This window comes from Astatotilapia calliptera, chromosome 23 (assembly GCF_964374335.1).
Source record: "Astatotilapia calliptera chromosome 23, fAstCal68.1, whole genome shotgun sequence".
NCBI lineage: Eukaryota > Metazoa > Chordata > Actinopteri > Cichliformes > Cichlidae > Astatotilapia > Astatotilapia calliptera.
The window spans coordinates 6,053,613-6,159,687 of record NC_137443.1 but is presented as its reverse complement, the minus strand read 5'-3'; the positions used below and the strand labels follow the sequence as shown (position 1 = coordinate 6,159,687).

The following is a 106,075-nucleotide window of genomic DNA, read 5'->3' as shown; positions in this document are numbered from 1 at the left end:
AAGCGGAGAAATTATTAAACTACATCTGATAATAATGTTAAATGAATTGTATGGAAGCAAAATAGATCCCAAGTAACATCAATTCATAGCATTTGATCACAGCAAGTACCGAATCTGTATCAGTTCATGTTTTATTTCAATAGAGTTGAGTCGACGCGGTTTGAGATCCACTATATGAAGTTAAAGTCATACAAAAACAAGATTAATTCAGACTCCCGCATTTTAAGAAGAGGATCCCGCTAAACTAATCTAAATTTACTTTCTGGGAATTTCAAAAAGGGGAAAAATGAAACCGTGTCAACAATAACTATCTAGAAAATTCAAATTATTTTTGTATTTGTTCTGTTTGACATTCCTTTTGCTTCCACAGTTACTTTTTGCAGATGTGTGAATCTGCATGTCCACCTCTTGTACAAGCATATTAATACTAATCACCGATGAGTGACACAAATATCACAGCACATTCATGTGTTTGTACATTAAAGGCAATTAAAACCGTTTCAATAACAATATGGACCCCTAACCACAGAACCTTTATTTATTTAAGAAGTCAAACCAGCGGGTAGCTCTGCATGTTTTGTGCTGGATGCACTTCCTGGTACAATCCTTCGTTTACAGTAAACACCACTATATTAAAGGTTACTAAAAAAGGAATGCCAAAGATTGAAGTTTGGGAGAAAATATCTCAGTTTTAATTTTTAGATGCTAATATTACCAAATAGATTTTTTTTTAATTTATTATATATTTAAAAAAAAAAAAAAAAGCAACAACAACAAAGTGAATCCGGGTCCTTTGACGCCTCTGACAGTCAGTGGTAACTTAAATAGTGTGCCAATCTTTTACTTTTACTATCCAGTGAATGTCCATAGTAACACATGTAATATTCACAGTTTCACTTATGTTAATATGAGTGATTTTAGTGACAGCTTGGTAAAATGAAGCTGATCAAGTATGTTTTTTCGTTGTCCTGCATCATCAAACAAACCCATTTTAAAATCAGAAGAACAAACAGTTTAATGTAGAAAAATCTAAAGTATAAATGTCCTTGCTATTCCTAAAATGATGCATATTTCATATGATTTCTTACAAAACATATTTGAAATTGATTCGTTTCACAGAGTTTTGTTTTTTATAAATACAAAAAACACTGAAAAAAAAAAAACGACAACAAATCAGGCACTTTGATCTCAACATTCTTCTGAGAGGATTTTTGGTGACTTTAAAACTTGCAGTTGTCATTAAAGGCTACAGTGACACCTGAACGAGGCTCCCTTTACATGAATTTAAAAACACTATGACAATACCATCCAAGATAACAGAGTTCAGTGCGGGAATGAAATCATTTCCACGTCCTTTGTAGATCACAAGGAAAAGCCGCATCAGTCCTCTCGGCATCTAAAGCTCAGTTGCGGGACCCCATTCCATATCGTCCGCATCGTCAAATTCATCCTCAGAGCTGTCGCTGCCCTGGATCTGTGTGCGTCTGAACTGGACTGCTTGGTGGTGATGTGCGAGCCTGTACGGGAGAAGAACGGATGGGTCAAAAATCAGCGCACAGCCTCAGTCTGGCGTTACTCCATGAACCCCATAAACCCGCAGACGGCTCAAGAAGACTTACACGATGAATTGTGGGGCTTTCTTTTGCTCATCTCTGGGCTCTTCCTCTCCCGAGCGAGCCTGTAACAGAGGATATAAAACAGTGACTTCTCACAATTATTTAGTCTTAAGAGACTATTTTAAGAGATGGATTTTAAAATCCACATAAGCCTTTCCGAACCAGTTAATACACTGAGGATTTGTCCTAGTCTCTGTATTCATGATGATAAACAGGCTGTAAACCTCTTGAAAAACAGAAACCACACTTACTATAATCTTTATACTGAATTTAAAATGAGGTTGTTATATGTGTGCTAATTCGGCACCGCCTCCATAGCCAGGAAGAATTTATGATAAGGTTCCAAAAATGAGGGGGGGGGGGGAAAGAAAAATTTATTAAAAAGGTTAATGTGAATTTAATTTAGGAGCTTTGCATTTAAAAAGTTGGAAATAAAACAGACTACAAATTTTCATAACTTTCTCCTTGAAAACACCTCCAGAACTTTGAGTCGTTTGTGTCAACTAAATATAGTCACGTTCTTTTAAACGAGAAGTAGACAAACAAGAAAACCAATGAACCTTGCGTTTTTTGGGGTTTTTTAAAGGATGCAACACCTTCAATTAAGAAAACCTGAGGGAATTTTGTAATCGATTACAGATTGTTTAAAGGAAACAAATGCTCAGCTCTGGAAATTCACCATTCACCACAGCATCTGACCAGGCCTGTATTATTATTATTTCCTTTTATCCTCTGAACTTGTCTGAATACTGTATTACTCAGATGTATTAATATACATTGCACAGTTTAATAAATCCCAAGACACATTCTTAGGAACAAAAAATCCAAAACAAAATAAAACATTGGCACTCTGGATGATGTTTGTTTGTTGTTGTTTTTTTAAACTAAATCTGTTTAGTCTTAGTCGACGTCCTTAAATGCCCCTCATTTTAAATTCAAGTTAAACTCGAGTAAAAGCTAGAAGTAATACTTCATTTTGTTTTACTGTTTCAAAAATTGAATTCATCTTTTGTTATCAAAACTGTTTGTTGTTAAGTGAAGGACTGAAACACATCTGGTTTTAAGTAAAAGGATAAAAAAAAAGAAAAAAAGAACTGGTATCCAGTAACTGTTTTAATGAGGGCACAAACCTGCTCTAATCTGTCTTCGATAGCAGACAGGCTGGCGTGTTGGAAGCTCTCCGGCTCCTCCTCTGTGTATGAAGGCTCGTCCACTGAGTACTGGCTTGTGGGGTCGGGGGCTCTAAAATCTGGCGGTCCTTCAGACGGAGCGGCGTGTGAAGCTACATCAAGAGCGCTGAAATCTGAGTCTGTAAAACTGCGATGAGAGGGATCTTCCTCCTCGGCATCGCTCTGCGGCGGGCTGTAATTCGCATGACGAGGTGACCTGGGTTCAGGTACGTGCATTATTGGCGGGATTTCTCTGACTCCGTACGCGTCATCGCTTTCCTCGGGTTCTATAGAGGGGCTGTGGTGTTCAAACGCTGGCTCGGATGATCGAGCTAAAGCAGCTCCAGCTACCCTGGAGCCCCCTGGGACCTTGGCTGTATTCTGACCAGGGTAAGCCTCCTCGAGTTCCTCGTTGTCAGTGTAGGCGTCGTCTGTGAAGCCCTCTCCATCGGTGTCCTCCAGGTCACTAGCAGCACTGAGGTAGTCAGTCTGGTTCTGGTCCAAAGCATCCAAATCTTGTTCTCCACCACTCTCCAACTGTGCAGACAGAGAAATCAAACAGCTTTAGTTATTAGTGTTTAACTAACTGTACAATACATAATCAATGGAAAAAATATTAAAACAGTTTGCTTTGTAAAATATATCACCACTATGTGCAACTCTGTATTAAAGAGAGGGGAGAAACTGTGGGTGCTGCACGCTCATATGATACCATAATCTGCTTTATTCTCATTTTTGACTAACGAAACCATAAAGTAAGAAGTGAACTTCAGAAAAAGACGTAAAACTCTAGACCATAAACTCATCAGGAAAGCGTTTACACAGGTTGGCAATCAGAGAAGCCAGAGGGTCATTTTCTCACAGACTTCCATAGAACTGCATGTCTTTTTGCAGCTAGTGTACCCCAGCAAAGATGGCCTGTCCATCTTTTATTTACAATTTTTGGGACCACGCAGAGTGCTATGCTTCATTTGTGTTGCACTATATTTGTTTATGTAGCTGAGAATTTTTAAAGCTGGTTCAATCACACCAGCATCACAAACTCATCATCATAAGCTTTGTTTTTAACTACAGGTGCAATTTTTGTTTTTCTTTTTGCAGATTTCTAGAATTTCACGTTGGCTCAGTTTTTGGTCAATAACGAACTGTAGTTCAAACTACTCTTTTTCTTGTGGCTTAATATTCGTGTCAATTAACTAATAATCAGGTTTATGGATCATTTGAGCCACACAGCACTTGGATTAATAAACAGAAAGATGTAAAACTACATCATGAGAGTCGGTGCGCTCATTAGATTGTTATAAGAACTAAAGCAATAAATTAAGAACAAAAAACAAAACACCACATCGATCTGTATATAAAATAATATCTCATAATCGCTTTAGTGTACAGATGTGTGTGTGAAGAGAAGCTGTGTGTTGTACCGTGACTTCAGACACCCAGACGGGTTTGGTCTGCTCGTGGCGAATCTTATTCTTTAGACTTTCATACCAAGAGTGGGAACTGGGATCCAGGTCCACTCGAGCTGAAGGGGGAAAAACAAAAAAATAAATCAAAAGAAGTAAACATTTTAAACTTGTACCAGCAGACAGAGAAGAATTTATTTCCTCATAGATGTACTGGAAAAAGCTTTAAGTGTTAAAATTACCCGAGAAAAGGTGGCTGCAGTGTTTTCTCATTTTGATGGCCTGTGAGTAAAGGCGTCTGGAGCTCTTGCTGGATTTGGGGCTGTACCTCTGCCTCATGGTCTTGACATCCTTGCGGTTGTGAGGGTCTAAGAACAAAACCATCGGGTGGTACTGGATGTAGTTGAGCCTTTCCACTGCAGTGGGAGTGATATCCAGCAGAGGGTGCTTATCCTGGGAAGAGAGAGGAAAAAAAAAAAAAAATAATCAAAGAGGAAATACCAAACAGACACAGAAAACAGGACTGTAAACATAACTTTAATGTTACTGCTCACCTTCTCTGCTATTCTCCTCACAGTGTCCAATTTAATAACTGTGGAGCCGCCATCTGCACTTCCACTGCGAGGAACCATCTCTGTAGAAATATAACAACACACCCAAAATATTTTAAATAAAATAGAAGATGAGGAGAATAAGTGAAAAAGGAGGGAAATAATACTCAAGAATAAAAAAGGGGTATCAAAACAGCCCAAAACAAACCAACCTGCCACTTCATAATCATCAGGCATCTCTCGTGCCAGCTTCTCCATGGCAATGTCATTAAGAGGTCCCAGAATAACAATGGGCCGCTTGAAATTAGCTGGAGAAAAACCAGTAAACGTTGTTAAACCTGGACCTTTATGCATGAAACAAAGTATCTCTGTGAGGGTATGATTAAAAAATAAATAAATGCCAACCTTCTCTGAGCAGGACTCTCTCATAAGCTGGGAATTTGCCCTGAATGGTGAGCTGCAGCAGGTCTTCGCGACTCCGTCGCATGTTCTTCTCGTTCTTCTTATTCCCTCTGAGCCCCCGTAGTTTCCAGAATTCGGCTCTCGGTCCGGTTGCCTGCCTCTCTCCGGTCGCCCGCTGTGCCTTCTCGATGTTAGCCATCTTCTCTGCCCTGCAGGAAAAGATGGCAGATGCAAAAACTGAAACAGTCCTCGTGGAAGCAAAGAGATCTTCATCTGCTTATCGTCTCCTTTCTCCTTACTTGATCTGATTTGGGATAGTGCCCTTGTCCATCTCGTGCAGGTCATTCCCCATGCGGATAGCCAACCAGCTGCCTATCTTTCCACGATGCATTGTGTCCACCACTCTGAACACCTCTCCTCTGGTGAAGCCCAGACCAATGGGGTTATCGGGGTCATGGTCAAAATGTGTGCGGATGTAGAAGTTGTCTCCCAGGTTGGACTTGAGGATCTTTTTGTAAACTGAAGATAGACGAAATAAGATTTTGTGACTTGTGACACAACTCAACAGAAGTAATCTCGGTGTCATATTAAGGTTTTGCTCTTCACTTACTGTCCATCTTATGCTGCGTGGAGATTTCCACCCGTTCTCCTGTCCTGAGCTCAAGGAGGAAGTTGGCAGCTTCTTCTCGTGTGAAATGGCCAAAATCAACTTTATTAACCTGAAAAAAAGAAGAAGAACAGGGATGAACTTGGACTCTGGTCTTTTTCTGTCATATTTAAAATATTTTTTTTTTTTAAAAATGGACAGGTGTCAAATAACAATGTAAATGTACAGCTAGGAGCATAAGGTTTTTGGACAGTGGTCATTTTTACTCGGTACATATGACATGGATACTACTAATACAACAACAACGGTCAAAAAAAAAACTAATAAAGAAATGCAAATGAGCATAAACATCTCATTTAAGCTAAAGAGTTTTTCTAAACTGGACAAGACGCTGTTAATCTATGCCGCCATAACCACGTCCATATAAGGTGTGCAAACAAAGGTCACCTGCATGATCTGGTCTCCCTCCTTCATCCCGTGTTCATACGCAGGGCTGTGTGGCTGGACTCCACCTACAAAGATCCCAACGTCGTTGCCTCCCACGAGTCTAAGACCCAAACTGCTCTCCTTTATAAATGACACTGTCTTCACATCTGAGCTGTACCTAAAGGGGAAACCGAAGGAATCAGATTACTGTTGCTATGACGCTAAGACACGGGGCAACGCTTTAAGCAAATGCGGCACTCACCCTGGAATAGATGATGGGTATGAATCTGGAGGCAGGGAATAGAGGGGCTCTTCTTCAGGTTTGGCTGGAAGAAATGCAGATATTGTTAGACGCCTAAAAGATGTCAACTCATAAGATGTCAAAAAAATAAAATAGAAGAAAAGCACAAAAATATCTTGATGCCCAAAAAAGGTTTGTTTATTTCAACCCACAGATTGAAAACTTATTTATGATAATCATGCTACACATCCTGAGCCTTACAGTAGATGGGCGGGTTGTTCTTGACTGAAATCCCAGACCTGATGGTGCCGTTTCCATTTGCAGCACGAGGAGCACTTTGAGGTGGAGAAAACAGAAATCAGTAATATTGGTTATTTAAGAGAAAACACATTTCGGGCTGCCATATTTTAATCTGATTTTAATGAATTAATTCCTGATGTACCTGCGCTGACTGTTCCCCCGCTCAGAGCTGCCAGACCTCCTAAGATGTGAAAGCTCATCTGACTCAGAGGAATCTGGTTTTAAAAAAAATGAAAACTTTAAGCAGGGAGACTTCAGTTTGTGAGGATTTTCTTTGGTTGTGGTGCTCTAATGCTTTTATCTAAAACAGAGAGAAAGAGAGGTTGAAGATGAAGCAAAAAAGTAATCAGCTGACCATCTGGAGGCGGTCTAGCGGGCGATGGGGCTCGATGAGGAGGCTCCTGCTTTACAGGCACTGAAGTAGGCACTCTGAGAGAAGAATGGGGGAAAACTGAATTAAATTTCAGCCGTCATCTTGTTAAATGTTCCCTAAACATACAATGAGAAATGCAAAAGCCATAAATTGACGGTCAAGTTAGTGCATGTTAGTTAGAAAACCACACGAGATTTCGATATGGTTTTCTAAGTCGGCAGTTTGAATATTATGTGATGCAATCACTGCAGGAAGTCATGTAATGAGCCCCCGTGTGCACAAAGCACGTTACTATCAGGCAACAGTTGTGTTTGTGGTAAGCATAAAAACCTGTCGGACATCCTCTCAGTGTGATTTCCCACAGTTCACAGTGAAGCTGTAACTTGCATTTCTCATATTTTCACTTTCTCTTTCTACAGTTGCAGCTTTAAATTATTTCTAGCCTGTGCTAAAAGTGCAATAAATAAAACAAGTACTGTGCAAAAGTCTCGTATCAACTCTTATTTCATGACATTTTTCTTGGAAAATGGAAAATGCTTGAGGTAATTTACTGAAATGTGCAAACATACATGGAAATACAGTAAATAAGGCAAAAAAAAAAAAAAGTTAAAATATGATTGAAAATTGGTTCTTTGCATTGCACTAGTTCTGGATGCTTCATAGGTCAGTGTTAAGTGGCTTAACAAATCAAAACCTTCCTCTGAAAATGGACAGGTACAAGGACTGGACTGAAAAGTCTTCAGAAAGACTAGAGAAGTGCTCAAGACTGCTTAAAAAAACAAAAAATACAAATAGAAAGCTCAAAACTTTTGCGCAATATAGCGGCGTTAATCATCATATTCAACTTTTGTGAATATAAATATTATATTAAAATGTTGTGGTTTCACAAAGGTGTCAGAGGTGCATCAATGCTAACAATGTTTCTGTTGATATGTGGTTGCTTAGCAACATCAAGAAATATCTGGTACAGATAAGCTTCAGGGGCCTAAGACATACCTGTGTGTCGAGTTTGGTTGCTTAAATTCCTGATCACGTAGGAGTTCATACTCAGACATGTGTGAGGTTTTATATTAGGATAGTAAATAAACAAAACTGACAAACAAAATAAAATAATATTAATTTGGAAAGAGTCGGCTGCAGTGTTTATTTTTAGAAGCAGTTTATTAAACTGAGTGGTTTCATGTAGGAACCATTTTCCTTCTGAACAACAAGGGAAGCTGTAGGTACCAAAGGAAGTGACATTAATGTGACATTAAAGCACGATCCCCTCATCATGTGTGCTTCCTTCTGACACAGTGATGTGGTCAGTGGGTGTAGCTCCCTTAGAGAAAAATCAGTTCCTATATGAAACTGATCTGATCTTCTTTTTCCTTTTTTGTGAGTAACCAGATGATGATTTCTGGGAAGTTTTTCAAGTGTATCTTTTGCCATGTTGAGCAAAACGGGGCAAAATGCATTAAGTTCCATTATAATCAAAAGAAGGTGGATATAAAAAAAAAAAAAAAAAAAAAAAAAATAGGTGTTGAAGCATGAAGCACGACTCAATGCGTTTGATGAGACAGTCAAAGTGGAAGGCGTCTCTCACCTGTATCTATTTCTGGCTGCTGAGTTTTTACTGCCGGTGGATTCCCTCTTGGGGACTGGCGCATAACTGGCCTCTGATTCAGAGTCCGAATTCGCTGTGGAGATCAATAAGTCAAGACTGTCTTTATGGAAAGTTTTATTATTTGTTAGATGACTCATGCGTCCTTTTAGATTCCAGGCACCAAATATGAACTCCCACTGCTCACTACAAAACACACACACACACACACACACACACCTTTCTGTGGTGGATTGCTGGCAGTGCTCCATTTTGGTGGTTCCACCTCTGGCTGCAGGGAAACTTCTGGCAGGACCCTGGAAGAGAAGAGAGGGAGGTGGGAGTGAGGGAGGAGGAAGACAACAAATCTCAGTTACGTTTGGCGAGGGGGACCAGCGGCTAATAGACGATTATTGATGAGAGGATGAGACTAAAATATTGAATATTCACCTTATTCTGTTTGAGGGAAGCTCTCTCTTTGGCGGTAAACTGCTTTGTGACTGATTGAAATTAACCACCCTATTAAGTTTAGCTATTAGCTACTTGATTGTGATGCTCACTGTGAGATTCAAACATGCTGTATAACACATGCACACTACGCAAAACTTTGAAAGACTTTGATTTGAGTCTTAGGGAATTATTCTACGATATGATTGTTGCTGCAACGAGTGTCCTATATTTAATCAACACTTCAGCCACATATAGGAGAGGACATGTTCAGTTTTATTTTATTGGTCAACAAAATTAAAGCACAGATTCTGTACACAGTCAAAAACAGAAAATCAGACAAAATAAAAAGAAATTTCAAAATGAGACAAAGCACAAAATGAAAATCAAATTTAAACAACTCAAAGAGCAAAGGTTAGGTAGTTTAACATTAAAAATAAAAATATGTATGATTAACTAAGTTTAACAACCAGAGAGCCACAGAGTCTGCTCAGTTTCCGGTCCGTGAGATCTTGTTGGGTTTCAGGTAGGTGTGGGGGATTCATGTGTACCTGTATCTGCTGAGAGAGTCCTGACTGTATGTGGTGCTACGCCTCTGAGGAGGCTCAGAGAAGCCATCCGACTCGGAGTCAGAATCTGAGGAGAAAGAAAAGCGTTTATAGATTAATTTTATTAATATTTTTTTAATATAAACAGTAAACAACATATTTACTTCTGATTATCTGCAGCATTTCCATTGTGTGTTTACGTTCCCGAGATGCCTCAAATCTCCACAATTCAAAATCCAGTATCTTTAATGCTCATGTGTGGAATAACAACTGTTTTCAGATACTACAGTTTCTTTATTACCCAACATTATTCATGATTATTGCATCTGTCGTCTCTCCTTTCTTGGAAAATGTTTTGATCTCAATGAGACGATTGAATGAAGAGTTATACATAATGTTTTCCACCTTTATGCTTTGATCTACTCACTTATAAATAATGCTTTCAAAAATATTTACATGAATATTATTTTTTAGCCATCATTTCCTTCTATATTTTAAGTGTATTGCAATAATCATCCCTCAGCCTCTGCAGTGTTACATGCATTCATACGTGCACTGCTGGATTAATTCTCTTTTACTCTTACTTACTTTATCTCTTCTACATTCATTCACTTACAAGCCATCTTATGTTTTCATGTGCATCTTTCATATTCTGCTCTGGCCTTAGTAAATATTTCCAAGGAGGTGTGAGACAAAGTCCGGGACGTGTACATCACAAGGAGACTGGATTGTTTGCGTGTTTTTGTGCAGACCTGGAGGCGGGCCTCTCACAGGTGAGTTGACCCTCCTTGGTGGATCTTGGCGAACAACGATGGGGGAAGATACCCGGCCTGCGTAACGATCAGGCAGAACTCTGCAGAGACAAGAAAGGGTTGGGGGCATGAATGAATAATTGTTTACCAAAATAACTGATGATGCTGGTGCAAATTATGGCTTCTGTTTTTGAATATTTCTGTGCAAGTGATCTTGGTGCTTTTGTTGTTTATTCCTGGAACTGGATAAAGAAATGTCCGTACTTGTATCTACTGTCCAGACGAGGGCCATCTCTGCGTGGGGGTGGGGAACCTTCAGGGTCAGAGTCGGACTCCGACACCGGCCTGCGAGGGCGTGAGGAAGTGGAGGAGGCGGAGACGGGTGCAGTCCAGTTGTGAGCAACAGGAGAGGATTTGGGGTTGGGGAGGGTGGAGACTCCTGACAGAGATCTGCTCAAAGAGTAAAAGCAAAAATAATGTCTCATACAGTTTTAACTGCATTTAATATGTAGTAACATATGTATATATACTTTAATAAAATAAACCTAGGTCATTTTAATGATATCATCCGTGTGAACTGACTTGTATTTGTTGTTTTGGTCCAGGCTGTCCCTGTCCCTCTCTCTCCTGACTGGAGGAGGAGGAGGAGATGCACTGTGGTCGGACTCAGATTCAGACGGAGCTGAATAAACAATAATCAACAGTTAGAAAACTAATTATAGGACATGTAAATATTTTTTTTCCCAAGAAAACCAGCAAATCAGTGCTGGTTTGAGTACAAGCATCTTTGTGCAATAAGTAAAATAAAATAAAGTAATTCTCTGCAGGACTGACCTCGGCGAGGAGCGTAGGCTTTTACAGGTGGCCGGGATAAGGTGGAGCGCACAGGCGATTGATCCCGAGACTTTGGCAGTGGAGGTTCAGCTTTTGTTCTGTGTGAGAAATAAAATATTTCTTCAGTGCTTTTAGATCAAATCCAATAAAGGATTTACGTTTTTTGTGCATTACATCGGTGGACTTAATTTTTACTAGGCGGGGTGACAGGGTAAAGTCTGTACCTGCGTGTCCGCCTCTCCTTGGCGCTTGGACGTGTCCTGTGGGCTGGAACGTCCTCATCAATGTCTGAAATTTCTGATGGGAGACAGAAACAGAAAATGTATTAACTTTTCAAGTTATACAGGGGGTGTTTGCAAGATTGAATGAATTAATCTGAGCCTGTAGCCCAAAAAAGTTCTACATTTAAAGGGATTTGACTGTAGCAAACATGAGGGACATTACAGGATTAGACCGACTTTACAGCACTTTGATTTCACCCATGAAATAAGTAGAAGCTGCTTCACCGTTTTGATTTCTCCACCTTTTCCCCTGTGTTTGATTCCCTTACCATCCAGCTCTGAGCTGCTGTCTTTGCGACGTTCATAATCGCTGTTCTGGGGGCTGTCCTCCACCTCTGGGATGCTGACCAGGAATCTACGGTCATCCCTGAGGACCGTCATGGTCAGTTTGCCTCTACTCTTCTCCACCAGGTGCTTGGTCTCCAGCAGGGATAGGTTCTCTGTTGTCATGCCATTGATCTGCTCACAGATACAAATTTGATTAAGACAAATTGAAGATTAATAATGAAATCTTCCAGTCCTGTAGAATAGTTGTAGCTTAAAAATACTCCAAGACAAGTGAAATATTACCTTGAGAATGAGGTCGCCCTCCTGCAGGGTGCCTTCCCTTGCAGCTAGGCCAGTTTCTGTCATGTGCTTGATAAAGATCTGACTGCCCAGTTTCAGTCCATACTCTGCAGAAAAATAAAGCCAGAAATACTGAAATAAGCACTTTAAAAAAGATGAGCTGAGCAGATTATTTTTGTCTAAAAAGCTTCGCTTCTTCACAAACAAAAAAGGTTTCCCTTCGCTCTCATTCCTGAAATCTTACCATCTGTGGTTTTCTTTTTAATCAAAGTAGTTCTGATGGGTTTTTCTGAAACATTTTTGAGCGGCAGCCTCTTGTACCCTGATGAAATCAACGGCGCCGCGTTTGCAAGCCCGTTGCGTTCGGGCGTGGGGCTTCGGCGTGTGTAACGGTCGTTGGTGCGATAACGGTCATCAGCACGATAGCGGTCATCGTCACGGTAGCGGCTGGAGTCCATGTTGTCACTCCCATCAGAGTGGCGTCGTTGCCGTCTCGGAGGGTCCGCATCCAGCAAGTTTGAGTGCGAGGCTGCCCGAGTGGGTCTGGTGGATGAGGTTGCTGGGATCTGGATCTTACGAGGACGTTTCACTGTCTGGGAAAGATGCAGAAGACGCCCATCAGAAAGAAACCCAAGATTGGAAGCCACTTGGCACAGATTAATTAAAGGCTCGGTGCACACTTACTATGTTTGCAGTCTTGCCGCAAGACTTCAGGGTCTGAATGGTGTAGTTAGAATGGACGTTGTCCATAGGTTCGCCATTGACCATGACAATTTGGTCTTTGGTGCTGCAGAAGTACAAGTATACACAGGCAGCCAGGTGTTCATTCAACAGTCAAATCTTAAAGAGGTCTCTACACACATTAAAAGCAAAAGGCCTCCAACTTACAACAGTCGTCCCATGGCTGGTCCATTTGGCAGCACATCTGACACCAGAATTGACGTGTCCCCATCGGGCTGCGGCTTGTCCCTGCCTCCTGATATTGCAAAACCAAATCCTAGTTTGGAATCCTGCCATTTAGAAAGAACAAAAAAAAAAAAAAAAGAGACTGAGAGAAAATGATGGACAGTAAAGAGTGCAGGGAAGTAGGTGGGTGGATGAGCATGAGTGGGAGATACAGTAGAGAGATAGGAGGAGGAAAGAACACATTCCAGTGTCGCCAACAATGAGGCAGGACAGCGAAGAGCTGGCTGGTGCCGTGGGGTGCAGCAGGGTGTGTCACTGAATTCCTGACGGAGCCTGTGCTGTGAAACTAAGAGGACTTGAACACAGTCCCTCAGAAACCACAACGAAACACACTTTCCACATGTGTATTTGTTTAGCCACACACTAGAATCTCCATGTTAAACTTAATTTAGCCTACTCATTATTTCATGTTGATTAAACAACTGGAAAAGTAAAACACGCTAGCAGTTTCACCATAACACCTCACATATACATCTCAATTATTCAATTAAAAAACAACAACAACAACAACAACAACAACAACAAACAAACAAAAAAAAAAAAAAATCACTTACTTTGTTTAGTGTTATTGTATGTTGCTCCCATATTGTTATCTCCTCCATGCCTGGTTTCTGGGGGGGAAAAATACAATAAGAAAAATAATCTTTTTTTATAGCAATTGACAATAATAAATCATGATTAATTAACTCATAATCAACATATAGTCCAGGTCCTTACAGAGAGGACAGCTGAGCCTGAGTGGAAGACAGAATGTGCCAATACGTGAACCTGATCTCAACATGCTCTCACCTGTCGCAATCCTGCCTGACCAGTATGGAGGAGGGGCTACCTGGTATGTGTGTGCATGTTTTTAACCACCTTTACGCCACAGACTACAACCAACAACTGGAAAAATTTTAATATATATATAAGAATCGAGCAAAATGCAATGGGATCCTTTAACACAGTCCATGCTGACATTATCAAGTTACAATATTTAGCTTATTGTTTCAAATAAGAGCTTTCCATCCTGGCATCTGAGATAAGGAACAAGTAGACATGGCTGTTTGGCCGAGTACCTGGGGATGAACGAAACTGTAGAGCAACTGGTGACAAGGAACTATTAGATTCTTCTGGGGGGGATTTATCAGTGAAAAAAAGACGACCTTTGACTTACAGGAACATGGCAACATGCCCAATGTGATTTGCATTTTTTTTTTTAAAAACAAGCCAACACTGCAGCCTGGCCATGGACTATATTTCATACACCGAGGAAGACGCTTGCTAAGCTACAGCCAGAACGAGTAAAGCCTGATACTCAAGTCAGACACACAGTGGTGTAGTGTTGCTTAGACTTGGAGTTTGTTTAAACACTGAACAGGGCACACAACAAGTACAAGGCCCATTAGTGCTTAAAGTACAGCAACATCAGCCGAGCACCCAACGTCCAGTCACACCCAAACACATAACCTAATTATACAACCTCAATTTGCTGACTCTGACTGTTTAGTTTTTTCAAATTAGGTTACACAAAAAAAACAACTACAAGAATAAAATCTCACAAATGATCACCAGGAAAACCTTAAACTCGCAGGTGTACAATGTCTAACCTGGGAACAGCAGGCCTCTTGTTTGACTTGGTTAATCATAAACTGGAGAAGGTTAAAAAAAAAAAAAAAATACAAGTACTGACATTAGTATTCAAACAAAAGCTGGTCATGACTTTTTCTGATTTGATGATAAGGTAGACTGAAACAGCAGCTGAAGTAGTTACGTTTTTTTTTTCTTTTTTAAAATCAGCAGTAGATTTGTTGCATTTATAGATTCAAAGCTGCAAGCGACACAGAAAGGTCACTTAAGTGTGCCAGTTTTCAAACAAAGCAACTTTTTTGAGGAGTCCGTGAATAGGCTTGATGAGTAGTTGGAGTATATGCCTTTATGGAAATCACATCAGCAACAAAGTATACAAAACAACTCAATGTAGAAGGACACTGAGCTGCCGGGAAGGTCTACGCTCTCAGAGCTCATTTACAGCTCACTGACTTTACAACCAGTTAAAATTTAACTTTGGATGTAGGTCACGATGTCGGAGCAATGAGATGCATGTGAAACTGCAGATAAAGATCGCATCGTTATAGATCAGAGAGAGATGACATGTAAATATGAGCATCGTCCATATTCCAAAAGAAAATTGATTATTTACAAAAACAAACGACAGCCGACAGTGATTTGTTATCTGCTAATAAACGCCTGATCCAAGACTGCCAAGCCTGCAGCTGCACTCCTTTAGGACACTCCTCCATCTTCAGGTCATCATTTTTCCAGCTTCAAACAACATTAATCTAAGGGAGCTGATGCACATCACTAATGACTTGTGTCCTTACATTTCTGTAAATCTTTAACAGTTATGCTTTTTTCACACTAAAGGGAAGCATAACTAAGTCCATAAAAGCTTCGTTTATTTTCATCTGCACTTACCATGTGATCTTTGAACCTGACTTCCATTTCCTACTGGGATTTCTACCCTGAACAAAACACCTGCTGCCTCCAGCGCTCAGCAAACAGCCAGCTCTTTATATCCCATATGGAGCCGGCAACAGAAAAACAATCACAGATCCAGTAATCTCAGGTTACTTCGCCCGCCAGTGAGCTCTGCATGGATGGTGGCTGAAACTAGATCCTCGTGCTGAAATTGGTTGTAATATGACCAGCTGGGGTGTTTCTCTCACACCAGGCAGAGAGACTGAAAGACCTCACCTGGAAAGCGCTCCTCCCCTTTGAGTCTTTGCCCACTCTAAGAGTCATTCTCTAGTGTCCTTAAATAAACATGGCTTTTAAGGTGGATCTGCCCTTTTAAACCCACCAGAACTGGGAAGCACCTTAAATATGTCAGGTAGGGTAATCACTCCCTTGCGTTTTTGCATAGCTTTGAACATTCAGGCTAAGAACTAGAAAGCTCAAAGTTTTTTCATTTCAAAGCAGAAAAATATCATTTAGCTCTAAATAACAGACAGTCACTGATTGGTCGGGAGTTTTTAAGGGTGTGTTCACATGACTGTTAATGTTATTGCACATACAGTAATTGAAATCAGTCTATTATTTCATCTAAAATATCAATTATGGTTAAATAAATTAGACTGAAACTAAGAAAGTGTTTGTTTGTTTTCACAAACCACTTCTCGGGGCAGTAAAAAAAGTAATTCCTCTATGTGGGAAAAACCTTGTTTCAGTAGAATTTTGCAATTCAAATCTCTGCATATTTTATGCAAACTTTTAGACATGCCTCCTTCAACACGTCATATCTCTGGATCCATGAACAAACAATCTTCCCATTCTCTTTTCACAAAATAATCATTTTAGACGCTGGTGGACGACTGAGACTAAAATATATTAATACTACTGTAAGGTTTAGGCTTAGTTTCAATATCAAAAGAGCTTAAGAGGTTTAAACTAATTATAAGAAAAGGTCTAAATACAAACAGTTAAAGGGGGAAAATATGTCTCTAAAAGCTACTTGTGGCCAGACGTTCCAATTAAGACACAAAATTGTAAATGTGTGTTACAAAAAGGGCTCGTCCTCATAAATAAAAATAAACAATGACATGACAAGTCTGTTCTGTCAGTTATGGCTCTATCACAGCAACGTTCACAGGGTTGTATGGGAAGAATCATAGATTCGTATGATATGATGGTGGCTATCTACATTTCTAACCGTCTCCATGTTAATCCGTCCACAATAAAACAGGAAGAAATTTAAGGAGGTCCCTTAGGAGTACGCTTCCTGAGAAGATCATACCAAGAGCATGGCGCGTACTTCTGAAAGAGGCGAAAGAGAGCGCAACGATAAAAGCACATCAGAACCAATCTTCAGTTTGTCCACTACAAGAAAAGCCCTAATAAAGAGCAGCTTTTTTTCCCTCCAAACTGTGAAGCATAACAGAAGGAGCCTCAGGGTTCAGGCCTTCTTTTTATACCTTCGGGTGTGGGCTCGGTGAAGGAGCAAAAAAACAAAACAAAACTGTGTCACAAGGAAATCAGTGACAGAGGGATTAAAAATAGAAGAGAAACGATGCTTTAATGTTCAGAATCTTTGACCTTACTGAGATCACCTAACGAGGCCCGTTCTATAAATATATCCCAGATTCTTTGATGTGAAAATTAATTCCTTCTTACACCGAACTGTGGAAAAAGCCTGCTATGGAGCACACGTAGATAAACAAAGGTTTTACAAGTCACTCACGTACTTTTTGCCAAGTTGAACTGTCACTGAGTCAGTGTGTTCAATAAAGAATACATTTTCCACAACTTTGACACATTTGATGAACAAGACATGAAGAAATTCTGCCGATTTAAACTTTCTTTAACTGTAAAACAAAACCTTTCAACTAACTGTTCAACATGAATAAAGAAATAAAAATAAAATTCTGTGGGTTCAAATTGAGCATGATATTTAAGAGAGCGCTGGAAGAGTGGGGGGGGAAGTAACCTGTGAAGTTCTCTTAAAGCTGAAGTTAATGTAAAGCTGCTTGGTTACTGTAATAGAAAAAGGAACTACAAATAAAATAACTACTATCCATTCACTTACGGGCACCACCAGCAGTGGCGGAGGCTCCGGAGGCACAGAGCCCAAGTGCTTCAGCCGTTTGAGTCGCTCGGTCAACTTCATAATGATAACAGTGCTGACCCACTCATTCACAGACACCAAAGATCTGCAAATCTGTTAATAATCCTGTGTCTGTGTCTCAGTCACACATGGTCACTGATGCAGGTCTGCAAGCCTCTTCACGACAAACATTAATTTGCCATAAAAAGAAAAAGAAAACTAAGAAAAACAGAAGTTAAAAATTAAAAATAAATAAAAGTAGCAACTGTCATCCCTTTGCTTCCAATGGAGAAGTCATGTGAAGATCGCTCCATAGGTCCGTCTGCCCAATAGTTTCCTTCGTGACAGGCTCATAAAGTCAAACAGGTCCACTTGCTCCCGCTGTCAGCGGTATGTGCGCGTCTTACTTCCCCACAAGGCAGGAGCAGATCCCAGGCTACCGGCTGAGTTTCTGTCTGCTCGGTGCCATGGTTACATTGGAGGAATGAGAGCACTGGCCTGTTAATAATTGACGGGGTGTTTGCAGCACTATGGATCTTCCAGCTTCGTGTAAGTGTCCTGATGTGCCTACACAGGCTGTTTCTCGGGATCAGGAAATGGCAACAGAGAGCCTGATGTTATCTCTGTTCCATGGTTAACATTTACATATGCCCCACAGCATGGGCGTGTTGTAGCTTTTTTTCCCCCTTTTTTTTTTTAGTGTTCAGTGTGACATGTACCCAAATCATTGAGGAGGAAGGGGGACAAAGAGGAGGTGAAGCTACTAGAAAACACTATCCAACAGCTTATTACTTCCTAAATCCCTCATCCACAGATCAGTGTCTGTATTATAAAACTTGAGAAACAAAACAGATGTTAGATGCCAACTTGGGTTCAGCCAGGTGGAATAGCCGGCATGAGGTCAGCGAGAGCACCAGGTGTGAATTATTAATTGATCTTAATAAACAGACTTCTACGGTTGCTAAAAACAAACAAACAAACAAACAGGTAGCAAAGGTGAAACCATTCATAGTAGGTGAATATTCACTCATTCACGCCGAGGACTGCAGTGTGCACGGCAGCAGGATATTCTATTTGTTTTGCTTTCATAGAGAGGCCACTCCTGTTGGCTATTCAATATGCAAACTACTGACTATCGACTCCAGGTCACCTTGTTGTGCTTGAGTTTCACTATGAATGCAGAGGCCTAACTAAAATTCATAACTAAAATTCTTCAACGGTGCATCATCGAAACAAACTAACAAACACCAACCGACGGAGGCAAGAAGGCTCCAGTACACGAGTTCGTTGGGGAATGTGGAAAAGCAAAGCCTCCTAGTGTAAAATATAGAGCTTTGCAGAACAAATACTCCAGAGGTTTACACAATCAGCAAAGAGGCTGTAATTACACAGGCCAGGGCTTTGTGGCTTCCACACTCAGTGGACTTACTTGTGTTGTCTTGTGTGTAGTACTGCAAACACACACTTTACAGCTATCCCAGCGCCATAACATGAGTTATACCACACATGCTCAGCCCCTTGTGCATGAGGATGCAAATGGTCACACGTGTATGGTGGATGGTTGCTCCATCACAGCAAAAACTATTGAGGTCATGATTATTTAACGAACACGTCCATTGTAGTGCTTCAGCAAGTTTCCTCGAACCAAGCTCAAGGCGAATAAGCGGTTTAGAAAAAGAGAGAGAAGAAGAGGCCTGTGCTGCTTGATTTTTATCATGGAAGCCAAAATTGGGAAGAAAAAAGGAAGTTCCCTCAGTTTTCCCGTTAAAGACGGAAAAATGTGAAATGTGAGCAATGCTGGTGGAATCACTGGAATTATATGCACGACTGCTAAAGTTCTGCACTGCTGGACGGCGGTGGAGATGACAATATGGGATGTTGCATAATACTTCACACGTTAAGTGAGATATGCTACAAGAGGCGTTTTCTCTTTAACCTTCAAGTCGAGACTGAGAAGCGTCACTTATGACCCCAGCTGTGTTTAAATATAGAGTCATTTAGAACTGGAATTATATAATATGGCATCTTTAAAAAAATAATTAGGATTTAAACATGTTGATTTTAGTGATATTTGCTAGCAATTAGATTCAAGATTCAAAGACTCACAGATTTTTTTGTACATGTCATCCTGACAAAGAGAAAGACAGTTTCTCTCTCACCTTAACATAAAAAATGTCTAAGAAATATAAAAAGAAAATGTATATAAAAATTAAACCTGTGTACATCAGTGGCAGCAGTGCAAGATGCAAGTTATTCCAACTCATTGTAAAAGTTAAAAATGCCAGATATTTCAGAGCTAGATATCTTAACCCTTTTTACACAAAACACACTTTATATATTACACATATACAAATAAAATGCTACTTTATGTTTTGTTTTAACCAGAAGCAAAACAAAACCTGACTGTTCAATTAAGTTTCTATTATAAAGTGTCACAGCAGTCACTTCAAGATGCTTTATATTGTGAGGTAAAGATCAGACAACAACATATAAGCAAGCACTTGATCACAGCGGGAAGGAAAAATTCATCTTTAACATGAAGAAAACTCCTGAGAGAGAAAGGGGAGGGAAAAAGGAGAAGACGAGAGGCGAGGACAAACAGCCTATGGGAGAGAAGACAAAGGTAACAACATGCAGTAGCTGCATATAAACACATGGGCAAGTGAGAGGTGAGTGGAGAAGAAATGTAGCCTAAGGAGCATGACCAAGGCATGGTTCAGGGTCAGCTCATGATAAAGGTTCTCAAAAAGCAACATTTACAAAAGTAGAGAAGGTATCCGTCTCCCGAATCCAAACTGGAGACTTGCCTGAAAGCTAAAGGCTCCGCCTCCAATTCTAATTTTGGAAATTCTAGGAATGCCAAGCAAGTCAGCATTGTGAGAGTAAACTGGAGAGGTTATGATACTATTACGATATTCTCATCATTCAGTACTTTTATTTTTTAAATAAGGAGGATTTTGAATTCAAATTCTAGATTTTATAGGCAGCCAGAGAAGAGAAACCAAGAAACTGAGATATATGACCTCTAGTTCGATTCTTTGTTGGATATTGTAATATCTTTATAATAATAACAATAATAATAATAATTGTTGTTAAAGTTACACACCTTATCTGGTATCCAACCTTTAGTTTTTATTTGCATTTTATTTTCTGTCGTAAGAAAGAAAAAAGTTTTGGTTTGTAAGAAATGTCATGTTTCTTGTACACACAAGTGCACAAGTTTAGAAAATGGGTAATAGATAACGCCTGATAAACTCAAGCAGTACCACAAAGTACCCCAGTATTTTTCAAAGAGCTGGGAGCCAGACACATTTACAGCCATCCTTGGATGAAGAGTGAAACCCTGTTTGAATGATGACTGCCAAAAAGTTAACACTACAGCAGTGAAAATACTACAGCAAACACCATCACATCTGGAGAGACTGAGACTTCTTTACTATAAGAAACTCCACATATCTGATATATCTGGGATAGTGTACCAGCACTTTCTCAATGGGAAAAACGAATACGCAGTGCGTTTCCTTCTTGATGCAGCTCTTTTAATGCTGCATCAGGGATGTTGCGGCCATTGTTGTCAGATGCCTGTGGGTGTTTCTCTGTTCAAAAATAGTGTGGTCATAAATGAGCACACTCTGCTATTTTAGCTGATAAAATCTACATTACTTGAGGGTTAATATATTTAAGTGTACACGTCCACATTCTGGGAAATGGACGCCACACATATATTTATTTTACTGGAATAAAATCAGCAGACTAAACCCTTTCCTCCTTTTATTTGAACTGAACTAAGCTACAGCTGCGATGACAGAAACCTTAAAACCTAGATTAACTTTTAAAAATCCAGAAAGGACGGGCCACAAGCTTAAAAGCACCTCATGCGCAGTACGGAACTTACGAGAACAGCAGTCTTAAGCGACTGTGTCAGTCCCAAATCAAACAATGAGTGTGTAAATATGCAGAGTGAGGAGAGGAGGACGCAGCAGGTTGGGAATGCAGTCGAAACTAGTGTGAAACTCCTGTTCCGGACAGGTAGAAACTTGTGTGTTGCCGAACCAGTAAGGTGAGGAATAAGAAAGTGGAGTTTACAGCTGACAGTCAGCATCACAGCAACACAGACAAGCACACAAATCAAGGCAAGCACGTTAAACTGTGGGGGAACTCCAACAAAAACACACAAAATGACTAAGAAGAAAACCACAGCTGTCACACAGGCCTGTGAGGACTGCAGTCAAGCAGCGACAAAGCTTTCAGGTCTGTAAACATCCGACTAACTTCACCTAAACTGAGAAAAACCACAGAAAAAAAACTTTTTTGATTCAGAGTTATGTCACATACGATCCTTCAGCTTCACCTTTCACTCCACAGGCTAAGCTGAGATGGTTTGATTACCTGTGCAGGAGGAAGGAAACACCGACAGAAACGACGCTAACTCACCTGTAAACGTGCTCTTCGTAGCTTCAAGGCTTCTTCCTTCACTCTCAGACCGCTTTCGTCCAAATAAACAGTAGTCCTCGTTAAGGTCTCACCTGCCCGCCTTGGCTGTAACGCTACTTCTAAAAGTTTCTCCAACAAATCTTCCTGAAAACAGGTGTAAGCAGGAGGCGTGGCGTTAACTGTTCAACGTACAGGTGAAAAACGTCATCACGTCGGGGGCAGCGTCTGTCAGGAAGTGAAACCTCCCTGTTTGCTTTGGGCGTGTGCTTTACGCAATTATGTTAGTCACCGTCTTAATCTCGGTTTAATTTTTTCGGGTGCAGGAAGTCAAAATTTAAAAAAAAAAATTGATCTGAAGTTTAAAGTTGATCTGAGAAAACCAATAAAATGTCTTTTATGGGCACCAGTTTACTTCCTGAAACTGTATTTCCCCTGGAGCTTCTTAAAGGGGGAAGTTCATATTGAATGCGTTGGCGTGGAAATCACTGCATGGACTTGAATAATAAAGCCGAACTGTGTTCAGATAAACGACAGGCAGTCAGCAGGTACAATCTGGTTCACCGCAAGGGTGTGTGCCGAGCACCTCATTGTCTGCACTCACATGTGACTGCTCTGATACTGTCAGTACTAATGACATCATAAAGTTTTCCAAAGATACCGCAGATGTAAGCTCACTGAAAAGAGATGGAGCAGCTGACACCCAGGTGTGGCCCTAGACACCGATAACACCAAGAAAGCTGACTTCAGGAGGTCTGGTTCCAAGTGACCATCTGTGGCTCTCAGGTGGAGCTGGTGGCCTTCTCCATCCCAGCCATGAATATATGGACACAGGCCCAGCTGGGAGCGTTCCTACTTACTAACAGGGGAAAGGCCTGAACTGAACCGAGAAGAGATCATCGGTGCCTCGCTGCTACATCTTCAGCTGAACCACGAGTTTAAAGGACTCCACTCACCGCTCTCATGGCTTCTTCGGTCTGGGCAGAGATGCAAAAGTATCAATGAAGGACTACTCGACTGTGAAACCTGAGAAGTCCTGTTTTGTGTAGTTTTTTTCAAACACTTATTTCCTTTTAGTGTATCTTCTTTAGTTAGGTTTAAAAAGTACTCAAGTATTTTGAACCCTGTATGGCAAAGATGTTTCAAAACTTGCAACTCTCTATATGAGGTTTATAGTGTGACGTCTATGTGCTGCATTGGATCAGTGTTATTGTTATGTTAGGATTCCTGGGGTAATTGTGGGATATTTAATGATAGGTTAGTGTGGAAGTGTCTGTTGGGAATTATATGTATTTGCTTTATAAATTTTTTGATGTTTGGGCCCCTGCTCATAAGCTCCAGTTAGCCATCTTTTATGTAATCACCTGTATTTGACCGCATTTGTGATTTTTGTGTTTATAGTATTAACACTGCTGACTGGTGGATGTGCGAAACGCGATTTTGTTTTTACACGAAGCATAAATTTGACAAAAGATTCTGAATCTTTATGTGTCATTCAAATTTACTTTTGGTTTCGAGTCTTTCTTTTGAGTTCCATCGAGTTTCAGTTGCTTTCCAGGGTGTGATTGCTCGTTTCAGTTTAGTTTTTCTTCTTTAGAAATTTTCTATTTCAGTTGTTTCTCGTTACAATATCGACCTTTGTCAGGGGAAGCATTGGAAAAGTCCAGAAGGTGCTGCTTTTTAAAATATGATCAATGTTTTTATGAAAGCTGTGTAGGAATAAATAATTAAAAACAAATACAAAATGCTGCTCGTTTTGAAAGTTTGATCAAACACACTGAATGACTGAAACTAAACTGCCCACTGTTGGGCTGAGTTTGCAGGATACTGTGATGATCAAGCGTTTCCTTCAATTCTTTCAGAACAAGATTTCAATAATACACTTTCCCCAGTTGTAGTTTAGTCTATTATTGCAACCTTGGCCTGCACATTTTAAGACCAGCCCTCCCCGTGGCAACAAATGTGTTTTATTAGAAGGTGCTTAAAGTAGACAGTGTGCTCTATTTCTCCCCAGAAAGAAATACCAGGTGCGTTTACACAGAGGCTCTGTTATCTGGTGTGTTGTGATTCATTTATCCGATTATTCTCGTGTTTGATGATACCGCTGCACACCACTGGCAGAAAATATCATATTAATATTTAGTGAAAAAAAAAAGGGGGGGGGGGTCCCCTGCTGAACACAAACATTTGCAGAGTTAATCTGCTCCCTTTTTTAGCTCCATGTTTTTAAAATGGGGAGCAATGCCGCGCAAAAACTGTACAACAAGCCCGCGGGCGACAGACAGAATGAACACACGACACTCAGTTTGAGCAATCTTCAAGTTTTTAATCTGTTTTCAAAGACCGCAATTTTATATCGTCCTTCCTTTAATAAGTAGAAAACTTTTATTTTTTTTAAGAATTAGTTGAAAGGCACAAATTTTACAATATATACATTTGGATCTAAATTATAAATATATAGAAAACAAAAGCACAACCCAGAATAAAAGTGCTGAACACAGTTTTGTTTTTACAGGAAAAATAGGCTTTGTTTAAAAATACATACAATCAGTAGCATGTTTTTTTTGTTTCATTTTGTGTTTTGTTAGCAATAAATTATTTGAAGGTGATAACATTTATATATATGCAACTGGTGGGAGAAACAAGAAAGATGGTTAAAGTATACACAGAGCAATCCACTGAAGAACAGAAATACATCAAGCGTGCGACGCTCAATCAAAACCAACAGGAGAACAGTAACTTGATTATGCCATTCTTAGTGCAAAATGATAAAAATGATTACAGGCCTAACTAAACGAATGAAGAATTTTCTTTCCTAAAAACTGCTGTCCATATCCCTCAAATGCATAAAGCTTTATTTCCGTGACTATAAAAACAAAATCAAAGGCAAAACGTTTGCAGACTGGTGTCTGGGAATGTGCCTGACGAATATTATTAAAAGTGAAACGAAGGGTAGCTGCAGTATTATTCTGCACACAGAAAAAAAACAACGAATCAGTCATCCTAAACCCTAAACACAGAAGCAGGGAGGGGCGAAGGCTTGGACAGATTAATTGCACGTTTTAATATAACCCAGGTGTGAGTCGACGGGAGAACGGGTCAGCGTTAACATGGTTCGAAGAAAAAAACAAAACTGTCCACAGAAAAATAATGTTTCTTAAAAGAAACAGCCTTTGATCTTTGCCCTAAGAAGGCATAAATATTTAGAACCACTGACATTTTCACAAGGACAAACAACAAACCCATCACATTAAGTCTAAAACATAAATACAGCAAGAGTCACAGCACAGAGTTAAGAAAAAATAGCACAAATACTCATTAGTTTCATCATCCTTAAAAGGGGAACTGATATATTTCTGCTAACGCCCTGACGTTACGCCTCCTGTAGGTTTCTTCCTGAGATTGATAAATGTCTGATATCTTAGAGCCAGTAACTTTAGGGGTGCCTGTGGAATACTTTGGTATCTCTCTGGAAACTGAAGGCCTGACAAGAGAAAAAAAAAGCTCTACGAGTGGGAGAAACAATTGCGTTTGAGAAAAGCAAAAGTAAAACGAGCAGAAATAAATCCAGACGCTGTACAGCAGTAGAACAGTGCAATGTTATTTGGTGGCAGGTAATAATAGAATTTGTTTTATAGCAATCTTGAAAATGAGTAACTTCCCTGACCAAACATGTCCTTAACTATTACAATAAGCAAGATAATGTATCTAAAATCTAAATATCCCTTAAATATAAATAACAAATAACTTTTTTTTTTAATAACAATGAATTTAAAATGTATTTAACTAAAATATTTCAAAGCATAATAGAAATAAAGACGATTCACACCATGCAAAGGTAACCAAAAAGCTTTGCCTGTTGAGCGTAAACAGTACTGAAGCGTTTGTTTCATAACGAACATATAACATGGTTTTTATTGCTTTTTGATCGCTTTAACTCCTCTGCGCATTTTGTCACAAACCAACTACAGTGCATCACACAAACATGGCCAGACCTCACAGGTTTTTAAATATGTACTATCATACACATGTACACGCATCTTTCAAAAGCTTTCTAGAGCCTCAAATGGAAACTGGATGTTTTATTTTTTAGTATAGGTTGAATTCATGTGAAAAACAGTGCTCAAGAGGAAACAATAAATTACTCTGATACTAGCAAAGAGACGGGGGCGCTTTCTTTTCAGAACAATAGAAATTCTTTGTGATCCTTTAGAATTAGAGACCGTGAACAGGTTCGGGTATCAGTGTTGGTCAAAAAATGACACATCCACACAGAAAGATAAAAAAAAAAATACACAAGATTTTCCTGAGGATTTCCAAAACAAAAATGGGCGTCAAGTGAAATTAAAAGGGGAGAAAGGGGTGTAGATAAACGTTTGTGGACAGCTACACAGACAATCACACAAGCACATGCAGGCTCAAAGGAGGCGCCTTCCTGAAACCCAACACCAGCATAGTGTAACACAAACGACGACTGCCTGACTCACCATGGGCCCCAAAAGTTTCATACAAATACACCGTATTAAATTAAAATCGAAACCAACGCTCAAGAGTACAAATCTATACATTAGGCTACATGGATTTTAAAGACTGCATTTAAAGACTTTTTCCAAAGGCACTGTTTGCAACAGCAGGCTGCTCATCCTCTCCCTTTTTTCCTCACACTAGTGTTCATACAAGCAGGGGGACAAACAGGAGGGAGTGCGTAGAAGGGAAAGGAAAAAAAAAAGGAAATCTGAGGCATTTCATGGCTAATCAGCTAAACGATTTCATGCGTCTTCCAGTTCGACTACCTCGTGTTTCACTCAAACCAAAGCCTTGCATACAGCCGTGAATGTAGTAACAGTAAAGCAAAGTTTAAAGATGCGGTTTTAACTAGTGAAAGGCATTTAGAGCTTCCAGCAACTCACCAATCATACCTCGAGAAAAATCAGCAGCAGGAGGTTTATTAGAGATTTCCGCACCTCAACAGCTCGTATGTTCGATAAAATAAAGTTATCCCGTCCTCTTTTTCCCCCTCCTCCCCCCCACCCATCTCCTTTTATTTTTAAACAGCTGCCTTTTACCGTGGAGGACACACTTTGGTGCAGAAATCGAATATTGATCGAGCCCGTCGTTACCTCAACAGCCTAAAGCAAGTGAACGCTACACATGGATAAAGAGAAGGGTGAGCCCAACGCAGGACAGGCAGTGACTTGACTATAGGCCCTGAGGGGAGAGGGAGTAGGTCCATGGTTGCGATCAAAGACAGCAGCAAACAAGACACCATCTGCTCTAAGAGACATAACAAAAACAAAACAACAAGAAAAAAACTAAAGATAAAGTCCAGATGAGCCCGATGAGCTCTCACTCTTGCGGCCTGTACTGAATGACAGATTTGCGGTCCGGTCCGGCCTGTAGCATGCTGTTCAAAGCCTCGCGGACGTCAAGAGCGCCGGAGCTGCAGTTGCCGTTGGGTAAGGGACCAGAGTCTGATGAAGCGAGGAGATAGGCTGGGGGGAAGTGAGAGGAAGAGCTGGAAAACAAAGAGTTGGGCGACGGGTTGGAGAAGAGAGAACCCATGTTGTTTGACACAGAAGACGTGGAGGACGTGGAGGAAGAGCAGGAGGAGGTAGAAGACGAAGGGCTGGCTTTCTGTGTGGCTATCTGAGGGGAAAGGGATATGTCAAAATAATCTAATAAGTCATGGTGGTTATTGGCCAGCAAGTTGTGGTTCTGCTGCTGCTGTTGCTGCTGCGAGGCCTGAAGAGGCTGCTGCAGCATGAGAGGCAGCTGTACTTGCGCAGCATGCTGGATGTTTGGTGCAGTCTGAGAGATGAGAGACTCTAGATTAAAATCCTCTGCAAACGCTGTAGAGTTGCTTGTCAGAGTGTCCAGATTGAGTCCGCCCTCTGTGGTGTCTGGAGAGGGAGATGGAGAGCTCATGGTAAGGTCTAAGATATCGTCGAAAGGACTTTTGGAAGACAAACTGGAAGGCTGCTTGGTCTGATGGAGTGAAGGAGGCAGGTTCTTCGTTTGTTGAAAAGTGTTCATGTAGGCGGGTGAGTAAAACGGTGAGAGATTGAGGCTAACTGAGCTGTTCAGAGAGCTCTGGTTGGTGTTGGAGAAGGAACTCGGATTGTTGGACCAGCTGTTATGGGTCCTTTGCTGGGTTTGGCTAGAATTTATCGGTAAGGCCAAGAGGGCTGAACTGAGGTGTGGTAAGGTGGGCTGGACTTGGGGGTGCATTCTGTGTTGGAGTGGGAATCTTGGGTCAAAAGGCTGAGTGAGGGACTGAGTATGCATGGTTTTGTGGTTGGTTAGATTTTCCACGAGCTGTCTGTGCCCCTGCAGGTACTCAAGCTTGCGCTTGCGCTCGTTCTCAGCAGCCTGCTCTTTCTCTTTTCGCCTCTTCTTCACCTCGTCATCCATCTGCAGCAGCTCGTCCCGTACGCGAGGAACGCAGTTCTCTGGGATCTTGATACCTGAGAGAGATGACACAGTTATCAGTAAGATAAATCCTCAATCTTTTATCAGCTTTACAATAACAACTAGAGCAGGGCAATAGGACCAAAAATATTTATCACGATATACATTTGAAAATTTGCGATAATGATATAACTGACAATATAACTGACTCTAGACAAAATACTTTGCATCTCCACAACTTTATTAGTGCAAAAAAAAAAAAATCTATGTATTTTCACTTAAACAAGCAGCTGTTTTTATGTGCATTAAAGTTATATAAAAATTTTACAGTGCAAATTCCTCGCTGACAGTTTAACCAAAAGGCATTTCCAGTGGAAATTGGCCGACATATCCTCAGCATAACCATGTATAATATCCACAAAACTTAAAAAGAGGTTATACACACACACACAATACAGTAATATTATGTTGAAGCACAGTACGTATCACTCCACGAGGCTCCTGCCTACGATAGCCGTAATGCTCCAACAATCCATCAAGCGGTGCGGGTTCATAGCTTAGAAAAGTCGTACTAAAACATTTGACAGAGTTTTGAGCGCTGTGTAAACATAAAATCGTTTCGAGGTCAGGAAACACAACCAGAATTCATACATAAGACACACGGGATTATAAGGGGCTCTGTCGATTTTCAGAAAAATCAAAGAATTGATTTTAAGTGTGCCGTATTTTCCAAAAAACACGGTAATAACGACGGCCCGCTAGCATGCGCTACCAAAAATAGTGCTTTGTTGTGTATCTGACGGACGTAAGCTAAACCAGTTCCACACCACTGAAGTTGCAGCATTTTTACAAAACAATTCTGGTTCATCCGTTTCATTCGTCCCTCATTCTCCGTCGCCGCCATGCTTTTTCTGCCATGTGCGTATGAAAACAAAGGCACTGTGCATGTGCGTTTTACCCATAATCTATCGCGATATTTCATTTTCTTATCGTTGCCCAACATTATACCGTATTACCGTGAACGGTATGATATGGCCCAGCCCTAATAACAACAGGACATTAATTAATCTGTATTAATTAATGAGAATGATTGTCCATCTCTATGCATCAGTCCTGTGATTGACTGACGACTCTTATGCCCACTGTCACCTGGATGGTTGAGAAGTCAGATGGCTGGATATCACAGCACATGCATCACTAAGTATAGTAAATAAGACAGCATAAAGGTAATGTGTACTTTAATGTGCATTCATTGCTTCCACACTACTAAGCAGAAAGGCTGCAGCAGAGAGAGAACTACTGCATCTGCTAGTAGGCTGAGCTTGCCACGGTTGCAGAGCAGACTGCAGTCCAAGTCCATATGTGACATGACACAGGCAGCTGATTATAACGTCATGCTATTCATTTTCTTCAAATGAATGGCCAAATAAGAAAAATCAGACAGGAACAACTTAGAAACTAAAGATATATGTGCGGTGTAGAGAGACAATAATCACGAGTGTGTTTTCATGGATCTTGAGGTGAATTGCGACACGTCCTGTGTGGGTCAGCGTTAACGTAATGCGCACAGGAGCTCAGCGGAAACGAATAAGGAAAATATGGAACTTTTTCATTTCCTCAATTTTAGATAATGATGTGTCAGCACTTGGACAGCAGCACCACATCTTACCATCAAAACAACATCGGGGTCAATAAAATTCACATTTTAAATTCTGAGCTAGATGTTTAGGGATTAAAAGAACAGTGAAGAAGCTGTCCTCAAACTGCACTTCACTTCAGGCAGTCAGAGATACTAACCGACTTGTTTGTTATGCTGCTTTGTTTTAAGGCGGACAATCTGCAGGATGCTGCTGTTGGTGATGTCAGACACCACATCAGAGACGCGCTTCCACACTCGTAACAGAGCTCCACACAGCATGTGATACTGACGGAGGCGCATGCCCTGCAGACACTCCTGGCCTTCCTCAATTTTCTTACATTTCCCATTCCTGCAGAGAGAGCAAAGAAGAAATGGTGAAAACACATCATAAATCACTCTTTTAGTGTGACTGTATGGCAAGCTAAGGTACAAGATGTGAGATTTGGAGGTAATTTCTTCGTGGCTAGCTCTTGGGAATGGCATTTGATTTAAAAACCATTGACTGAATCCTAATAATTACCAGCCTGATAGGATTCATTAATCCTAAGGGACATTGTGGATTCCTGCTTACCAGTTAGCGTGACTGCATTTCTTGAAGGAGAAGGTGAACTGGTTCTCCCAGCAGTCCCTGGCTTCCTCAGGGGTCACCTAAAAAAAAGGAAGAAATGCAAAAGCCTAAAAGTCAGCCAAGTAGTCACTCATTACATATTTTTACCAATGCAGAAGTGAGATTTTCAAGTTCAAAACAAAGCACAAACTACACCCTTTTCTCATTTAAAACAATAATTGTGTCAAAGGGGAAAAACAAGTTATTTTCAATGGGCTTATGGTGAAAGGTCAATGATTAGCAGTTTTAAAGCAGGGAAGGGAAACAGCTATAGCCTTAATAAACAACAGAACTGTAAAGAAAATAAGAGCTCACTCTTTAAATTTACTATTAATATATAACATTAAAGGTTTTAAGTCTGTAAAATGTTGCCACACTTTGTCTTTGGAGAGCATTAAGCCTTATCTGGTCAGCACACCTAAATGTCCACAAGGTGGCAGCAGAGACCGAATATATATAAATATACACCCGGAGCAATGACAGAGGAACACTTGGTCCAGAAAATGTCCGACTTTGTGTTTTCCCAATGTTCCCCATTTTCAGAAATGAAAAAAGATGCATTTTAATGCCAAATTGAGGGGGAAAAAAATCAAAAGACTCAAATGTAACACAAAACCAATACAAAGACAGAACTAATAGACTGTGAAACTCTTACCTTTCTGTACTTTTGGTGCAGTTTTTCCAGACTCTCAGGGTGAGTCTGCTTGCCGATGTTGGGCTTATAGACCACAAAGTTCTTCCCTCTTCCTTGCTCAGCTAGCAGCACACATGGATAGTTACCTCGAAGCTGTGAACAGAGGCCACAGAGAGTGTTGTTTTTTTTTTTTGCACTGTCAAAGAGACAAAGTTAGTTAAACTGTTTATCATAACGTGAACTCACCTTCATAGACAGGTAGAATCCCTCATCATGGCCGCTGAGGTTCAGTGATTTCTTGTAGGCCTCATCCCAGGGCATGCCCCTGTCCACACTGATCTGTAGGAGGAAAAAGATCAGAGTCTAAAGCATGTGCTGTGAAAGGGAGGGAGTCAAACTGCCCCACACCTACACACTGCTGGTATGACTTCAGAAACTATTAATATCTATAAATACATGAATACAACCACTTTAATGTATGTATGAAATACGCCCTTTATACTGGGTAAACTGGTTTTCTTGTGCAGGAGTCCTGAGTGGCTGCCAACTTTGAAACATCAACTGTAGGTTAGCCTGCAGCCAAAAGCTAAAAGCAGAGGATACCAGTAATTATCCTGTGTCACCTGCTAGTATCTACATAGGCTCCATAGCTCCAGGGCCAAACCTGCGTGATCACAGTCTTACCGCTGGCACTATGACATCAATCCAAGCTCTTAACTACAGAGGTAGTTGCTTGAGTTACCTGGGGGACTGCACGTTATGAGGAACTTATTTAATTGAAGTACCCGTTCAAATATTGTCAAAAAAATCTAGATGAACTCAGTGATATTTATAATGTACTCTGTGTTTGCAATTTAATAATATTATTTGAAAAATTGTAAGGTCTGGTGCTCTAACTTTGATATTAATACATACAATAAATTATCATTAAATTGCAAGAGCATCAAAAAGATAAGTAGCATAGCATAGCATTGCCATTGTGGGCAACACTACCTAACATAGGCCTAATATATATTACATAGCTAGGCCTTCTCCTGTGTAGTCATAGTTTACATGTTTTATATAGTTTGCTGTTACTTTGCAGATGCTGCAGGCACATCACTGTTTTGAATATGTTACTGATAATGCCATATCAAACAACACTTCTGCCTGGCCGTTCACAAATAAGCCACTGTACTGCTGTGGTTATCTGCAGGAAGTAAATACTTTTCTAATCCTGCTGTATGCAACTTCACTGTCATCGACACATTTAACATTGCATATGCTCTACTCCAAAGAAATGTATACTTGTAGACCTGAAATCAAGTTATGCAAGCCTACCTTATACAGAACAACCTGGCCATCCTGAGGATTTCCAGCCGTCAAGAAAGTTTCCTGTGTCTCCTCATAAATCTCATCGTTACCTGGGGCAAGGTCTGTCAGCAACAGAGTAGAAGAAAGTGATGAACATTTGCAGCTGCTGAATGAATTCATTGACATCCTTCTATTTTAGAATTACACTTGATCTCCATACCTAGGATTCCCATGTCATATTTGCCCTCCTTTTTATCCTTCTCTATGAGATAGTCAAAGTTGTCAGTGAAGTATTGGAAGAGATGGTTCTGTTTGTGGACCTCCAGACCCAGGATGCGATTTAGGAACTTTGTAATGCTGCAGTCTGAGAAAAACAAACAAGCAATTGACTTCAAATTTTGTTTATTCATCTCAAATACCAAATACAGAGAAAGAAATCTGTCCGTATACTCTACCTTTCTCATTGTTGTTTCCAATGCGGGGCTCCTTACATAAAATCCCAACATCAACCATTCCAGCTTTCATGTCTGGAAGTGAAAAACAAAAAACAGAACCGTTTTTCTACAGCTGCACTAAACTTTCATTTGCTGATGATATGCTCTGCTTACACTGAACCAAAATATGAACATACCTCTGAAGAACATGGAATCACCCCCTGGGTAGCCTTTGGGAGGGGGCACCTTGTTATCTATGAAGCCAACAATTGCTTTGGTAATTTTATCCAGAGCCTTGGTACCGTACTGCAAAAAAGAAGTAAGGTGAAATTAGTAAAGACAGATGATCTCATAAGGCTTTTTAAGCACTGCAGATTAAGTGTTTACATAAAATATGCTATAAAATGCTAAAAGCAAGACAAACTCCATACACCTCAAATTAAGAGCACAAAACATTTTAGATACAAAGGTTGGGTACAATTTTAAAAGCTTCTTAGGTTTGCATACCTTGTTCTCAAAGTTGTATCTGCTCAGGTCTCTGGTTTCTGTGGCTCTTCTGTCTCCATGGGTTAATGCACCCTGCACAGTGGATTACAAACAGTATTACTATCAAATCAATATACTATTATTACTATTACTAAAATATTACATTTACATCATCAGCAGTCACGCTAACAGAACCAGAGTCGGTGCTGCTGGTGTGAAACTGTCAGAGGAAGTTATGAAATCTGTCTTCACTGTTTAGTGCAATTCTACTGTGCAGAAATAATATTGGAAAATAATGCCTTGCAATTTCAATTTACTCTGGATTTGTAGTGTTTTAAGCCAGAAATGTCTGATTTCAAAGCTCAGCTGCTGTAGTAACTTGAAAAATTTGAAAACCCCCCAAAAACAACAACTATAAAAATACCCAGTTGTTGCTTATCTGACATATCCATCAATTCAGTTAATATATAGTTAAAAGGTGATTCTACAATGCACCAGTGATGGGTGTGGAGCATATAACACGGAGGAAAAAAACCCAAACAAACCCCAAAAACACTGAAATAAGGACACACGCACACACACACTAGTGTAAATGCATGAGGATGCAGAGCCCGCTCTTGGCCCAAACGTGTCAAAGGAAACCCACGAGGTTCAGGTGTGAAAACAAACGTTTTCTATGTGCAACGTGCTGACATGATATTGTGGTTCAGTTAATCTTCAAACAACATTTTGCAAAGAGACCGAGTGTGCAGTGAGTCCAACGTGTGATGGAAGTAGGCAACAAAGTTAACAGAAAATTTAGACAAAGTCAACAGTGGATCAGTCTTAAAGCCAGCTGCTAGCTCTGCTCACACAGGCAAAAACCTTAAGATACCAAAACAAATGAATGTTTTAGCCAAATATGATTTGACTGCTGATCTGGAGTCAGACTGTTGCAAAGGTGTTCAGCTGTTCAGTTCGACTGAAATGTGTGCACTGGAGCTGTATCAAGTTCAAGCAGGCAGGCAGGCAGGCAGACCACGTGCCATATTCTTGATACAGATTTACCACACATAGCTGGCAAATGCAGGAATGACTTCCTGTAACCACCATCCCCTACACCCTCTCTGCCCTTTTCCCAAAAGAACTGTCATGCTGTGTCACTATGGAAATAAATGGCTGCTAGTGCAGAAATGCATCGATAATTACGGAAAATAGCTACACTTATAAATTATCCAGACAACCTCTTTTTGCTTTTTCTGCTTGTTCAGTTTTCCGTTACTGAAGGGAAAGACCCAGAATCTCTTGAGGTTTGTGGAGAAAAGTTGATATAACATCAAGGGAACCAACAATAAAGAAGACTATGGAGCGCTTTAAGACTAGGGAGTATCCCACACAACAGGAAGGACAGAGGGTGAGGGCAGGTTTAAGAAATGAACGGCGGAGTCACGAACAGCCCGGAGCACTCCGATCGATAAACACATAACTCAGATCGTCTCTGTTTACACTGAAACAGTTCTTCTCACACTCCATAAGACAACAACATATAAACAGCTATTTCCCCCTGAGAGACACTTCAAGATAATTGTGCAAAATAACAACAGCAAATGCAACACCAACCCACACACAACTGAAAGACTGTTCATATTTACCAGACTCTCTAGTCTCTTAGCCACAATGGAGGCAAAACGTCTCTCCCCAGCCAACTCTGAGATGAGAAAGATGTACTCAGGGGCTGTCACCTGATTGGACCGATGAGTCCGACCTGGAACGATGAGAATAAAATAGCAATAAGACATTTTTTGTACATGCAAAACATTTAAAGATATTAAGACTACTGTCTGACTGTTAAATCCTTCAATCTCAAATCTTTAACTTTACAGATAAGCGTTGTACTGCTAATGAACATCCTGTAAAACCTTTATACAGATAAATAAAACAAGCAAGATATGTTGCTATGTGTAGGAGAAATCAGGTATTGTACATTTTTGTGATGACGTTTGGTTTACAACAGCTCATTTTTATGTTACAGGCTGTGCCAATCTCAACTAACTATGAAACACCCATAAATGTAAATAAAATAACACACACACAAGTTATATGTTAGTACAGTACACTAGTGAGGTGCGATTAGAAACAATAAATTAGAAACTGAAAAGTATGAAGAGGACATTATTGGTGAGATGATAAGATCTCCAGTCATATGACTGAAATCTGATCTTGACACTCAGATCCTCCCACCTAAAAATGAAAACAAAAACTCTTTACACAAGATTGTTCTAAGGAAGTCCCTTCAACTTCCATAGAACCTCTTATGAGTAAATAAGCATGTCTGTGTTTGTACAGTATGTGTGTGTGTATATGTAAGTGTCAGACTAAGCTTCTCGGTATGAGAAACTTAGTCCGCCTGAAGAATCACTGAGGTGGTTTAAGCAGAAAATTGATGACCTTATTTAGTTTAGTGCTCTGCTTTGGCATTTACGTATATAAAAAAATCAAATACTGATCGGGTTTGTGGTGTTAATTACAAATAGATTCGCAGCTGTAACACCTTTAAAGGTCAAATGTTCAGCCCACACAAGTAGAGTAACTGAAAGAAACCACAGCTTCTATCTACCAACAAACCTTCAGCGAGACATTTGTCTCAATTTGAATATCGCAATATGAAAATAACACATAAAACACTTCTTCACATTTCTTCTCTTTCTTCTAAAGCTCTTTCAACCTTTCACCTCAATGCTGCTGCTTGTCACAGGGGTAAATTTAAAAGGAAGTAAGGAATAGAAAGCTGATGTAACTACGATGAAGAGGAAAATAAGTCCAGTGTGCCTTATAGCCTTTTAACTGGTTACATCACTCATCAACAGAAAAAAAAAAGACTTATGTCATTGACAAAGTTAACCACTGATGAAAAACTTTATTCAAGCCATTATGTGAAGTCTGACACAAACTTAACCAGACAGACTATATTGACAGGTCAAAAATTCAGTCTAAAAAAGGTTCCCGACATCCTTATGTAAGTTAATAACACAAAAAATGCCCTTTTCTTTTATTTCTAATCATGTACTCCTCTTTAACTTTTAAAGCCTCTTTGTTAGATTACATTTCCTGACTTACCGAACTGCTGAATAGCCCTGTCTGCGCTCCAAGGCAGCTCCAGGGTCATGTGAACCCTGCGTCTCTGGTTTTTCACTCTCTTGTCTGCCTGCAGGGAAATCCCAGAGCTCGCTGCTTCTGAGATGATGGCCACCAACTACAGGAAACAGGTTTTTGTTTATTGGTGGAGAAAGGTCTTATTGAACAATGTTTTTAAAGCATTTCACTGTTTGGTGAAATCTGATCTGAAGCCCTTCGAGTCATGAAAACAGTGATTCATTTTTTTGTACTGTAAAATATCTAACCTTCTCTCCACTCATGAAGCGATCTTTCTCCTTGAGATTAATGTGGTCAATCGTAAGCCCTTGCTCAGCTCGTGACTCATAACGCACGGTGCCGTCAGGCCGCCGCACCACACGACCCTTACGACCAGTCATCTGGAGAGAAAAGGGGTTAATATACATCAGCTGCACATGTCAAGGTGACAGGTGATGCTGCTGGTTAGCTTGTAGTTGAGGGTCATACCTCAGAGACTTTATCTGGTCCACCAAACTTGTCAATGAGCTCATCCAATGTGTTGAGAGGTAGTTCTTTTCCCAGTTCTGCTATTTTGTTGAGGAGGTCCTGCTTCATTTCCTCTATTCTGGCTGTAAATACAAATCAGAGGAAGATATTAACAATATATCCCTTGCTGGTTGAGTTATAAAAAATAGCAAGGTATGTGAGGCTACAGTGGCAGCTATCAAGTAGATGTGCATCTGTTTGAATGACAAGCACCTTCCAGTGTATCACTGTTACTGACAACACAAGCTGAAGGACAAAAAAAAGAAATGGTGCCTACCTGTCTGGTAGCTAGTCTGGTTCACAAAGATGACATCGTCATTATCTAGCAGGGAGTCTGGTGAAGAGTTGGAGTCTGTGTCTATGCCATCGGAGTCACTACTGCTGTCATCAGTGATGTTGATCACAACGTTGTTCTCTATACTGTGCTTGGGTACTTTGGGCTGGCGACCTCTGGGTTTCCCTGATTGTTAGTTAAACCGCATGAGATTGGAGTTAGCAAAAGCGACACAAAAGAGACCAATAATAGACATAGGATTAAAAAATATGTCTTTAACTGAGAATAAATAGTACCAGCTGCTAGGCTAAATACACCAAATACACTTATAAATCACAACATGAGCAATTTTACTGCTACAAAAACTATAGAAATGTCCACTGAACACTTGGTACATGAAATAATTGTAAAAGACAGCATTTAGGGGTGAACATCCTACAGTGTTGTATTAAATCTTCATATTCACTTACGTTTTCTCTTGTTACTTGGAGCTTTTTCCCTGCTTTGCTTCTCTGAAGGGAAATGCTTTGTTACAAGAGACTGGAATACTCCCCTGGAGCAAAGAAGAGCAGAATAACAGACTTTAAAACTGACAGCAAAGCAACCACAACACATTAGGGCTGTTGCGGCAATTAGACATTACAAGTATTCCTGATCTGACCTAATTATGAGTGCCAGGTATTGATAGGCAGATGAAAACGTGAACTAATACACTCAGACTTTAAGGCATGTCTGCTGTGACAGACCTAAGGTCAACCAAGTTCAAGTCCTTATAACTTCCTTTTCTTCTTTTTCACAAATGAGTCATTGGTCAATTAGCAGCTAATAAAAGGTTGTCTGCTTTGACTGGTGAAGAATGTCACATGACCTGTATGACTATATGTAGTCATGACAAAGTCCTTCTTGAAACTTTCTTGTTATTTGACAGCTTGGTGTATCAAGAAAACGAAACAGAAGACACCTGTGACTATAGTTTTCAGCAAGCAGAAAATCACTCTTTCAAATAGTGTCAAAGTTATCACCTATGGCTCGGCATTCAGTTTTAAAAGAGCTGCAACTCAGATACAGGCAGTCTTTTTTTTTTCATATGTAGCCATCACCACAGAAACACAGAAGCGAACAGACGAAATACTCTCTTACTCGGCTGCGGAAACAAATCTGTCCAGATGCCCGTCATTTTCATCCAAGACTTCTCTGGTGCGCGATTCTCCAGTAGACTGGAGTCCAATAACGATGCACTGCAGTGGAGAACACACAAACGCACATCAATGACCCAGCCGTGTTACCTAAAGTAAACTTCTACTAGGACTCACTTCTGCTAATCACGATGGAAAATATTACAAAAATCCATGTGGAATTCCTGAACAACTAAAGCAAAATCAAACCAGCTTGTTCACAGAGAACTGAAACCCCCCACACAACTGACTAAACTATGTTTCAAATTAGCACTCTTACATATACAATCTATGCACTCAAAGTTCAACAGTGTGCTATGCTCACCTTTCCGGCCTCCAGCTCTTTCTGGGCCAGCTCCACCAAGGAGCGGACCTTGGCAGCGATACAGAGATATTTGAAGAATCGCTGGTGAGACGACCAGAACTGCCCCCAAAGAGACTTCCTGCTGACCATGCCCAGCTCATCAGCTGCCTGCATGAACGTTTTCAACGCCTCGGCCCACTAGAAACAGATTCCAGACGCGAATTCTCAGTTTAAATTTTTGTCAGTTTTCTCAAATAAGATAAGAACATATAAATACAGCAGACGCTGTCACTGAATTTCCTCACCAGTTTGGCAGCTTTATTATAGACCTCTTTGAAGTCACCGTCCAGCCCGATCTCTTCAATGCGGAAAGACACCCCAGAGAAGCTCAGCTGTCTGGCAATGTACATCCCACTCACTTTCATGTCCATGGCCACAATCTCCATGGCCCCGACACCTCTGTACACAAATAAATAATTCAACATAACTTAATCATTGGTCAACAGCCGTTCCCACAATCTGACTGTAAGGAATGTTCCAGTAATTTGAAGATACAGATCCACATGATTGAAAAACATAAAAACTTCAGAGTGAAATTCATCCCACAAACCTCTTCTCAATGGAATGCAGGAAGTCATCAAAGGTTCGGAAGGGTGTGCCCTCACCCCAAATTCCTAGTCGGCTCATATAAATCATGTTCTTTGGCTCAGAGGCACCTGGAACAGACATGACAGAAATCGATGATTTAAAGTCTACTATTGTATTTTTTCTCCTGCCCGAGAATGTTTATTTGTGTGTTAGCTTACCTGTGGCACTGGCATACACCACCCTGGCATGCGGCAGCTTGCTTTGCAGGTCAAGAACTGCTTTGCCCATCTTTGTAGATGTGGCATTCTTGGCTTTGTGGCATTCATCAAAAATAATCTATATTGATGCAAAGTCAAGGACAAAAAATACCAAAAACCACTGCTGAATGTGTGGTTGTTAAAATTAAGTCAGAAAATCATGTGGAACAACATATCGAAGGACAGCTTATGTTAGATTGACAAAGAATATGGCATTAAAATTAAAGGATACAACTCCATCAAATTCTGGTTTGCACCAATCCAGGATCTGTTTGATCCTCGTCCGAAGCTGCCCTCCTGCTTGGCTTTCTCCAATCAGTGCAGAGTAAGTTGCAAACAAGACTCCTTCTGAGGTAGCTGTGTCACCGTACTTTATCTGTTAGAACAGAACAAATATTAAACAAGTCACAATAGTGCTTCGCTCTACTTCACCGATTGCGCTCATGCACACATAACAACTGTTCTAATTTTCTCAGTTTGACCCACAAATTCCACCTGAACTCACCTTGTTTAAAGCATGCACAGGAATAGTCGGTGCATCTATGTCTTTGAGATCTCTCTCTGCATCAAATTTCAGGTCATTGGATATGCTGAACCTGAGGGAAAAGACAGGGGAAATTAGCCGACTTTGACATACAGTAAATCTACTGTGCATAAACAGGATATATCATGCAGGTGGACAAAAATCCCAATCAGAAAATCGATCTATTTTTTAATCATAGCCCGCATTAGTCATGTCCTCAGAAGTGTTTTTCTTGACTCTAACCTTTTGAGGCCTCATGGAACAGGTGACTCTTAACATTCTCTAGTTTCATACAAATCCTACTTTGCATTGCTTTTCTAGAAGCTCACATTTACTGATAAAAGGAGATGTTTGGTCTTAATATTGGTAGAAACTGAATGTAGGAATCCAAATGAAAGTAATTTCTGTCTCCAGTTTAACCTTCTGAACTCCCTTATATAGTTTTGAAATTACACCGAGCTCACATTATAAATATTTTCCGTAGGCCGATTTCAAATGCCCTATGACTTTACCAAAACTGTTCATGTGATTTTGTAATGAAGAAGTCAAGAAAAGGTCACCAAATAACTCACGTAGTCTTTCCGTTTTCTGAAAATTGCTAAGAGTGCTTTAATTAAAACGGCAGACTATGCAGACAGGCCTCTTACTGGCCCATCTGTTGTAGCATGTTTATCACTCTTACCATAGTGCTTTTTTTCTTCCCTTAAGGTAGTTCTCCAGGATGATTCCTGCCACAGTGCGTCCCTTTCCGACCCCTGCCCCATCTCCGATCAGAAAGCCGGCCCTCTGCTTGTTCTGGAGGATCACCTCATGTTGCTGAGGGTGCATAAGGAACGAATGATGATCAATATGCCTCCAGAGTCATGCCATTAAAAGTGCTTCATGTATTGTGTGCTGGTATGTGTACCTGGCAGGCGTATATGATAGCCTCTAGCTGCAGAGCAGACAGCAGACCATTTTTAATAGTTGACTCGGGGATGGACAGAGTGTATGTGATGTCAGGAGGAGGGACACTGGATAGAGTGTTTGTTTCCACCACTATGTCAGGATGAGAAATTCCTATAGTGGCTGAAGAGAAGAGGAAAAAAACATGTTAACCATAAACTGAGTGTCATGTTGTATTAGGGGGAAAAAGGCAGACAAATTAATGGGTGAACTGATGTTGAAGTTCATTCAAGTGGCCTACATTTGGAAGGTTTGTACTCAGCGTATGTGTCTACATGTCCCAGTTCCTCTGCTTCTTCTTCCTCGGCCTCCTCTTCCTCTTCTGTTGCTGCCTGGGTTGTCTGAGGCTGGAAGCACCACAGAGACTTCAGTAATGTAATCACAACAGCAAGCGTTGCATTTGGGAATAATATTTTGTTGTTTCAGCTTAGGTGAAGACAAGTTAGGAGAGAGAAAACTGCTGAAATTTAGAAGTAGGTGAGCAGTTAGTATGACGATAATGCACACTGGAAAAGTTCCTTAAGAAGGAATATTAACCAGAAAATTAGCAAAATAACAAGTGAATAAAATGCATGAAGCCAATTAAAGGAGATTGAATTGAGAGATTTGAAAAATGTAGTCAAGCAGACAAAAGACAGAGAGAGTGGAAACGGAGAGGACCTCTTTTTGACAGTCAGCTGAATATTACAATGCCTCTTTTCCTGTCAAAGTAATCTCTGTTTTTTATGTAATGTACATTTGTGGCATGTACAATATGCCGCCATGCTTTTGTCACCTGTGGTAATACAGATGGTAGACAGGAGCATTACAATTTACCTTATGAAGTTTTGCTAAATTCAACGGGACCCCCAGATGAGAGCCATGTTAAGTTTTCAGTGTAAAACATCTAAAAGATGCACTCAAAAAAATGAATTGCCCTCCTAAACATGAAGCAGTAATTTTGAATAAAATGCAACTGAAATATGTAAAAATCTAATGTTTATTTATTCAAATAATGAATCAGTAAGGGAAATATGCTGGGTATTAACTAAACATATACGAATCAATTAAATTTAATTGGACCAGATTCCATTAAATTTAGTGTTTTACATTGAACTAATATAACACAATGGAATTACATGGAAATCAAATTACTTCAAGACAGGATTTTGGGCATATTTTTTGAGTGAACTGCTGCAGCTGCTGCAAATAAGACCTAAAACATAATCTATATTTTATATATGATTCCCATATATGATTACTGATGAGTAAGCTCAAGGAGTTTAACTTTAACATCAGACTGGAGAGGTTAACGTGACTACCTGGAATCCTCCTAAAGGTGGGGTGCTGATAATAGCAGATATATCCTCCAAACTTGCCAAGCCTTGAAACCTGCTGGTGCCATTCTGCTGTCAAAAAAACATAAAATAAAGAAATACAAACTCAAATAAAACACTGTGCCTAAGAAGGATTAAAGCAAAGAAAGTCGAGAGTAATCTGCCTGTGCATTTGTGTCTATATGCATGTGCACGAGAGCGATGGGGCACTCTCCTAAAGCTGCACTAAACAAAATGCATTTTATTTGACTGGCAGTGAAAAGCCAGCAATGACAACAACAACAATGAAAGGAAGATAAAGGCATGGGAAATATAGTCTGGGAAATATAATGAACGAAATGAGGGCAGAATGAAAAGGAAAAAAATAAAAAGGCTTTCAGAAAGCAGGGAAAATAAATGTACTCTGATCATATCAAAAAGATATCCACGGACCCATCTAATTCAAAGAGAGCTTAACAGGAATGAAACTGCAGGCTAGAGGAACAACTATTGAAAACAAAGTTGCTTTCCTCGGGACACTGATTTAGAGAGCATGAAAGTGCATGCATACTCCTAATTTGTCTACAACAGAGAAAACAGTTAAAAAATGTAATGACCAAAGAGAAATGTTTAACAACAACAAATTTTATCTAATGGATACAAACATAATTCCTGAATGAAAAGACGAGACACTGGTCATTGCAAACAGCAACAGCGTAAACCGTAAAATCAACTGGGAAAACCATTGTACAACCTCGGCACCAAATGACTCTCCTGCTATATGTAATAAGAATTCAATATGAATAAAATAACTGTCATTTCCACCAGTGCTCAGAGGTCTAACGGCTTAAATATGTGAGATTAAATACCATCACATCGGTGCGTAGTTGAAGGTTTCACTGTACAATGAATTAAACGCAAAAAACTACACATTAACAAACGTACTGGTAGCTAGGTAGGTGGTAAAATGGTGTGCTAACAGCACAGAAAGATGATAATGATATTAGATAAGAAAGACAGTAGATATGCACCAAAAGATATGCTGCACAGTTACTATATGAGAGCTGTGTCTGCTGCTTAGAAGTTTTTAATTCACAGCTTATACTTCATAAGAATGGACTTGTGCACAGCCACAACATGAAAATCCCAACTTAGAGTGGAACACTAAATCAACATTATATTATGCTCCAAGTACTTTACACTACAAGCCACATTCACCCATTAAAACAGTGCTTTATCTATCTCACATCCACAGCTCCAGCTAATTTAGACTCACCAATTAACCTCACATGGATGTCTTTGGAATGTGGGAGGAAACTGGAGGTGACAGTGCTAACCACTTCACCGCCAGGCTGCAGACGCAGTCGTAAGGCAGGAAAGCACTAGTGTTTACGGGATACAATGGACAATATAACCCTTAGCTACTGTTTGTTATTCGATGCCAACTTCCCCCAGTGAAGACATACGTATGCTGAGGCAAACAAGTCTGTTGCATATCATATCTGTAAGAGGTAAAGGTGTGGTAACCAGTTTTTCTGGTAATGACATGTGAGCGAGTGCTTGTTACTGACCTCTAACTGGCTCTGTGCTGGTGTGGTGGTACTAGTGCTGACGTCCCAGATTGTGGGCACTGTGTCCAGGTTCTCTGCATTGATGAAGGACTGGGTATCAGCATACTCCGACAGTGAGTCAGTCGGAGAGGAGAACAGAGAGTTTGTGGAGATGTCATCAAGGCAGGGCAGGTCCTGCAGGCAAAGAAAAAACGGGACGAGGTGTTAAAGGTAAACTCTAAAACGGGACAAAATTTAGGGCAGAGAGTTCAGTAGATCTCTAAATAAAGAAACAATATTTATACCCACATCCAGACACGGTCCCTCACCATCAAGCTTTATGCAACATAAAGGGGGCGCAACAAAAGCTTTTTTTAAAAATGTAACAGACACGGCACCAATACCAAACAGCAAAAGAAAAAAGGTGTGGCATGAGGATGAATGGGAGTGATGTTTGGATAATAAAGGAGCCGTATTCATTCTGGATTTTAGCCAAGTTACATTTATTTGGGTGTAACACGAGTAGCCCAAACAAAATATAATTACACACAGATGTGAGAATGAGCACGTGAAGTAGAACGTGAGGGGAAGGCACAATAAGGCTGCTTGTGTGTATGTTTGTCATTTCAGCTATGGCTGCCTTCCAGTCGCGCCTCTATTCATATCATTTCCAAACCATTAGCATGCCATGTTCCTTAACTAGCCCCTCACAGGCACCCCTAGGCCCCCTGAGACTTATAAACATGTATTTGGAGAGATAGGAATTGAATGACAACAAGAAACTCAACAGAGGAGAAATCTCTTTGTGACGTCCATAAATGAGTCGGTGTATAAATACACTCTGGGCAATGTATGGAGATTCCCACAACACACTGTTCCCCATACACCCACTAGGGGACCACGAGGCAACTGTGAATACTTCCCCAAAGAGACTAACGTGCTTATTTGGAAATTTGGGAAAATTTCAACATTTCTCCAAATGTTGATACCCCCCACCACCAATATTGTTATATGGCCACAGGTGATCTCTGTTAAAACACAATAAGCTCTAAGGACTGAAGATGGCTTTGTGGGAAGAACAATACTATGCTTACAGAACAAAAGTAAGAAAAAAAAGTCCATAATCATGCAGAATTATTAGCTGAGCTGCTGACTCAGTCCTAACAATCCGGTAGGACTGATTAATACTGAGAAGCTGCAGGAACTTCTGTCATGGCTGTCTGTTAGCCATTACTCACAGTTCAACAGAAAATGTTTCACAAGCATGAGAGGACTAGACGTAGAGCTCAAAGTGTTAACATGACAACATCACGTAGGAATGGTGAACAGGAAGGACTATAAACAGCAAACAGAGAAAAAGTGGCTCTGCCCCACATTTGCTTACATACATATTTGTGTATTTTGTCTTTGTGACATTAGAGAAACAAAGCAACTTATTAACCTATTATGTGGATGTTTGTGGATTGTAAAGTGCACTAAGCTTATCAGTGTTTACTGCTCACTTTATGCTCTACAGCTCCCTCCCTGTTCCTTTCTCTTTCCTTTTCTCCTCATGTTTGTGTATGTGTGCGCTTCCTGAGGGCAAGATCAGGCATGAGCTCTGCAATCAGACTCTCCAAAGTTCTTCTAGCCTACGGACAGCTGACTGGAACAACTGGCTTTTGTATGGAGAAAGAGTTGTAGATAAGAGTGGGTGTCCTATACTACCACTCCCAAACACGCAACTTGGTCACTTTATATCACTTTTATATCACGTATCCGTTTACTAGTTTGTTTCTCTATTCTATCAACTATGTGACTTTCTACCTCATGCTATTCCGTGTCCTAATTCCCTTCCCTGCTCCCTCCATTCTGTGCAATTCTGACTTGGGATAAATGAATAAACAACAAGGCTTGGAAAAAGGACACAGTGTCACCAGAGGCATCGTTCCACTGAGGCATAATTGCGGAAACACACGCATAAGCGCAGACACACGTATAAAAATTATTAAGTATTGCCTGTCTTTCTTACAACACACTTAACCACAAATTTGATAAAATGTTACAAGATGAGTTTAGATACAAATACAGACCTGATGAACAAACAACACAAAAGAAAACCCCCTAAATATAATCTAATCTGAGTTACACCTACAGCTGTCATATTAGCTTTCCTCATAAAGCCGGTTAGGGTTATGAAACTCTCAAAACCTTAACGATTCTTATTTTGCACATCACCATGAATTCAATCAAGCTTGAAAAGAAAACAAGGGCTAATTTAATTTATTCTACAAAAATGGCTAATTTGTATGCCAGCTGTTTATTGCTTAGCGCCACATTATGATGAGACTTCTCGGTTTTCTGCATCTTGTAAAACCATGTAACATTATGTGCTTTGCTGTTGCAGTGTTGTTATATTAAGACAACCAAAATGATACAGAGGAATCACAGAAAACTGCGGCAGTCTGGTGGGTGCTAACCCAGACATGTCCAACCTCAGAACCATGCTAATCGAGTTGTTAAGCAGAGCGTAACAGAGGCAGCAGTGTTTGTCCCCCGGCAGGCCTATACCCAGGGCTACTCCATCTACTGCTCCTAACACTGGGCCCTGCCAAGCAGAGATAAGGCTTGAATTCCAACTGCTCTGATGGTAATCTGGCTCCTTCCACAGCTCACAGCCTTACAATCATATAACTGCTAATCCTGCCTCACACTTTCTCCTTTGCACTCTTTGTATCTGTTGCGCAATAAAACAAATATCTGTGTGTGTGTGTTTTTTTGTGGCCAAATTACACATTTTATTTTATTTTCATGGAATAGGTGGGAAAAAAACTGTGTTTGTACAACAGCGAAACATGTGAAAGTCCATGCACATGCTTTTTCACATCATCTGTCCACCATCCTGTTTTTTGCTTTTCACATGTTCCTCTTTCACTTCAGCTTCTTCTCTGCTGTGAATTGTGAAGCCAGTATTATATCCTCTCTTTACAGTAAAGTTGAAACCCTCAACACATGCAGTCATCCATTTGACCAAATGCCTGCAACAATGACTCCCAATTACCTTACTGCAAGAAGCTTTGTATGGAAGCTACCGGCACATATGAACACGAACACTGAACATCATGTATCCACAGCAGTAAATTGTACTTGAGTATCTGGATAATAACAGTTATCTGTCTGTTGATGATTAATGTAGGCACATGGCAGTGAAAAACAACCTCAAAGAGCCTTTCCAGCACACGAGATGCCTGCAGAGCAGTGGAAGTTGGTGTTTGTGGTTGAAGATGGTGGTTATCAGCTCTAAGAATCAGAACTGGAAAAATACACTTCTAAACATAACCGCCCACCAGCAGCTTAGCTTCTTTATTTCCCCAATCTGCTAAAGTTGATGCATTTATTGCATGACGAGTAACCTTAAACAGTTTCACACAATCTCCAGCCCTTACCAAAAAATCCCAGTGAGTCCATAATCGTAAGATGTGAAAACAAAATTTAGGCTAGAATAAATATTAGCCAACATATTTATCTGTCCTTCACACACACACACACACACACACACACACACACACACACACACACACACACACACACACACACACACACACACACACACACACACACACACACACTGCAGTTGCCATGACAGAAGGAAGGAACAGCCATTTCTAATATAATGACCACACTGTCAATAATTAGCCCTGATGATAAACTCATGCAGTGTCATACAGAGGACTCTAGCAGCCCTGTCTTTTACTTAGCTTTATAAGCACATCAGTTTACAAATATTTCTCTTCCTTTTAAATGAAAACGCCCTTTTGGAATACTAAGGATTATCAGACACAAACCCTTCTCAAACACATCATTAAAATAATATTTTAAAGGATGCTGCCAGTATTTCCAGTCATGACATCGTAAACCGTTTTTACACAAGGTGTCTATTTTTATTTGTTTATTTTCCTTTTTAGTTTTGAATGGTCAGTTCCTCTGTTTTGTTGTTGTTTTCATTACTAAGTCTAATGTTATCCAAGGACAGCCACATACCTCCCGTGACACACAGGGTGTTGTCAGCTGTCTCTTTTCACTGGTGTTTTCTTTGGCATGCGGGAAGTGCTGACAACAGTTGATATCCCGACAATAGTGCAATAAAAAGGAAAAATATTATTACCGATTTCAAGCTAGTAAAAGCAGTAATTTATTGAAAAAATTTATCATCTGCATTTAGTAATGTAATACTACCACAGCTTTACCCCGCTATCAAAACACAACCTTAACGTAAGAGCTACTGTATACTGTCCCAGGCCACGTCCTGCTAAACTCAATAACCTCTCAATACAAGGCCACGCTGAAGCCTCAGCCAGGCCAGGCCCAGGGCTTTCCCCTCCTACACACTGCCAGCTTGGCTAAATTTTCCAAGGCCAGGAAACAAGTCACCCTGGCCTCCCACTTACCCTACACACCCACACATGTACACAAACACACATGCACACCTCAAATAACCTCACGAACACAACCTACATTTCTGTCATCTCCTGCTTATTCACTATCCCAAGCTCTAAATGTCCACCCCCCTTGTTTCTCATCCCCGGCAACTTTGTCTCTCTGCCCCTTTGGGCATCTCTTCAATGTTTAGTTTTGTTTTCCAGCAAAACCTCAGCTGCAAGAAGATTGTCTGTGTAATCCAACACATGACTGATTGATATGGATGTAGCTCAAGCTCAACTGTCTCTGGATTAAGCACAGCCCCTTTTCAGCCCTGTCTTAATATCCTACAGAATGCTTTAAGATCATGAAAATACTGGTGTACCAATATTAGTAACAGTAGTAGTGGGAGGGTTAGACGTGTGAGAGTCACACCACACTCTGGAGACTGATAGTTGTAAAAGCTAATAAAATGCCAAGTTCTTGGTAATGTCAGTAGTGTAAAATGACTGTGTAAGCCAGCATGACCCTGTCAACAAGCCAAGTAGGTGTACTGAAATCTTATCTGTCAGATTGTGTGGTCTGTTTATGTGGATGCAGTGATGGGATAGAGTTTTCATATAATCCACAGCACCCCTATGATCAGCTGACTGGAACAACCCGAGACTGATCTCACTGGGGTCAGCTGTTGACCTTATCCATGCAGTCAACAGAACCTGACTGATGATGTTTGTGTGCCTTCTTAAGATGTGGGTCTGGGGCCAGTAACTGAAAAGCCACTACTGGTGTCTCTCATTCTCTGTGGATTATGTTATGCCAAACTGTCTGCATGTCAGACGGCCCTGACATATCTACCGGACTGTGACTTTAATAGCACGGCTGTAAGCTTTTCCTTTTCCTTGACCCCATACAGCTTAAGGCTGGTGCTGACCTTAAAAAAAAATCAAGTTCTTTGATTAACTTGCTGTTGAAAAAGGGCTTCTTTGATTTTTAGCATTAAATGAATTTGTGGACAGAAGGTTCTGTCTTTTGACATGCAGACATAAATCAGCTTAACCAGAAACAGAGCTTTGATCAAGGAGCCAATTTGTCAAAAAGCCACTTTATTTCTGTACACATGGAAAGTTTTACATCTGTTCTGGTCTATAAGACCCTTTAGTCACACAACCTCCCAACCAAAGAAAATATATTCAAACACTTTTAAATGTCAGCCACTGTCAACAAAATGCATTCAAGTTCAGCAGCTTCGCAGCTCACAAAGAGCTCTCCTCAGGATCCTCCCTAAGTGGAAGTCGACCTTTGACCACATTTCATTAATCAGTGCTAATAAAGAAAACCTAACCCAGTGGACTTTCTCTGACAGAACTTAGTACATTTTCTATTTTAGGGTGAAAAGTCTGATTAGTAATCAGCTATTTCTGTTCTATATTCCTTTTTAAAGGTTAAAGGTCAGAGCGATTGTTTCCTTGTTTAGCCAGCAGACAGTCTGGTCTAATCTGCACCAGACTAACCTATGCTAATCAAAGGGGTATATTCAGTCCAAATACCTCCTGACAGGCAGGCCTTCATGTTGTGCAAAGTCTGACTCAAGAAAGCCAGCTTGTTACTTACAACCCTAGTGTTTTCATGTGTTCTGGAAAATAAAAGGATGCCGTGTCTAGTGTCCCCAGCTGGACGGTTCTTCTGCCTGTAGGGGAGCCTAAGGTTCACACGGAGCTGGGTACTAGAAACTAAAAGGGGTAAATTTTAGCAAAACCAGTTGATCTAAAAAACTAATTACTTTCCTAGCAATAAAATCAAGTAAAGGCAAAGTAGTTAAAGATAAGAATGAGAAGACAGGAAGTCATCTACAGAGGGTGAGCTGACACAAAGCAAATTGTAGTCAAAGAAAAAAAAAAATAGGGAAAAGGGGGTGGGGTCAATAGTATTTACAGAGGCTACTCTTCTCAGTACATTTTCTAAACATCTTTCTACAATTCTTCTGTAGATTAAAGCCATCTAAGAGTCCACTAACTCTTTGTCTAAGACGGACTCTATAATGTTGAGATCAGGGATCTATGGGGGGCACAATATGCTGCAGGGACTCCTTATTATTCAGGTCACTGAAGACAGATCGTCATGATCGCGGCTACATGCTTGGGCTTGCTGTCATGCTGCAGCACGAATATGAGACCAGCGAGCTACATTGTTGATTGTAAGGGTTCATAGATAAGAAATGAAACGTTTGTACAACACTATGCAACTCAAAGCAAGACAAGATTCTGAACATGTTTGTGAGACAAAAAAAACAAAAACCGGTGAAAAAACGCACATTAAAGTGACTCACTCAGAATCACACTGTGTGTCTGTTTTTGTGTTCTATGTGGGCCTGCGTGCTCAGAGCTGAGAAAAGTGGATGTAAGGGGAGTGTTGACGCAAGATGACAGAAATTTCAACACAGCATACCACGAAGCACTTGCAACAGAGGTAAATCCTCTGATTTGAAACAGTCGCATTCAAAATAGAGAGGATTTAAAATTGTTTTAAAACTTGTTATAGGGGAATAATCTATACTAGATGCATATGGTAAGTTACTGCTTTAAAAGGTAAAATATTATTGGTATTATAAAGTATAGCCTAAGCTAATATTCAAAGCATAGTCTAGGAAAAGTTTTTCTCTTAAGAAGAAAGGAAGTCTGCAGATGTATGAAATCAAAAATGTACTTCAAATAACCTTCCTCTCATCTTGTACATGACACACACCCACACTTTGACACCTTTTGTCAGTTGAGTACCTTGTGCACAATGAGCCTGTAAGGTACGGACTTTGATTTTGTTCCCGATCAAGGAACACCTGCAACACTTTTTCTCCTGGCTATCCAACGAAATCAGAACTTTCTATAAAACAATATGTCCAATATGTCACTTTCACACTTAACACATCTGCTAAGGGACACAGAAACCCTTAGCAATTTTCATCCTACATGAAGCCAAAACAATTAAAAACTTATGGTGCTGTTCAAATGCCTTTATTTATTTAAAAGAAACTGACCCAGCACTTCTATATCAACCGTATTCTAACAATATTCCAGAGCATGTAAAAAGAGTATCTCAGCCATCGCCTAACCATCTCTGATTTACTTACTGTTAGTTCAGACAATAACAGCCAACAGACAAGATCAAGGGTAGACAGGTCCACAATGCCAAGAAACCGAATCCTTTCTATGATATAACAGTGCTGCTATAATACAATAACCTGATAATAAATCCTAAACTAGCCTCGTAATAAGCATGCCCCAGTGGGGCATTTTACAAAAAGTTAAAAGAGTTTCCAAATATGTTTGAAACAAGTTTCTCACATTAAGTTTAATAACATAGTATTTTATTCAAGTTTGTACCAGAGGACTTTTAATTATGCCTTGCTCTAACAGGCAAACGGTCCGGGAAATGCAAAAGCTCTTGAATGGAACGAATGATCACAAAACAGTTATACATGTTCATTAGTCTATTCTATTTAATTGTGTTTCATAAAAAAAATACTATTACCGGTAACTTCATTTTGGCGACACAGTTTTAGGACTCTAAAAAATAATGTGCTGAGTTTTCTCATTTTAGTATTACTACGCTGACAGTCATGTTGTTCTAACGGCTGTCTTCCTTTCCGTATGCTGTCGTAGTTTTTCAATCTTGTATCCTGTGTCGTAGTAGAAACATTACTAGCCAGAAATAATTAGCTTGAATGTCCCCTGGTTAAGTTGTCTGTTCACCTAGCACCACTCTAAAATACTGCGATTACAACTGGCAGTGAAATGTGATATTTTTTTGATATAATGCTGCTTTCAATCAAACCCATTTATGCACTGCTACATACAAAAAGACAGCATGCATGTGAAGCGAGGCACCAACCTGCAGCCTAAGAAAACTGCACATCTTGCAACCAACCTTTGTCTTCTTTTATCAGTGACCCAGTACCCCCCTCCCCACACACACACACACACACACACACACACACACACACACACACACACACACACACACACACACACACACACACACACACACACACACACTCCCCGAAGCACTCACTTAATCTCACCATCATTGTTTATTCACTTCCCGTCAAGTACACGCCTGGGGTCACACTTGAGGTTGAACGTAATACCAGGAAACTGACAACATGTGCCCACCGAGAGGCTTCCCTGCACCTTAAATGACAGGTTCACAGTCTTGCAATGTAACAGTAATTAGTACCTTAAATAAGAAACAAGCTCTAGAACAAGAGGTTCTAGGTTTGGATAAACTTTTACTACAGATTTCTCCATGCGTTCAAGTTTGAATTTGATCAAACAGGTGGCCACACTTTAGTATGCTAAACTCTGACTCTCTAAATGGTCACTGTGTATTGGAGGGAAGGCCACAGCAAATAATGTGCAGATGTGCAGCTGACTTTTGTGTTAGAAAGATGATTAAATACTGTGTGCCTAAGATTTTTTCATGCACTGATAATATCCATGCATGATGTTTTTTTCTCTTTTTTAATATGATTAAAATGTGTAAATTCCTTGGAACTCATGACTGGACCCTTTTTCAATTTTTGCTGAAAGAAGAAATGCTGACATGGGATTAGCCAACTGACTTAATCAGAAATTCACTGGTAATGGGCTCAGCAAGCCTTTCCCCAAATCAAGTCATTAAATTTGCCACATTTTCACTGACACCGTGCAGTCTAATGAATCATAATTCAAAAAATAATGATGGTCTATTTACAATCCAGCACAACAATGGCCAAATTTAATAGTCATCCACAAAACCGGCAAGACTGCCATTTAGCCTGACAAGATATCAGGTTCTAGCACTTAGTGGTAGACAGCGTGGAGTGTGGCACATAATAATTTGTCAGAGTTTGTGGCCGTGTGCAGCAGATGATTGGCTGGCAGACTGGTCTGTCGGCAAAAAATATTCATAAACTGATCTAAAAACTAACAGACCATCTTTCATAATCATTTACTCTAAGACAGTTAAATAGGGAAGCAAAAAGCTTAAAGATATAATGAACAAAGATGAGGTAACCTTCTTTCTTTCAATAGAATTAATCATATTCGTGCTCTACACCAATTTCAGTCTTGGTGTAGGGCATAATCAGAGACATATCTCAATCTTGTTCAGGAAACAAGCATTTGTAAGCGCTACTACAAACTAATTTAAGAAGTTTTTAAAATACATCTTAATATAGTACGAATTTGTCAGCTGTCAGAAGTGTCTCAATACAGTTACTTTACAAACAGATCAAATCCAAAGAAGGCCAAGCCCATATAAAAAACCCTATACTACAATAAAAGAAACAACATAGGCCTGTCTCCTTCAGCGCTGTTTTTAGAGGAAGCGTTTATAAAATTAATTCAAGGAAGTTGAAATTAAAAATACAACGATGGCTGGGTAATGAACTGTTATCAAGTTCCATGACAGGGACAATAAAAACTCTTCACAATAACAGCCTACAGTTAGTCACGAGGCTTTTCTATTCATAGTATTCAAGGGCTGATCGTGACATTAGAAAATAAAAACGGCGAGTGCTTAAATCAACACTCTTCATTCAACTTAAAATATATGACAACAAGATGCAAACAGTACCTTTGGTAGCGGTTTTCCCAGCTGAGCATAAAATTTAGTCCAGAACTGCATGAGAGACATGGATCCAACAGCTGCAGTTTGGGGGAGTAAAATATACACACACATACGCTCCTGCTTCACCTTGAATCCCTGAACTGGACAGTCTCTTCCATGTGTTGATCAAAGTGTTGGTAATCACTTTACAGCTGGTGCGCTCCCACCCAGCACAGGACTCTCACTAGCCCCTTCACAGTTCCTCTATGGTTCAGAGCACACATCTGCCTCTACCACAGATCTGCTGTGGGCAATGAGCTCACACCTACAACCTCTCACAAACAGAGATACAAGCAACTCTAAAACATACTTCCTGCTTCACCAGGACTGTCAGGTATTTGCATAAGGGGTTTAGTCATAGTGATTGTGGACTAGTTCCTCTGAGCTCAAAAAGGTGGTTGGAGAGCGAGTGAGAACAGAGGAGGAGGGGAGGGGAGAGGTGGGGAGAAGAGGGAGGGAGGAGGGGAGGAGCTTTCAGGAAATGATGCTTTTGTTGGTAAGTGACTAGAGTTACTGGCAGTAGGGCCCATTTTACTGTACATGGTGTAACTCAACCGCATTTGTAGTGTAAACAGTATTGCGCTCTGGACCTGGCCTCTCCTCACACCCTGCTGCTTACTGCTATGTTTAATGGGACTCGGCCACTATTTAATCATTATTATATTTAGAGGCCAAATCCCTGCCTGGCTTGCTGTCTTACTTCATACTCTTTTTTTGTGACTCTTTATCTAGAAAGATTCATTTTTAGGCCAGTCACTATTCTTTTAATAAATGCTGATTAATATAAGGTAAAAATTAATACACACAAAAGCTAACAAAGGCAGATGCAACAAGTTGTCAAATAAGCTTTCTGGGAAGGGTGTGTCAGGTATGACAGGACACCTTTTTGCAGATATAACAGCACAGAATAGGATATAGTTTTCGATCAAGAGAGCTTCTTCTACAACCATTAAAGAGATTTTATGAAAAAAAGAAAAAACAGCCGAGATTGTTAAAAGTGCGTGTTTTCAATCTCACAGGGTCTTTCAAAGATTAGCCTATCTGCACACCTATTCATAAAAAGTTATTACTGCTTACTGGAACTATGGGTGTGATTGTAAAATGCAAACAACAAAAAAAAAAAACCAATATTCTGGGAATCTGACTGCTTATCAAAGGCAGCAACGTGCCAGTTTGTCTAAAACAAGAGCAATGTTAACTGTCCAACTGTCCATCATAAAGGAAAACATTGTGGTATTTAAAAAGAGAAATAATGTGATTTATGTGAAACACGGGGGGCCTATTTGTACACCCAGCTTCCAGGAATACATGATATCAAGCATGGAGAGGTACTGTAATGTCCATCTTCACTGAATTGAAGGGGAGTCAGGCTCTCAGAGACAGAGTGGCGCCTGTCCATGGTGTCATCATTGTATGACTGGGAATCCTCTGAATAATTTGTGTATGTATGTGAGTCTGGGTGTGTGCGTGTGTTTCGTTTCACATGGAAGGCCACTGGGGAGAAATTAATCATTGATGTACTTCTTTCGAACTCCTAAACACACCTTGCTGCTTCACAACCAAAAGAAGTACCACTTTATTTGAAAGGGAAGTACACCATCATAAACGTGGAATCTTTTCAAACGTTTATCACTGCTGTCATCAAGTGTCACTCAGTTAAAAATGTCATTTTTATGACAACTTGACATTAACTAATAGTTTGGGTTATATAACTACAGTTTCCAAATTGTACTCTTGCAGTCGGGATCAAGTACATAGTCATGAAACAGTTATATTACTGTTGTGGCAATATCAAGCCAATATCAAAGCCTTCTATGTATCACAGCTTAATGATGTAATGTTAACCCATAAAGCTAAACAGTTTACATACCCTATAAACATATCATGCTCATAAAAGGTTTACAAGAAGCTATGTCTTCTTGGTGAATGTGAAGTGCATCAACTTCGCATTTAAATGACTTATATGAACAAGTGCCGTTTAATAACATAATCCAAAAATATGTCGATAGTCACCTGTAAGTCTTATGCTGACCCTTTCAAATACACAAATGAATGCATTCCTGACTTTACATACAAAACATCAGGATATAGTCTTATTGTCATATGCGCACAGCTGCTTTCAGTGATCTACAAAAGCTAAGTGGCAATGTGAAGCTACGTGAAATGGGGCTAACTGAGACCACAAACAAGCAAAGCTGGTTTGATTTCCAAATCTGATTTTGATTCTAGCCCTCAATGACTTTGAATCATTTGAATCCTTTGTCACATTTGATGACCCTTATCAAACAGGACCAACAATTGTATTTTTCCATTCACTGTGATGATATCATCTCTAACTTGCAAGGTAGACACGGGTGCAAGTCAAAACCTGACTATTGCAATAATTATTTTTTGTTAAGAAATACTCAGTTCCTAAACAAATGAGAGTAGAAGTTAAACTATCCGAACCTAATATTAAGGCACACAGTCCTCACGGAAAACAGTACACCTATTAACAACCCTTTAAATTAACACCTTTGACCTCCTCCTTCGGAAACTAGGCCAGTCAAATGACTGTGCTGGAGTGTCTTATAAGGAAGTAACCGAGAAATACCAACTGATTTATATCATGACAGGTTTGCCACAGAAAAAAAGAAAGTCAAGACAAACCAGATCGTCCTCTTACCGCACACCATATTCCAACCCCCCCCCCCTCCAAGAAAAACAACAAAAACACCCTGAGAACTTTCAAATTCACCAAATTCACCAAATATTTTAAAACAAATGAAAATAATTCTATTAGCTGGGTATTTCTGTATGCATTGCAAACACTTTTTAATTTACAAAATGAGAGTCTTAAATGCAACAGAGAGGTTTAAACTACACCTGTGTGCAAAAATATGAGCTTAGTTATGATCTAGTTCATGGTCTGCAGAGTTGCACAGGTTAAAAAAAAGCATGCCTTTCAGGAACCAAGGGGCCTTAACATTTTTTCAGCTGGGTCTTAGACTAAACAGGATCTTTCTCTTTGCTTTTCTCTTTTCTTTGCCTGCCCATATAGATATTTTGATGTTATCACATTTCAACCTCATATCTAGTGTGTTTATATCACCTTAGACAAAGACAATGATCTTTCTACAGGTAATTGCCAACAGCTGGCTAAAGACTTACTCACGTTTGGAATTTTGAGTGTGACTTATTTAGCAATAAGAAATTTTCAGTTCTACAAAAAGCAAAACTAAGAAGACTCAATGCAAATGCACACTTCCTAGAAATGTACTTGGCAGTATTATGAGTGTAAACGTGAGAGCAATTACACGGAGAGACAGAACAAGAGTATGTAGTAAGAGACTAAGACCAGGAGTGTGCCTAAATGTGCTCCAATGTGTGTACATGTGCACATACAGTAGGTATACTGTATATATAGAGGATATAGTATGTATGATAGTATGGTCTGCTTCTGACGTGATGTGCACTCCTTGAGGTTAGCCAGAGTGGTTAGTTTTGTCTTTATTGTCTTCCAGTAAATCTTGTTGTCATTGTGACTTTTGTCACATAGACTCACGTGTTTAAGGTCCACAGATTACAAAACTTGGGCTTGGTAGGTATGCATGTATCACTGTGACAAAGGGTATAGCTTTCTTTCAAAACGCGGTTGCGTTTTTGTCAAAGTAGCAGCTCTCTTTTTTTTCTAATTACAGTGAGCAGAGTCAGCAGAATGGAAATATGTTGCTAGTTTGAATCTACTAAAGAAAAATGGCATTAAAATTCTTGAGGTTAATAAAAACCAGTAAATACAAGTTAGCCTCAATATGGTTTTTCCACTGTTTATCACAGTTTTACTGTGTCCAAGCTGACTGTTTTGGTAATGCCTTAGTTTATAGCTTCTTGGTGGTACTATAACTCCCAGAAAAGGTATTTTATGCCAACTGTTATTTCTGGGGGAAGTTTCCAGCGAAAGACAGCACATATTGGCAAAGCTTCAGTTCATATAACGTGTAGGTAATTTTATTCAGCCATTGTTTAAATCTCTCACATTTAATATGTCCTAATTACTTATAATGTGCATTGTGTGCATTGGTTATGATGTTTCAACAACCTTATCCTGATCACAATACAGTGGCCACATGTCCATTTTATTTATTAGTAACTTCGAGAAAAGTCATATAAAAATAATATTAACGGGAATATAAACAGGAAGTCTACTGATTCTAACACAAATAATCAACTGTTTTCAGAATTACAGCAATCCAGAGTTACACTTCCTGGTCATATGCTGGTTAGCTGCATAAACAAACTGTAACATTGTGGGAAGACAGCAAACCAAAAGAGATTTTCCTAATGACCGTACAGCTGTAACTGAAACAAAGAAATTGCTGAGGTAAACACGGCAGTCACTTGACAAAACCAAACGATCCCATCAAAAACTCTGCCTAGTCAAATATGCCTAAATGTTTTCTGTATTGTCATGAATCAACAGTGGGGGGGAAAAAACAAGAAATTCTGCTTTCTGATTGTGGATGGACACAGGAAAAACATGGCAGGATCACCACGGAATGGGGGAATGAAATGGAGGATGAAGTGAGCTGAGTGTGAGTTGGCAGATTAGTCATGATGACCCCATGACTTACATTTTCTCCCCCATGCCTCACATGGCAGGGAGTGTCTAAAACCAGAAAGAAGAGCTGAGAAAGCACAATATAAGCACAAAAGATCTCGCTGCCGCAAACAGGCACAAGCAAGCATTTTAACATCACATATTTTTGACACCACGAAAACAAATCTCCACTACTTACTGCTTGTGAAAAGAGGTAATCTAAACTAAATCTCACAACAACTGTTTTCTAATTATGTACCTACAGATAATTAGACATCTGTGTCATACACTCAGGAGCCCTGTATGATTACTTTACAGAAGAAAGCTCAATCCAGACAGGCTAAAACATGCATTTGGAAAACTAGGGAAACCCCACATGAATCACACAATCCATGTAAGCACTACAATACACGCGCATGACACGTAACTTTCTTTTGTATAATATATGACATGTGTAGCTTTTGATTTTAAACCCCTCCCACCAGTCTTACAAACCAATAAAACCTTGCCTTTTTTTTTTCTTTTTTTTTTAAAGAGAGAATTATTAGACTCATTCAAACATCTGGAGCCAAACATGAAGTGAAACTCTTGCGTGTAGATTCTGTGTCTGCTTGTGCTTCATTTGAAACTGCTAGTAATGATGGACTACAAATGATGTGTCTGGAAACTGGATATCAACAACAAAAAACTCTGAATTATCCTTGCAGCTTTGTCATAACGTACCTATAATGTGCACGTTCATTAAATGTATTTAAGATCTTTTAGTTCTTCTGGTTGATGCAAAACATCTGAGCAAAAACTATATGAGAACTTGTTATTAGAATTTTTTTATTCTATGATTTCTTTATCATAGAATGTAAATGCATGCTTTTATCTACAGACAATACATTGTTCACTGGCCAGGCTATGCTGTCAATTTGCTACGGCAAGGAGCTGTTCCAGCATCTCTTCTGACTAAAGATAGATTTGTCCAATTAATTATAGTCATGTCCAGAAGTGTATTTCATGCACCAGGATTGAAAAACATTATTATTTTTTACAATCTGCATTTTCTACATTTTTATTAGAACTACTGTTTAAAGAGTTGCCTCGTAGGAACATAATGAGGAAATATGTTATAGAAAAAATGCATATGCAAAGCAAGGATCCCTTATCTTGAGCCACCACTGTGGCTGCTTTGGCTTTATGCTGGACTAAGGAAAGCCCGGACAGCTACGCCTTCTCTAGTTAGTGGCTCTCTTCTTTAAAACTCATCATCATAGCATATTGTGTTTTAATGTGGTTCCATAATGACACTCATAAACTCAAAATGGATTCAGATTAGAAATTCACTGGTCTGTGCAATTACAATGGCTCCTGTTCATACAATACTAGCTATAAAGTACTGGCTGAATGGACACAAAAGTACTTAGAAATAAAAAATGCAAATGATGCAAAGTAATGGGTATGGGTAGAAGTCTGTGTCTTCAATGCCCCTGTTTAAGTATTTCCCATTTTTGAATGAATGTCCAAGTTAAGCATAGTCTCACAGGCACTGAAATAATTCACAGTAGCTGAAAAAACTTCCAGGACTTTCTAAGATGCTTAATATTTGTAAAATGATTTGAAGCATGACTAAAACGCCGACTTCTAAAGGCATAAAACCATAGAAGAGAGGATCACACAATTATAGCTTCCTATTAATGACATGCCTTGACAGGAATTGGGCAGGTGCTGCTGCAGTCGTCTAGACAACATCAGGCTTTAATAAGGTTTCTCTACGGTAAATTAAGGCTCAACTTAATACACATGAAAGGCAAGATGAAAGGGGTGAGTGGGAGGTATTATCCTTCCCTATGATGAGCAAGTAAATGAGAGTGGTAGACAAAACAAATAAACGAAAAAACTCAAAACAAAACTGCAAGACAAATACATCTTTCTGTATTTATAAGACTATCTTCATCCCGATTCTTGAAGCCATTCCAATATCATCACAAATCCAGCAAATGAGGGAACATCTTTTGGAAAAAATGTCCACCCTTTCTTCAGTAGATTTCCAAAGACTTGTGAAATAAAAACTGTTCCGGTGAGACCATCTGTAGGTCAGCATGTACAAGTGCTAAATAAAAACCAACCTGGGTAAACTCTCCATTCCTAGAGAAGTTGAGGCCGGGAAAGTCCATGTCAGAGATTCCCGGGTATATATCCACTGGCATATCTGGAATGTTGGTGAAAGCTCTGCCGTTTAAGTGGTACTGCCTAGAAAGAAAGACAAAGTTTAGTCTGTTTAACTGTTACACATAGCTTTTTCAAATAATAACAAGGTTTATACTCATTCAGCTACAAACACCTTAAAGCTGCCAAAGTTCACAGGCTTTTATACCTGTACAGTAAGTAGCAGACATGTGAAGCTGACATTTAAGTAGTACACCAAAGTACTCCAAGACAAGCGTGCCGGGTGCTGCTTGTTATTTAGTATTGTCTAACTAAAAGTTAATGGTCTAAAGTTATAATACTGTGTTACAAAACATTTTTTTTAAATTCCACACACGCCTAACAGGTGAAGGCGGAACACTTTCAGTTTGTTCCCTTATGGCATTTTCAAGCCCAATCTAGTCTCTTGTAACTCTTGAAATCTTTGTCTTAGTAAATAAATAATAACAAAAAACAGGCACCAGGTATTAAAAGAAACAAGCTAAACATGTATCTCGGGACAGACAGGCAGAGATAGACAAGATTAGAAAAACCCAGAGGGTAAGCGAGAGCTATCAACAGAAAGTCTAAGTACAGAGAATAAGAGCAGCTCCTACCCGTTTCAAAGATCCATTTCTCCCGAATAACAACCTTCACTTTGTCTACTGTGCTAATATCTGAAACTGTCCAATAGAACTCCTGCGATATTTTCAGTTTCTTCCTGAGTACAAGTCATCATAACGCAACAAGCTTACTCGTCTATGAGTGGTAAAAGCACAGTCAAAATGAAAGCAAAACTAAACCCTTGTAAAGGTGGAACTATAAAAGGACCATCCCATATTCGTCTCACCCAATCATGTTCCAGGGCTCAGAACTGAAGGATTGGAAACGTCCAAATCTATTCAAAGGATTAGATCAGCAGGCCTGATTGATTTAAGGTCAAAATACATCAAGGGGATGAAAGGGCAGTCCTAATCCAGTGTAAGGAAACCAAACTATGGAAACATGGTTCCTCTGATTTCAATCAGAATCAGAATCAAAATACTTTATTGATCCCTGGGGGAATTATTTTTTTGTTACAGTGCTCCATTATAAACAAACATTAACAAGACAGACAATACGCTAACTAAGAATAGTACAATATATACATATATATATATATATATATATATATATATATGTATATACACATAAAGTCACTTATTAATAAATAGCTGAAAATTGTTCATTTATTAATGAACAACAAAATGACATGTTGCCAAATATTCAATATTTGAGATTGTACGTGGTCACACATTCAGTATTTGCTGAGAATATGTTATCTTTATCTTGGTTATTGTTTTATATAACCAATTCTCTCACTTGGTTACTTATGCAGCCATCGATTTTTCGTTTGAATTTTTGCGGATGAAAGGGGCGTCTGGCTGATAAGTAGTAGGGGTGGGGGGAAAAATCGATACTGTGTAGTATCGTGATATTTTGTTCGCTAATAATGTATCGATACAGGGACAGCAGAAATCGATATTTTGTTACAAAAGGGTTTTTGTGCTCTGACTTCAGAGCATGTTGATCCTTTTTCTGAGAAAGAATCCTGACATTCCTTCACTGTCCAAATGTGTTTAACGTTTTTTGGCAGCAATAAACATGACAGTTTACTTATTTTAATTTAAGACATGTTTTATTTTAATTAAGTTTAAAACTTTTTTATTTAATATAAAATTATATTTTGTTTTAATTTACTTTCAAATTCTTCAGTTGCTGAAGGGGCTGCATAGTTTTCATATTGCATAGTGCAGAATAGCTATAATTGTACCAGATGGTTGCATTCAGTTAAGTTGGACTAGACTGTAATACAAACCGTTCAGTTTGTCAACAACAAAACTGACTGAAATGAGAGAAAGACTGAGTGCGAGACTTTGATATTAGAGAAAATGAATATTGATAAAGTTTACCTTTATGTACAGAATCTGAATATCGCAAAATATTTTAAAAAATTGCAATAATATCGTATCGTGCGTTAAGTATTGTGATAATATCGTATCGTGGGATGTATGGTGATTCCCACCTCTAATAAGTAGGTTAACTTAAAAAAACAAAACAAGACAACAATGAGGTCTTTGTTAAACTTATTTTTCCTCAATCAAGTAGATGGGGAGTTAGTGTGAGAACAAGTAGTTTGCCTACACAATGGAAAAAGACAAGATTAATCATGGCGATAAATATAAATGAGAAAAAAAAGGTAAAGAACATGATTAGTTCTCAGAAAACACCGCGAATAGTAACAACCATCCACACTGGAAATCCCCTTAGCAAACAGTGATATGAGTGTGATATTATTACAACAGAAGTCTTGGCAGGACAGCATAAGCTGCCTTCCAATAACACAAAGCCAGTGAGGGTCTCTCAGCTAAAGTAGCTGAATGACTTACTGTTTATCTCATCATGCATAGCCTGAAGCTGTGCATAGATAATAATATCTATAACTTTGCTTTTCCGCACACCTTGGTTTTCTGTTCTAGTGTGCAGTTATCTCAACTGTCTTTCAATTACTGCGATTTTACAAGTTTGCTAGAATTATGTTTATTATTAGGTTTTCAGATAAATTACTTCCTGGCATCCTGTGCCCCTTACTTATTGAGAAGTTCATAATTAGGGTCTTTAAAGGATCAGACCTGATGTGCATTTCAAACAATGACTGTACAAAAGTCTATAGTCATTTTCTACGCTCTTTACTTTAAACATTAGAATGTGTTTCAGCTTCAAAGTGGTTCACTATAGTGCTGACACCTTCAGGATTAAGGCATCATCCTTAAAGCAAACTCCTATGGAGGTGCGGAACTTGCAGTAACTTTGGAAATTAATCCTGAAATAAAAATAAATAAATAAATAAATATTTAAAGCTATGCTAACAGTGAATAAACACAGGAATTTAATGTACATTTAAGATTACCTGAAAGTGATTGTAGATAAAGGTAAGTTTGTCACATTTTGCCCAATTCAGGAGTAGCCATGAACTGTTTACTGTGAGCAAACATGAGCACTTTACAATGATGTTAAAGTGTTTTCGGCTTCTTCCATAGAAAAATCTGAGATCATTATCAACATCTACGGGATGCCCAAGATTACAAAGTAAACAAAGACATGCAACTGCTCTGATTCCTAGGAGTATCTCACGAAGTACAGCTTTAAAAAAAAAAAAAAAAAAAAAGGATCCTACTCGGAAGCACATTTCTTTGAATCTGAGTATGCTATTTTTAATAACTGTAGTGTATTCTTTTTTCTTATGTTATACAGTCTCTTATTTCTTGTTTTTTTTTATTGTATATTCTTTAATATAGTGTATACATGCTCCATCTGCCTGTCACTTTGCTGCTGGAACACGCAAATTTCTCCAACAAGGGACAATAAAGGACAATTCTAGTCTAATCTATATTTCTATTCTAAATTTATCTCCCGCAGTGAACTTTGGCTCATGGCAGTGGGAAACACTCCAGTGTGACTCTAGGTAGTACTGTGCTAAAGATGCTAAATAATGCAGAGAAGACAGGTAGCAGGTCAAAGCTAATTTTGGAGTAAATATCAAAAATCCTTTCACTACACGAATGAATCCATAAAACATGAAGAGGCTGTGGTGTTCTAACTGTACATTGCTGATATGTTGTGTAAAGCAGGAAAAGCAGCTGTGTGGGCAGACCTAACCATTATTCCTGCAATAAACTGTTAATTAAATCACTTGAAAATATTTAACTGAGCAGAAAATTTGTTTCTACTTATGTTTAAAAATCAAATGGAGTTTTTCATTCTAAAACTGGTTCTCAGTTTCCAGTTTTTCCCTTACAATGACTACCTGCTATGTGAGTATGTGTGTAGGGCACTTTAATCACATCTTTGTGAGGACACTGACTAAGATATATGCATTACTGAACCTCAAACCGCCAGGTTCTATCACCAAGAATAACAGTCAACTCTCACTCTAACCCTACCCTAAACCTACACCTTAACCTAACTTTAACTCTAAAACAAAGTAAAGAGTCTATTTAAAGTATTTAACGTCCTAAACAGGGCTTTGAAGATGCGTGAAAAACTGAGAGTTCAAACATTTACAAATGGTATTACTCAAATTATTTAAAAGCTGGACAAGTATGCACTATAAGTGTTATGTTGTTATGTTTTTTATTTTTCATCTTTGGTTTCCTGTGATAAATATATCAATCAGTCACTCATGCTGTTTGGATGGGCTGATCATGACGAAGTTGCAACCCACAATCTGCCTGTGGTACACACACACAAACATATGCACAGACACACTTAGGGAGTGTCTCTATTAAAAACAGAAAGTTTAAGATGGCCATATGACACATATTGAATTTGTAAATCATAACTATAATATCACCTGAATTACAGTCTCTCCGAAAAGACTCTCTACAGATTATTTAACTCGTACTGTATTTTATTTTATTTTTTTGCATAAGCTAACACATACCATGTAATCTCTATGCAGCAACTGCTGAAATATTTTTCAGTGTTTGGATCTTTTTAAATTGGATTTATGAATTAGATTTTTAGCCTTGATGATGTGCCATCTTCACATAACTAGAGAAGACAAATATTCAGCCAGTGCCAGATACAGTGATGTTGATACCAATATGACTAAAAATAACACAGCAGGATATAGGGTGGGGACAGACAAATAAGTTTCTTCATTGTCTGGGACATGCAGAGTTGTAAATATCAAAACCACAGTGCAACAAACTGTCAAGAGAAGATAATGTTTTTGCTAATGTTCATTTCATATTTCACAGCTTTACATGCAAATGCAAACCGCCACCTCCAAAATTTCAACCTGCTGTGACAAAAAACATGGTTCTTCTGAATAAAGATACCAGGGTAAGACTGCTGTCACTGTGTGTTAATAAAAAGGTAAATTTTAACAGGTCAGCGTTTTGCTCATATAACCTATGCTGTGAGTTTGTAGCTGGTTCCATTAGTAAATAAATTAATAGATTAAATTAAGAGACAGTGAAGTAGTTCTGTGAAATTGCAGCTGGACAGTAGATATAATCAATTTAAGTTGAGAGAATGACCTGTTGCCTTCTATTTGGTAAGCTATGAACTCACACACAACTCTTAATTTATCCTTTTCTTGTCTTTATAATTGAATTCTACATGTTTAGGCCAGATAATGATAAACTGAGAAATACAGCATTATTAGCGGGGTGATTCTTGCTATTCTATTGCAGCTAGTAGCTTATGCCTGTACCTCAATGTCTCTGCTGGCAACCAGCTTGAACAATATTACAGAACAGAGAATTGCTGAGCTGTTAACCTGCTTCAAGCAGGTGGAGAGCAAGCCCTATCAGGAAAACTCACTGCAATATTCTGCCTCATTTGCAAAGTACATGCTGTACTGCAACTTTCCACTAAGTTAAGTGAATAATCGAATCGCCAAGATACAAAGTAGGTAATGGTGCAAGTGAGCGTATAACCTTTACAGTACCCCCTTTACCCCCCACCCACACACACACACACACACACAAAAATGCTTGTTCACCAGTGATGAGCATGTGCCAAAACAGAGCCCTAAATCAAACACACTCCTATTGTTCTGGATTTTATTATATTCCCAATGGGTGAGAAAGTGCCTTGGTTTTTCTACAACCCAAAGCACACAGATTAATCACAGACAATTCACATATTCTCAAGTGCTCCACATTTCATATAAAACTCATCTCCAGAGCTACTATAATGAGATGTATGCTTTAGTAAGCTCTAATACTAAAATGAACTTCCTCCTGCTGTAACTGTCACTAGAATCTAGGTGATGTTTTTATTACTCTTTATAAGGATCATTTCTGCTGCGCAGGGGCAGAATCAGTCAGCCAGTCCATCAATCTGTGTAAACAGAGCACTGGTCCATTCACATTCTTCCCTCAATGGGGTCTTGTGAGCTATTCACTTCTCAGCTTGTGCCCAGTAGCAATGTGAGTGGACAGATGAGGGCTTTCGACACCAATCAGTTTCATTCTGACTGTGGAGCGCAAGTCAATCATACTTAGCTGCAGCCTGCTCTGTAACCTGAGGATCCTTCAAAAGAAGTAACACACACAGGGTCGTGCCACACTGAACATCAAAAATTAGCAGGGTAATGTAGAGATGCAGAAACTGGAGGTTTAGTCCTCTGTCCTGTTTACTCATGCCACATTCAAACTTGGGAAACTCTTGTTGCCTTTGAAATGGTTGCTTTAAAGACAGAGAACCACGACTGTGACACGACTGCGACTGTTACCATCTTCAAAGTAACTTTGGTGTGGGAAGACAGCAATAACACGGCAATAATACAGAGCCAGCCTGCAGTCAGTTTGAGATTGAATGGGGTCAAGCTGGCAAATACATGCAGCAGTTTGTGAAATACAGCAATGAACTGAGATAAATTGGCAAAAAAAAATCGTCAATCTTTTGTAATCTTTTGCAATTCTGGCTCCATCTACAGAGAAACTACAGAAAGTATTTACATTAAGAGTCCAGTCAGAACCCAAGTAATCTGAAATGGAAATAAGGAAATTCCTCCGGAGACAGTGGAGAAGTGATATTGCTTAATGTAGGACAGTAAATTTAACTGTAAAAGAAGACAGGAACTCTACAACCTTGCATCAGAATACAACCAGGTAAGCCAAATTCCCTATTCCAAAGAGACACACACACATTGCACATCAGATGCACTGATCAGCGCAGGCTGAGTGCAATGTGTAGGCAATTAATGAATTCAATGGAAATTATTTTCAAACCGTCCCAATTTGTTAAGAGTGACTGCATTCAATCTGAGTTGGACTACAATTGTTGCCTCCCACAAAGGGAATTGTGTAATTGTTTTGCAATTTAAAGTGGTCGCCCACAAGTTGAGGGTGAAGGCACACTCAAACACCGAGCAACCTCGAATGCTGCAACTACTTAAAACTGGTCACCAAATCTGAAAGAAAAATTAAATGTAATAATCAAGCAACCACTAACATTTCTTAGTTACTTTTTTTCTTTGTCTATTTCTATTTTAGTGATACTGAGCCATTAAATAAACTAGGAGCAGGACTGAATAATTTTTGAAGTGCTGCAGAAGGAATGATTAACGTGAATTAAATCTCTTGATCAAAGACTTGGTTCTTCTAAAAACTAGTCAGCCACTTCACTCTAAAACAAAACTGAGAGTACACAAAGACTTCCTCAAATGAGGGGTCCTCAAAACACAGTACTGAAGAACTAGTTGAAATTCAATCAAACCAATCTTGCAATAAACCACAGACCCCTTGTGAATTTGATTGTATTGTACATTGTAAAACAGAGAGTGAGATAAGAGTGTTGTAAACGCAACTTGATGTCAGAAAATTCCACTTTGAGTGAACTTGAAAACCACAGACCCTGCTTTCAACGTCATCTGGCACTTGAACTTTCAAAGACGCACTGCACTGGCAGCAATAACAATAGAAAACACCACTTCTTTAACAAACACTTCTTCAGTTATCTTCAATATGACACAATCTTGGTGATGACTAAATTCATCTTTAAAATAACAAGTCACTATCCACTGAATCACCAAATAGATACTGTATACAAGCCCACTCAATTCTCAGATTTAATGCACATAGTTTTTAAGTTTGGACTGGTTAAAGCAAAAGCCTAATGACGATATCACTTTTAAGACCCTGATAGTTTTCATGATGCAAGAAAGAACCATAATGACTGCTCTAATATTTAGCATGTATCATAGAATTAAACAATTCTGCTGAAAAAAATGCTAACCCATACTGCACAGATACATAAACGGTACATATGACCTTTTATATCAGAGTGCTTATACAAAGTGCACCTGATCTTTAACAGATTAAAATGTCAAAATGTTCCTGAGTGCACAGCTGTGGCTAAATGCATGGAGTGCAGTTCGTGATAACGACTGTGGTTCTTTCTGCCAACAAAAACAAGACGTTACGCAGCCCTTTTCCAGTTTAACTTTATACATGCACAACTTAGGAGAAAACGTTCATTTAGCACTGAGAGATCCTGCAGTTAAGTCTGACACTGGGCCACTCACTACGGGAAATAAAAGAGATTTGATAAAGAAGACCTGCCCAGTGATCTGAGCTGGTCGTTGAGTGTTAGAATGAGAATGTGATCAGCTGTAAAAAACAAACATTCAATCAGCTTTGGGGGTTTCAAAAGTTATGTGCCCACTGAAAGAAACACTTTTACATGCATCTAAATGATAATTTCATGTTAGGTTGGACCAGTGTATCCATTTTCTTTCAATCCTAAAGGTTTATATTTATCAAATATATACAAATGTTTCCCTCAAGTTTACCCGATTAATAATAAATCGTATATAACTGAGTTTAACCTCCTAGGACCTGGCGTCCACATATGAGGACATCACATTTTGGGTCGTCTAGACCAAAATACTAAATTTTGCTCTACATTTTGCTCTACATAATATGCCCAAATATCAAAGAGAAATTAAAAATGCATGCTTAGGAGGTTAAGCACCATCATACACTTATCTAGCTATATTTGACCAATTCTAAAAATTCTTTCACAATTTTTGCTCTTTTTATATTTATATGTATTGCTGTAGGATACACATATAAATGTCATTCTGACTGACCACATTTAAATGTGTGGAAGTGATTGTGTGCTATGTGGATGTCACTGTCTCAGGGAAGTATGCATTGATCAAATACACCAACATGAGGAAAAATTTATAATAATTTAAGTCCCTAGACTGCTAGTGCATTTTGTCAGTTCATGTGTGAAACTTGGAAACCAGGAAACTGCCTGTTTTAAATGCTTAACATTGGGGGTGTAACAGCATTTGAAACTCAGGGTTTGGTCTGAACTGTGGTTTCAGATTGCATTCAGCACTCAGATGCTGCATTCTGTGCTTAGAGTGCTACTAACTGTCAAGTATATATCTTTTTTTTTCATTGAAAATGTAAATAAATCATTCAAATATCAAAAATGTTTCCATTAAAAAGAATAAAACATATTCATAATTAACTGAGATAAACTAGTAAACCCAAAAAGACAGCTAGAACATCAACAAAAGGTGCTGGGTAGACTTTGCTTGATATAAATAGTCTTCTGGCAATAACTGTTAGGCTCCCAGGGAACATTAAAAAAAAGAGCATTTCATACCCAACCCAGCTTTCTGAACAGTTCAAGAGAAATACATGTGCTACTACACCCCTACTGAATATGGTAATTGTTATGGAGCATTCACTTTGAAGATACTGTAAACTGTGCTTGTAACTTACTGATTTCCAGACTGCATAGGGCAGTGTATGCTGTATCCACTCTGGTGAGAAGAGAGGGGCCAGGCAGTGGGGGTGGGAAATATTGAACTCTAAAAAGAAAGATTAAAAAAAGACTTATCACTTAAAGCAGCATTAGGACTTTAACACACAGGAAAGGCTCTCCTCTTGGTCCAAATTTAATATAAGTCAATACTATTACCAGCACTTTGCTATGTGTTATACTAAAAACAAAATACTTTGTTTAGATAAATCCCATCTTTACCCCACCAAGAAGTGAATGCTGCAGCTGATGGCAAAGAATGCCTGGGAATGATTTCAAAATGTTTCACTGTAGTTGCGCAATCCAATAATCGGTGATTTCAACAGCATTCAATAACATTCATCCTTAGTGTAATCTAGAGAGGTGGAAAGTTTCAGTTTCACGTATGGTGGGGGGTTTTTTTGCTTGTTTTTTAAAGAAATTCTCAGGAATAGCAATCATAATCCCATTACAGCAGAAAAGGGTGGAAGCCTGCTTTCATCACTTTTTAGTGGAATCATTTACTTTTCTGTTCACAATACACCATTAGAAAATGTGATTGTTTGATTATGTATTTAAGCACAATCTTTTAGATCTGTTAAGATGATCCAGACCAAAATTCAAGTGATTATCCAACTACATTTGCAGCAAAATGCCACACATTTCCAAATGTGTGGCATTTTGTGACACATGCTCTTTTATTTATCTATTTTGCCTTTTTGAAAAATATTAAAGAAGTGAAACATAAAAGAAGAAAAACTATGGAGGTTATGCAAATAGGCCTATATATAAAAATGCAAACACACCTCCATGCTAGTGGGGGTTACAGAGAACAAGCTGTTGTCCAGCTGAGGGCCTTCTGGATGCAGGTAGTTCTCCCCGTCCATGGCCATCGCTGAGGTGAGGGTTGGCATCAGACCACAGCTTCACTCATGACCACCAGCCGACTTAAACTATGGACTTTCCGACCACCACTCAGGTGCTGGCTGTGTGTGAAATAGGGCTTTTAACAAGGGCAAATGCAGTCCATGACCTGAAAAAAAGAGTAGGAATGGATGAGACATATAGGAAATGAAGAGGACAGCAACAGGAAAAAAGCTGTCAAGCAGTTTCGCTGCAAATATGGTAATTATAAAATCAAGGAAGATGGTGTAAAGATAAATAAGCCATGAAAATCAGCAGAAACTGTGGGCTTAATGGCTTACTTAAAGTCAGATTCAGCAATAAAAAAGCTCAAAATCTCAAATTGAAGTATTTGGCCCATGTGCAACTGCAGTGATGGATACACAGAGAAAAGGCTCTTAGACTAGCCTATAATGCAAACCCCATTTTATATAATCTGACAGTTATACATGTTTTGTAATTTTAGTTTTGTTCTTTTTATTCAACAAACGGCATCCATAAAACCATGTCTGTCATGGTCCTGGGTCGTTGACCCAGCGTTTTGCGTTTTTTCTGATCTGTATTAGTTTAGGGTTAACCTGAAGTTTGGTGTATTGTCAGCCCTACCTGTGTCTGTCCTTGGTGCTCTGTTCATGTCCCCGTGTTGTGTTGTACATCAGTCTGTTTCCTGTTTTATTTTGAAGGCTCGTGTTCTGGATTTCCTGTTCTGTTCTGAAGGTCTATGTCTGTTATTGTGTTCAGCTTGTCTCCTCCGGTCCCCGGGTGTATTAGGTTCAGCTGTTCTTCCCTCCTGTGTGTGATTACCTGATTACCTTGTGTGTGTATATTTAGTGGGTGTCGGTCTGTGTTCGTTGTCGGCTCGTCTGCGTTCATCCATGTATCACTGCGTTAATCTACATTCATCTGCGGTCTATGGTGTTCCTGTCTCTGCGTCTCTCTGCCCCGCACCCCTTTGTATGGTCCCAGGTTTGTCACTTAGTTTCTCCCAGTTTAGGTTTCCGTTTGTAATTACTCGTGCTTCATTGCCTGTTTTTGCCACTACCACCCTGTAAATAAAACGTCACTCGTATCATCAGTTTGCTGCATTTTGGGTCCTCCTTTTCCTCCACACCACACGGCTCCCTCCGCCAGCCGTGACAATGTCATAAAAAAATATGTTTTAGAAAGACTATGTCTGGCATAGCCATATAAACAGAGTCCAGTTTATGAGAAAAAATAGAGAAATTCAAATATGTCATAAAGCACTAAAATGATTTACAAAATATGATAAAATGGTAATATGAAGATAAATTAAAAAGCAATTGGCCTTACATTTTAGGGCTGCTACATTTGTCAGAACACAAACTGAATTCAAATCTTATTCATAATTAGAGATGGACCGATCCGATATTACGTATCGGTATCGGTCCGATACTGACCTAAATTACTGGATCGGATATCGGAGAAAAATAAAAAATGTAATCCGATCCATTAAATATCAGGAAAGCACCTCACAAAACTTGCAACACGCCGTAACTCACCTCAGAACGTTAGCACGTCGGAGCAGTATGCATCACGTGATAGAGCGGCTGTGGCATGCGGGACCTGTCGATGGTCTGGATAGCATTTGGAGCTTCGCTAGCAACCCGGCATTTCATCTCCGACAAAGTTATCCCGAGAGAAGTAAAGCAAGTGTGTAAGTCCATCTCTGAATGTTTGTAAAGCATTCCTGCGTTAAGCTTAACAAACGATATATGGAGCGACTGCCTCTTCTTGCTGCTACTTCAATCATGAAACTGCTTAACGATCAGCTGATCGGCTTTTCTGTCGCTAGTCCGTGTCTCTAGTTTGCTTTTGGCCCACTTTGCACCAGAAAGAGGAAACCAGCGGCTGAACAACAGCAGCACGTTTAAGCTTGATCAGCTGTTGTTAGAATGTATTTAATATTACTTTCTACTCGAGGATCTTTTTCTACGTAGCTGACGCTGGTAACTGTGCAGGGGCGGATCTAGCAAAGTTTAGCCAGGGGGGCCGATAGGGCATTAACAGGGGAAAGGGGGCACAAAGACATACTTTTCTTTCTTATTCTCATTTAAAATGTCTAGCTTTTAATAAATAATTATCTGACACCCAAAGTTTTAATTTGATGTAAAATGAATAGAAGTCAATTACTGTATATAGTAACTATTAAGTCTAATATATATACCCTAGTAAGCTATAGTACTTTTTCCTTTGGGAAGGTACCATCTGTGCAGTCTGCAATTTTGTTGAAGAAAGATGTTGAATCTATTTAATATTTCTTGAAAAATAATTGATTTCTGTGCATTTTTTTTCACACTGCATCAAATTAAGGTTGATTACGTCGATTAAGCATCATGAGGTGGCGCGTGAGGGGTGGTTCCCTATTTTTTATTTATTTATTTTTGTTGTTGCTGGGAGTTGGAACCCTATTAGTTAGGTTGCTTAATATTTACGCTAAGTACTCTTTAAAATACCAGAATAGGGAGGATGGTGTAGGTTTAAGTTTATTAGATTGATCAGTATTGCTGAACTATGAAATATTTTTTTTTGCATACAGGTATAACAGAATAGCTTTAGTGTAGTTGTTGTTTTAAACTTGAGTATGAACTTATACAAAATGCAGCAAGATATTTAAAAAACAGTTTTGTTGATTAAAAAACACTATATCGGATTCATATCGGTATCGGCAGATATCCAAATTTATGATATCGGTATCGGTATCGGACATAAAAAAGTGGTATCGTGCCATCTCTATTCATAATGCAGAGTTTGAGCAGATATTTATTGATGGACAGTCCTCATTAGCTGGTTGTCATCCAACATCACTGAAGATTCCACATTCATTACAGAACCAATTAAAATCATGGCCAGAGGTCCACAGCAGTGTGCACTGCGCTGGATAAACCTATAATGAGCACAAGCTAAATAACAAACATAACATAATAGTATTTAATACAGACATGGTGGTCCAAAAATAAATAAAAGAAAATCAATTATAATAAATTATGTTTAAACCAGTTGTGTTTATTGGTTTGATTTATTATTGTATAACAAATGTTCAGAATTAACAGAAAATGGCACAGCTTTCTGCCGCTGAGTGTCACTCTCTGCTGGACGAGGACCACTGCTTACACATTCAGTAACCCCCAAAGCCAAATTCCAGCCAGTAAAACCACCAATAGTGTGTACTCACAAGACCTTTCATGTCGTAAAATATGTGTATCTTACAACTCAACTCGTAGATATGCAGACAGATTCCTAAAATGCTGTAAAGCCTATACCTTAACATTGTCAATCTTAAACACACAGAGCTACAAAAATATACAAAGGGAAAACCTGAATGGAAAAGCATTTGAGCGATTGCAAAACTGAATGCAGCACAATAATTGCTTTGGCTCAATTAGCTAAATTATTTAATATCAAGTATAATATCTCTGTATATTTTAGAGAACCTCTTTTCTCTTATATGGGATCTAAATCCATAAACTGCGATTTCCAACTAGATCACATAAACAATATATAAAACTAAAGTCAGTTTTTTGCTACTTAAAGTCCACAAGCCTAACAAATCTCTAATGAATCTCACCAGATGGGATCCAATGTTTTAGCACTTTACAAAGCATGTCTGTGTTACATTAGAAACACTACTACTCAAACTGCTACCCTCCTTCCCCTTGTCCTTCCTTCATTCCCTCCTCCAGTTTGCCCCCAATCTGGAACACAGACCAGACATGTTCACTGGGGACAAAGCTGAGGTAATAAATCCTAATAGAGTTCATGAGGGTCTAAATAAGGAGGACTTTGTGTGTCCGAGTGTGTGCAAGTCAGTGTATGAGACAGAGGCCTGGCCCAAGATAGTCACCACTAGCAGAGCCAATACACACAAAGGGAGGCCATTTTCCACTTCAGGCTGCCTGTGTGATACTGTCTGGATAAAGGTGAAACAAATGAGGGGGAAGCCCAATGCAAAGAACCAACTGGCAAATTTCCTAGGCAAGAGGTCTGAAGCAAAAGGAAATTAGATATTTTTTGAATATGTATGGCCGGATTTCACCCTAGAAAGTGCAGCTCAAAGCAGGGAGACAAAAGCAAGGCAAGGGAGTCAGAGACTGTGTACTGGGAGCCTTGTGAGGACATGCTGGTGTTGCATAAATCTACTTAGTGTAGCAACGTAAGGACAGTGCTTTGCAAATGCATGCCAAAAGTGTCATCACAGCTCCTAGTGCACGCCACGCTTTGGTTTTGCTTGCACCATTCAATTTCCTAACCAATTCGGCATCACTAACTCAGCTGTAACATTATGGCTCCATCATGTCTGGCCAATGCCCAATACTGAAGTATTTATTTCTTTATTTTTGTTCTTATTTTATCCCCTTTTGTTGCAGGGAAACAAAGAAATCTTTATTATAAAAACACAGTTTTAAGCTCTTTCAGCCCTTCATTACCCTACTTTTAGCCATCAAAAAAATGGATGTAACACAACACATAAACATCGCCTGCTTACAATGATGTCATTTTAATTGCTGATAGTATCAGTTAACATGGCCGATACCAACGTTCTGCTGAAACATGCGGGCCTTATGGTACTGCACAGGAGTCCATTTGCATAGGTTTTTGGCTAGCAGATAAAGAGACTAACACAGATGATATAGAAACACAAGAGTCCTTAAAAAAGCCAAGCCCATATATCCCAAGGGTGAAGATATGATGCATTAAATCCAGTACTGATGGGATATAAAGTTTTTCTAAACACAAGTAAAACAACAGCAGCGTTCTCCACAAAGAACCAAAGTTCAAAAAAGCACACACGAGAAGCAGTTTTTATTGCTTTTAACCATTAGATGTCAGACAATGTAGCACTTAGAATTCTGCTGTTTTGAAATGATGTCCATGAAACTACAGTTACAACATTTATGTAATTCCTTACTAACATCATAGTATAGTAGATGTTTGTTAGCTAGCCCACTGATCTAAGTCAAGAATTGTCATAGCTAGAACCACTCAGTCTTCCTCATTAGCCTTAGCAGACAGGAGCTCCATCGTTCCATAGCCTCTTCATCTTCAAATACTAGCCTAAGTCCACCAATGCATTTTCTCATTGATTTAAAAGGCAGAATTGCTTCCCATAATGCCCTGTCTCTTGTCCCCCCTACCACCTAAACCCACGTCACCCACTAGTACCATGCCAGTTATTGTCTCTTAGCAACAGAAAATGTCCCTCGTTCCCCCTTCTCCCTCCAGAGAGCTCCGGAGGATAATCGATACTGATCATTGTAACTGTGGTCCCAGATCTGCCCTTCCTGTAAGGTCTCTCATTACCGGAAAACAGAAAACCCCCCTACTACTCCTAACTCCTGCAGAGAGGAAGAGGGGTGTGATGAAGAGGGCTATCTGCAGAAGGAAGAGGGCTGGCAGTAGTGGGCAGTGAGAAGAAAACAAAAAATGTCCACTGTAATGCAAGGGGCACAAGGAGTTTCCTCAACATACACAATTCATGCAGTTCTTTTTTTTAAGGTACAGGGTGCTACAAAAAAGGGGAAAAAAAAGGTTAATGTCCTACAAAAAATGTAACAGAGCAAGTGAAAGCAAGCACTCTGCAGTGTAATCTCTTAAATCTGTTAATTAAGTCAGAGGTTACTGCTGGTTTTTGTGCAGCCCTCTCCCATGTGAGTCTCCTAGTCCATCTCTCTCCCTCTTCCTGGGTGGTCTGATGCAAGAGCTCACTAAAAACAAATTAGGCCACTTCATCTGCAGTATTTGCAAAATCCTTAAAACCTGAAACAAATCCACACACTATTAACTTAAGAGGCTACAAACTAGGACGATGTGATTTTTCTTTAAATATAATTTTGGCTTCTAATAATTGTGAAAACAAGATATCTTATATACGATTATTGTTTAACCATAAATTTGCATTTTGCTTTATGTAATAAATGTAGTTACCATTTTTTCTTTACAGTTGTGCACTTTGGCAATTCCCTAAAAGTCCAACTCACTCACCGTTTCACCCAAGATAATTCAAAAAGAGCCTTTAATCAACAAGATATAGATAAAGGAAGTAAAAGTCATAACAACATTTCCGAAGGAGAACCTGCAGGGGCACTCTATCTTCTTGGTGGGTCCTGTGCAGCTTTCCTGAGACATGTGTGCCTGCTGCTGCTTGGCCATTTAAAAAGTTTAGCAAAAGCATGATTTTTCTTAGTTATCTTGTTACTCATAACTGTTATCACAGAATTGACAGAAAAACTCATAGGCATGGTTTTTTGCCATAAGCAAACAGCCCTTTCACAAATGTGGACATTTAGTAACATGACATTTTTAGAAACAATATTTCCAAGACATGATATGTGCCTGCCTGTTTGCACCACCACCCTGTTACACAATCCACTATCAGCTTGCAAGTACCAATAATGAGAGTGAAAAGGGAGTCTGGCATATACTGAACTAGCTGACTGACTGCTGGTGGCCTTGTGGCTGCCAGAGCACATGGAGATCATCCAGGGAAGTGTGACTTCCTTAAGCTGGTAAATCACGATTAACACTCACGAGGAGAAGCACCACCCTGCCTAGCGCGTGTGTGCCACCTCACTTGACAAATGAAAACTCACATGTGGAGTGTTGATACTGACAATCAGAATTTCACAAACAGTGATTTTTTTCTCTTCCTGACTCATAATGAAATCATGCTCTATGCTTTACATGAAGTAACTCTGTAGACATTATCTTAATACATTTTAGGTCTAGTAATATATAAATGTCTTCCTTTATGAAAGCAAGATATCTCAGATGCGCCATATCCTGTTTTCAAGACCAAGACCAGTGCAAAAAGTAAATAAATGATATCCCATGTTATGCAGTTTACCCACTATAGTTAATCCCCCGTCTTGTACCATTAATATGCATTCCTTTACTTCAAATCATACTAATATCATCTTTTCTTTTCAGTAGGGTTACGGGAAGTATTCAGAAGTTTAGCTGTGCTTCATTCATTAACCACATTTGCATAATCAGCTCCTTGCGGCTCACAAGGTGTCAAAACCTCATTATGTCAACCAATTTTTTCAGCGCCTTTGTACGTGCTATATATTTATTAGGTTTTTTGTTAAGTGCTCTATGCACTCAGTAAGGTGCATAAAAGTACTAGATGAACCAGTCTGGAGGAGACACAGCTGATGCTATTGTGCAGCTGAACCTCTGAGGTCACTGCAGTACCAGTGTGGAGAAATCTATGAGTGGAAATGCCAGGAAAAAGGAATTAAAGTTATTTCACATGAGTCTGTTTTTCCCAAAGTTACCATGGACATTACATGAGACAATAAGCACCTTGGCAAATACTTGTGAAAGTCCCCTACTTTTCCCATCTAGTACCACATCACAGTTGTCATGTGGTGTCCCTATATGCCCTAGGGACTTATAGGGACATTACACAGTCCCTAGGACATAGGGACAGGTTTCCTTGGGTTTTTAGCATATCCTGTAGTCATTTTGCATCTCTTTATAGCCCTTTAATGTTTCTTGCAGCAGTGCTTTTTAGGTGAAGCCCAGGGGCTCATTTGACTAAACGGTAGGTCTGTAAAAAATGGATTCATGAAAAAAAAAAAAACGTAACTGCACATTTATTGCAGGTACTGTAGAAATATGTAGACAGCCCTCTGTTGGCATCTGTCACTCTGTATACTGTTGTAGTATGTCTCTGTCTTTACTACTAACAAGCTGGATAACAACAAACATTCAATTCAATGTACACCACTTACTCATGACCCATCTGAGTCCATCAGCATCACCAGTAATCAGGTTAGAAATGATTAGGGCCCAGCTACACTACACCAAAGCAGCAAGGGGGCTGTTGGCTGGTTATGATTGGCTTGACTGGCTGGATTCATTAGTTGCTGTGATGAAATATTCATAAAAGGAACAAGTTACTTCCCAGGGAAACGCTGGATGCCATCATTCAAAACAGCCTACATTATTAATCAGCACCTTTTTCAACACAAAGGGTCCATACTTGACACGGTGTGCACATGCACAGACATGACGCAAGCCCTTAAGCACATACATGGAAGGACACAGACATTAGCTACCTATCTTTCCCGGTTCCCACTGCCAGAAAGGAAATTCCATTCAGCATTGCCGTAAAGGGACTGTTAACAGCCCAGTAACTGAGTAGGACACTGGATAGAGAATAATGATCGAATAACGGTGTAACTGAATCAGCTGTCTTATCAAAGTCGGGAAATGGAAACAAATTTGGTTTTAGGAGTCTGTTGTTACTGCATTTCTCTTGTACAAATATTTATCAAAGAGCCTCTACGGACTGGGACAGCACACAGGAACACCTTTCATAAAACAAATGGGCATTTATTTGAATGGTCTGCTCTAAATGAAAGGCTGGGTTCACAGATTTCGCTGCTTGCAAGTGAATACCAATTAATCCTAATTACATCTTCATCAACCAACTCCAAATGGTTATTCAGCACCATTTTGCCGGGATGATGAATATCTTTGTGGCCACAAACACAAGCTGAATGAGACATTAAAGTAATTTATCCTTAAAGCGAGAACTTAATCGAGCTCTTGTGGGTGAGAGGATGGCTTTGTTGTGGTAAATAAGAACAAGGAGCGATAACGGAGAACAGGAGGAGTACGGAGAGAAAAAAGGTGAGGGCAAAAACAATTTGGATAATAATAAGAGCAAAAGAGCAAAAAAGGAGTAAAACAATGCTTTACAGTTGCCTGATGGCACTCATTTAGGAGCAAATCCCTCTACTTCTACCACCAGCTCACCAGAAATAGATCAAAGGCTGACTTGATCAAAGAGAGAACGATCCACTTAGCTGCCTCTTTGCCCCGTTTTCCTCTGTCATCTAATTTCCTCAGAATAGAGGGATGATAGCGTATGCTAGTGTTGCACAGTTTTTTTGCCTTGACTACTCTGGTTAAACTTTTTAGGTGAATAGACAACAGCTTATTTTACTCCCCCACAAAAAATATTAAACCAATTTTTTTTTTTTAAAAAAAGCTCAGCTCCTTGTGATATTTCTTAAGGATTTTTACTCACACCTATATAAGCAAAGCCAGTGAACTTTTTCATCATGTATGTGTCTTGGCTGATTTAAAATATTGTTCCTTGCGCCATTTTAAAGTCATTTATGATATATACTGCTGTATGAATATTAAAATGCAGTTAACGTTGCATTCTAATGTGAAAATAACATATTATGATTACTGCACTATGCCTAACTCCTTTCTTTCGACCAATGCCCAGTTGTTTTCTTTTTTCCACTACAGTTCCTCCTGCTGTGTGGCAACCCAGTATATGGTGTATATATCTCCATGTCCCAGTTTCCCTTACGTCCATTCCTCTTTCCACCTCCATCCTGTGCATGGAAGCCAGTAGCGTTAGCTATTGCCTCTCACCCAGTCTGAACTCCAAAGAGATTTTGCTGCCGATTGGAGGCAGCTGGCTCAATGCGTCTGAATCTCCACCCCCATAACCACCCCTCTCAGCCATGGTTATTCAGAGAGTCAGTCATAACACCCAACAAAAGCTAGCAGATGCATGGTTCACAAGCAAACAACACAGCACAGGCAAACGAAATAGTCTGGACTGTGAACTGTGCCCTAACACGGTTCAAGTCCAGACAGTACTCTCTGCTCCACTAAAACTGACCTCAGTTATCTGGCAGGCATGAAAATATTGCACCATTTGCACAGCTCACAGGAGTGTATCTTTGGCTGTCTATGTCACTTTGCAAACTTCAGTTCATCCTTTTTATTTCACATAGGAGCTGGCTCACTGACTAGGCTGCCTTTATACTCTAGAACAACACTACTTGAAACCAACAAGCCATGCTGAAAATAAATCAGACAGGCAAAGCATGTTCAAAAAATTATATCATTGTGATCAGAAGACCAAATTACTGTAAACTGAAAATAATTACAAAGAACAAGTGCCTACTGTATGATATGACAAGTCCCAGATGAGTCAGTCAGAATTAAAGTTGCAATTTGGTGGCCCCATCACAGAATAAGCTCTTTATTTAATTACTACAGATTATTTTGATGAACAGCTTGTCAAAGAGCATACACTGTTATGAGATTTACAGAAAAATTATACGAGGAACATGAAACACCTTATAACACATTGTGCTCAGGTGTTCCAGATACCAGCAGAGACTGCACACAGCGGCTTTGATCTGCTGTGTAAACGTAAGATGACAGTAAGGTGAAAAAGCAACAATATATATCTAAATTTAAAGTGTCACCATGCATTACACTATTCTGAAGTAGGGCTGCTCAATTAATCGAATTTTAATCACGATTACGATCTGGGCTTTCAACGATCATTAAAAATGACTGAGCCGATTATTAGCCCCTCCCTCATTTAGCCGCGACACCTTAAAGGCCGGTCCGTGAAAATATTGTCGGGCATAAACCGGTCCGTGGCGCAAAAAAGGTTGGAGACCGCTGATTAAGAGGACCCGAGGGAAGCTCGGAAAGCTAAGCAGAAGTTATTTGGAGAGGAGAGTGACTGCTGTTGGTTGAAAAGAGAGGTAAAAAAAAAAAAAAAAAAACTTCAGTGGTGTTGCACACTATTTTATATTATTTTTTAAAGTCATTGTTAACCCTTTAAATCCGGTCAGAGCAGCATGCTCCGTTTTGTGTAACTATTTTTAAATCCCTGTAGAACCTGAACCACGTAAGCTAGCGCAATAATTTGTTTTGCATATGAAACCGGAGGAGTTGTACTTACATCTTATGCCATCAGCTTGTCCTCGGTCACGGTTTCCTTCCACATAAAGCTTTGCAAAAATTGCATAAAAAGCGCTTGCAGGAACAAAAACATAATATTCCAGAAACACGCTTTGCCGATCCGATCAGCTGTTCGTAACACTTCCCACAGTGAAACAAACGTCAGCGCGAACTGTCGCATGTCCGCCATTTCCTGGCCGAAACCGGAAGTGACGTCATTTTCGCGGAAATGTAGTTTTTTACTTGTAGGCCTTAAAAACCTCTACTGGTCATGTTTGACTTTTCTGAATAGTTTCTGGGATGTTTGCACTGCTGGAAATAGTTTATTTTGATGCACATGCTGTTTTCTTTGCAAATTTGCATCATAGGATTGTTTTTTTTTTGTTTTTCCTGCAGTATATAAAAATTGGTGTATCTCCAAAATAAAACTATGAAGACACTCAAAATAAATTTCCTGTTGTTGTAAACTATTTTTTGCAACTTTTTTGTATTTAAAGTTTTGAGGGATAAACCTCTTAAATTTCTCCAAGTAGAAATATATGTAAAAAAAACAAAACAAAACCAATATAAATTTTTTTGTAGTTTATTGCACTTTTTTGCAATTAATGTAGTTACTATGGACTTAATGCATACATATTATTAAAATATGGGCTATAACAGTTATTTAGCAACTTGTAATGCTCCCACAAATGGCACTACAACATGTAAAAAAATAATATAAGCTCTGGCGGACTTGGTTCTATAGTAGGTCTTAAAGGGTTAAATAAATATCGTCAAATAATCGCGATCTCAATTTCAGTGAAAATAATCGTGATTATAATTTTTGCCATAATCGAGCAGCCCTATTCTGAAGTAGAATAAAATGGTAAAGTAATCCCATCCAGAAACCCTATGTGTCATACTTTATAATGTTAGGTAAAGACCCTACAATACTATAGAGGGAACCCAAACAATCAGCACTCAGCGACAGTGGAAAAGAAGAACTCCCTTATAATAGGAACAGATCTTCAGCAGACCAAGACTCCAGGAATTGCAGTCATCTACTGAAACTGGCTGGGTAATGAGAAAAGAGAAGAGAAAAAACAAAAGCACAGACAGACCGAGGACAAAATGCAAACTAAAACAATAGAGAAAACATGCAAAGCCAAATATGACTAAAACCGATGAAAAGTGCTGTGTGGAACTCATTTAAATAATGAATATGAGGCCCAGTACAAATTCTGTCAGAAAAGGCTAACATGTCAATGATGTTTTGGGTGGGGGATCTTTGAAGAAAAGTTGAATAAACAAAAAACTGCCATCTTTATCACAATGCTCAATAAAAGAAAAATTTCAAAAACTTGTATTATGTCATTACTTAGACAATATTCAAATGCAGTTCCGGTAAAGTACTGCAATGTGTTACTTTAGTAAGTGGTAATGTTTACCATAATCCATTCTTTTTATAACTCCAAATCCATTCGGTCTTTTCACAAATTCCATCTCCACCATTGCCACTGCTTCATAAAATGTCACAGATATGTTAAAAACAAGGAAAACTCTAACTTGCCTCACTTAAAAACAAAACAAAACAAAAAAACAAAGCCACGCATTCACATACACATAAATCAAACTGGATGATGTCAAGTGACATTAACTGGGCCATTTTTTAAGGACAAGGGTAATTAAGTTACTGCCAACAGTACAAATACACTTACTGCAGGATGAGGCAGGTTAAGATTTGGTTCAGGGTTTACATGAAACTGAAGTGGCTGAGCTATGCATCAGAGTAAGCTGACCCGCACAGACTGACAAGTCTTTCTTTTCCCCCCCTTCATTGTTAGACCCATTATATATTCTTGGAAATTCAGTGTCACTCTACTACGGAAGGACAAATATTTACTCACACTGACAACTTTGGGAAACCTTAGACGTTGGGATCAAACATATTTGTAAAATGACTAAAGAAGCTAACCTTTAAGCACAAAAGCACCAAACACTTGTTCGAAATGTGAGCTCTTGCATTAAATTCTTTTAAGGTTTGAAATGCTACTGTGTCTATAGTCTGGTTTACTAGCTGGTAACCTTGAATGTTTGGAACAACTTTGCAGTAATGAGGGGCAGGAAGAGAAACAGCATCATAAAGTTGCATGACAAAGCCTGTTATTTCCATTCTTATGGGACAGAAAAAACTAGTATACAACACATAACTGAAGACTTCGCTGATACTATTACATGTCTAGAAACTTTATGGTGGATTATAGTAATTAATCACTGCTGTTGGCATAAACTTCAAAGTATCTATGGCTACTGGTAATGTTAATTCCTCTCTCTCTTTTGCACTCACCCACTCATGCACACACACACACACACACACACACACACACACACACACACACACACACACACACACACACACACACACACACACACACACACAGGTTTCAAACTTCCCATAACACTAAACTTAACGTCAGACAAGTTACCTAAAAGGAAAGCCTCTGCAGGTAAAAAAGTTTCACTTCACCTTCAATTTCAACTTCTCTTAACGTTCAACCGCAATGCAGCATGTTGTCAACGAATGGTCCACTAAGTATATTCAGCAATCTTTGACTGATGATTTGAGTCCTCGACTTTCAGGATGCATCCCTGACATACAATACCGGTTACTATTATTATTATTATTATTTATTCCCACAATCATTCTCTGCAACAGATCCAAAAAGCCAGTATCAGTTGACCTCTAAATACTTGCAAAGAAGCATTAATGTGTAATTTCAATAAAAACTTTATCTTAAATTCACTTGAAACTACTATACTTACAATTAAAAGGTCTAAACTCTATGGCTCTGTTACCAAGACATGAACTAATCCTAGTTTTACACGACTGAACACGTTTTTTAATATAGGACTAGGTTCAATACATGTCAGGGAAACACAGTAGGGTGCTCGTTTAACAAGGGTCAACAGCAGACATAAAAACACATTATTTTAAATTGTTCATTAAAAAAAAATTTACACCTCAAATTTCCTTTCACGCATTTAAAAAAATTTCACAAACTAGGTTGTATGTTGGCATATAATTAACCACTCTTCTTATTCTTCCCTAGTTACCATGTGGAGCTAGATATGGATCTAGTCTGATAACTGAAACACTGACACGCACTGTACTCGGTTATCAATCTATGTGGAGACTAACATTTCTCTTATATCTAATTCCTGGATGAGTCCCAGTTTGAAATCATTGTCTGAGTTTCTTAGAAGTATTCTGACACACTTTTTCCACAGAAAATCATAAAGTAAAGCAACGAGGCATGCCAGAGTGTGGTATGCTCTCCTGCATTTCAGTCATGTCTCACGAACCTCTGATGTGGCTTGGGAGAGATCCACATGGGCTCCAGGTCTGGAAAGGGGACAGGGGATACTCAGACAGCCTATCATAAAAGGCTGTTTCATAATACAGTGTAAGAGGTGAGCCCCATTGCCACATATTCATAACAACTCCTACTTGTGCTTTCACTCTCCTATCACCAAACATTTATATTTTTTTTAGTACACGAACTATTACCTAATGAAGCCCAGATTCCAGGAAAGCAGGAACTGAATCAAACGAATTACCTAGGGTCGATACCCCTCCTCCACTTCACATTTTTACTCTCACTCTAATCAACCCAAAGGCAATAAATGAGATTTATCACTGGCACCAATTGGAGAAAGGGGGAACAAGCTAGCAAAGACAAGGGCTGAAGGAGAATGGAGGCCAAATCACAAACAGTGGGGGGCATGAGCCATTGCTTAGTAGTGCATCACAGCTGTTTGGCCTCCCCAAACCAATAAGACCAGGAGTAACTAATTTCCCAATTTCATCTCAAGTCAGAAAGTATTTTAAAACCATAATCTACATGAAAATAACCCTGCAAATATTTCTCATCATGTAAACGTAAAGTAAATTCTGAAAACTTTTACCCGAGTCATAGGTAAGTTTTTCTAAAAGCAGAAACCATAGGCAATTAGTGAAAAACATCCCTTACTGCTCTCCCCTAAAAAATTTTCCTGACATCAGAAGGTCTACTTTCAATTCAGTTTTTGTCATTCAATGAGCACTTCATTTACAAACCAGACAATAAGCAGACTGTTATGTCTTCAGATAAATTACAATATACAGTTTTTGCACAATCACTACACTTTACAAGTTACTTTTTAAAGTGTAAAATCTTCACATGTAAAGCTTTTGTATTTTATGATTTAAACAGCGTGTCTTGATCTACATTCAAAATACTCTTTCCAACAACTTTCCAACGTCATCCGGTGGATGTTACTGGACCTTTTAGCAACCCTTGTACTGCATGTGTAATACTCTTGCGTTAAACAAAGCCTGAACATACATTACTATTTAAAAATAGTAAAAATTTCAGAGGACATGTCTTAACACTTTTAAAGCATATGCAACTTGCTAATCCTGCTATGTGAAACACCCACATATTCTCTGTGTGTCATCTTTGTAGTTCCTGCAGGCTCTAAACATGGTGCCAACAGATCTAGTGTGCAGTGACCCTCAGAGTCCCTGCAGGGCAGACAGCCATCAATTGTCTGGCACAGAGGAAAATTAGAAAAGGGGAGCTGTTCAGCATAAACACACACAGAAGTAGAAGTGGAGCTCAACCACTGTTATTGCTCATGCAAACCTTTTTTTTATACACGCACTTAAAATACAGCCTGGTATGCATGGTTACCAAAAGTAGCTATTATTACATGAGTGATTAACTGGTACTTTATTTGTTTTAACCAAACCAACAAAACTTCCCTTAAATTCAAAGCCACTTTTCTCTATGTATGGGTATCTGTAAAAGCATTATATTCTAGTGTAGTACTTAAGTTGCTGGGTAGGTGATATAATAAGTAAAAAAAAAAACCCTGTCTGTTTCCATTTAAGTTCAGGAGAGTGGGGGAGATTTGGCTGCAAGAGGGATTTTACAACAAACAACACCAAGTCCATTGACCTCATCACAGGGGTTTAGATATTTTTGACTAAAACTGTGACAAAAGCCTAGCATGTTGTTCATTTCGCAGCCACCAAATACTATCCATCAACAAAAGGAGAATGACATAATTAGAAAAATAGCCAGGCACCATGGCAACCTACTGTGTCAAGGCTTGCATAGGGCTCGACTAGCCTTTGCTGCAGGCGAGAAACACAGTGGAAACCAAATAGCGAAAATTGCAGGAAAGAACTGGAGGGGACAGCTATGTGGGAGCCATTTTCATTTCCTTATGAGTCAAATCCAAACGCTCCAATGTGTTTGGTTTCAGCCACATCAATCTGATTTTTTTTCTGTATTAAACATATAGCTTAAATTCGTGGAAGACATGACCAGTGGCGTGTTTAATCCGGACCCTTCTACTATAATAAGTTAAAGCACCCTGGCACAGAATACTCGCATACTTTAGCCACCTCTTTGACAAACACAACATTCCTAACAGTGGTACATACACGTCATAATCATATAATGAAAAAGAAGTGTGCGGAAACATGTATTACACGCACAAAGTTTATTGTTACCAAGTACGCTTACAACTTTCAGCCTTTCTTCTGTCTCATTTGTTAATTAATACATTAGATGCACAAACTGGGGCAACATCTCCCCAAGGTCTCCGAGAACAACAGTACTTTTCAACTAACTTGACTTGCTTTGAGATTATACTAAATGGCGTTGTTCCCTCTCCTGTAATTCAGCTAAAGTTAGTGTGTACGCCTACGCGATGAAAGTAAGCAGCATTTTTTAAATAAGCTGAAAATACAGCTTGTGTTGATAAAAGTGGACGCACTGGTTTCAAACAGCACAAAGGAAAACAGCCAAAGCTCTGCGTACAGTATCACTGCCACTACTGTTAGCTTAGTGAACGACAAACGACATATCTATTACGGAGTAACAAACAAACCAACACTGGCTTCTGAATATTTCTAATTAATATGCTTCGTTTTCTTACCGAAAAATCGCGTACGACTGCTGGTCAAGAAAACAACGATTAGGCAAAGTATACCTGGTTTTACTTCACTAAAATCAACCATACTTTGTATAGCTCATTGTGCTAGCTCTGGTAGCATAGCTCATAGCCTTTTTCCGACTTTGGGTATGCTCGTTTTACACTAACATGCCTGGCACTTGTATGTTATTGGAGAGAGAATACACTCTAGTTTAGTACATAAAATATCAGTTTGTCCAGATTTGTGTTAAAATAGTTTTTGTAGCAACTGCTACCTGTTTCTCTTTAAATGATAAAGATAGCATGGAAATTTTTATTGACCCAAATTACTTGCTGGTTGGCTAATATTAAAGCGATAGCGTGTAACTCCGTAACACGCTAGCTAAGATAGCCACCGGACTTTCTCGAACACAGCATAACGAAGTAATTAACATCGCTATGTGTGTTTTATTTGCTCCTAACTTCCATGGGTTTCATGACATTACATGTATATCGATAACGTCCCATTCGTTTAATCCAGTCCAGGCGCCGAAGAGCCGGCGTAGCCCGTCGTAAAAAACGTGCGCGCCTAGGAGAGGCTGCCCTGAACGCATCTTGTTATAAGGCTACTGCCGATGTGTCGCTCGCATTTTCCCAATATAATCGAAGTACACTTACCGTTGACGTGTTTCCTATTCTCAAACCAAACCCCGAGCTCACGGCCTGATTTTGATCGAAGACTCGCGTCAAAGTAACAGAAATAGGGAATTTTATCCAACTTATTCTTCGTAGTTGTTTTCTCCACTTCCTGATTGAGACGCTGCCATTTTGAACAGCGAAAAAATATTTCCGCCGTTGTCGTCACACACAAGAGCCGCTCGTTCAGATCCCTTGAGGACTCTGCTTGTTGATCGAGAACAGAAAACAGAAGAGCACAGAAATAGATAAGTGTTTGGCCCACCTGAGACAATGCGTCAAGTTAGACAAAATATATAAAGCGGTGACAAATGAGCGCTCAGCAGTTATAGCTAAGTTAATAAACAGCTGGCCAAGAAATAAATACTAGTACCCTAATAATAACAAGCAGCTCAGTCAAAGGTATGCAGATGCTGAAATTCAGATCGACTATCTGATAAATAAAAAAAATATTTCATAGTTTTAAAAACAAGTGTAAGTCTACAATAAACCAATATAAATAAAAATAAATAAATAATACCGACAAACACAGTTTTCACTGGTTTAAACAATATGTAACTTAATGTAAGTGTGCATTAGGTTATAAAAGTTTAGAGGTTAAACCTCGTAGTGCTACATCACCCCAACAGACCACTTTGCGCTCAGGCTGCAGTTTTAGGCCTTTTATTCTGTTGAACCAGCTCCCTTTTTGGGAACAGACACCTTCTCTGTTTTTAAGATTTGACTTAAAACTTTTCCTTTTGATATAGCTTATAGTTAGGACTGGATCAGGTACCCAAACTCCTCCTTAGTGGTGCAAGAGGCCCGGGTTGCTGGAGGCGTCCCATGATGCACTGAGGGTTTCTTTTTCACTTACTTCTTTTCACTTTCTGTGGTTGTACCCACTCTGCATTTAATCATTAGTCATTATTAATCTCTGTCTCTGGTCCATCATTGTGCTTTTTGTCATGTCTACCCCATCTCACTCCCAACCGATCAATGGCCGAGGGCTAACCCTCCTTCAGCCTGGATCTTTAAGAGGATTTTTCCGTTAAAAGGGAGTTTTTCCTTTCCACTGTTGCCAAGTGCTTCCTCATTGGGGCATGTGTGATTGCTGGGGTTTTCTCTATGTTACTGTATTGTCTTTACCACACAGTATAAAGAGCCTTCAGGTGACTGGTGTGATTTGGTGCTATATAAATAAAACTGAATTCTTAAAGTATGTCACTTTAAACGGTCTTGTTAGGCGCTATGTGCATTTGTTTTGTTTCAGCTGCAGTTTTAAGAACTAGGTTTAACCAGATTCTTTATTTTCATATATTAATTAATTAACCTATTTTACAGTTTTTCCCTTCCATGGACCAACATTCTGTGCACAATCCCTACTGCTACTCTTGCAGGTTCAAGTATTACTCCTGAAACTGCTGATAATCATAAATGTAAGAAAAGTATGATTTATTGCTATGTTTTTATGCAGTTGTTTTTTGATATCCATATGCTTATATGTAGGGTGTATATGTCTCTGTTTTTTCCTTCTTTTTGTGAGGTTATTGATCCAGCCGTTGAGTTTCTACAAACATGCTCTAATTTTGCATCTTTGTCATGAAATAACCTTCAGCGCACATTAAAGTTGAATGTTTTTTATCTCCGTGGGAGAGTTCAGAGCTCTCATAAAGACTCCTGTAACTAGAGAGTGTAACCGCTATTTATAAGCCGGACCTTGTATTTGTGTTATTTTGACTCTGACTTATTTTATTTTGTTTGATGTGTTTTGATGTTACATTTGATTTTTAACAGTTGGTCTCAAGGGACCTCCTGATTAAATAAAGGTGTAATAAATAAAATGAACAAGAAAAAGCACTCCAAAAGGAAAAAACCTCTTCCACAGCAGCCAGTTCACTGGACAGTATTCACTTTTAGGGAAATAGTATTATATTTTTATAGCCATTTTTTATATATTATATTCATTATATTAATTCATTTTGTTTTCTTTGTTTATTTTAAAAGTACTTTAATAGGCCTGCAGTGAAAAAAGTTTTTTTTTTTTTAAACTGTAGTAAAAACTGCAAAAAACAGTGCAAAGTGCAGGTTTATGTGCAGGTGTATAGCATTAATTTCATTGTTTAGTAAAATTAGTTAAAATTTTAAGTAATAATCTTTTTAATGAACAAAAGGTTTTGATCAGAAATTTATTTTGTTTCCTAAAAAACAAAAAAAATGTATTCAGCAACATCGCACATCTATTCAAATTGTTATGTATTTTAACAGTTATAACCTCTTTCTGTAAATTAACAGATTCATAATAAAATCAATAAACTGTACTCGAAATTATCCCATGCCAACCCATTCTTTTCAGTCTGAAAACCTATTGTCATTTTTCAGTAACATTTCGAGCGTTTAAGAAATGGGTACTTCATCATGCTCAGAATAATGCACTTCAGCAATGTGTGTGATGTGGGCAAATGTGTGTATTGTGTTGACAATACACACAACACTTATAAGAAACATATAAGGTTATAAGGTTTTTTGTCAATTTTGGACCAATAAATTATTAGGTTGACCATGCAAATTTTAATGAACTGTTAATACAACTGTACACAGCTATAAAGTTTTAGCTGAATTAATTTAAAGCTTTTAAAGCTGTCTTCTTAACAGAGAATGACAGAACGGATGCACACAGATACTACCAAAAACTTAAACTCCTTGGCGCAGGTAAAAAGGATAAATCAGGAATGCCTTGAAGGAATTTCTTGAAATTTAGCACAAACTTTTGTTTGTAATGTAACACTTCCTGATTAGATTTTGGTATGCAAAGGTAAAAGTGTATGTACTGCCTAAGACAACTGGAAAAGTTCAGGCTGTCACAGGTACTCTTGCTCAGGTTCTACCTCACCATTCATCACAACAGCTTTCACCACTTTATTGTTTGGCTCCTGAGCTTTGCTGTAAGTGTAGAAATACAGTAAACTGGGTGATGGGCAGTATAAATACTTGGTTGCCGGTTACTCCATTTAACAGATGTAAACTCTTCCCGGAAAAAGAGGGCAAGGGAAAGGTCATCAGAAAGTTGGAGCTCTGACAACACCTTCATCCTTTTTCTCCCCCAGGACATAACCATCATAGAGCACAATATTTAAACAGTTTCCATGTGTTGTTAAAACATTTATGCAATATCATCTAGGCTAAATACCTGCAGTCCAGCCACTTTTATTCTCTTTGTTTCACTTAGACTCTAGGGTAAATTATTCTGTTTAGTTTATTTTGTCATAGTGTGAATATATTTTGCTTTTAACTCATCTCTTTGTTGCTCTTTTGTTTTTAACTATGAAATAAGGTCTAGGCAAATGCAGCTGAAAGATCAGCGTCAGCATCACTTCACATAACACGCTTTTAGCCTTTAGTCATGCACTGACTACTCATGCATTGTCATTCGTATATGTTTGTGTTCTATCAGAATCACCTTTATTAATCTAGCATAACCTTTAAATAACCTTTTTATTACAATCAAACAAAGGTATCACTTCATATGAGCCTGGACAGACATGGACATAAATTCCAACCTGACTGGCTGGCAGTGGCATATCAACCATGATGTCACACCACTTTCATTTCAGCAGATCTATCAGACTACTTCCCCACGGACAGTTATTCTATAAAAGCATGTTTCATTTAAGATGTGAAATGGAGTACATGCTCTTCTTCCTCCTGCAGGTCACTCTTTCATTTTGGTATCAGTCTGTCCATCCTGTGATATTGAACAACGGAGCTGGAAGAGATCCAGTTGTTTCCAGCAAACACACATTGCCACAGCCTTCCTGGTAAAACTGCCTTCCTCTTATTCCCAACAATAGAGGTTGGTGGGAAGCAAAGGGCGATGTGTATGTGTGTGTGTGTACATTTGTTTGTATTCAAATTCACTCTTCTTTTCTTTTCTTTTCTTTTCTTTTCTTTTCTTTTCTTTTCTTTTCTTTTGGAAAGATACTGGCAGGGTGGTGCTCTTTTCTTTCTGTCAAGTATTCTTGTTCTCTCTTGTGTTAGCGAGGTGGTGGTTGATGATACAGTATGTGAAAGCAAAATAAAACCTTCATGATGCATTCTAGTTCTTTACAGTACTTTGGCTCATCTCTGAAGGTGTTTCCACTTAAGACAGTTACTCATTCCTCAGCTGATTCACTGTCCAGTAACAATAACTGCAAAGTCTCAGTTTCTGCCATAATACTCTGAGCAAATGCTGACTGATGTGTGCATCATTAATAAAAATCTGCTCTATGTCAAAGTTCAAAATGAACTGTAGTTTCTCAGAGTTTATTTGCACACAAACATAGCAGGATTTTATTTTATTTTTTTAGCGTTTGGCTCACCCTAGTGGAATTTTTCTGACAATGCTTTCTTTGACGTGAGCTGGATTATAAAGTTCGAGACCTCAAAAGCCCAAGCCGTTGTGCAAAAACACATAAAACCAGGCCACGGCACACAGGCATAGTGAGGATTTGGCTCTGTTGAGAAATTCTGATAATTAGTAGAAAAAGAACTGCGGAAACATTTCCTGTCTACAGTCTTGACTGTATGTCACAGATTAACGGTCTGCAGCAATCCTTCTTTTGACAGGACTATAGGAATGCTACGGCTCCTTTCTTTCTTTCTTTCTTTCTTTCTTTCTTTCTTTCTTTGAAAATTTGCAACTCGTTGAAAGCAAATGATTTACTTAAATAGAGCTCGGTGTATGCAGTCCTGTTTCAGCAGAAACGTGAATGTCACTCCCTATCAAATCAAATGCGCAGAAGATACAAACCTTACAATTAGGGTCTATTTTCTTGTGGGAAGTTTGCGCAAGTTCTCAAATGCTATTTGATGTGCAGACATTTTCATAACTTTAGAGTGTAAAGGGTTCATTAATTGAAATCAAATTTTGATTTAGCTTTTGTTCAAGTCAAGTCAATTCAATTCAATTCAATTCAATTTTATTTATATAGCACCAAATCACAACAACTGTCGCCTCAAGGCGCTTTATATCGTATCAGTTCAACACTGTTGTATTGTATGTCTGAGTATAGAGAAGGCATATTTCATATAACTAAGCATTAAATGCCTCACATAATCAGTATACGTAAGCTGAAAACGTTGCATGGCCTAATATGGAATGTAGGCCTATTATCTAATACGACTTATGTAAATCTCTGACAAAACCAAATTGCCCAACTTTCCCCCCAAAAGCTTCTTTGTTACCACTCATTCTTTCCCCAGTAAATGCCATGTCTGCCTCGGGCCAGCAGTAATTTGATTAATTCACCAAACGTAGCCAGACGGTAAGACCCTGCTCTCCTTCTTTTTCATTTATTTCACTGTTAAGGTTTCATTTTAAATGATACTTTGTGGAACTCATTCATCTAATTTTGCTTAATACCATTTAATTTCAGTTTTCAAGTTAATAATGTGCTGATGTTATTAATATTGGCTCAGTCGACTATTTAAATTTGTTTTTATTGCTGGATGAGAATGCTATTCACTTATAATTGCATTATATTTTCATCCTTAGTGTGAATCCTGCAGGGAGGGCGCTGAACAGCTATTGAAGAGATGGAGATTTTTGTCTTTCTATTCTCATTTTCCGCCCTTGGCATCCTCTATGCCATGAACACCATCTCTGAGCTTCAAGAGTAAGTTATTAAATGTACTGATTTCTTATCACCTTAATACATACAGTCTTTCCCATGAAATCATTGTAACACGTTATATATTATTCACTCACAACACATGCATTTTTTTAAACTATGAGAATAATTGTTAATATACAGTAATGTTAGAAATCCTTCCAGTATCACTGGGTGACAGCTGGTATACTTTTCTACCACTAGAGGACTCTGTAAGCTTAAAACTCAAACTGCATTAGTACTGGTGACTGTGATATACAGTATGTATAACAAGCTGAGGAATCCTTGACCATATTCAACCCCGTACATTCTATGACATCAGTTTAAAGAGTGTATATGCTAGTTGTGCAAACTCTTTAAAGCTAACATTTCTTGAAGGGAAAGGAGAAACTAAAAGGGAGCAAATAGAAGGCAAAGTTTGTGGGCATAATGATATGACTGATATGATGATGGGGTAATTGCTTTTCTAAGCTCTAAGGAATCACGTTCTCATTCAAGGCGTATCTCTTGTGCCTGTTTATTAGGATACTGTCTTTATAAGATTGTCAGCAGCTGATGGATAAACATTATAATGCTTTAGCCTGAATAAACAAAGATGGTGATAATATGCATGTTTTAGTCTTCCCTCACCCACAAAGCATTTCAGCAGAATTTTTTATTCTTCCTATGTGAATATGTCTCCACACAGACATTTATTTATTTATTTGCCCATGTGGACACTGACAGTCAATATGGACTGCACAGAAGAGTTTGATAAATTACTCTTGACATACAATATGCCTTGTGCTCTTCCACTCCACAAACAAACGGTATTGTGTGCATAAATCTTCCTGTACTGTTGAATTGGAGGGGTAGCTAGGGAGCATGCCTTTGCTCTCATAGCATTTGTTTTCCTTCTGTGAGCACACACTGTGAGTTTTGTGAGGATGCAATGTTGTTTACTAGGAGATACCTTGAGCACATTAATCTTTTCCAGTGTAAGGCGGAGGTACCTTTGACCAGTAAACATGGAGGGCAATGCTGAACTAACATGGCCTTAGCTTGCTGCATCCCACACCTCTGCCTATGATTGATTAAAGTTTGTAAAGATGTGCTTTTAGCTACTACACCAAGAGAGATGGGATATAGCAGATGAATACTGACTGTGGGAAAGTACGTACGTACGTATATATATATATATATATATATATATATATATATATATATATATATATATATATATATATATATCAAAGATAGCTTGCTATCTAAAAGCATCAGCAGTGAGATTGTGTTAAAAAAATGGATATTTTCTTATGACACATTGACATTTCTCTGTTTCCACAGGCCTTATGTGATTCTGGAGATTGGTGTTGCTGTGCTGGTGATTGTGTTTCTGTTCTACTTCCTCATCACTCGTGGAAACGCACCTAAAGACTTCTTATTCTTTGGTAATCAACGCAAATATGTGCATTTCTCAACTTACTTGCGTTGCATTTCCAAATACACTATGGAATTTTAATGACTGCTATGCATTGTTCCAACTCCCACAAAAGGATTTACAGAAGCGTGAAAACATGAATTGTATTCAGTGTGATTTCACCTGATATGTTGAAAGCAGCTTAGACTGATTAGGCTCAGAGCAACGTTTTACCAGGCTTTTCTAAAGCGTGACTGACCCAAACGCTCCCTGCAGACTGACAACCCTCACAGCTCTTGCACTTACTTAACCTTTCAGCTATTCTTTTAAAACTGAGTTTTTGATTGCTTCTTAAGAAAAAAGGTCACAGCTATTTCGTAATACAGGACACGGTCGTTGCTCCTGTATAGTAGAATCTGGATTGCCCTACTGACTCAGTCTGAATAATTTGAGGACCTTTGTAGTCACTTTGGTCATATAACAATAGCAGCTTGTGCACTTTTCATGCAAGTTTAAAGAATTCTAAAATATTTTGTGCTGTAATGTGAATTAGTGTGACCGGTCAAACTGAGCTTCCTCTCTACCCCAGGGTTCCCCCCTCAAATTGATCCCTGCAGCAGATGCTAGGGGCTAGGCTATTTGGGTGGAAATTTTAAACTATTGGCTGTGGGTGCTCAAGGCAGTGCTGGTATTGTCTATAAGAGCCAAAACATTAAATGAAAAGAAGTGGCAGGCTTTTCTCATTGCTAGAGGGCCACAATCTCTCTGCTATATCACCTCTTAGATCTCAGAGATAATCCTAGTGGAGCTCCTCAGGATTACATGAGGGAGACAATATGTGAAACAGTGGTTTCTGTATAAAAACACAGATTCTGCAGTGGCCAGGTGGTAGATCATTGTAATGGCTTTCACAGGTGTTCTCTTTTAATTGACTTAAACTGCAGACGTGTATTTTTTTCTATATATCAATGATTATACCCACTTTATCCTGTACAGAGGGCTGTAACCTGCACATATTAGTACTGGGCAACATGAAAGTTTGTAACTGTGATCCAGATAGTCAGCTAACTTACAATGAAACAATAAAATAAAGTAGAAAACCAACAAAAAACCCAATAAACTTGAGGCTGTTCATAGATGTATGAGAACCTGGAGAATAACCACACAAACACAGAGAAAATTTGGAAAATCCACACAGAAAGGCTCTAGTTGATCAGCAGACTCAAACCCACAAGCTTCTTGCTGTTGTGCAAAAGTACTAACACTTGCAACAGTGCACAATGCATAAATGGAAGTACCAATCTAATCAGCAGTACAGTATGCACAAACAGCAGTTTGCAATGTGTAGAAGTTGGCTGTTGTATTTTATAATAACTGCTATGCTGTGCTGTAGAATAGCAATCATTTATTCTGTCACAATAACTCTACCAGATGGTCTACCAAAAGTCATGCTGCTGCTCAGTGGCATTCACAATCACATCATTTCCAAGCCAATTAGATCACGCCTAAGATAAAATCTGGACATCTGGAAAGGGAGTTGCTGGTCAATTGTTTTATAATGAAACATACTGTATGCAAATGATACTGAATAGCACATTGCATTCTGTTATTTTAATGCTGCAATATGGGTCTAAAGCAACACTTCAGACTTTGTAATTTCTCAAAGAGAGCTTGAATAGAATGTAAACTGTAGTATTAATAATAGTTCATAACAACAGTGTTATTGTTACAGTTTATATTAATAGTAAGCCCTCCATGCCAATAATGTGTATGTGTGGCTTCATTCTTAAATATTATTTGCTAAACGAGACCTTTCAGTTCTCCTGGGTCCTTAACCTAAGGACAGAAGTCTGTTCACCATGGACTCGATTTAAGCATGCACAGTCTACCTCGTTGCTCAAGACTTAATTTTCTCCCCAAGCTGTTCCATTAATCAATCACCTGCCATTTGAAGGAAAACCTTTTAAACAAAAAAACAATGAAAAAGGCTCAGAAAATCTAGAAAGATTTGATGTCATGTTCTAATATACTTTAATTTATAGAGGAATTCAGGTGTCAGAATATGCAAAAAGAGTAACTTTTAATATCATAGTGCCTTCAAAGCGAGCAAAGCTGCTTAACCTTCCGAGTTTTTCAAGGTTCTAAAGATATTGTACACTACCAATTATCACCTACACACAGGCACAGAGCTGAAATTACAGGGCTTCTGGTATGAAGCACACAGGTTAGCCTTTTAAATATCCATTAAATCATTTTTTCCCCCACAGTTTTTGCTGAGTTTTCTTTCACATGTATCATTGACCTGACAAGTGCTCTGGAATATGATGGCATTATTTCTGGCTTTATGGAGTTTTACCAGAAGACGGTAGGTTTTATTCTTATTCTTATTATTCTTATTTATTAACATTTAAAATTCTGAAATTCTAAAAAAAAAACAAAACCCAACAAACACCGATCAAAGCACAAATAACCATGTTAAGCAAACATGATAATAATGCTGTGAGGCATGTGTACAACTTCTGTGTTTCAGGGAGAGCCCTATCTTGGAACGTCGTATGGCATCATGATGTGTTACTGGGATGGAATAGCACACTTTATCATGTACCTGATGATGATCAGCAGAATAACAGACAGGTGGGTGATGCTAAAATCACATCACATAATGTCTGCATTAAATGACAATAGAAAGATCTACAGGGTAGGGTCCCTTTCAAAATGCGAAAACACACACAGGATGGTATGAAAACTGTCTGTGTATACAGTCTAAAAGCAGTAGGAATGCATTTCAGTGCAAAGATAAACTTTTCTTTTACAGCATATGTCAAGCTTCAGGCTTATCTTTTTCCTGTATTTGAGCTTTTCTAAAGAAATAGTAACTGAGCCAATGATGTGTTTCACTTTAGAAATTCATGGGTGGATTTATCACATAAATCCCAGACAACGGCTCGAGAAAAAAAAGATAAAAAAAAAAGAAAACAAAAAAAGAAAGCCTCCTCTTGAGTGAGTTAGTCATAAAGTGCAGCCAGTGAGTTCAAGAGTTCAGGGGGAGCACAGCCTTGGGGATGGCGCTATCATGGATATTAAATCCTCTTTTAAACAATATCAGCCTTTTGTCACTTTAGAAAGTGAGCTAGGCATTGTGTTATCTGTAGGATGGATATGAGAAGTTCTCAAATATCATTTATTTAAACTTACCCAGCCTTGAAATTTAACATATAACTTTCCATCTCATTTGATCTCTTTGGTCTTTTTTTCTGTATTTTTCTGTTTCTCTCACAGGAAAGCCTACCGCACTCTGGGCCTGTTCTGGGCTGGCTCTTTGTGTGCCAACATGAGTGTGTTTATTGTCGGGATAGTGGCAGGTGAGCCGCATCTTCAATCCGCTTTCTGTCTGTCCCACGATGACAAGCTTTAATCAGGCAAACATCTGCCCTGCCTTGTACCATCAGTGTCACAGTTCAGCCTGCCAACTAAACACACATGCCCCGTGTCTCGCCTGCCATCACAACCTCACAGAACAAAGCAGCAAACAGACTTAAAGCATCTGTTGTTGGCATTTCAAACTGCATACATAAGCGTCAGAAGCCCAGACTTGTCTGGAGGCAACGTGATGTTCGCTCTGTTATGTTAGCATCGATACGCTGCACATCTCTCTTTTGCCTCGAGTATCACAATTGAGGTTTTAATAGAAAGCTTAATTGCTCATTTACATTAAGATGTTTACAGGCGGTGTTTGTATAGTTAAGTGCATGCTGACAATAAGTGTCTATCTTTCTCTTTGTGGCAGGTAAATATGGGTCAGAGATCCATCCAGCCTTCTGGCTCAATTTTCTCTTTCTTTTGATGCCTGTTTTGGGAGCAATCGTTCTATTCACTCGGGCAAAAGATAGACCGCTTATTGGTGGATACAATGTAAGTACAGAACATGAATAATTAGACATTTATATGATTGTGGAGGGCTTTAGAGGTGCATTGTTGCTCAGGTGAATGTGATCCAAACAATGAAAAATCTGTGCGACTATTAGTGTAGTTAGAGTGGTGTGCTTGCTGAATCTGTTAGTTTTTTAAAAACAACAATTAAATCTCAGATTCTTGCATTTTCTATCATATTATGTAGTATTTTGTTCCAGTTGAGTCTTAAAGGGCCTCAGTTCTGCAGATTTCCAGTTCCATGCCAATTTATCTCACCGGCACCGTTCCTTTAACTCAGCTTTCTGCTTCCATGCTATCCTCACAGTCAGAGTTGATAAAAAAACATAGATGAAGCTCAACATTTAGACACCTGAGCCATGATTGTTTGATTGCACATTTATTTATGCCAGGGGGAAGCTGTATTTGAGCTATAACTTGTTGTGGTCTTCATTTCAATTCAAGTTAGGCTGACTTAATTTAAAGCACCTGCAATCAATACTTTTCATAGTGAAGGAGAAGGAGGTGAATATATTTGTTTTGAGTCCTCTTCACATATCGACAAATTCTTAACATTCCACAGGCCCAGCATGCTCAGAGCCTGAAGCTGATCTGGCGTCCTTTGGACATCATTCTGCTGTTTCTCCTGATAGCTGCCATGGCCTTCACCATCCTGAGAGGCTTGGTTAGTATGTCATATATAAAATTTTAAAGAGATTTTAATGAAGGACTACAACTGTAGTTTTAAAAGAAAGTGAAAAAAGACAACAACTGATAAGAAGCATCATCTTATTAGAAAAGCTGGAGTTAAAATAATAGTATTTTTATAAGACATATAATATGTAGGTTATGAAGTGCTTGTCAGGTCACATCTAGTCATATGATCTTTCACCCTGGATTCAGTGTATCTCGTTTCTTTATTGGTCTTTTCTGTGACTGACTTAAAATAGCTCAGTAATCATACTCCTTAAGCCTGGCAATACAGCAACTACCTATGTAAATCCACATTAATTGACACTGATCACATTTCCTCCTTCACATAACCAAGAGTCCAGTTTATTTTATGCTAAAAGCTCTAAAAAAGCAGGCATATTAACATTTATAGAAGTCGACCAGCTCTTGTTATTACTGCGATGTCGATACTTCCAGGTCACTTCACTCAGTTGGGAAACTTTCTAAACAAAATTGACTGTTTGAATGCAGGCTGACTCCTGGGATATTCCCCATTTTATATTTTTTTGGACACTCCTGCTCAAGGTGCAGTCAAACAACTCTGACAGCTTCTTCACTCCTGGAAGACAGACAGACTTAAAAAGAGGGTAGACAAGAGAGTGGGAGATTTAGAGAGGGTGTGACACAGTGCAGGCAGAAACTCACGAACCCCTCAGTATACAGTGAATAAACATGTTTTCCAAAATGTCAAACAATTCCTTTAACCATGCTCAGTGCGTTATTCTGTTTAGTCACATTGACAAATCTTCTCTGGATGTTCATTTTGCTATTTTGACAAGGGAAGAGAATCGTTCAGATCTACGCATTGGTATTTTATGCTTTTCTCTTAAACTGAACTACACTGTAAGGTTTTTCTGTTGTTATGTTGTTTGCTCTCTGTAGGTGGCTCTGGACTCTCCACTTGAAGCCTGTTTCATATACCTGAAGCAGTATGAACCTTACCTGAAGGATCCTGTGGGCTACCCTAGAGTTATGGTGGGTGTTTTATTTTCTCACCACACTCAGCCTTTCTGCCTGCCGTTGCTGGAACACCTGAAAGCTCTTCTCCAGTCTATTTTAAATAACAAGCCACATAATGGACCTCTGCTTTCATGGATCTCACTATGAGCGTGCTGGAAGCTTGCCCTTATCTCCCCCACTCTTTCAACTCGCAGCTGATTACAAGGCCCTTTTTCATCATTACAGCAATAACGAGCGTGGGTTGAGAGGCCAGCGGATCTTTGTGTCTGTCTTTCATTTGGTTAAGATGGATAACACATTATTACTTTGACGGGCATTGGTCTGCTGTCTTTTTATTTTCTTCCTCTGACCCTGTGTAGCCGTGGGTTTTGTTGTGCTTTGTTTGGCATACATGGCTTTGTCAATAGGTTATCCAAAGACCTTGTCTGGACTGCAGTCCAGGCACAATTGAGAGTCAATGATCAGACAGATGAACCGCATGCTGAGAACTTGATAAGGTAATCCCTGCCCAAAGCCTCCCATCAGCATCTCGCTGGGCGGGAGGAAGATGCGTGTGCAGCATGTGGAAGTGCGTCTTGTTTAGCAATGTTTGCAGATCTGCGTTTGTGTGTGACTGCCAAGGCTTCATGGGCATGTGCAAAGAAATCAAATGAAGTTTGGCTTACCGGGCAATCCTGCTCAGTTTCTGAACTAACCGACCTCTTCATTTATTGATGATGATGAATGATATGCGACAGATTACTGTGGCTGCACTAAGAAGGCATTTCAACAAAAGACTGAAGGGCATATATGATTGGCTTTCAGGCCCCGAGCTCAACTCATTAGAATTCATCTGGACCTAAGACCGAGAATGAAAGGAAACCGTTCACTGGTATAATTTGAGGCTTTTATAAAGTGGGAAACAGGCTTTCATGCACCAAATATTTTAAGTTGAAGGTCAAGACTCTCTCTGTAACGACCCTTGTGTGGAAATGGTAATTTGTGCTGAGGGTGCAAATTTGTGTTAGAGAGCATGCATAGCTGAGAAGCAGCAAAACACTGCAGTGCTAAAGTTAATGATTTTAGTATTTTCTTTTGATTATTTTTGTCTCTTCATTTTAATTATTGAATTAATTGTACATTCATCCAATGTATGCAGTTCAACTGTGGGATAAAAGGTTAAATTAACCCCCAGGATATAACTGGAAGGGACAAAGCGGAGTATTTTAATTGTGATACCTGCCAATACTAATTCTCTTAGGTTTTATTTCGATTAGTGCTACTTTTCTGCAGCACATTAAAGGGCGCTCTGTGTTTGCATTTTGAGGCTTAAGCAGCCCTCTTCTGTATTCACTGTGAGTAGCTGAAGTGCGATGTGGGCCAGTGGAGACTGAGGATGTACTGTATTAATTGTCTGCTGGACTGTTGGTCAGGGCTCAACAACAACACTGACTGACAGTGATGGAAGAATCTTTCAGCTCTGTTGGGCACGTCCAACCATATCCTGAGCAATATATCCTGGAATATACAAGATATTATAGACAGAGACTACCTACTGTGAGAAAGATACATTTTTAGTATTGTGAGATATGATATGAAATCATATTATTAGACTAATGGTGCAAGCTTTTTTTTTTTTAACCCTAGATGCTGCACCTGTTCTTTTATGCACTACCCTTGCTGGGTGCTTTTGTTTATGGTCTCCTCAAGCCTGGGTGCACATGGATGCCGGACTGGACCATCTTTCTTGCCGGAGCTATGATCCAGGTAACGCCACCAGAGGACAGACTGTAAATAAAGAAAATTACTATGAATACATAGTTTAAGCTACAGGTCTTTGAATACTGATGCAAGATTCACTGACAGTTTTCTGCATTGGAAGCTGCTGCGATAATTGCTGCCTTTGACCTATTACAGTTTTCCATCTGCCGTTTATGTTAAATAAGAAGCGGTCCAACACATGTCAGGGCAATTAACTCCATCTAGTGAGCTTTCATCTTTCTAAAAATGACCTGGACAAAATTGATCCTTTGAAGCATATTCTCTGTAACAAACAAGCTGGTGGTGCTTTCTCTCCATATTGCTCTGACAGAAAAATTGGAGCCATGAGAAGAGAAACTACTTGATTAAAGCCTTTTTGCACACTCTCTGTCTTCTAAGCCAACTTCCAGTTAGACATAAAGACGACATTTTCAGATGTCGTTTATCTTTTTTGTTAGTAGCTTTATCTTGTGTATTTTAATAGACTAATAACAGTGGAAAAATTTGTTTATAATTTTTGGAAAGAAATACTGAGGCATCAAGTTATCTGTCATCAGTGTGGAGAGAGATTAAGAGACGAGTAAAAGCTGATATGTAAAGTAATGTCCTCCTATATGCAAACAGTTTGACCTCTTTCTTTCTCTTTCTCCTTTCAGTGCCAATGGTCCCACATCGGGGGATTCCTTCACCCTCGCACCACAGCGCCGTATCGCATTCCAAGTGATGCTTTCTGGTTGGTGCTGGCAGCTAACTTGGTCTATGCAGCCACTCCCGTCCTTGTGGCCCTGCGGGTCTACAGCAACCCCTATTTCTTCCTAAAAATTGCTCCCTTCCCTGGGCAAACGGGTTTACCAATCAGCGAAGAGAAAGACACCAAGTATAAACTGAAATGATCATTTTTAATTTTCTCTGACCTTTGGAGGTAATTACTTATCTGATGATTCATGAAGAACTGTTTTCTTTGAAAGACCATGTTTCAAAATGCCAAAATACAACTTATTTTGCTGAATGTCTGTGGATTTATTGGTTATTTCTTTGCTTTCAGCATCTTTTTCTCATATTGTATGCATAAACAGTAAAACCACAAATTGGTCAATGTCAATACCATCATCTATACATAACCATGGCAGCAGAAAGCTTGTATAGGAAAAGCAGGGGTATTTGGAGCCACTTGGATGTATACTGAGACAACTCATCAGCTCACTTTTTTGGAGTGCCATAATAGGGGTTAACCCTTTTAGTTTATAGTAAAATATTTAAGTAAGTAACAGGTTGAATTTAATTAAGATAATGTGCCCACATGATGAAATGCAGACTTGGTGATTTCAAGACTATTCTTCTTGTGTTGACAAATATTGCATAGAGTAAAATAAAGTGGAGAGTAGAGCAAAACATCAATGTTTTGTCAGCTACTGAACGTGATGTGGCAGCTGGTGCATAGAAAGGTATCAAATGAGCCATCAGCTGATTTGAACTGTCACTGAGATCAGCCTGTGGGCTGAGCCTAACTACAACAGCTTGAACTAAAGCTTTATTCAGTTTGCTGAATTACACAAAATTAAGTACAGATATTCATGGCCTCAAAAGGATGAAAATAATCGGCAATGACAATCATTCGAGTTTTTCTCAAAAAAATAAAAAAAATAAAAGCCAGTTCATTAAAAATGTACAGGGTCCACAAGATCAGTGCACTACATCAGCCCAGCTTCTATGGACTTCTGCGCCCTCTATTCACTTATATTTGGCTGGTTCTTTGAAAATTAGCTTTTGTAGAAAACTAATTTGATTTGTAATTCAGTTCAATTCAATTTATTTATACAGTGCCAAAATCACAGCAACAGTCACCTCAAGGCATTTTATATTGTAAGGTAGACAATACTACGATAACAAATACAGAGAAAAACCCAACAATCATATGACCTCCTATGAGCAAGCTCTTTGGCAACAGTGGGAAGGAAAAACTCCCTTTTAACTGGAAGAACCCTCCAGCAGAACCAGGCTCAGGGAGGGGCTGGTTGGTGTGAGAGTAAGTCTGACTCAATGCAGAGATTCAATATCATATTACATCTTTTTACATAGATTTAATTTGACAGATTCACTGTCTACTCTGCACAGAATAACCGACATACCTCTTTCTTTACTGGCAGAGTACCTTTCGAAGGTTTGCCGATGTGTTGCAATTTCAAGCACAGTTTCACTACAAGCACTGTGTGGGTAGTTTTAAAGTTACAATTGGGAGATGAAGAATTAAATATTTGCTGCACCTGATGATTTTACTCATCGTTCTGGATGGCATTTTTGCCATTAAAAAAAATGACACGCTATGACCTGTAAAAGATACAGATATGCAGCAGGACAACGCTAGAAGAAAAACAGCCGACTCTTCAGAGAGGTGCAGAGCTGAGGCGTTGGACTGAGTCATAACACAGTCCAATCTTAACAAACAGAAAACATGTAAATAAAAAAGACTTACATTTCCTGAACATACCATATTCCCTCACAAATACAAACCCTTAAATGTGCTTAAGATATCAGAGAAGAGAGAAGTTTCAAAACTTGTATAAGAATAATATTTGATAGTATTTTTCAAGTTCCAAGTATTCCATATGGTACTTCTCTTTACATGTAGGGGCTGCTAAGAACTAATTTTTGATATTTTAATTTTTCACAGATGCTAAAATACAAATAAATACAGGGTACAAACAAGGAGAGCAGTGATACCTATTTGTGTGGACTGAATCCAAATAAAGCCATTATGGTGAAAAGAACACCAGTAATTTAACTCATGTTTTGCAGTTTGGCTCTTTTATGAGATCAACTGATGATCTGATCAACTTTATACATGTTTCAAAGTACGGAAAAACTTTTTATTATATTTTCGCACAAAAGTGAGATGTCACACTGAGCTAACTGACATCTTGCAGTATGCTATATAACTGAGACTCTATATGCTCACCTTTTCCCACCCAGCATCACTGGAGCCAGGGCAGATCATTACTCAGGGACTGAGTGGCAAGGATGTGCCGACAGCTGTTGTCACTCAGTCACTCTGGTGAATATACACAACTAGTTTTAAAAAGACATTCGTTCTCTCAGAATAGCAGGAACACGAGACACGCCTCTACTGTTCTGCATTCTGTCTGATCCTCGGTGCCCAAATTGCCAGCTTTTCATT

The 106,075-nt window shown here is 39.0% G+C and overlaps 3 protein-coding genes across 12 annotated transcripts; 1 reads left to right on the top strand and 2 right to left on the bottom strand.

Annotated features, from left to right (window-relative positions):
* Positions 1-669: 669 nt before the first annotated feature.
* On the bottom strand, positions 670-22,230 carry tjp3 (tight junction protein 3). Of its 4 annotated transcripts, none has more exons than XM_080296917.1 (30): positions 22,085-22,230; positions 13,623-13,679; positions 12,991-13,112; positions 12,787-12,889; positions 12,347-12,695; positions 12,106-12,209; positions 11,805-11,994; positions 11,479-11,551; positions 11,255-11,352; positions 11,003-11,102; positions 10,685-10,870; positions 10,421-10,521; positions 9,672-9,756; positions 8,914-8,990; positions 8,677-8,770; positions 7,074-7,147; positions 6,861-6,933; positions 6,680-6,753; positions 6,440-6,503; positions 6,199-6,355; positions 5,755-5,863; positions 5,444-5,663; positions 5,148-5,353; positions 4,955-5,050; positions 4,746-4,825; positions 4,434-4,644; positions 4,210-4,310; positions 2,747-3,322; positions 1,620-1,678; positions 670-1,517 (listed from the first exon to the last, which is right to left on the bottom strand). In XM_080296917.1, the coding sequence occupies exons 2-30, from the start codon at positions 13,668-13,670 to the stop codon at positions 1,397-1,399; spliced, it is 3,951 nt and encodes a 1,316-aa protein (XP_080153043.1). In that variant the 5' UTR covers positions 13,671-13,679; positions 22,085-22,230; the 3' UTR covers positions 670-1,396. The 4 variants fall into 4 exon arrangements, with proteins under 4 accessions (XP_080153043.1, XP_026014580.1, XP_026014582.1 ...); XM_026158795.2 differs by lacking the exon at positions 22,085-22,230 and adding an exon at positions 17,633-17,755; XM_026158797.2 differs by lacking the exon at positions 22,085-22,230 and adding an exon at positions 15,526-15,800.
* Positions 22,231-27,287: 5,057 nt separating this feature from the next.
* sbno2b (strawberry notch homolog 2b) lies at positions 27,288-88,671 on the bottom strand. Of its 5 annotated transcripts, none has more exons than XM_026159743.2 (32): positions 88,513-88,671; positions 71,043-71,269; positions 70,218-70,306; positions 60,864-60,987; positions 44,154-44,327; positions 42,589-42,675; positions 41,529-41,634; positions 41,250-41,410; positions 41,025-41,158; positions 40,325-40,415; positions 40,052-40,195; positions 39,781-39,898; positions 39,585-39,690; positions 39,280-39,433; positions 38,996-39,172; positions 38,636-38,733; positions 37,966-38,048; positions 37,499-37,681; positions 37,183-37,304; positions 36,963-37,094; positions 36,679-36,814; positions 35,214-35,326; positions 33,604-33,675; positions 33,294-33,402; positions 33,118-33,189; positions 32,883-33,026; positions 32,690-32,784; positions 31,616-31,708; positions 31,391-31,522; positions 30,700-30,776; positions 30,287-30,477; positions 27,288-28,545 (listed from the first exon to the last, which is right to left on the bottom strand). In XM_026159743.2, the coding sequence occupies exons 2-32, from the start codon at positions 71,148-71,150 to the stop codon at positions 27,428-27,430; spliced, it is 4,743 nt and encodes a 1,580-aa protein (XP_026015528.2). In that variant the 5' UTR covers positions 71,151-71,269; positions 88,513-88,671; the 3' UTR covers positions 27,288-27,427. The 5 variants fall into 5 exon arrangements, with proteins under 5 accessions (XP_026015528.2, XP_026015531.2, XP_026015533.2 ...); XM_026159746.2 differs by having other exon boundaries at positions 42,589-42,672; XM_026159748.2 differs by lacking the exon at positions 42,589-42,675.
* tm6sf2b (transmembrane 6 superfamily member 2b) lies at positions 87,888-103,909 on the top strand. Of its 3 annotated transcripts, none has more exons than XM_026159753.2 (12): positions 87,888-87,906; positions 93,754-93,815; positions 94,046-94,166; positions 95,487-95,590; positions 97,827-97,924; positions 98,090-98,193; positions 98,839-98,921; positions 99,347-99,471; positions 100,052-100,153; positions 101,083-101,175; positions 102,787-102,906; positions 103,557-103,909. In XM_026159753.2, exons 3-12 carry the CDS (start codon positions 94,087-94,089, stop codon positions 103,791-103,793), a joined length of 1,146 nt encoding a protein of 381 aa, XP_026015538.1. In that variant the 5' UTR covers positions 87,888-87,906; positions 93,754-93,815; positions 94,046-94,086; the 3' UTR covers positions 103,794-103,909. The 3 variants fall into 3 exon arrangements, with proteins under 3 accessions (XP_026015538.1, XP_026015537.1, XP_026015536.1); XM_026159752.2 differs by lacking the exon at positions 87,888-87,906 and adding an exon at positions 92,310-92,327; XM_026159751.2 differs by lacking the exon at positions 87,888-87,906 and having other exon boundaries at positions 93,686-93,815.
* Positions 103,910-106,075: the final 2,166 nt, after the last annotated feature.

Coding starts and splice junctions, on each gene's coding strand:
- tjp3 (XM_026158795.2), bottom strand. CDS start 17,713: ATGAAGTTGACCGAGCGACTCAAACGGCTGAAGCACTTGGGCTCTGTG. Junction 12,210..12,346: donor TAAAAAGAAAACCACAGATG/GTAAGATTTCAG, acceptor ATTTTTCTGCAG/AGTATGGACTGAAACTGGGC. Junction 6,504..6,679: donor GAACAACCCGCCCATCTACT/GTAAGGCTCAGG, acceptor CATTTCTTCCAG/CCAAACCTGAAGAAGAGCCC.
- sbno2b (XM_026159743.2), bottom strand. CDS start 71,150: ATGCCAACCCTCACCTCAGCGATGGCCATGGACGGGGAGAACTACCTG. Junction 42,676..44,153: donor CAGCACAGAGCCAGTTAGAG/GTCAGTAACAAG, acceptor TTTTTTTGACAG/CAGAATGGCACCAGCAGGTT. Junction 33,676..35,213: donor CTAAGAGACTAGAGAGTCTG/GTAAATATGAAC, acceptor TCCACTGTGCAG/GGTGCATTAACCCATGGAGA.
- tm6sf2b (XM_026159753.2), top strand. CDS start 94,087: ATGGAGATTTTTGTCTTTCTATTCTCATTTTCCGCCCTTGGCATCCTC. Junction 98,194..98,838: donor ATCAGCAGAATAACAGACAG/GTGGGTGATGCT, acceptor TTTCTCTCACAG/GAAAGCCTACCGCACTCTGG. Junction 102,907..103,556: donor TTGCCGGAGCTATGATCCAG/GTAACGCCACCA, acceptor TTCTCCTTTCAG/TGCCAATGGTCCCACATCGG.